The following is a 138,098-nucleotide window of genomic DNA, read 5'->3' as shown; positions in this document are numbered from 1 at the left end:
TGGACCGTTCGGGAACGCTGCAGGCCCCATGGTGAGTGCCGCCCGGCATTTTGTCACCCCCCTCAGTGACAACAGGATGGGACCAAAGGGGGCCTGTCTAGTCCAGCCTCTTGGTCTCACAGTGACTGAACAGTTGCCCGTGGGAAACCCACAAGCAGGATCTGAGCGCAATAGCATACCCTCCACTGAAAATAGGGACGTACCATTCCATCATGATATTTTTACTATTTATACCCCACACATCTTACTGCATTGCCCCAGCCACACATATAAAAACATAATAAAACACTAAACATTTTTTAAAACGTCCCTGTACAGGATTGCCTTCAGGCAGCTCAGGGGTCAGGTAACTCGATACCCTCCAACACTTCTCCAGTGAAAATAGAGACATCCTAAGGAAAAGCAGGACATTCCAGGATCAAATCGGAAACCAGGACAGCTTCTCTAAATCAGGGATGTCCCTGGAAAATGGGGACACTGGGAGGGTCTGTAATAGCCCTCTTTGTAAGCCATCCCTTCCTCCTGTGGGAGGGAGTTCCACAGTTCAACTGTGTATTGCGTCCTTCTGTGGGAGAGCAGCGCTAGGTCTGATGCACCCTCATGACTGTGTCTGCTCTGCCCCATGGCCAGAATCGGCCCACAGGCGATACACTCCCCATGCTGCCTGGGCTTTTTTGAAGCGAGCCACCAGGCTGCAAAGGGGCTCTCCCCCCCCCACGCACACTAAGGAGTGGGGCATTCATCCCTCCCCTTTCCAGGGGGACAGAGATGGCTGCTCTGGCCCCCTCTCCCCGCTCCCCAGGGCGGCTGGTAATGGAGCGTCCCTCGGGCGCTTGACTCCATTAAGTGTGAATCAGACAGCCTGGACAGGGCAAATTGATCTGCTGCGCAGCCGCCCCTCCAGATTGAGAGCGGCTCTTATCCGTGCTGCCGGGGCCTCCGTGATTGGATTAGGGGCTCCTAATGGGCCAGGGCCCTGGTGCTGTCGCAGGGCTGGCAGTGGAGCTGTCAGGATGGGCGGAGGGTGCAGGCCGCCTGCCTGTAATTGAATCAGCGGCTGGCAGGGCCTCTCACCTGGCCGGGCACTGGGCCGTGCGGGTGGCTGGGCAACGGGCAGGTAGGCAGAGGGGAGGCAATGCCAAGCAGGGCTAAACCAACAGGGCTTGGTGTGGCCACGGGCAAGCTGCTCTCAGAGACTCTCCTCCAGGCCTGGCAAGTCAACTAGCCTGGCTGACCTGCCCGTCTCGCCTCAAGGTCATTGTGGGAGCGGGGAGTTCTGCTGCAGGGAAGGGGCTTTTTGCGTCTTGGTCCTGGGCTGCATTAGAGGCTGCTGGATCAGGCCAATGGGGGGCCCTCTAGACCAGCATCCTGTTCTCACAGGGGCCAACCAGATGCCCCTTGTGCGAAAGAGCAACTCTCCCCTCCTGGGGTTTCCGGGCAGAGCAATGGGCATCCTGGCTGGTAGACATTCAGAGACCTCTCCCAGCTCCGACTGCCACCCATTCTGTTTCCAAAGGGCCAGCAGCGAATGGCAGGCAAAAGCCCTTCTTTGCTCTGAGATTGTGGAGAGCTGCTGCCAGTCAGAGAAGTGAGCGTTCATAGAATTGTAGGGTCCCCCAACTGCCATCTAGTCCAGCCCCCTGCAATGCTGATCTAGGCGGACTCTGTGCAGGCCGCCCTGAGCTCTGTTGGTGAGAGCCTGGTGCTGATAACGCCAAGGTTGCAGGTTCGATCCTCATAAGGGACAGCTGCATATTCCTGCATTGCGGGGAGTTGGACTAGATGATCCTCAGGGCCCCTTCCAGCTCCACAGGTCTATGAGTCCATGGGATTTGTGTCCCTGCTGCTTCAAACGCATCCCCAACAGGTGTCTGCTCATCTGAAGGAAGAGGAAGGAGCAACAGGCCCCCTCGCCCTCCCCCAGAGCCCAGCTTCTCTCTTTCTCTCTCATTTAGGAAAGATCTCCTCATGTTTAATTGAAGCCTCCCTCCCTGTGGCTCCAGGATTTCGTGTCCGGGCCGCACGACACAGGCCAACGCGCCTCGGCTGCTTCTGAGATCCTCCCCATCTCTCCAGGCGTCAGCGAACATCTCCGTCGCCGCTTGCCTGACAAACGCGGTTCCTTGAAGCCTCTCCGCAGACGATTTGTCTCACTCAGCTTCACAGGCGCCCGTCTCTTTCCCCCCACTTGCTGCGAGGAGCCGGGAGGAAGCCCCGACTTCCACAGGCAGGCTTGCCCTCCCCCCCCCGCCACTCTTTAAAATATATATTTTACAAATCACCGACATTATTCCACCTGTGCCTCTTCCTCACCTCCAAGGAGCTCAGGAGTACGTGGTTCTCTTGCCCTTCCCCTTTTATCCCCACAACAGCCCTGCAAAGCAGTTCAGGTCAAGAGAAGGTGACTGTGACTGGCCCAAGGTCATAGAAGGGTAGAATTAGAAGGGACCCTGCGGGTCATCTAGTCTAACCCCCCTGCAATGCAGGAATCACAACCCACAGCCTTGGCCTTTTCCGCTGCAGCTTCACCTGCCTGGCTCATTATTATTTATTCCATTTATATCCTGTGCTTTGTCTGAGGACCACAGGACAGTTTACTGTATCCTGCAAACACTGTCCAACTGGGTGCTTGTCAGGGGCCTGGCACACTGCGGCCTCCATTTCTGAGTCCGCTTTTGCAATATTTTTGAGAGGAGGGCTTGTCCGCAGCAGCTCCATCCGGCCTCCTTTTCCTCCCCTGTGCGGGTGAAGACTTAGAATCATAGAATCATAGACTTGCACTCTGGCAGTTGCCGGCTCTCCTTTCCCCACCCCCACCCCGGTCGCCCCCTCCTCCCTGTTCACTCCCAGTGCTGAACTGCCTTTTCAGGAGGGCCTGCCATCTCTGTGGCAGCCGCTTGCTTTGATCTCATGGTCTTCCCATCCAGCATATTAAAAGTTGCAATTAGCAGCATGTTCACGGATGAGCTTGCTCTGGCGGGAGGGAGGGAGGGAGAGGCTCCCCATGAAAGCTGAAAGGTTATTCTAATGAGCGGCTAGAGGAAGAACTTGCCAGGGGAGATGGGATGTAGGGGGATGTCTCCCATGTCCAAGGGGTGGGTCAGCTGGCCGGAAGGGTACGGGCCCCAGGAGGAGGAGGAGGAGGAGGAGGCTGAAATCCTTTTCTCTTGGTCATGGTGGGACACCCTTGCAAGCAAACACACCAAGTATTGCGTAGCATCTTCTTCGCACTGTGAGACAGGATGCTGGGCAAGATGGGCCACTGGCCTGATCCAGCAGGCTCTTGAGTTGTGACTCAGTGGGCCGAGTGGAGGATAAATCTGAGCGGAGACCCACAGGGGGCCCCATCCTTCACCCCACCCCCACCCCTCGTGGAAATGATGTCGCTCAGGGCCAAAGAGCACCTGCTTGGCATTCAGAAGGTCCTGGGTTCAATCCCTGCCGGCTTCTCCAGGTAGGGCTGGGAATGCAGACTCTCCCAAGTGTCCCTATTTTCTAGGGACCTCCCTGATTTAGAGAAGCTGTCCCAGTTTCTGATTGGATCCCGGAATGTCCCGCTTTTCCTTAGGGTGTCTCTATTTTCATTGGATAAATGTTGGAGGGGGTGGAAATGTTGCCCACCCGACACCTTGAACATCTGTTGCTGCTGCCAGTCAGTTCCGACAATACTAAGCTAGATGGATCAAGCGTCTGGTTTGGTATAGGGCAGTTTTCTGTGCTCCTAGGAAGCTGAATTCCTGGCTCTGACACAAACCTGTATCCCAGTCATATGGACTAGCTGCTTTAAAAACTGTGGCTGAACAACTAAGCCCATAGGATGAGCTTGCAGAAATGAGAGCGAGAGGCAGAGAGGGCCTTCTTGGGGGTGGCTACTCCCAGGTTTTGGCACTCCCTCCCCAGAGGGGCCAGACTGGCTTCCTCCTTGCTGTCCTTCCTCCGGCAAATGAAAAGTGCTGATTCCTGAAAGGCTTTTGGGGAACCGGCTGGTTTTTTTGTTTTTAAAGGAAAGGTCTCTGAATATTGTGCTGTGCTTCCTTTTGCTTTTTATCTGCAGTTTCATAGACCTGTTTTTACACCAAATTGATGCCTTTATAGTTTCAATTGAACCTTCTGTCAGTTTTTAGTTTTCTGTGCCTTACCCGTTTTTAATTTTTGTGAGCTGCCTTGCACCCCCAGTTCTGGGGGGGGGTATAGATTATGGAATTGTAGAATTGTAGTGTTGGAAGGGAACCCAAAGGGCCATTTAGTCCAACCCCCTGCAGTGCAGCAATAATAATAAATGATAATGAAAGGAAGGCGGGCTTGGGACAGGGACGTCCTGCCTGTGGCAGCAGCGAGCGCCGTCCGCTGGGCTTGCTGGCCAGCCTCCACCTCATGGCTGCTGTGGCTCTGGAGCACCAGCCCTGCGAGCCCTCCTGGGTTCACGCCAGGCTTGTCACAAAACGCCGGCTCTTCTGAGGGTGTCTGGACCTGATAAAAGGCCCTTGAAAGGGGCTGCACAAAGCCCAGCCGCACTTCAGAAGGGGAGACGTGGCCACAGATGTTGCTGGCAGGATAAATGCTATCAGAACCCATCAGATGGCGAGTCGGCCCCCCTCCCCCCCCACACACTTCCAAGGTTCAGCACTGGCTGGTCCCTCCTCTGTCCCTGACAAGGCCTTTCAAAGGCTCCCGCAGCCACAGCACCTCTGGAGATGGAGGGGGCGCATGTCCCCTCCCTCCGCTTTTAATTAGCTGCGCCTGCCCTTTCTCTCTCTGCCAGGGCCACCCCCCCCCTGCCCAGCTCTCTTTCCATCACTTCTTAATTTCCTGGAAACTTTTGCTAGATGGACTTGAAACAGCAGGAGGAGGAGGAGATGGGCAGCTGCCCAAGGAGAGCCTAGAGCAGGCATCCCCAAACTGCGGCCCTCCAGATGTTTTGGCCTACAACTCCCATGATCCCTAGCTAACAGGACCAGTGGTCAGGGAAGATGGGAATTGTAGTCCTAAACATCTGGAGGGCCGACGTTTGGGGGTGCCTGGCCTAGAGCCACATGTTGCCTTCCTGGACCAGCCCCACAAGCAGAGGCTGGTCACTATGTGGGGGGGGGCTGCTGTCCCCACTCCAAATAACAGGTTTAGGGCCCGGTTTGCTTAGTTTTTACCACCCTGCACAGAGCGGCTGTTTGATATCCTGGGTCCCTTAAGCGGCACAAACTGTGGAACTCCCTCCCACTGGAGGCAGGGGTGGCCACCAACCTGGATGGCTTTAAAAGAGGATTGGACCAATTCATGGAGGAGGAGGGGGCTACCAAGGGCTACTATCCAGGATGAGCTATTGCTCTGCCTCCACAGACAGAGGCAGTAAATTATTCTGAATCCCAGTTTCTGGAAACCAGGGGAGGGGAGAGGTCTGGACTAGATGGGTCTCTGGCCTGATCCAGCAGCCTCTGCTTAAGTTCTTAGGGTATAGAGAGGGTTGCAGCATTGGCAAAAGATTCCTGGTTCATCCCCACCACTCCTACCCCTACTTTCTCCAAGTAGGGCTAGGGAAAATACAGTATCCTATCTGAAAAGCCCTGGAGAGACGCTGCCAGCCAGGGTTGACAATACTGAGCTACATGGACCAATGGCCAGACTCAGCTCCCAAGGTTCCCATTTAGAATCATAGAATTGTAGAGTTGGTACCACCAAGGGTCATCCAGTCCACCCCCTGCAATGCAGCAATCTCAGCTCAAGCATCCAAGCTCTGCTCAAAAACCTCCAAGGAAGGAGAGTCCACCACCTCTTGTGGGAAGGCGTTCCACTATCAAACAGCTCTTACAGTTGAGTCGGAATCTCTTTTCTTGGAGCTTGAAGCCATGGATTCGAGTCCTACATTCCACAGCAGGAGAAAACAAGCTTGCTCCATCTTCCCCGTGACAGCCCTTGAGATATTTGGCTAGCCTGTCTCCTTTCACTCTCCTCTTTTCCAGGCTAAACATTCCCAGCTCCTTCAACCGTTCCTCATCAAGCTCGGCTTCTAGACTCTAGACCCCTGATCATCTTAGTTGCCCATTTAAGTCAGCCCTTTGTGCAGAAGCAGGAGGGCCGGAATCTAACTTTATTTTTAAGGGAAGAGCCACGGCTCAGTGGCACAGAGCACCTGCTTGGCATGCAGAAGGTGCCAGGTCCAATCCTCAACAGCATCCCTGGCTAGGGCTGGGGGAGATTTCTCTGTCTGAAATCCCAGAGAGCCATTGCTGCCAGTCAGTGTAGACAATAGGGGTGGGTGAGACCCCCTGCCTGAAACCCTGGGTGGGCCAGCGCTCTAAGGCAGGCTCCTGTGTTCCCATTCAATGTAGCTTTTATTCAAAAGCATGAGGACTAGCATCTTGCTTTGCTTTTAGAGAGAGGTTTTAGCTCACTGGCAGAGCCTCTTGCTTTGCATGCAGAGGCCCCCTGTTTCAGTCCCTAATAACATCTCCAGGTAGCATTGGGGGAAAGACCGAAACCTTGCAGAGGGATTGCTGCCAGTCAGTGTGGACAATACAGAGCTAGTGGTCTGACTCTGTATAAGGCAGCTTCTTATGCTCTGCACCAGCAGCTGCTTCTGCTGTTGTTGTTGTTCCTAGAGAAACCTCTTGAGGCGAGAAGGAAGGAGGAGGGAAGGAAATTTCTGCCCACGAATTGCTGCACTCCAAGGTGCCCAGGAGGCAAGAGGGATCCTTTGAGACAGGAGATCCCCTGAGGCCAAGAGGCAGGTCTGAGCATCTTGCTTCTCCAAAGGGAGAGGTGCCTCCTCCCCCCCCCACTTGCAAGACCCGTCTGGAAAAAAGCAGGAAGAGGAAGAGGCTCAGCCTATTTAAATGGCAGAGAAGTCCAGGCAAGGAAGTCCAGTGGCTCGGCTTGGAGGCTTCCGGCAAGCAGGGAGATCCACCAGCTCTTTAGCAGGGAGTCATTCCCATTATCCGACTGTTCTGCGGTTCCGCCTCATCAGAATGGCCGCTGGCTGCAGCAGGATCAGGCCAAATAGGACCCCCAGCCCAGCCCAGCCCAGCCTCCGGTTCTCACAGTGGCCAAATGCCCCAAAGAGTCTGGACCAGATGTTTTTCTGGCTTGGAGCTTGATGGGAGTTGTAGTCAGAAACATGGCTGTGCTCCCAGGGGCTGATGGGAGTTGTAGTCTAAAATATGGCTGCTGGCTGGAGTAGATGGAATTTGTAGCTCATAATATCAGGAAGGCACCAGTTTGGCAAAGGCTACCACCTGCCACGTAGCATCAGCTCCTGGGGGGCCAGCCACCAAATGGTCTTGCATCAGGAACCAGTTCCAAGTTTGTCGGGGTGCGACTAAAGTGAGATGCATTTCTGGCACTGGGTGGGAGTACAAGATCTGAGGCCTATTTGTTCATTTATTGTTATTTTTATTTATCTCAAAAGATTTACCTCCCACATCTCTATTCAGAAAGCCTCCAAGGCAGGGTGCACATTTAATAAGAATGTAAAATGATTTTTTTTTCTTTACAAAAATGTAATCCATAATACAGTTTCTTTAGAAATGACATACATAGCAGGTAAACAGAATAAGGAATGGAGCCCCCCTGTTCTCTGCTGGGTGTGCAGAAGTCAAGCAGTCAAATGCTGGGTTATTTTCAAAGGCTTAAGGTTTTTTTAAATAAAAAGCCATTGCTCAGAGCCCAAGAGCCATTCAGTTTCACTCCAGGGCCTCTTCCTGGTGGAGAGTATTCCCCAAATGGGGCTACACCCAAAAAGGCCCTGCCCTGCTTACCACCAGCCAGGTATTTGTGCAGAGCAGAGAGATTGAGATGACAGAGGAGACAAAGCCTCGATTAAGGGAGTTGGCGATGTTTAGCCTGGAGAAGAGGAGATTGAAGGTGACCATCAAGTCTCCTCTCAATATAGTGGCACCTTGGTTTTCAAGCAGAATGCATTCTGGGAGTCTCTTCGAAAATCAAAGCATGACTTCCGATTGGCTGCAGGAGCGTCCTGCAGCCAATCGGAAGCTGCGCCAGACGTTTGGCTTCCAAAAAACGTTCGGAAACCAGAACACTCCTTTCTGGGTTTCGATTGTTCAGGAGCCAATCTGTTCAGGAGCCAAGGTGTTTGGCTTCCAAGGTACGACTGTACCTCAAGGGCTCAGTCTCACATGGAAGAGGGAGCAGGCTTGTTTTCCGCTGCTCCAGAGGGGAGGACCTGAACCAAAGGATTCAATCTTCAAGAAACTAAACATTAGGAAGAACTTTGCGATGGTTTGACAGCAGAACGGACTCCCTCGGGATGTGCTGGTCTCCTTTTCCTTGGAGGTTTTTAAGCAGAGGTTGGGTGGCCACCTGTCAGGGATATTTCAGCCATGATTCCTGCATTGCAGGGGGCTAGACTGGATTTCCCCTTCCCTTCCCTTCCCTAAAAGAAACCAAGATTCCAGTCCTCTTGGTTCTGAATGGAGGCCAATTTGCAGCGGGATGCAGGAAGCAGGTCTTGCACTGACAGCTGGCCCGTCTGGCTCAGTACTGTCCACACTAAAGGAGAAGGGGCTCTGCGGGGTTTCGGAAGGGAGCCTTTCTCTCAAAGTCCCTGGGGACATTCTGCATGCCAAGCATGTGCTCCACCCACTGAGCTGCAGACCCTTTTTGAAAGAGCAGAGATGGGGAGAAGCTGAGCGGGACAGGGGAGAGGAGGCGAGAAGTGGGGCTGGGCAGGGCCTTTTTCTGTCAGATAAAGCAGGAGAGCCGAGCCCTCGGAGGCAGATGCTCTCCACCCAGGGGCCAAGGCAGACCGCTGCCCCCTGCTATGAAGGCCCTCATCCTCTTCGGCTGCAGCCTCTGCCAGGGTGGGAGCAGGAGCGAGCGGATGAACCTGCCAGAAGAGCCATTACTCTCCATCCCGTGCACATTCCCCAATGGCCGCTTTTGACAGCCAGGTGGATCGGTGCTAATTTGGTTTTGAGGAGCAGGCATCTGCTCGGGCTCATAAGAGCGCCTGGCCCTGTGGGGGCTGGGTTCCAAGCCAGAGTGAGGGGGCAAAGGAGGCTACTGGCTGGCCCTGCCCCCAGCCAGCCATCAGGAAAGATGTGATGGGGGGAGGCTCTGCTCCCACCCACCCCCCAGCCCCGCATAGATGCCTGCACGATTCTTCCTCTTGCTGGCAGCGCTGGGGGCGGCTGGCTCCTTGCATTAGCTCCCTTGCAGTGTCAGGCGGTTAAGGCCCTGAGTGTTCCTGCTTGCCCATGCCAGTGGCAGCCTGTTGCTGGCCTTTCCGAGAGACGGACAGCGGCTCAGCAGGGAAGGACGCCTGCTTTGCATGCAGAAGGTCCCAGATTCAACCCCCCCAACAGCATCTCCAGGGAGGACTGGAGGAGACAATGTTGTGCCTGGAAACCTGGAGGGCTGCTGCCAGTCAGTGTGGACAGTACTGAAGTAGGTGGGCCAAGGTTTTGGCAAGGTAGAACTTCTCTGTGTGTGCATGTTTAACAAAGGCTGCAGCCCTGGGCAACCCTTCTGTCTGCACACAAGCCATAGGTAGGTCTAAAGCACATGGCTTCTCCAAAGAACCATGGGAACCGCAGTTTGTTATGGGGGCTGCTGCTCTGAGGGGGGTAAATGACGGGGGGGGGGAAGGATCTTTCCTACCACTTGAACTCATGGACATCCAGTGAAGCTGAATGTTGGAAGATTCAGGAGAGATAAAAGGAAGGACAGCGCTAAACTATGGAACTCCCTCCCACAGGAGGCAGGGATGGCCACTAAAGAGGCTTAGATGAATTTATGGAGGAGGGGGGAGGCCTATTGATGACTCTGCTCTGCCTCCACAGTTGAAGGAATCTTGTTTGGAGGTTTCCCACTGAGCCATCTGGTTTCATAGAGTTGGTAGGGACCTTGAGGGTCATCCAATCCAACCCCCCGCAATGCAAGAAAATGCAGCTGTCCCTTATGGGGATTGAACCCGCAACCTTGGCGTTATCAGCATCCCGCTCTAACCAACTGATCTATCAGCCGCTGTGGGAACAGGATGCTGGACCAGATGGGCCACTGGCCTGATCCAGCAGGATCTCCTTATATTCTTATGAAGCTGCATGCTTGCATTAAATGCTCCACAGTCGTTCCATGTGCAAAGCAGGGCTGTGCTACCTGTCCATTGACCTTTCCGACTGTTGCAAAGGTACCAGGCCGGCAGGAGGCCAGGATGGGCCAGGAGCTACGGGAATGGAGTCGAGGCTCCTCCTCTGACTCACCCGGTGTCCCCTTCCTGGCGCCCCGATGTCCCCGAGCGGAGCAAGGAGGGAGATGGTCTCCTGCGGAAGCGCCACTCCTTGGTAACTTCATCCTTGAGATTGAATGCCAGCGGTTGGCGTGGGAAGAAATCGCCCCCGCCAACTGACCCGCCCTCCCGTTCCCCTCCGGAAGGCCAAGCGCCTGCCTGCCCATCCACTGGCAATCATTTGTCTGGGTCCAAGGAAGGGCCCCGAGGGGAGGTCCTGGGCCAGGCGAGAGGAAGCTTGAGTTTCATCCTGCGCTATTGATTTTCCCCATTATTACAGTATGGGATTTATGGCTGGCTTTAAAACTGCAATAAGTGGCAAGCTGAAGCAGGTGGGGGCGCGAGGAGCCTCAGGATGACCTTGGGAAGACGGTCCCCCTCCTTCCCTTTCCTTCTCCCCGCACCAACTCTCCTTGCTTCCTACCAGCAGGGTGGGATGCAGCAGGATGAGGCCCCCACCCGCTCCAGACCCCTTGCCACTGGCAAGGCGGAGCTTTGGCATTTGGCAAGAGAGAGGGTCCCGTTCTTCACCCACCCAGAGTCCTGAGGCTACCCGGAGCCCATCTGTGTGGGGTGTCTGTGGCTGCCAACCAGAATGGCCCCGTTCTCCCTCCATCGGTGGAGGCAGGAAAGCCCCGCTTGCCGACTTCTCATTTTGGGCATCTGGCTGGCCACTGTGAGAGCAGGATCCTGAGCTAGATGGGCCACTGGCCTGATCCTGCAGGCTCTTCTGAGGATCTTATGTCTGTCTCCTGGTCTTGCTTTCCTCCTTGGCTTCCTTCCTCTGAAGCAAGATGCCCTCCAGAACTGGGCATGGATGTTGCAGGTGGGCAGAATGGCACTTGGGATTCAGGAGCATGTATCAATCTCTTCTTAATATCATTATTTATTTAATAAAATGTACACACTGCTTGATAATTAAAAAAAACAAAAACCTCAAAGCTCTTCACCAAAAAGATTAAAGAACAAAATTACCAGTATGAATTAACCACAATAATTTAAGACTTTTGAAAAGTTAACCATAGACAAAGGAACAGATCAAAACTCACGTCAGCTTTCTGGACAGGCTTGTCTAAACAAAAGTTGTTTTTTAAGGAGGAGCTGGAAAGAGTGCAGAAAGGCACCTTATTCTTATTATTCACTTCATATTTTAATTTATATTTTTATACTTTATATTTTTAAGGGAAAAAATCTCAAAGCGGTTTACAATGCATTAAAACATCTAAGTATACTGTACATTCAAGGCAACATAATTAACAGGAAACTAAAATATCATCTTAAAGATTTCAAAATAAAATGTTGCAAAGGAGGTCAACTACAGAATGCACATTTAACACAGCAAAGTTAACAAAACAAAACAAAAAATTCAAACGAAAACATTACCAAAGGAAGTCAAATATAAAATGTGCATTTAAAACCGCATACTTAGCAAGAGAACGAAATATTCTCAATCAGCAGGGAGTTCCAGAGTGTAGGTGCTGCCACACTAAATGACCAGGTTCTTACAAATGTGGGACAGGAGTCTTGTGGCTTCTGCCAATCAAAGTGGCCAAATGGTCCCAAAGCGACTCTGTAAGCAAGCTGGTCCCAAGTTGTTAAGAGCTTTGTATATTAATATTAACTCCTTGTACTTGACCTGGTAGCAAATCCACAATCAGTGAGGATCTCTGAGCACAGGTGCTGATAAGGCCTCATCCTGTCTGCTCTCGTGCCGAACATCCTGCACCAAACCCAGAACAGTCTTTCTCCTGGAAAGGGAATCCCTGGATTCCAAGGCTATTCAGACTCAGCTGGGCCAAAGGGGGGCTTCCTTCACCCCCCACTAAATGTTTCCCCCGGGACAAACAAGGCAAGTAGGTTGGCGGCCCCAGAGCCCACCCCTTCTGCCTTTAAGGTCATAATTGCCATTAAAGCCACAGCTTGCCTAACCAAATTATGCAAAGACAAAATTATCTCCCGTGATTTTTATGTTCCAGAAACTGCCGGGGCGATTACTGGGGGATTGGAAGCAGCTGTCACTCTATCAAAAACTATAATTCCAAACAGCTGGGATCTGTCAGTTATTTATGACGCCGCTTGCGAGGCGAGAGGGAAGGAGGGTTGGCGCATGGGCTCCACATCTTCAGGCCACACGGAGACCCCAGACTCCGGCAGGCACATTCCAGGCAGCTGGGGGGGGGGGTCCTCCTGCCCCAATCAGGCAGCAGAAGCAGCTTGGGGCCAAAGCAGAGCTACTTAGCCCTACTAGGGTCCCCTGTACAGAAGGCTTGCAGCATTCGTTTAGGGGGAGACAGGTGAGCAAGAAGCACGCAGAAAGCGGACAGGGGAGAGTTTTCCCCCCTCTCGTAACACTAGAACAATGAAACTGAATTTGGGAAGATTCAGGAGAGACCAAAGGAAGGACTTATTCACACAGGGCAGTGTTCAACTGTGGAACTCACACCCGCAGGAAGTAGTGATGGCCGCCAACCTAGATGGTTGGAGGAGAGAACTATCTGTGGCTGCTGTGCATGAGGGCTCTGCTCTGCCGCCACCGTCAGAGGCAGCAATGCTCCGGAACCCCAGTTGCTGGAAACCGCAGGAGCGGAGGATAATAATAATAATAATAATAATAATAATAATAATAATAATAATAATAATAATAATTTATTATTTATACCCTGCCCATCTGGCAGGGCTTCCCCAGCCACTCTGGGCAGATTCCAACAAAAGATTAAAAATACATTAAAACATCAGCCATTAAAAACTTCCCTAAACAGGGAAGTTCAGGTGTCTTCTTAAACATCAGATACATCAAGTACTGTTTGTGGGGGACAGGAGGCGGGCAGGTGTGGAGGACTCCCTGGTCCTGAATGGGGTAACTGTGCCCCTGAAGGACCAGGTGCGCAGCCTGGGAGTCATTCTGGACTCACAGCTGTCCATGGAGGCACAGGTCAATTCTGTGTCCAGGGCAGCTGTCTATCAGCTCCATCTGGTACGCAGGTTGAGACCCTACCTGCCTGCGGACTGTCTCGCCAGAGTGGTGCATCCTCTAGTTATCTCCCGCTTGGACTACTGCAATGCGCTCTATGTGGGGCTACCTTTGAAGGTGACCCGGAAACTACAGTTAACCCAGAATGCGGCAGCTAGATTGGCGACTGGGAGCGGCCGCCGAGACCACATAACACCGGTCCTGAAAGACCTACATTGGCTCCCAGTACGTTTCCGAGCACAATTCAAAGTGTTGGTGCTGACCTTTAAGGCCCTAAACGGCCTCGGTCCAGTATACCTGAAGGGACGTCTCCTCCCCCATCGTTCTTCCTGGACACTGAGGTCCAGCGCCGAGGGCCTTCTGGTGGTTCCCTCGCTACGAGAAGCTAAGTTACAGGGAACCAGGCAGAGGGCCTTCTCGGTAGTGGCACCCACCCTGTGGAACGCCCTCCCACTAGAGGTCAAAGAGAACAACAATTACCAGACCTTTAGAAGGCATCTTAAGGCAGCCCTGTTTAGGGAAGCTTTTTATGTTTGATGGATTTCTGTATTTTGTTGGAAGCCGCCCAGAGTGGCTGGGGGAACCCGGCCAGATGGGTAGGGTATAAATAATAAATTATTATTATAATATTATTATTATTATCAACTGGGATTCAGAACCAGCGGCAGCCCTTGGAGGGGCAGGTAGCGCCAGCCCTGTGATGCGGGCCAAGCACCCTTGTCTGCCTTGTTCCCAAGGTAGGGTTACCTCCTCAGGCGGCTGCTGAACTGCCCTGGCATGCTGCAGCTGCTTAAGGAGAACGAGACCCCACCCCCTGCATGTGCATGCACGCATATGCACCCCACATCTTGGGCTGCTGCTTCGGCCCTTCTGCAGACCCCCCCCATGCCCATGCCCCAAATGTGCTTTCCCAGGGCCCTGAAAAGGAACCATATGCTGCTGCATCTGTTGCTCCCGGCCAGGCTGGCACCCCAGGAAGGAGAGAGAGCGAGGGAAGGGGGTCCTCCTGTTCCCCCCCCTGCTGAGCACGTCCCTCTAGTCAAGCCTCCTAACGAGGGAGAGTCCTAACGAGGGAGGCGGCGCTCCTGGCCGTCCAGAGCCGGAGATAAATTATTTCAAGCATCCATTAAGCAATGCCTAATTAGTGGCCAATTAGAGGAGTCACGTGGGGTGCAATTCGGACAGGCTTGGGAGGCAGACCTGAGTGAGGAGGGGGAGCCGGGGGGTGAGGGTGGGAAAGAGGGAGAGCAGGGTGCTGGGGGCAGGAAAAAGGGAGAGAGCATTTGTGCCTGGGGAGGAGGGGCAGCGGCAACACTGCCTCAAACCCCACAGCACCCAGAGACTGGCAGGGCAGCGTGGCATCTCTAGAATCTGCAGCCCTATGCATGTGTTCCTGGGAGGGAGGAGAGGCAGAGGAGAATCCAGCCCCTGCTTGGCATGCAGAAGGCCCCAGTGCCAATCCCCCAAGGCGCCTCCCGTTTCAAAGGGTCAGCAGGCAGGTGAAAAGGCTCTGCTCCTCTGCCTGAGATGCTGGAGAACTGAAGACAGCTCTCTGCATCTTAAGGAAAGGGTCCCAGCCCAGAACACGTGCTTCGCATGCAGAAGGTCCCAGGCCCAAACCCCAACAGCTTCCTGTTTCCCTACTGAAAGCAGCCCCTTCATTCAGAACCACAAGTCCCGAACCCTAGTTTACTTTTAAGGAAAGGAGCCTAAACCAGTGCCAGAACAGCTGCTTGGCATGCAGAATGTGTCCCAGGCCAGGAGGGCAGCCTCCACTAGCAGGTGGTAGGAAAGGCCTCTTCCTCTTTACTGGAGCCCCTGCCAGTCAGAGGAGACAATACTGGCCTAGCTGAACAAGCAGCTTGACATGCTATGAGGCGGGCAAGGACCACTGCTCCGTTCCAAGAGCAGCTGCTTGGCATGCAGAAGGTCCCCTGGTTCAATTGCTGGCATATCCAGGTCAGGCTGGGGAAGATGCTGCCAGTCAGTGCAGGCATTCCTGAGCCAGAGGGACCGCTGAGACAGTTTCGCCGGCTCAAGGCCATTTTCACCCTGTGTCTTGGTCTCCTCCTCCTCCTCCTCAGCAGTTGCTTGTTTTAGGTGCCAGAGATTCTGCAGGGACAGAGGCTGCTGCTCATTGCCAGGATACCTGGGTCCCCCAGAGTCCTCCTCCTCCTCCAATGGCCAACTCTCAATTATCACCAAGCGCAGAGAAACAAGTAACGGAGGAGTTGGCGTCTCAAAGATCTCAGCTTGCTTACCTGCTTAAACAAAAACAAAAAAAACATTTCAAGGTGGCAATCTTCTAGCCCTCATGGTGGCAGGGAAAACAAAAGTACAGGGAAGCCAGGAGGAGGAGGCGGCTTGTTTCTGGCCACAGAAGAATAAATTATGTAAAATGATAAGCACATCAATGCACATCGCGGCGGCCTACTTTGCATAACTTGCTCCGGATTTTCAGCTTCTCCTCGGCAGGGATTGTGGTTTTTTTAAAGCACGGCTTCGCTGTCTGTGCAGCCCTGGGCTGAGGGAAGTGGGGGGGGGGGGAGGCAGAGGCAGCGGGAAGAGTGCAGAGATCCTGAGTGCAGAAGACACATACACACACCCAGCCAGAGGAGAGGAAGAGGTTTGTGCGCCCGACTTGCCTCTCCCAGATTGTGTTTCAGATCCACGCAGAGCAGGCCTGAAGGGCTCGGAGGAGGCGCTTTCACACCACCGAGTGCGTCGCTTTCCGTGCCTGCTTGCACCCGAACTGGGGAAGCTTGATGCGGAAGGACAAGCTCCCTGGCTGCCTCTGCTCTTGGGGCTCCAGGCTGAACTGGGGCAGTGGAAGGGGAGGGCCTGCCCTCCTCCCTGGGAGGGAAACCGAGGCCTGGGATGGGCACGAGCTCCCCGGAGAACAGGAAGAAGCTGACATGCTTTGCAAGGGTGCTCTTGGCCACTCCAAGCATGCATCTTCCTGAAAGACTGTGTGGTGTAGTGGTTAGCGTCTGGTCGGGGCCTGCCTCTCAGCCTGACCTACCTCACAGGGTTGTTGTGGGATTGTATGAGGAGGGGGAGAACCCCTCTTGTGCTTTCAGTAAGAAGAAGCTGCTGGATCAGGCCTGTGGCCCATCGGGTCCAGGCTCCTGTTCTTAGAATCATAGAATCCTAGAGTTGGAAGAGACCACAAGGGCCATCCAGTCCAACCCCCTGCCAAGCAGGAAACACCATCAAAGCATTCTTGACATATGCCTGTCAAGCCTCTGCTTAAAGACCTCCAAAGAAGGAGACTCCACCACACTCCTTGGCAGCAAATTCCACTGCCGAACCGCTCTCACAGGTGCCAACCAGATGCCCATTATGGGAGACCCGAAAGCAGGATTTGAGCCACTGGCATTCAGAAGGGCCGCTGTCTCTGACTTGTGGAGACAGGGTGGAGTCATTGTGGCGTTGTGTTCTCCTTCCCGAATGTATCCAATATCCTTTTAAAGACATTTGGGTTGGTGGGAATCACTGCTTCCTGCGGGAGGGAGTTCCACAGTTTAACTCCTTGAGAGTTACGGAAAAGGCCAGGGCATGCCACCCACCCACCCTCTCTCTCACACACACTTTTCAGTCTCTCAGGGACTCCCCTCAGCAACAGCCCCAGAAACCTTGGGTAGATATTTATACGTGTGTGTGTGTGTGTGTGTGTGTGTGTGTGTGTGTGTGTGTGTCTACCACAAAAATTTAAAAACCCAAATGGCAATTAGGAGTGCACTGGAGCATCTTGAGCAGTCGGATGCTATGGCAACCCTGGTGCCACTTGGCAAAGGGCAGGGCATTAATATTTCAGAGCTTAAATAATGGATGGAGGCAGGAGGGGGGGGCCTGCTCTGGCCTTGATCCCCTTTCTCCGGCAATATTCGGGAATGCAATGCCCAAGAGGCCGGTTGGAAAGGGGCGCCGTGGCTTGTGGGCACCTGTGGCAGGAGCCGGGGGAGTCTGCGAGGCTGCTGGTGGGCTGGGCAGGCTGGCCACGGGGCAGGAGGTGCCACAGAGGGGGGGGCTGGGCATGAAGCCAGACTGGCAGGGGTGCTTCTTGGGGGTGCCAGCTCTGCCACTCAGCCCAGTGATGTAAATTAACACCAGAACTTCCCTCCAGAATCAGGCCCGTGGCTCATCTAGTCCGGCATCCTGTTCTCACAGGGGCCAACCAGATGCCTATTATGGGAGACCCAAGAGCAGGATTTGAGCACAAGAGCAAGTCTTGGCCCTGCTGGGGTTTCCAGCTAGTGGAATTCAAAAGCACAGTTGCCTCCGACCGTGGAGGCAGAGCGTAGCTATCCTGGCTAGGAGCCCTCCACGAAGACTTCTCCTCCTCCATGAATCTGCCTCATCCTCTTTTAAAGGCATCTCTATTGGTGCCCATCCCTGCCTCCTGTGGGAGGGAGTTCCACAGTTTCACTGCATGAAGGAGGACTTCCTTTCCTGCGTCCTGAGTCTTCTGACATTTAGCTTCACTGCATGTCCACAAGTTCCAGTGGTATGAATGAACCCCCCAATACTGCCATTTACCCCTCGCAGATCTACAGCTCCCAGCACCCATAACAAACTGCAGTTACCAGGATCCGGGGGGGGGGGAAGCGCCATGTGCTTTAAATTGTATTGTTTGCATGCAGACAGAAGAGTTTCACAGGGCTGCAGGCTTAGTAAAGTATACACATACTGTACAGAGAAGGCCTGCCTTGCCAAAACCTTGGCCCACTTAGTATTGTCCACACTGACTGGCAGCAGCTTTCCAGATTTTCAGGCAGAAGTTTGCCTCTTCCAGCCCCCCCCCCCGAGATGCTGTTGGGGGTTGAATCTGGGGCCTTCTGCATGCCAAGCAGGGGCTCTGGCGCTTCTGTAGCTCAGTGGGGCACAGCCCATGACCAGAGCTGACCCCAGAGGTTCTCCTCCTCTGCCTGGATATGCACTGCAGGGCTAGACTCTCCTTCCTTGGAGGTTTTTAAGCAGAGGTCGGATGGCCCTCTGTCATGGTTGCTGAGATTCCTGCATTGCAGGGGTTGGGCAAGATGACCCTTGGGTTCTCTCCCGACTCTGCCGTTCTTTGTCTCTGATTGCAAAGTCCACCCCACTGATCTCTCTCCTCCTCTCTCTCCTCTTGCAGGGAGCTGCCTGGAGCCCTTCCTGCTGCTTCTGCTGGCTCTGGAGCTCCCCTCTTCGGGCGGCTGCCCCACCGACTGCGTCTGCTACCCGTCCCCCATGACCGTCAGCTGCCAGTCCCACAACTTCCTCGCCATCCCGGAGGGCATCCCCGAGGACAGCGAGCGCGTCTTCCTGCAGAACAACCAGATCTCCCTGCTGCTGCGTGGCCACTTCAGCCCCTCGCTGGTCACCCTCTGGCTGTACTCCAACAACGTCACCTTCGTGGACCCCAACGCCTTCCGCGGCTTCTCCCACCTGGAGGAGCTGGACCTGGGAGACAACCCCAACCTGCAGGAGCTGTCGGCCAAGACCTTCCAGGGCCTCAGCCGCCTGCACGCCCTGCACCTCTACAAGTGTGGCCTCAGCTCCCTGCCCGGCGGCATCTTCTCGGGCCTCCACAACCTGCAGTACCTCTACCTGCAGGACAACCGGCTGGGCTACCTGCACGATGACCTCTTTGTGGACCTCGTCAACCTCAGCCACCTCTTCCTGCACGGCAACCGGCTCTGGAGCCTCCACCAGAACACCTTCCGGGGGCTGGTCAACCTGGACCGGCTCCTTCTCCACCAGAACCAGCTCCAGAGCATCCACCGGGGAGCCTTCCACGACCTGCGGCGCCTCACCTTGCTCTTCCTCTTCAACAACAGCCTCTCCGAGCTGCCAGGGGAGGCCCTGGCCCACCTGGAGGCCTTGGAGTACCTGCGCCTCAACAGCAACCCCTGGCACTGCGGCTGCCGGGCCCAGTCGCTCTGGGAGTGGCTGCGCCGCTTCCGGGGCTCCAGCTCCAGCGCCGTCTGCGAGTTCCCGGAGAAGCTGCGCGGCGTGGACTTGAAGGAGCTGACGGCAGACAGCTTCCGGGGCTGCGCGGCCTCCGAGTCGCTGCACCACCAGGTGAACGGGGTGCGCTTCCCGCCGTCGGCCGACAGGGCGCCCCCCGGGGACCACCCGCTGCTCCACTCCTCCACGGAGAAGGGGAAAGGGCGGCCAGGGGAGCAGCGTCCGGGGCAGCAGCAGCGCCCCGGCTACCGGAAGCCTGGCAAGAACTGCACCAAGAGTCGTAACCGCACCACCAAGCCAGCCGGGCCCTGGAAGGAGAGCGAGGGGGCGGACTACGAGCACAAGTCCCCCGGCCTGGGCCTGCTGCCCAAGCCCAAGGGGAAGTGCCATCGGACATCTCTGCAGCCCCCCAGCGGGGTCCAGCAGGCAGCGGGGGGTGGGGTGCGGGGGGCTGGGGCCAGGGCTGCGGGGGCCCTGCAGGCCGCCCTGCTGGTCGGGGTGCTGGCCTTGGCGGTGATCGTCCGCTGACCGCGGAGGAGCCACGCTGAGCCACCACTGGTCTCTGGAGCCCCAGCGCTGTGACTCCTCCCCCCCTTTTTTCTGCCTGGGGGTTTGGCAGTAGCAAGGCAGGCCCCCTCCCGGGCCTTCTCCAAGGCCCACCCATGGCCAGGAAGGGGGGATTGTAGGCGCGGACCATGCAGGGCGGGCAGGCGAGCAAGCAGGCTCTTCCTTCGCGCCTGCAGAATGGAATTACAAGCAATATCACACCCGCTCGCCACCGATAGTCCCGACAGAGCACCCACGGAAAGGAATTCCCCACCCCTGCCCTCCCCACCCTCCTCTCCTGATCCCAGGGCCCGGGAGCGAATCCTCGGTTTCCAACTACTGGACAACTGCTTTGCTTCCTGCGAAATCCTGCTGCTTTGAGAGAAAGAGGGAGGCGGATATACTACCCCACCCTGCCAGGATTACAAAAAAGGAGCCGCCACCGCCAGGCCTGTCAGGACCGCACCAACTAAGCCAATGTGATCCCTGCATTGCAAGGGGTTGGACTAGATGACCCTTGGTGTCCCTTCCAACTCTGCAGTTCTGTGATTCCATGATATGGACTGGGACAGGGGGCTAGCCTGGGCTATGGGGCACCCCACACACACACTGCCTGCAAGGCCCCCTTTCCGCTTCCCTTCTGCTCCAGGCCAAAGTAGGTAGGGAGCTTCTTGGAGGACAGATATCCAAGTTGCTGGATGGCTCAGGATCCTTCCCCTCCTGGGCAGGGCTGGGCAGCCAACAACAAGACCAAAGGAAAGGCCAGCCAGCGGCCGAGAGGTGGGAACTCTGAACAAACTTTCCAAGCAAAGGTGCAATTCTTTTCCCCATCCTTTTCTTTTTGTAATGTCTGTGTTCACATATAAATTTTCTGAAAAACCAATGCACAAGTTTTCCCTCGGCTTTCAAGCTCCCCGGAGATTCATATCCCATGGCGATGCTTATAAACTGAATTGAGGAGACTGCGCACACGACAAAAGGGACAATGGTTGGGTCTGCAGGCAGGAGGGCTTTGGGTGGGCCGCTGGGGGAGACCCCTCTCCAGAGTGGACAAGGCTTGGGGGAGAGGGATGGGGGGAGGGCAAGGGGGGGACCCACCAGGGACCAATTTACATAGAAACGTAGCACACCAGGAATTGTAGTTTTGTGGATCTGTATGCAATATGAAGGGGGGGGAGAGATGGGAGCCAAGAGCCCCCCCTTGCTTGCAAGTCAAATTGCCAGGGAGGGAGGGGGTCTAGTTTCAGGTGTGTGTGTCCAGAATCAGTCAGTATAGTCCACACCCCAGGAGCTGGGGAGATGAGGAGGAGGAGGAGGACTGCAGCATGTCCTCAACAGTGTTAGCCCCAGGTCTAAGGGTCTTGCTGGCATCCTTGGAGAGGACCCTCCTGGCAGCTCTTAGAGGAGGGGGCAGGATCTGGGGCAGGGAGGCAAGGCAGAGAACAAACACCACGTTTGGGACCATTTGCCTATGGCTTTTTTGAAAACAGCCATTTTTTTAGGGGAAAAGGCAGGGTCAGGGGATGGCCAAGCAGTGCTTGAGCGACAGAGAGGTGGGGGTGGGGGGTCCTGTCCCTTAACCCTTTTGGCTGCCACCCTCTCTCCTCCTCCCTCCCTCCCTGGCTCCTGTTCTTAGCAGTCTAGCAGGCAGGGCATCCAAGCCTTGTCGGGGGTTAGGGTGCCCAGGGAGGGGGGAGCTGGTGGGAGTTGATTTGTGCCCCTTCCCCTTTCCAGCTGTGACCCCACCATGCACGGGGCCCACAGGGGTCCCCCTTCCCGAGCCCTGGCCAGGATCGTGGCCACGTTCTGTTGTTCCAAGTTGGGCCACTACCGGGGAGGCCCTGCCCTGGCTGTGCAGGGGTGGGGAAATAAAGGAAACCGTCTGAAAAGCAGCTGCTGTGGCCTCTTTCTCTTACTCTTTCCTTCCCCAGGTGTTGGGCAATGCATGCTCCCCAGCATGTCCATCATGAGCTGTGTCAGGCAAGGAGGTGCCAGATCACCAGCCCACGCCCCACCCCACCCCCTGCAAGGAGGAGATGCTCCCACAAGGGCCGGGCTTCTCAGGAGAGATGGTTGACTCCCCTGGAAGAACCAGTTTAGGAACATAGGAAGGGGCCTCATGAGAGCCAGACCATTGCTCCCGCTTGCTTGCTCACTGCTGCTTCTGCCCCCTGCAGCGTTTGATCCATGGGTTAGCGGCCAGGGAGTGGGGGCAGGGGACAGCAGGACAGCGAGGGCACATAACGAAAATTCAAGCAGAAAGGCAGCCACATAGCCCTACGTGCAAGCTCATCAGCACCCAAACAGCCACAGAAGACAATGCATTGGGGGCGAGGGAGGCTTGCCGTTAAATAAAGCTGGAAGGCGCCCAAAGGCCTCCCCCTCCCCTTGCATGCCTCCCCGCAGAAGGACACACACACCCCATTGACCAGGGCTCCCATGTACGAAAAGATATATTTGGACACAGGAAGCTGCCTCAGGCACAGGCCGTTGGTCCACTTAGGCCGACACCGACTGGCAACAGCTCTCTGGGGCTGTTTCAGGCAGGGAGTCTGTCAGTCCCACCTGGGAGGTCAAAGATGGTGCTGTCTCCATGCTACAGTCCCAGTTCTGCTGCTAAGCCCAGGCCCAAGCTGCCTTGGACTGAGCGAAACCATTGGTTCAGCTAGAGAACAAGAATACTGTAGATTTAAGTGGCAACAGCAAGAGAGAGAAGAGGATTCTCCTCTTCACACTAGGGTCCAAAACATCAGAAGGTAAGAAGAGCCTGCTGGATCAGGCCAATGGCCCATTAGTGCAGCATCCTACAGCGGCCAAGCAGATGCCCCCGTGGAAAACTAGCAGTCAGGATTCGAGCCCAGGAGCCATTTCCCCCACTGTGGTTTCCAGCACCTGGCCTTCAGAAGCATGGCTGCCTCCGACAATGGCCTCTGCTCCACGGATTTGCCCAATCCTCTTTTACAGCCTTCTAGGTTGGTGGCCATCGCTGCCTCCTGTGGGAGGGAGTTCCATAGGTTAACTCCGTGCAGCTTGAGGAAGTCCTTCCTTTCAGGTGCCCTGAATCTGAGGGCGAAGACTGCTCTGCCCAGTCTCCATAGCTAAGGGAGGCGCCCGAAGAGACTCCCCTTCCGCATCTACCGGCCCGGCAACTCTTCCATGCTCCCGGCCCTCGGTTTTCAACCTCTCCCCACCCCAGCCAGTTTGCATGGGGGTCTTCTGTGGGTGCACGGAGGTGCGTCCCGAGCCGCCCCTCCTGCCCTCTTTCCCGGCGTCTCGGAGGCTCCCCTCCGCCTGACTTCCAGGCGAACCCTCGGCTGCTTCGCCGTCCCCAGAAAGTGGAGTCGGGAGTCGCTTTCTAGGCGGCCAGGCGCGGGGATGGGGACTGCTCGCGAAGCCGCCTTGGCTGCGGAGAGGAAGCCTTGCGCAGGCCGGGCCCCTCCCTAGCAAACCCCCAAAGCAGCGCCCAGACGAGCGAGGGCGACCCCCGGGGCCAGGAGGAGGCGTCGCCCGTCCAAAGACCCCTGTGGACACGTCTTTCCCGCGGCTGCGGGAGAGGATCGTGAGGAGGGGGCGCAGGCTGCCGGCCCCCCCCCTGGGGGAAGAGAGGGAGAGGCACGCCGGCCGCTCTTCCCGCCCGGACCCGCGGTGGGAGGCAGCTTTGCTGCAGAGCCAGGCCGAGCGAGGCTCTTCCGACTGCGCCGACGCCACAGCCCATTTCCAACCCCCCTCCCCCAAAACGCCCAAGAACCCTTATGATTTGGACGGAGGGGGTTTCCTGAGGGTTTGCTTGGCAGCAGAGACTGGGAGGTCGCGGGAGCCCCCCACATCCTGCCCATCGATGCTCCTCGTTGACGGCTGTGCCTCGTGGAAACGGGGAGACCCGTGTTGCGTCTCCTCCTCACGACAACTCCGCGAGGTGGGCCCGTCTCAAGGCCATCCTTCAAGAGGGGTTTCCTCCCGGTGTGGCCGGCCTCGGCCTCCCGCCCCCCTGAGCCACTACCCCCCTGGGCGACTGAAGGGAGCCGGACGGCCTCCGTCTTGTTCTGGAATAGTTCAGTCGGTTGGTGCCTGGTACTGAAAACACAAGAGGCCGCAGGTTCGTGCCCCGTAAAGGACAGCTCCATATTCCTATAATGCAGGTGGCTGGACTAGATGAACCTCAGGGTTCCTTCCAGCTCTATAATTCTATGATCTCCGGTTTCGTAGAATATGCTTGGGACAGTGTGACGGTCGCCTTTCTCTTGGGGACTTGCGGGCTGCAGCTGCCCCAGCCAAAAAAGCCTCTAATCGCGCCCCCTACCCCACTCCGCCGCCCAGATATTTTATTCTGATGCTGCCAAAGAGAGAGGGGCCGGGGCCGGACCCCCCACCCACCCTACAACGGCGCTTGGAGGGGGAGGCTGGTCAGGCAAGCGCCCCCGCGCCGTCCCAGGAGCGCTCCTTGGCCCGAACACGCCCCCTTGGGAGAACAGTGCGCGCCGCGATTTAGTACACACGCGCGCTGCCGCCAAGGCGGGGAGTGAGCGAGTGACCTACTTTCCCGGCTGCTGGGCAGGGCAGGATTCATTCTGGAGGCCGAGAGAGGAGCAGCAGCAGCAGCAGCCAGGAAGGGCCTGGGCGGGCCGGCAAGGAGCCCCTTCGGGCGGAGCGCACCGGCCTTTGCCCTCGAAGGTTACCTGGCGCCGGACTAGCCAAGGCGCTTCCTTCGGGCACCCGCCCCCCTCACTTTACACAGAGCTAGGCGGGTGTCTTTTCTGATGCCCCCCCACTTCCATTCAGCCTCTCCTCCACATTCCTCCGCAGGCAGCACTACGTGTCCGACGGCACACAGCGCGCGCGCGCGGACACACCCGCCGCCGGCCCGCGGAGGAGATTCTGCTCGCCCCCTGGCGGGCGGGGCAGAGACCCGGCGGGCGCGGGCCGCTGCCGAGGCGCCGTCGCCCGGAGACGCGCCGGCTCTATCCCCGACAGGTGCCTCGCGCGGCGCTCCTTGGCAACCCGCCCGAGCCCCGAGGGACGCCGAGCGCTGCCAGCCGGCAGATCAACAGCCCTCGCCCGCCAGGTGGAGAAGCAGCCCGGTCGGGATCGGCCCTCTAGCACCCCCACCCCGCAAGAAATAAGCAACTGCGCAAAGACCAAGACGGCCGTGGAGGTTCGGCCGCCATCAGGGCAGTTTCAAAAGTCAATACAGCGACTTTGGGGGCCTGCAGCCCCACAGGCGCGCGCGCACACCCCGCCCCATGGATGAATGTAAAAAGCCGGGCGTTGCCGCCCCTTCCCTCGATCCTGCAGGTAGCCGGCCAGAGGGTCGGCCTAAGCCGGCCTGGGCTGGGCGGTCAGCTGTAGGTGCTGCTGGGACGCACGTGGCCAAGGCTGGGCGCTCCAGGCGAGTCGACGAAGGCACCGCTCCCCTTCCTCTCCAATAAATACCCATGTACGGTACGGTACTTGGAAGGCTAAGAGCGCGCCCTTACAGCGCGCAACGCCCTCCCCAAATAATACTGGGAACTGTAGTTCGTCTCGGGTGCTGCTGGGAATCGTAGCCTTGCAGCCAGAAGGGCCAAGAGCCCAGGCAGGTGGCCCACGCCAGGCCGAAAGGCTTAGCGGGGCGAGAGGAGACCCATCACCCCTTCGCCCCTCCACGCCAGGTCGGCTGCGCTCCGGCAAGGCGTCGGCCGCGACCTAAGGGGGCCTCCCTTCGTCCCCGCGGCCTCTCCGCGTCGCGGAGTCATTCGCCCTTGACGTCCGTATAAATAACTCAAGTCCCCGGGAACAAGGTTGCCGCAACCGGCGACTGAGCGACGGGAAGGCGGCTGCGAGGCTCGCCTTTCCCCAACCTGGCCCTTCGAGGCGCGGCCAGGAGGAGCAGGAGACCCCGCGGAGCCCCGTGCCAAGAACGCCGCTTTGCGCATCAGGCGAGGCAGGCGTTGCGCGGCGTCTCCAGTTGTGGCCCCTGGTGGGCTCTGAAAAGAAGGCGCCTTGCTCAAAAAGGGGAAGTGTAGCGCAATGCAAGGGCGGGGGTGCGCTTTCCTTCAGCACAAGCAGGCTTAAATTCCGGCCCCTCCCCCCCCCCATTAAAGCAGAGCCCACCTTCTTGCAAAGAAAGGGCGCTTTGCGCTAGGAGAGTCTGGGGCCTGTATAAGGCACGCGTCGCCCTGCTGGCATCCCGGGTGAGAAATGCTTGTCCAGCAAGGCCGAGAGGCCCGCAGGTGCCCCCGTCCGGCCCGGCCTACATCCTTGGTGCTTGCAAGCGGGACAGGGGCTGCTCCGCGCCCAGGGAAGCCTGGAATAAGTCTTATACTGTATTCTCTCTTGTCTCCGCCCGTTCATTTCTCGCCCTGGGTTTTTTTTTAACTGAACCCCGTCCCCCCACTGGGAGAAGAATGCTCCCTCTCTTGCCCTCCTTCTCGCCACTAGGAATGACCAGGTTGGTTGTTTTATTCTTTATTTATTGCATTGATGACCGCCCCCAACTTTTCCTCCAGGGCGCTAAGGGTTAGGTAGATAGTTCTCCCCTCCTCTTCATTTCATCCACACAACAACCCTGCGATGTAGACTCTAGCTGAGAGAGACGGTGATTGGCCCAGGGTGATTGGCCGAGAGCGGGATTCGAACACAGGTCGTAGTAGCCACGGCACTGGCTCTTTCCCCAAATTGTCAGGTTGGCTGAGGTCTCCAAGGGACTCCCGGGGGACACGGACAAGGCTAGTCCGCTAGCCCGCTGACGCTGGGCCTCCTTGCGCAAACCCTTTCACCAGCTAATGGGAAAATCTCTCTTCTGCAAAACCCTCTTTTCCTCCGCCAAAACATCCCAGCTTATTTGTTTACATGTTGCATTCTGCGATGTATATTTTTTGCGGCATCCCTATTAAAATGACAAACAGCCTCAGAGGGGTGGGGGGGGAGAAGGGGGGCAAAAACTCCAAACGAGGCCGTGAGATTAAAGCATTGTGATCCGTGACGTAACGACGGGAAGATTTAGATTTTTGTTTTTAAATTTTAAAAAGCCCTTTTGTCCTTTGGGCTGGGCCCCTCCGGCGTCGCCCCGCATTAAGGGGCTGTGGCGCGAGGGGCGATGCGTGGAGGAGACAGCTGACTTCAGAAGAAATAAAATCCCCATTAAACTTTTGTTGCGCGATTACATCAAAAGCAGCTCGTTCGTTTTAATCGGAGCGGAGGCAAGAGCTGTTCTCGACTCGGGGTCCTCGTGCCCCCGGGGCTCCCTCTGTGCGCCAAAGCAGAGAGAGTTTGCATAATGAGCCATTTTCATGCGATCAGGATCGCGCTGCGAGATAAGGCTCCCACTCAGTGGTCTTTCTCTCTCTCTCTCTATATGATATATAAAATAAGAGAGGGAGGGAGGGGCGCATCTTTGGGGAGTGGTTTCTTGTCCTCGCAACGCCACCTGCTGGACACTGGGAGAAGATCAGTTGGGGTGCGGGGGGGGGCGAGAGGATAACAAAAAGCAAGGGGAGAATCATAGACTCTTGGAGTTGGAAGGGACCCCCAAGGGTCATCTAGCTCAACCCGCTGCAAAGCGACTTAAGAGTCGCTGACAGATGGCCGCCCAACCGCTGTCTGAAAACGGATGCAGCTGGAAGGTACACAGGTGTCTTCCAGCATTCAAAGCAATTTTTAAAAAAGGTTTTCCCCCCTTAAAAGGTTAGAAGCTAGACATAAGTTAATATCAGCCTGTAGGGTGGGTGTTTAGAAGTGTGTATTCTCTCTCTGTTTTTTTTTTAAAGGAACATATCCCTTTATTAAACCATGGCTGAAAGCAGACTTCTGGTACTGAAGGCAGGAAGACCGGGCCTAGTCCATGCTTGTTTCATTTTGGGCAAGGACGATAGGTCTCTCTCTCACACACACACACACACACACCATGACAGTTTTACACAAAACACCTCGCAGAAGACGAAGAAAAGCAACAACCTTAAAAGATGATAGAACTGCGTGTTTTACAAGACTATCAATGACTCCTGGCCAGGAGAGCTCGGCTCTGCCTCCCCAGCTGGAGGCAGCAATGGTCCTGGAGACCAGTAGGAGGGGAGAGGGCTCTTGTGCTCGGATCCTGCTTCCCTTTGGGGCATCTGGCTGGCCACTGTGAGAACAGGAGGCTAGGTGGGCCATTGACTTTATTCAGCAGCCTTTCTTACATTCTTACTGCTACGTTCTATGCTGGACCACCTTTGTCCCCACTGCCCCTTTCCAGCAATGTATTGCTGACACCTGCTCCCCAATAGCCCAGGGAGGCCGTGTTGACGCAAGAGAAGGGCCACCCAAGTACTACAGTGAGAAATGGGGTGTGCGCATGGTCTCCTGCTTTCGACAGCATGATGGTGGCATCCTTGCCCCAAGGACTAGCATTTCCAGCTACCTTTACCGGATAACACAATGACCTTCCCCCCCTGGAGATGTCATTTTATAAAACTCCAGGAAACCAGTCAGCAAAGACTGTTCCCAAAAAACCCCACAATTAAACAGCGAGGCGCTTTGTGACAGCTGCTTGCGATTCTCCATGCTCTGAGCCGAACATGTGAACACGCGTAAAACCAGAGAAGGCCCAGCTTCAAAAGCAGGCAGGAGACCAGACCTGGAAATCTAGCCAATTTAGTTTGATAAGCGATTAAGTCCCGCTGCAGACAGAGAACGGCTGGTAGAGGAGACAGAGGTCATGATTCGGAGAAAGTCCTGTATCTGTCGTGTAGGACAGAATGATAGGACTTCTGCATGTAGACCAAAAAGGGGGAGGGTCTTTTAATAAATGAAGAGTAATAGCTTTATTCTGAAGAGTCTTCAGAACCCTTCAGTGAAGAGCTTTTTCCTGAGACATTGACGTGATCAAGGCTTTAGGCACGAATCCCTTGGAGACACAAGGAAGGACCATTCCTACAAACATCACACAGTTAAACTATGGAATCCCCTCCTGAGAGCACACAAACTGGGTGGCTTTAAAAGGAGGGTGAGGGTATCCATGGCTACCAGCCAGGGTGGCTCTCTCTGCCCTGCCGCTGTGGTCAGAGGCAGGGATACTTCTGAGTCCCAGTTGCTGGGAACTGCAGGAGGGGAGAGATGCTCTTGTGCTCGGATCCTGCATGCTGGTTCCGCATTTGGACACCCGGTTGGCCACGGTGAGAGGAGGAGGCTGGACTAGATGGTCCACTGGCCTCATCCAGCAGGACTCATTCTGATGCTCTTATGGCTATGTTCAAGTTACAAGAGACTCCAATTAAACATCTGGAAGAACTTTCTGACAGTAAGAGCTGTTTGAAAGTGGAACGGTGTCCCTCTGAAGGTGGTGGACTCTCTTTGCGGGGAGTTTTTAAAGCAGAGGTTGGATGGCCATCTGTCAGGGATGCTTTAGCTGAGATTCCTGCCTTGCAGGGGGTTGGACTAGAGCACCCTCGGGGTCCCTTCCAATGCTACAATTCTATGATTCTATGTCAGGGGTCAGCAAACTTTTTCAGCAGGGGGGCGGTCCACTGTCCCTCAGACCTTGTGGGGGGCCAGACTATATTTTGAAAAAAAATATGAACAAATTCCTATGCCCCACAAATAACCCAGAGATGTGTTTTAAATAAAAGGATTACAGGTAGGTAGCCGTGTTGGTCTGGATCGAAGTAAAATAAAAAAAGAAGTGTGCATGCACACGAAAGCTCATACCAAAATAAAAACTTAGTTGGTCTTTAAGGTGCTACTGAAGGAATTTTTTTTATTTTAAATAAAAGGACACATTCTACTCATGTAAAAACACCAGGCAGGCCCCACAAATAACACAGAGATGCATTTTAAATAAAAGGACACATTCTACTCACGTAAAAACATGCTGATTCCCGGACCGTCCGCGGGCCGGATTGAGAAGGCGATTGGGCCACATCCAGCCCCCAGGTCTTTGTTTGGGAACCCCTGTTCTATATGCTACCTCCACTGTGGGAGGCAAGGGCCCCTGGACACAAGCGCAAGAGAGGGCCACCCCACACCTGAGATGCTGCTTGAGGACTCCCCACAGGCCTCTGGCTGGCTTCTGTGAGAGCCAGACACAATGGGCCTTTGGTCTGATCCAGCAGCCTCCCTCTGGCCAGGCCAAGGCTCAAAAGCAACAGGACAGATTTTCACACAGTGGAGGAACTGTGGAACTCCATTCCGCAGGAGGCAGTGAGGGCCACCAACCTGGATGGCTTTAAAAGAGAATTGGACAAATTCACAGAGGAGGCTACCAATGGCTCCTTGCCACAACGGCTCTGCTTCTGAATACAGTACCCAGTTGCTGGAAGCCCCTGGAGGGGAGAGGGCTCTGGGGCTCAGGTCCTGTTAGTGGGCTTCCCATTGGGGTATCTGGGTGGCCACCATGAAAATAGGATGCTGGATGGATCCAGCAGGCTCTTCTCATGTTCAGTGCATGCCCACAGCATGGCAAATGGCGTTAGCAGGACAGCCACTGCCCCGTCTCCAGGCTCTTATCTCCCAGCCAAAATTTTCTGCGCTCTCCAGGCCAGACCGAAGCATGAAGCACTTGGCAGAAAGGGGGGTGTCCCCCAAGTCCACTCTCACGCAAAGCTGCAGGAAAGCTGTTTATAGAGTCCTTGGTTGATCGTGAGATTCTTAAAATATGCACATGGTAATTCAGAACTAATTACCCTGAGCACATTTGGAACATTTATGCCCTCATTGCTGGAACCTGCCTATTGGCTGCACCTTCCTGCTTACTCTCGAGTGTGTCTATAAACTGCTCCGGTGCATTTAGCTTCCAGCCTGAATCTGACAAGCACAGCCTCCCCAGAAGAGCTGCTGGGAAGACGCTGGTCCTTGCTCTCTCCTCTCCCCCCACCCTCCCAATCCACAAGGCAGCACACATTTCAATCAGGTTCTCTGTAGAGCAGCCTTCACACACACACACACACACACACACACACACACACACACACACACACTCTCTCTCTCTCTCTCTCTCTTCAAGATCTCGTGCTGTTCAACTGGCACAGTTTTCATAGCAGCTAAGAGAACACAAACGGTGTGTGAGAGTTACTAGTTGGTTGAGAGCAATTGGGAAGGGGGGGGCAGGAATCTCAGAAAGCGGCAAGATGCTTCATCCATCTGTCTGGGGAAGTTTGTGGGCACAACCTCAGATGCTGCACTGCAAAGCCAAATCCTGGATCCAGGGTTGTTCACCGTGGCTTCCACATGGCTGTGCCAGCAGTCCACTGGCAAGGGAGGTTCATCAGATCTTTTGTGCGTTTACACACCTCATTCACTTCAGCATCTAGAATTTCTGCAGCTTCACCAGAACCCAGCATAGAGCAAGTGCCTGACCTTGGCCTAGAGAGACCAGGCTTCAGACGCCTGCTCAGATAGGATGCTCATCTTGAGCCAGGCTCGCTCTCTCTCTCTCTCTCTCTCTCTCTCTCTCTCTCTCTCTCTCTCTCTCTCTCTCTCTCTCTCTCTCTCTCTCTCTCTCTCTCTCTCTCTCTCTCTCTCTCTCTCTCTCTCTGCCTAGGCAACCTCACAGGGCTTCTTGGGAAGACCCAAGTGGGACAGTTGTCACATAGACTCACTGAGCTCCCCCACAATACCAGAACCACCACAGGTCATCGAAAGAAGCCGAATGGAGGGAGATTTAGGACAGACAAAAGGAATTCTTCACACGGTTGATAGATAAACAAGGAAAGTGGCTGCCACAAGATGTAGGGATAGCCAACAGCTTGGATAGTTTGAAAGGGGATTAGGCAAACTTGGGGAGGAGGTTGTCAGCCCTGGCGACTCACTCTTGAAACTTCTTCAAATTATTGTTAAGAAAGCTACTAATGAGACATTTTGAAAAGCGTTAAGTGGATGGAGGCGAACCAGGTGAGTGTAGATTACTCTGTTTCTGAGATGTGTGACCACAGCAGCCTCCTCGTTCCACCTCCCACCCTTCTATATAAATAGGAAGCCTTCTGCCAACGCCCAAGGAGTGCTCTCCCACCTCCTTGCTGATGAGGCTTCATCCCCAAAGCCTGCGAAATGAAACAGCCGAAGAGAGAGAGCAGCAAACTGATATTACCTCTCCCAATTATAATTGCGAACTTCCCCAACTGATCCGAACGGATTAATCTCAGCTACGAGGATCCGGAATGCAACAGCCGGAGATTTCTCCTTTATGAGTCAATGGGAGGATCAATTAGCATCCGAGTTATAAATACACGCCAAGGCAGTGACGGGAGTCAGCTCAGCCTCCCATTAACTCTGGAGCCGAAGATGGGGGGCTGCTGGGTCTTACTGCAGCATTTAAAGCTGAGCAGCAAACCTGGAGCATTCCCCCCCCCCACACTTCTGGTTAGATATTGGAGAGCAAAGGAGACATTTGTCATCTCCCTCCCACAGAAGTTGTCCTGCGAGAGCCATATGGCAGGAGAGGAAGGAGATGGTCGCTGCCCAAGCTGGGAGCCCACGAGGACCCTTTCGATGAACCAGCGCCCCTGCACACTGCCCACCTGCAGTTTTCTTTGTGGGGGAGGAGAAGGAAGAGCAAGACCTCTCCTCCCTGCCCTGAAAAAAACCACAGACCCACAAAACTGCTAATTCCAACGCCGGAAGGACTTTGGGGGTAATGAAGGCACTAAATTAAGGCTTCGGTGAGCCAGACATAGCACAGGGCCTAACTGGTAGCAAGAGGCCTCTTAGGCGGAGAGAATCTTTCTCCAAGCACCGGCTTATGAGCTGGAGTTTGGCAGGGAGCTGGGCAAGAAGGATGGGGAGAGAGGGGGAAAGCCAATTTCACCTGGTAATCAGCACCGCTATCGCTATTCCATCCGGACCAGGGCTGCAGGCACCATGGACTGAGTTTTCCTCTCTCCATTAAGAGAGAGGAGCTAATGGCTTTCCCTGGAAAGAGATGGGCAATATGGGCAGGGCAGAACATAGGGGGGGGAGCTGCTGCTTTGTCTTCCTCCAGGAAGCGGGGAGCAGCACCAAGCCCTGGGGAACTCAAGCGAAGCCAGCAGGCCCCTGGTCAGGAGATGGCTTGTGGCTGCTGGGGTGGGTGGGCAGCAAGGCGGGCAGCCCAGACTGTAGGCAGAGTCAGAGCGAATGACAGGCAGAGCCAACTGAGTCTCATTTCCTCCTCCCTTGTGTTGCACAAGGAGCAACACTGAGACTAAGGAAGAGGAGGAAGCTGGCAGCCCCAGAGACTGGCAGGCAGCAAGGAGGAGAGCAGGTGGAGGTTGGCAGGCGGACGTTGGTAGGGCAGTGCCCTCCCGTCACCCTAATGGACCAGCCTCCGCTGACTTCTACTCCAGATGTTGTTAGGCTACAACTCCCATTTACAAATTCATAGAGGAGAGGGCTATGAGATTGTTCTCTGAAGCCCTTCTTCATGCACCTCCTCCACAAGATGTCTAGAGAGTGGCAACACAAGAACAGGGCCTTTTCTGCAGTGGCTCCCCATTTATGGAATGCTCTCCCCAGGGAGGTTCAGCTGGCACCTTCATTATAGACCGTTAGGCTCCGGGAGAAAACATTCCTCTCCAACCAGGCCTTTGGCTGATTAACATCCAATACCCTTTTAAATGTGTTGTAGGTAGTTATTGGTTTGTTTTTGTTCTTGCTTTTATTATGTGCTGTAGGGACCCAGGTGGCGCTGTGGTTAAACCACTGAGCCTAGGGCTTGCTGATCAGAAGGTTGGCGGTTTGAATCCCCGTGACGGGGTAAGCTCCCGTTGCTTGGTCCCAGCTCCTGCCAACCTAGCAGTTCGAAAGCACGTCAAAATGCAAGTAGATAAATAGGAACTGCTACAGCAGGAAGGTAAACGGCATTTCCATGTGCTGCTCTGGTTTGCCAGAAGCGGCTTTGTCATGCTGGCCACATGACCTGGAAGCTGTACGCCGGCTCCCTCGGCCAATAATGCGAGATGAGCGCGCAACCCCAGAGTCGGTCACGACTGGACCTAATGGTCAGGGGTCCCTTTACCTTTACCTTACCCTTTTAAATGTGTTGTAGGTAGTTATTGGTTTGTTTTTGTTCTTGCTTTTATTATGTGCTGTAGGGACCCAGGTGGCGCTGTGGTTAAACCACTGAGCCTAGGGCTTGCTGATCAGAAGGTTGGCGGTTTGAATCCCCGTGACAGGGTAAGCTTCCGTTGCTTGGTCCCAGCTCCTGCCCACCTAGCAGTTCGAAAGCACGTCAAAATGAAAGTAGATAAATAGGAACTGCTACAGCAGGAAGGTAAACGGCATTTCCATGTGCTGCTCTGGTTTGCCAGAAGCGGCTTTGTCATGCTGGCCACATGACCTGGAAGCTGTACGCTGGCTCCCTCGGCCAATAATGCGAGATGAGCGCGCAACCCCAGAGTCGGTCACGACTGGACCTAATGGTCAGGGGTCCCTTTACCTTTACCTTACCCTTTTAAATGTGTTGTAGGTAGTTATTGGTTTGTTTTTGTTCTTGCTTTTATTACCTGCTGTTGTTTTTTTATCTTGTGTTCTTGTGTTGTGGGATTTACAGCTGAAGGGTGGGACACAAATTTAATAAAGAATGGTGGCGATTATGATGGCTCTGCTCTGCCTCTTGGTCAGAGGCAATAGTGCTTCTGAAAACCTGTTGATGGAAGCCATGGGGAGGCGAGGGGAAGGTTTGCTCTGGCGCTTGGGTCCCGTTTGTCGGCTCCCCATCATAGGAATCTGGTTGGCCACTGTGAGAACAGGATGCTGGCCTAGATGGTCCATTGGCCAATCCAGCACACTCTTCTTAGCTTCACCCCCCCCCATCAGCCATGCTAGATGGGGCTGAAGGGAGTCTCATGCTGTCTGGAGGGAGGGCCACAGCCTCCCTGTCCCATCTCACACACCTCTAGGAACAACAGAGAGGCCTGCTCTGGTTGCCTGAGCACAGGCCATTTTCAACAGCCACCCTCGTGAGAATTTGCACTTTGCAGGATGGGACCATCGCTTCAAGGGCAGGAAGCCAACTCAGCCGCTTGTGCCCAGGGGAGGCGGGAGCTGCTTCTTGGCCCCTCCAAGAGAGGCTCAAAAGGGCTTCAGCTCTGGAAAGAAGTTTGCCAAGGAGACCTTTGCACTCAGCAAGCCATTTTCCTGCTTAATTAGCGGGTGATGCATGGAGCTCTTCCAGGCAGAGGAGGAGAAGCGGATTGCGACAGAGCGGTGACTCAGTGGTGGGGCAGCCCTTCGGCATGAAGTGCACATTTGCTGGGCTGGCAAAAGGGCCACCAAGAGTGCGGGGGGGGGGTTGCCTTTCAAGAGAGGTGAGCAAAGTTTATATCCCACACCCCGCCAAAAAACAACAACCCATACGCTCACTCGAGAGACCTTTGTACAATCGCCAGAGCTCAGAGTACACAAAGGCTCTCAATCTGCCATTTGTATCAACAGGAGAATCGTATTCGAGTCTTCCAAAGTTGGCATAATTTTCTGCTTGGGATTTGCAAACAGATGCCCAGATCGTTGTTCGGCTCTGAGTGGCACAGCTTTCCTGGATAATGTTGTTGACGGGCAGCAAAAGGAAATACCATGAGGAGGGCTATGAAGATGAAAAAGGACCTGGAAAGTCCAAGGGAAATGGGGCACTTGTAGGGGCAAGGGAGAAGCGGGGCCTAAGATCTTAAGGGACATTCAACTGGTGCGGAGGGGGAGACCAGGACAGTCTGGCGGGCATGACAAGAAGAGGTTCAGGGACGGCGCTGGTAGACTTCGCCTGTGTGGAAGGAGCAGTTCCATGACGAAATGAATCAAGGAAGAACTGCCGCTCTGGGTGCAGAAAGCCCCCAGCCCAATCCTCAAGAGCCTCCCCAGACAGAGCTTAGAAAGGTCCCTGCAGCACTGCTGGCTCCGTCTGTGGAGGGAAGGGCATAGTGATCATGGCTGGCAGCTCTTGCTAGCCTTCTCCTCCTTCAGGCATTTGCCTAATTCTATTTTAAAGCCATCCAAGTTGGTAGCCACTGCTTCCTCCTGCAGGAGGGAGTTCTGCAGTTTCACTGTGCACCATGTGGACATTATTTGAGCTGTCCTGAGTCTCCCAACTTTCAGCCTCGTTGGATGACCCTGCTGGGCTCTGAAGTTAGGAAAGAGCTCTTCTCTCTGTCTGTCTGGCAGGCCAGCCCCATCAAGCCTCCTCTCCCCCAAGTGCCTCAGTGGGAGATGGGGAACAGGGTTCATGGCAGGGTTGGTTCCATCAGGCACCTCCTGCCTCTCAACTGGACCAGCTGGGCATTACAGGAACACCTGTTTAGAAACCGGTGCCTGAGTTTTGGTTTTCCTCTTCCCTCCCTATCCCATTTTCCTTGTGTGCTGTGCCTTTTTTATTTTTTTTAAAAGGGACTTTATTTTCTTGATTGTCTGTAAACTGCTTGGAGAGCCTTTTTAGCCAATAGATCAGGATACAAATGCTGAAAACCTTTCCTCACCAAACCCAAAAACCTTTCCGCACAGAAAAGTGGACCAATGTTTCCAACTCAGGCCAAAGGCAGCTTCTTACATTCCTCCGCCTGAAATTCTGGAGGCAGCAGCGACGGAGGGAGGGAGAGAGAGAGAGAGAGAGAGAGAGAGAGAGAGAGAACTCCAGGTATTGCAAGTTAAATATAGGCTGTGTTCCTTGTATTTTTACAAGTGTGAGGCAGGGATATTATCCAGAGAAAGCTGTCATTTTTAATGACAGCACAAGCTCCAATTACCAGAAAGCCAATACACTTGGGAACGAGAGGGTTTTATTCACCCAGCCCCCAACCCCACCAAATTGCTCGAAATTGGGGAAGGAAAAAGAATGAGATTCATGATACCAGCGTCACAGCCAGATGTAAATAGCAACGCCTGGCCTTAAGACGCCCAACCGTTTCGCAAAGTGCTTCCAAGAGTTGAGGCTCATTTATGCGAAGAACGCCCCAACCTCATCTCCTCACAAAGCCCATTGGGTAAAGGGCTTCTGGCTGGAGACGGGCTGGGGGGGGGGAAGCAGAGCAAGGCTCAGAGGCTGCCCCCACCCTGCAGCGAGCAACCTGGGCTGAGAGGGCCAGAAGAAGAACTGTTTGCTGTAGGCACATGGCTCCTGAGTCGTTGCAGCTGGCCCTGAGCAAGCAGCCAAGGCCTTGATCCTCTGTGCAAAGGTCCTTGCTCACTGTTGCCCTCAGGCACGGCTTGCTTTGGGGCTCCCCTTGGCGGCACTTGGGGATCCCCTGTGAGGACAGGAGGCTGGAGCAAAATGGGCCCCTCTGACCCTTTAATCCAGCTGCAGCTCCACTGTCAAGAGGGTGAGTGTGGGAACAGAGCCGCCTTTCCCATAGGGCTTAGTGGTGCGTTGCGCCAGGGCGCCGGCCTCTCAGGAGTGGCCCAGCGAGCGGGGGAGCTGCGCAGCTTTGCCGGTGGCCTCCCCTTTCCCTGCATGCCCGCCAGCTGCGCCCTGCCAACCATATGGCTGGCGGGGCGCAGCTTCCCTCCCAAGCCTCTGTGGGGGTTACTCTCCCGCAGCGGCATGGGGGAGAGTTGCACCCCCTGATGGCTGGTACTGCGCAGCTTCACACATCCCCATGCATGGCAATTTGGGGGCGTTGGGCGGATATTTGCACCCCGGTGCCACATCTGCTAAAGGCGGCCCTGAGTGAGGATGTGGCACTCCGATCCCGCTTGCTTGCAGGCTTCCCTTTGGGGCCTCCAAGTGGTCTCCATGAGGATGGGAATAATAGAATAATGGAGTTGGAAGGGACCCTGAGGGTCATCTAGCCCAACCCCCTGCAATCTCAACCCCGGTCCCTCATCACGGAGGCTGAGCTAGACAGCCCCCCTTTGCCTGACCCAGCAGGCTCTTCCTACGCCTTTAAGATGCTCTCTCCCCCCCCCCCCCGCCTCTTCGTCATCTGTCTTGCAAGTGCTTCGCTGGGACTGGACCAGGAGCTCCTCACATCGCCTCTCTGAGACAGTCTTTTCTTCCACCTCCTCCTCCTCCGTGGCTTGTTTTCAGCAACTGGGTTCATGAGCACTGCAGCCTCCAGAGCCCAGACTATCATGGCTAGCAGCTTCTGGAACCAGGTGCAGATTTTGGCAGAGCTAGGGGTTGGGCTAGAATAGATGAACCTAGGGGTGCCTTCCAATTGCACGATTCTATGATTCTAGATCAGTGATGGGCAACCTGTTGAGCTTGGTGTGTCAAAATCCGCCAAAAAACTGAGCATAACTCGGGTGGTGTGTCACTTCGAGGAAAAAACCCATAATTTCACGATATTTATAGTTTAAATAACAAAAATGTATAATCCTATATAATAATGTCCCTGTGTCCCTGCGTCCAAGCTGTCCCGTGTGTCCCTGGGCTACTGCGCATGTGGCCCAGGAACACAGGGATTGGACAGCAGAGACTGCACGTGCGCACTCTCCCCCCCCCTCTGCCTCCTCCAACCGCCGCTCCCGCCGGACACCGCCTCACTGCAGGGCACGTCAGGGAAGCGAGGGTGGAGGCCGGCGAAGGCCTCCTCACAACCCTCCCTGGCCCGTGAGAGGAGCGGCGGTTGGAGGAGGCAGGGGGGGAGAGTGCACGCGTCCTTCCTGTCAGGGGCTGGGGGAGAGGAAGGAAGGAGGAGAAAGCAGCGCTTTCTCCTCCTCCGTTCCTGTCCCCCTGCCGCCGACAGCAAGGACAGGTCCCAGGGTTCGGAGAAGCGCTGCGCAAGCGCTTCTCCGAACCCCAGGATGTTCTAGCGCCCGTTATTGAACGGGCTGAAATACACTAGTTGTAATATATAACTGTATTTAATAAACCAAAAACTAATTATTTAACCTAACCTAACCAGAAACTAATCAGAGGACAAGGTGGTTGGACAGTGTTCTCGAAGCTACGAACATGAGTTTGACCAAACTGCGGGAGGCAGTGGAAGACAGGAGTGCCTGGCGTGCTATGGTCCATGGGGTCACGAAGAGTCGGACACGACTAAACGACTAAACAACAACAACAACCAGAAACCCCTTATTTATCACAAAGTGCCCAGAGTTGTTGAGCTTTTTTGGGAGAGCTGCTGACCAAAGTTTGGGAGGTTTTTTGGGAGGGTGCAAAAGTTGCTTTGCTTTTTTGGGGGCGATGCCCCAAAGCTGCTGTGCTTTTTTGGGGGGGAAAGAGAACAGAAATAAATGACGAATAATACCTTCGCTGGAACTAACACGCAGCACCAACATAGTCTGCCAAAGCGCCCAAAATAAAAAAAAAAACAGCACAGAACGGGTTAAAAAACCAATCTCTGGGTACCAGCAACAACAACAACAAAAAAGGATCCGGGTTTTAACAGCAGAGACAATCTGTAGCAGAGACAAGCTGTAGGAGGAGCGGTAGAACAAATGGGGGGGGGGACAACAACAGCGCGAATGGGCCGATGGGGGCGTGTGCCAGCAGTGAGGGCTCTGTGTGTCACGTCTGACACGCGTGTCATAGGTTCGCCATCACTGTTCTAGATAGTTGCAGCTGTTGATGAGAATCAGCTGGGGTGGGGGGTGAGGCAATTCATATACAAACAAGGCAAGCTCCTTCCTCCCTCTCCCTAACAAGGACTTCCCCTCTAGGGAGTTGATAATCCTGGCCCACTTGAAGAGGCTTTTGAAGCTGAGATAAGTGTGTTCAAATAACTTCGCCATGCATTGAGGGAAGGGCTCCTTTTTAAGGTTTCCTTGTAAGCACAAAGAGCCCATTTGGTCGAGCTTCCTGTTCTCCCAGTGGCCAAATACAGTATCCCTAGGAAACTAGATAGACTTTTTCTGGAGGTTTCATAGGGACATCCTAAGAGCTGCTGGATCAGGACAATGGCCCATGAGTCCAGCCTCCTGTCCTCACAAGTGGCCAACGAGATGCCCCAAGGCAAAGCCCCCAAGCAGGATCCCCACACGACAGCCACGCTCTCCCCTCCTGTGGTTTCCAGCAACTGGGATTCAGAAGCATTGCTGCCTCTGACTGTGGAGGCAGAGCAGAGTCGTCAAGAGCCCTCTCTTCCACGAACTGGTCCAATCCTCAGTTTGTTCCGGTTTAACTCTGCGCTACGTGAAGGACTTTATCTGCCCTGAATCTTCACTGCACAAACTATGGAGGCGGGCACCCATGGGGTGGGGTGGCCGGGAGGCCAGACAGCAGGTGGATCCAGAATCAATGACAGCAGGAAGAATTAATGATGATGATTTATATTCTGCTAAGGAATTCTGCCCGAGTTCTATTAAGGCAACCTTGAGGCTAAGGGAGGAAGGGGAAAGCAGCCACTCCCATCCCCTGAGAGGAAGGCAGGCAGGCAGGTGGGTAAGAGAGCCATTTGCCCATATGGACCAGACTCCATCCACCCTGTGCAATCCCAAAACAGGCAGGCCTGCTCATCATTGCCATCTTCATCCTCCATACCTGAAGCAGAAGAGCACCTGGCTCCTCCCTCCGCTGCTCCAGGACCCCACCATTGAATTGGGAAGGAAGTTCTCTGGAGACGAGGGAGGAATGTGGTGCTTTCATTATGAAGTGGTGGGCAGGCAAGCTGGCAGCTGCCGCGAGAAGGATGGGCCACGGCAGAACCACATCCCAGAGCACGGGCAGGGAATCCCAGGGAATTGCGGGCAGCAAAAAAAGGCACTTCTAACATGCCGTCGAGTTACTTTGGCGGAGGGGGAAGCCGATGGGTAATAAGCAGAACCTGGCCGATTCCTCCACTTGGGCGATTGGGACATGGCCTGGCACATGCGTCATGGCTCAGCTCCTTGTCTGTGGGACTCATAGGGGAGGGTGGGGAGAAGGGAGATATTATCTTTAACCACTAGGGAACATAAGACAAGCCTGCTGGATCAAGCCAGTGCCCCCCCATCCAGCATACTGTTCTCAAGCGGCCAACCAGATGCCCCAGTGGGAAACCCAGGAGCCGTTCCCAGCAGCTCAGTGGGGGAGCACTTGTTTCACATGTCCAAGACCCCAGGTTCAATCCCTACCACTCTGGGATGAACAGGGAAACACCCGTCGTCTTCTGAAAACCTGCTGAGCTGCTGCCAGCCAGTGTAGACAGCACCATGCTAGATAGACCAAATAGTCTGGCTCAGCATGAAACTCCCTCGGATTAAGACAGACACCTGCCCAACCAGGGTCCTAACCACCAATTGTTTCTGCTTAGCCAGCACACAGCAAAGGGGTTGTCGCTTGCTTCCCGATCCACTGGCAAGGAAAGTGAGCGCTTTCCCCCTGGGCCTGATGCTCAGCAAGGGGACAAGGTGTGTGGACGCATCCCTTGGCCTCCAACAGGCACTTGAAGCAGCAGGCGGGGATCATTTTGAAAGTTTCCCTGGGATACAAGAGGCTTTTTAAAAAGGACACCCTTTATTGCTCCGACAGTGGTACATCATAAAAGGCTTTTCCTGCTGGAGGCCAAACACCATTTGCAGTTCCCACCCAGAGGGTGGGAGGCTTTGCTTTGCTTGCAGGGTTCCAGGTTCAAACCCTGGCAGTATCTCCAGGGAGAGCTGGGAAACCCTGGAGAAGGGCTGCCAGGATTCGATTCTGGGTGAAGTGGGCCAGTGGCCTTCCGGGCTATAAAAGCAGCTGGCCCTCTCTGTTGTCACAATGGGAAAAACAAGCCAGCCAGCCTCAAAACCCAGAGGCCACGTGGATTCCTGAAACTGCAGGCTGACTCTGGTGTGGAGTGGGGCATTTAACAGCTGGGCTAGGCAGCGGCGCCAAACAGCCACCTTCCTATCTCTGAAGGTCATGTGGAAGATGGAGGAAGCTTTCTGCTGCTACAGAGGATCCAAGCCAACGGATTCAAATGAGGAGAAATGAGATTCTGACTAAACAACAGGAAGAACTTCCTGGTGGCAGGAGCCGCTCAAGAGTGGAGCAGACTCCCTTGGAAGGTGGTGGACTCTCTTCCATGGCCATCCATCAGGGATGCTTTAGCTGAGATTCCTGCACTGCCAGGGGCTGGAAAAGATGACCCTTGGGGGTCCCTTACAGCTCTACAATTCTATGAACAGGGTAGTGCAGGAAGCTCCCGTGAAGAGCAGAAGGCACCATCTTTCTCTGGAAGAACGTCCCCCTGCCCCCCCCCACTCAATGTGCTGCTAATGCACAGCAGCCCATCAAGGGAGGCTGCGAATAACACAGCCATTAGCGCAAACTTACCCGCTTGCCTTGCTGCCCTGAGAGATAGCATAACAGGTGAAAAAGCTAAATGCCTGGGAATTTTAGCACCCCCGCAGATAAATGGAAGCCTTTGAGCAAGTAAAAAGCAGTTCTCTTCCTCTCTTGTGTTTGGTGTGGGGGCCAGACTCGCCCCACGGAGGGGAACCGTCTTCCCTTTCTATAAATAAGATGGCCAAGGCAGGCTCCCTGCCAGAGCAGCCCAGTCAATAGGGCTTTCTCTGTCTGTGCTGCCAAACTTCACTTTAAGGGAGTGTATTAATTACGTAGTCGATATCTGTCTGTTTCATTAGTGTATTAAATACCTGGATCAATAATATTTATACTGTTCACAGAGACAGCCTTAAGTAGGGGGCAGGGAAGGGGAGAGAGAGAAATGGGGGACGTTTTGGACCTGGAGGATTCGAAATGCCGGGGGAACCCACCAGGGACCAGCCAGGGCCTTTTAATGGAAAGCATAAAGCACTGGAAAGAGACAGGAGCCAGATTATCACTATCTGTTTTTCAGTCCCTTGAACAACGAGGCACGGGGGAATTCAAGGAACATTTAAGAACTGGAAGCGAAATGATTCGGTTCACTTCTCCCTCCCTCCCACAGAGAGAAAGGGGAAGAGAAGGAACACAACTCTCCACCCACCACTCCCAAAGAGTTAAGTGAAAAAGCGGCTCGATTGCGGAGCGCCACCATTGGCCTTTTATTACAGCCTTTACGAGGAAGCTAATGACTCCATGCTTGAACCTAATTAGGACATATGGCTGCATAGAAGACCTTGGTCACAGCACTCCCACTATGGTTGTCTGCAAACAAACCTACAGTATTGGTGTTTTCTTTGCAGGGGAGGCTGCTTCTCTCCCCTTGCCCCACATTCAGCCTCAGGCCAGAGAGCCACCGGCACACGCTGAAAACTCCATTTCAGCCCTTGTCCCCTTTTCCTTCCTGAATTTGGGGCTGGGTGGTTGTGGTAGTGAATGGAAGCCAGGAAGGAGTAGAGACTGCTTAGCAGAGCAGAAAGAAAGACGCTCACACCAAACCTGCAATTTGTCAATCGCCAAGCGGGTGGAAGACCATAATTTCCCAGCCAACGTTTCCTAAGCAAGGTCAGAAGGAAGAAGCGCCTAGGCCCCAGAGCTTGCTTGGGAGAGCCAGAGAGGGATGCTCTGCTCCATGGAGAGAGCGAGGAGGGCCAAGAGGTCAGGGGACGAGGGAAGCCCCACTCTCATGCTCGTCGCCAGAGAGGACACGCGCTATACAAGGGCGACCTGTGTGGGCAAAAGCATCGTTTGCTCCAGAGCCGCCTTCCAGTTCACACCCCACAGGGAAGCTGCAACGCTGCCCGGCCATGCAGCCAACGCTTTGCTGCAGCTGGCAAATGCATAATTCATGCAACCAGAGGCAGGCGCAGCTCTCTGGCTCTGCTAACTGGAAAGCCCAGCAGCAACAGCACCTCTGTTCCCAGGACCAGTTCACGCAGAGCACGTGTATGTAAAGCCTGGTTAGTTCTTAGGCTGCTGGGTAAACGTTAACAAATAAATAAATAAAAAACCCAAAATGCCAGAGAGGCCACCTTCCCCAGCCAAAACAAGATCACATTATCGGCTCTCGCTGACACAAGGCTGAGAAAAACTGCCACTCTTCCATCTCGCCAACTTCAGCCCCAGCGTCTTTCCCCCAAGTGAAAGCGTATTATGAAAACTAATTAATTGCTTTCCAGTAATGAGAATCCGCTGGCGTTTGCAGAAAGCAGAGACCACAATATAGAACTAAATGCTGTTTATAGAAAGAGAAAGGAGGAAGAAGGGGCCCAGGCACATCCTCCATTGGAGGCTTCTATGTCCTCAGTGATACAAACAGAGAAGGCATTTCATTCACACACAAAAATTATGGACAGGTAGCAAAGCCACCGCAGTCAGAAGCCCCCAAAATGCAATATTAATTGAAGTGCAAAACTAAAGCACTGCTTTGTAGTTGCCTAGATTTCCCAGGGGGATGAAGAGTCAACGCTTATCAGCCTCTCTCAGAAGAGACAATTTTGATTAATATCGGGCCCATCTGACTCAGTCTATTAAACCCTGAAGGAAGGATATTCTTCAGATATAAGAGATACGTCTTTGATTAATAATTCTGCCATATTGCCATTCCAGGCATTAACAGTCGCCTGGCACCTGTGGAAGAAATGAAGCCTTTGAACATAAAGGGGCGGAGGGGAGCCTCTGTTGAGCTAAGGGACCCCTTCCACACAACACCAGCTCCCCTCACAGGCGTCCTGACCCCTCCCACCCAGGTCTTTGAGCATTTCCCAAGTTTGTGGGGGGCAAGGGGGGTCTATCGCAGCCTGGGGTCTCCCCTTCCCCAGCTCAGGCTGCAAGCATTCCCTTCATGCCGGCAGGTCTTCTCCACCCCCCACCCCAGTCAACAATGGCACTCAGCCAAGGCACAGGAACACAGAAGTCAAGGGAGGCAAAGAAGGAGATGCAAAACATTCTGGAACTTGGCTCTGTGCAAGAGTGTGGAGAAACCAATTCAAACATTTGTTATTCTACAGAACAGTTATCCTACAGAAAGGACCCTGGCTCTGCCAAGGGGAGCGGGGGCACCAGTGCCAGGATGTTCATTGCCCTCGTCAGCACCCCAGCTGGGCAGCATTCTTCCTGATGGTCCCGATCAGCCTCCTGCTGTACTCCTGGTGGTTGACAGGCTTGACGTCCAACGCTGTCGCCTTTAGGCGCGATTCGTCCTTGGGAAAGAGAAAAGGCTTCAGGTGAGAACACCGTTCTGTCTCTGGGCTCGGCTGCGCTGCTAGCAAACCACCTGGCGCGGCTGCCCAGTTCCCGGCATTGCAAGCAAAACCCGGAATTGATTGGGAGAGGCCCAGTTCTCAAAGGCTAATGCTCTGGCAAAGGCAGAATCCTACACTGCGTGCAGATCGAGGGAGCAGCGTAGTGGTTAACAGCCTGCCTTGTGAGCTGGCTCAAGTTCACAAAGTGGCCACAGGCAAAAGCCTCTCAGGCCCCCGCAGGAGCCTCCAGCAAAGGAAGATCTCTACTTAAAGGGAAAGAGGAGAAGGGGGAAAGTGTCTTTATATATATAAAACACACACACACAAACATGGATTCTTTTGGAAGAGCCACAGAGGTGGGACCTCCTTCAAACCCATCTCAGTTTCTAGTGCAGACACTCCCCTCAACCCCAAGCAAAAAACACCTGCATGGACTTCCCCCAGATATAGTTTTAACTCCTTGCGGCTACTGTTCACCATGCAGCATTTCCTGCTGCTGGTTTTCAAACCCTCTTTAATGTTGTCTAAGCTCTGTGTGTGACGTTCCACTGGACAGCCTCCAGTTCTATTCTGGCAGGCCCGCCTCTCTCCTACTTTTTCATTATAATGCTCATTCTTCCAGCTCTGCCAAAGAAGAGCCCAAATTGCTAAACAAACAAACAAACAAACAAACAAACAAACACCCCAATCCCACAAGACACAGATCTGCGTGTGTCCGTCTTACGTTGAAAGTCTCTTGCTTGACTCTGACCCGGAATACATGGGTGGTGAAGCTGGCTTTCTGGAGCACATCATCAAAGGCGCTCTCATTCTGTGGAAGAACGGCAGAACAGACACGTTGAGATCAACCCTAAGCTGGAAGTGAGCCTGGGGAGCACAGCAGAAAAGGCACTGGGGCACCTTCAGCTCCAGTCCTAAGCCAGCTCAGAAGTTCCTTCCCAAGCCAGACAGACAGGCAGGTTCACCATGAGACGCTATCGGCAGAAGGTGTGGGAGGCTTCTCCGCTGCGATTAAAGGCGGGTGCTTAAAACACAAGCGTGGATGGCCCTTTCCTTGTTGCCAGGAGCCTTATCAGAGGCAGTCAGCTGTCCCTGCTTATCTTGCAAGCCACATCCTGAAGCTGCAGTTGTTCCAGCTGGGGGGTAGGGGATGGGCAGGTGCTGAATGCTCTCTGGTCATCCATAGCACCAGCGCTATAGAGCCACGGGCTTCAGCGCGCAGGAGAGAAAAGCAATGGACTAGCAGCTCGGATGCCAAGCACTTGTGCCCAGGACACACCTCACGGGAGCTGCTTCCCTTCATTCCACCCCAAACGCAGCCAAACTCTCCGGCTCCGAAAGAGCTCTCCATTAGCTGGCCACTGCATGACCCTTTGCCTCCCCTCCATCTGCATATTCCCTCTCTCCACAGCCTTTCAAGATGTGCTCATCATCTGTGCCGATCTAAGCAAGGCTAGCCCAACCCTCAGAGCTTTAGCTTAATGATCAGGCACTGGCTGCCCAGGAAAGGGGCCTGCAGAGAAACAAGGAAATGCTATTATCTTGTTGTGCTAAACGCACAGCTTGCGTCCTCCTTGGCAAAATGGCTGCTTTGAAAGCAGCGAGGCAAGGCGCCTTGCTAGAGAGCACCGCTGCCCATCTACCCCTACAGAGCACGGCTCTTTTGCCAGCCACAACATCTCTGTTCCCCCAAAATTAAGACACAGCAAAACCTTTCGTTCTTGCCGGAGTCTGCCCGACGAGAGGGCAGATCGCGTCGCAGAAGCAAAACCGCATGCCAGGAACTTTAACTGTGTCAGCTGGAAGCCTTTTTTCTAGTTCAGGAAAGCAGGTGAGCTGCTAACGCAAAGGCAGACTCTGCACCACAGGAAGGAAATGGATGGGGGGGGGGGTTGTCACATTAAACGAACACAGGTTCTTCAGGGCACGAAGGACTTGCTCTTCCAAAAGCACAGCATTCCGGCTGCAATCTGGAAAGGTTTAGTAAGAAAAGCTGCTGCCAGATCAGGCCGGGGTGGGGATGGGGTTCATTTAGGCGAGCATCCTGTTCTCACAGTGGCCAAGCAGTTGCCCCAATGGGAAGCTTGCAAGCAGCATGTGAGAGCGCCTGCTAATGCTAGGCGCAGGGGCTCTGGCCCTGGAGGAAGCACAGAGCCAGCACAACTCCTGTCAGCCAGGCTCCTGGCCAGCCCTTTCTGGAAACCAACTCTGGTTTCTCATCAAACATCCAGCTACTCCTACATATATGAAAAGCAATTTAAGGAACAAACCCCCCCCCAAGTGATCCCTATAGGACATAGAAAGAGTGGATGGAAAGGGTGGCAAGAAGATGCAAGGACAATCCAGGAAACATTTAAATTTTTCAGTGTAGTGCAGTATAGTATCAAAATAATTTATTTACTTGCAGAATATGGATAGGTATCTTTTCAAAACGAGCAAGAGCATCCTTCCATGTGACAAGAAGGGGTTAGAGGAATTCACAGGAGGTTATCCCTGGAGAGGCAACACCAGGCAAGAAGGGCAGAGGCAACCTCAAGGAGGCAATACGCCCCGAATGTCAGCTGCTGGGAGAGAGAGAGTGCTAGTTGATCTGGGACAGCACAGCAGTAGGAAAGCACACAGGCCTCTGCCAAGAGACCACAGGCCACTGGGGGGTTCTGCTCAGCCCCCCCACCTCCCAGAAATAGCATCACTATGAGGGAAAGACAAGCCTGGGTCCATTTATGGGCTGGAGAAAGAGCAGCTGCAGGGAGACGGCTGCTCTCCCCGCAAAAGAGAATGCTCAGACTGCAGAGTAGAAGGGAAGCAGACTTCAGGGAGAGTCATCCGCTGTGGGACCACTGGTGTACTGGTGTGTTGTTTTGCGTGCATTGTTACAATCTGTTATTATTATCTTAAACTGTCACTATAGGTGTAATTGTTTTTAACTGTTTGTATTTACATTATTTCTTAAAGTCTGTACAGTATTGTTCTCTTATACAGAACTGCTTTCATTTCGGAAGTGGAGCTGATTTCCATTCTCGTTGTAACTGCTTCATTTGTTTCATAAGTATGTATTTTACGTATGCTGCGAACTGCCCAGGTACCTTGTGGTGAAAAGCGCATTAAGAAATCTAGCAAAATAAACAAGTAAATGAAGTATTCTGATTGAAAGGCAGGGCGCAGGCCTCCCAAAGTAAATGGATCCCAGGGAAGGCAGTGCACAGCTCTTGCTAAGGACTCCTCACGCCCCCCCCCCCAAACAGTCCAGGCTGCCCTGCAGAGCTACTCCAGATTTCAGGTATTTTCTCACCGGGGTGGGGGTGGGGGGCGTTCTCCAGACAGAAGCAGGGCTGTGCCCTCAGTGCCTCCCATTTTCAGACAAAATGGTTACACGCTGCCTTGCCTGCAGTCCTCCTGCCCCTGGCATTTCAGACACAGCCCTCCCCCCCACCAGTAGGCAGACCCCCCCAGGGCAAGCCCCCCAGTCTCCCCTCCCCAGAGAGGCCTCTGCAGACCCAGTAATGAGTGCTAAAGCATCCAGGTGACTAAGGGAAGAGAAGCCCCCAAGGCAAGCGACACAAGTGGCCTGACCTTTTCCTTCAGTTCTCCCAGGAAGGCTGTGTTCTGCCCAAGGATGGTCTCTGCCGACTCCTGGAAACAAGTCAACCACAAATTGTCCTGGAAATCAGCAATGTTGACCTGGAGGGGGGGGGAGAGAGAGATAAGAAGAGCAATGATAAAGCAGCATGGCCTCAGCCTGGAGCCCCCAGCTCAGCCCCTCCAACACCCTCCCCCCCCCAAGCCTTGACCCCTCCTGTTTCCACTGCCTGCAGGCAGCCACCACAAGTGGAGGCACACATGCCAGGGGGCAGCGGCCACCCCCCCCAAAGAAAACGACATGTCGGGGGGGGGTGTTGGCAGAACGGAGCTCCTCTCGCACAACCAGGCAGCCCAGAGCCACAAGTCAGGGCAGAGCGCGGGGCTCCTCTGCACAGCCCTTCCCCAAACCTCTGTCTTTCAAAGTCCTTCCATTTTATCCCCATCAGTGCCCACATCCATTATTCAAAGCAGTGTTTCTGTGCTGTGAAAGCAGCTCAGGGGTTCTTGAGCAAGTTTGTTTTCTTTTTAAAAACAGAAAGAGAGAGAGATGAGGTAGGGATGGGGAGTAGGAGCCTGGCCAAGAGGCTTCACTTCAACTGGCCGCATCCTGCTGGGACCATGTGGGAGAATCAGAGCTGTAGCTAGGGTGTGGCCAGGGGTGCAGGCAACCGGGGGGGGGGGGGGCAAAATCGGCTAAAAATATGTCCACAAATATAAATATTGATTATTGCCACATAAGAAATGGTTTTAAATAGAGGGTGAATTGAATGGGTGGAAGGTGTTGGGTTGGAGGAGAGACGGAAAGAAGAGCCCCCATGACTAGGGGGCGCAATCTGGATGGTTCTGCAGCCATCCCCAGCCGTGGAGAAGAAGCAAATAATGCCTTGTTAATGGTGGGGCCAATAACAAGGAAGGAAGAGGCGGGACAGGCGAGTCAGGAGAGCCTGGTGAAGGGCAAGCCTGGCCCTCAATTATGACCTGAAAGGCGAAGAGGCTGGGCTCTGGGGCTTTGGTTGTGGCAGAAAGCAGGCTGATAATGCCTGATGAGCATTTAGATGCCTTCTGAAAAAGACAAGACAAGACACTTTTGTGTATTTCCAGGGTTAGGGTCTCATCTGCTCTGCAGCTCCTTCCTGGGACCACCAGCATCTCTCTAATTCTGGCCCAGCCCCCCGCTGCCTGCTTGGGCCTCACAGCCAAACACACTCCCTCGGAAGGTGTGGGGCTCTCCTTCCTTGGAGGTTTAGCGGCAGAGATTGGCTGGTCACCTGTCACGGACACTTTAGCCAAGATTCCTGCATTGCAGGGAGTTGTACTAGAAGACCCTCGGGGTCGTTTCCCATGCTGCAATTATATTCCCCCCTCTTTCTCTCCCCCTCCTCACTATCTTCACCATTTGGGGCATGGGGGCAGGCAGAGAAGGGATTTCAAAAGGAGCTCCTGTCAAACACCAGGCAAAATCTCTTGCCCACCGCAGAGCCTAGCAGAACAAATGCGGAAGGAGAACTCGAGTGGCCCGTAATTCAGAAGCACTTCTCCGGCTTCTCTCTCCCTCTTGCCCTCCCACCTCCACTCCGTACAATAAATCCTTCCCCCCGGGGGACAGCTCCCCCCACCGACACGTCCTCAAACATTCTAATAAGGTGAGGCCGTCAATTTGGAGAGGCTGTTCATTTAGCCGCTCTATTAGCTGAAGTGTTGCCTCCAGCAGCCGCCAACCTCCCCTTTGCAGGCTCCCTGCATGGGAGTTTCTAAAGGCGAGTCGCAGGGGCCCTAATTTGGGGGCACTTTTGTGAACCGAAGGAAGGAGGAAAGCAGCGGCGTTGCTCTGGAGGTGCAAGCAGGCGTCACAATGGCAGCCCTCAGATGCTCTGCTCCAAAGCTGGTTCCCGTTAATGCGCGAGACACAGAACATTAGCCACAAAAGAGAGAACTAAATATAGGGAGCAGCTGAATGAGTGCAATTACAGCTCTCCAGAAATGCCATTCCACATTAGCTTATCTTCCTAAGAAAGAAACGTGGGCCAGAGATGCTCCTGCGCTGAAGGGTGCGGCGCTCGCAAAGTGGCTCCGCTGGGCGAGAGGCATTTTGGGTGGGGGGTGGGGAGGGAGGGAGAGTAGAGGGCTTGGGAGGGCTCAAGGACCGCAGGAGTCAGTTGAACAGGACTCCCTTGAGTGGGGGCAAAAATGATCTATGAGTTCTACTTCCTCCTCTGCCGCAGTCAGACACCTGAAAACGCTCTCCAAAACCAGCCACTAAGCGAAGCGCACAAAGGTGTTGTGAGCACACAGTTCTCAGCGGCAGAGATCCTAATGGAGCAGTTCCCAGTTCAGTAGGAAAAGAGCAGCAGGGATAAGGGACGTTTAACGGCACAGCACCATCTAGGCTGTGCAGCAGCAGCAGCAGCAGCAGCAACAGCAGCACTATGAGCAACCGGAAAGACACACAATGAAGAGGCAAGGCCAACTTTAAAAGCTTAGCCATTAAAAAGGGGCATGTTCTGAACTGAATTCAACAAACAGAGCGCACAGTTCAAGAGGCTGCAAGGCCCCTTACAGAGCAATAGCCTGGATGGTTTAGCACAAAGAAATAGATGGTCATATTGCTTATAGACATTGACTTGGTTTGGAAAAATATACTGACATTTGGAATGAATATATACAGAATGTAGTAGACTATTAATGACCACAGGTGTATTAAAATAGCACTTAAGGTAATAATATCACTGTCATGGATGCTTTAGCCGAGATTCCTGCCTTGCAGGGGGTTGGACTAGATGGCCCTTTGTGTCCCTTGCCACTCTACGAGTGTGTGTGTTGGGTGTAAAATGTATGGAAATGTAGCTGATTTTACTAACTGTATTACACTGAACGTTCTGCCCTTTTCTTTTCCCTACCTTTTTTCCTTTTATCACTTTATTTCTTTATAAAGGAAATTCTACTAATGGGCGGTCATGGCTGAAAGGGGCCCGTTTGGCCTGGGTGGGCATCAGAGCAGCCGTTGCTGCGCTCCTTGAAGAGGCTGCCGTGAGGAGCGGGAAGAAGGCTTGCTTGGCCCCTCTGCCTGGCATATGAACAGTGCACCTTTCCATGGGAATGCAGGGCTTAGGGACAGAGGAGCCGGCCTGATGCCAGGTCAGGACATCTGGCTCAGCATTGCCTGCGTTGACTGGCAGCAGCTCTCCAGGTTTTTGGATGGGAGTCTCTCTCTCTCTCTCTCTCCCTGCCTGCCTGCCTGTTCTGACAGTGAGCCTTCTCCCGCAACTCCAGAGAGGGAGAAACAGAAGGTGGTCTCCGTGCACTCACGTGGTCTGGGAAAGACCACTGCAAATGCCGATTGGCTCAGCATAATCTTCCTCGTCCGCTGGAGCAGGAGACAGAAGCTCTTTGGTGCTCATCTTTCCCCTTAGCAAGAGCAGGCTGGCATGCGCATGCACACACACACACACAGCGCTCTCTGCTCCTCCTGTCTGTGAAGGGCGCAGGACCTGCTGGAATATGGACCCACCTGGAGGATCATGCGGTACTTAAAGCTGGAGCACTCCCGGTCACATTTCTCGCAGCGGTAGAGCCCGTTCTGCAGGTCGACCAGCTTCTTGTTGCAGTCCGGGGACGGGCAGGCCTGATACATGCAGTTTTCCTTGCGCAGGTACACCACTGTGGCCAAGCAGCTGAAGTAGTCCGCCTGGGGGGGGGGGACAGGAAATGCTGTGGATGGGTTTTAGTTTTTCAACCCCGACAAGCCACCCCCAGAGCAGCACCTCAGGGAGACAGGCAGCCCTGCTGGAATGAACACTCCCAGCACCTGCCCCCCCCAATGTTAAAGGGACCCCAACATGCCACACCCCCTGCTCAAAACCAGAAAGGTCCACTGGCTAATCATTCCTTCGCAGAATCAGCCAAACTCCCAACAGTGTGTTGAACAATGCGCCTGTGCTAGTTAGGAGTCAAGATAAAGAACTGTGTTCATTAAATATCCTCCAACACATTACCTGAATTGAGATATTGTAACCTGCGCATGTGTGTTTTAATTGACTGATTAATGGACGAACCGTTTAGAGAGTGAACTAATTGAGCTGGCTGAGGAACCTGCCTGGCTGTGAGGCCGACATTTCCCTCCACTGCAAATGTGAGGCCCTTTGTCTTGCCTTATTAACATCCCAACACCTCAAGACACCAGGGTTATTGCTCTTAATTCTTATTTTAAAAGATAATGAGCTGTTATCAAGACTGACATTTAGGCTACCAAAGTGTTTCCTTCAAGTTTCTGCTCCACTGGAATTGAATTGCCTCCAGACACGGCATGATTTAATGTGGTTTAACTGCGTTGCTTTTAACTGGTTATTTACTGTAAGGTTTAGGAATGTCTGATGCATTCTGAAGAATAAAATACAGCCACTTCAGTATGAAACATTTCAGGAATTCCAATATGCAATTTTTAAATTATTTTAATTTTTGTCCTTAGTGACTCTGCAAGGAGCACAGGAAGCTGCCTCAGACTGAGCGAGACCATTGTGCCCAGCCAGCTCAGGAGCGTCTCCTGCATCCTCCAGGGTCTTAGGCAGGAGCCTCCTTCCCAGCCACACCGGGAGATACTGTTGAGGACCTTCTGCTTGTCAGGCAGGTGCTGTGGCCCTTCCCCTGAACGTAGCGGCTACTTTTGTTTCTGAGAAAGGGAAGGGATGCTGAAGGGGGAACTTGTCTAAGGCTCTGCGCATGACTTTGTGGGCAGCAAGGGGGACCCTTCTGGTTGCAGGGCTCTGCTGGGCCTCCACCACCTCTACCACAGGAGCCCCAGGGAACAGCCCCAAACGCTGAGTCCCCATTGTACCTTATCTCCTTGCCCCAGGTTCTCAGACTTGGCCTCATGCAGACTCTTCCAGTTGGTGTCTCCACCTCCCATAGGCCCACTCCTTGTGCCTGAGATGGAGGTGGGCTCCAGGAGCTGCCCTTCAGAGTCAAACCTGGAAGCAAAACAAAACAAAGCCCAGGGCTGGGGGGGGGGGGTTCTCTCGACTCCAAGCAGAAACAGAAACATACCAGGGTTTTTATTTGTACCCTCCTGCGCTCAATGCAAGAGGGATTTTTATCAATGGCTTGCACAGGAAACAATTACAGTAACTTGTGTATATTACTCACCAAAATAGCATTCCAGGATATGCTAATACTCCATTTTAATTAGTGCAATATTTTATAATCTTGGAAAACGGGGACACGCTCCGCTTCGCTCGTGCACCAACTAGAGGCCGTGGCTCAGCACTGCAGCCGCTTTGGAGGAGAGCTGAGGGCACTGGGACATTTGCACGGTGAGAGCTAAATTACACGCTCACATTATCTTTGCAGAAGCTTGGGAGAGAAATGCAGGGAGAGCTCAATAGATCCCGTGCCTGAAGTCAAAACCAGCCGGCCCCTCTGCCAACCAGATAAGCCACTGCTAGCACCTCTGCACCAACAAGCAGCACAGCAGTTTAATTTGTTTTCTAGCACGAAACGCTGGCCTTTGTTTCATCAGACCCATCAGGCACGGCTAACAAGCAAGGAAGCGAGAGAGCCGCTCACGTTGGGCAGAGGAGAGGGGCTCAGTGACAACCTCTCGGGTACCGCAGGCGGAAAGAGAAACAGAGGAGAGAGAAAAAGAGAGAAGCAGCAGCCCACACCAACAGCAGCAAGAAGCCGTCAGGGCAGCGAGGGGAGGGCGCTCTGCTTCAGGAGATTTTTGTTCCCCTCCACAAAATTGTTTTTTTTTATTTCACCAAGCTGGCTGGAAGGGAGAGAAAAAGGGCTGAACACAGCATTTTTCACTTGTGAACACTGTTGGCTTCTGAAGGAGCCTGAGGCAGAACGCCAGGTGGGAGTATGCAAGGGCCAGAGCAAAGGCAAAGCCCTCCCTCAACGGAGGCAGGACACAGGGCCTGCTAGGAGAGAGCCCAGGCAGAGTCCTGTCTTCCCAGGGGACCTCTCAGGCCTGCCTTTGCAAAACCTCCCTGAGGGGGTGAGCACCAGTCTAGGCAGCTAGGCAGGCAGGGCGCTGCCTGAGTTCCTGTTCCAAGGATTCCCCTCTCAAGCCTGCAGTGGAAGCAGGCACCTCGGGGAACACAGCCAGCCTGAGCTACTGACCCTGTTCTGGAGGGATGCAGCCACATCCCCCTCTGGAAAAAATGGGGACTGTGCTTGAGAAGGACCCACCAATAATCAAGGTGGCAACTTGCGGGGCTCACATGGACCAGCGCTCCTCCATACCAAAGCAACAGCATTCCTTGCCTGCGAACAACTAAAAGGCAGAAGGGAAAGGAGTGGAGCCAAGCCAAGCCCTTAAGTTCCATATGCCCATGAGCCCAAAATCACTTGCACATCTTAAGCAGCTCAGCTCTGACTACCCAAGAGGTAAACAGGCCCTGAGAGTCTGAGCTGAAGTGGAAGCCGCAGTTGTGTTCAAGAAGAACAACAGAGGCTGCCTTATACAGAGTCAGACCACTGGCGCATTGTCCACACTAACTGGCAGAGGCTCTCCAGGGGTCCAGGCAGGGAGTCGTTCCCAGCCCTACCTGGGGATGCTGCCAGGATTGAACCTGGAACCTTCTGCATGCAAAACAGCACCTCTCCCACGGAGCCGTGGCTCTTCCCTTTCAAGAATGTTCCCAGAGGGATGAAGTCAGGCAGGGGGGCCAAGGTCCTTTCGAGGCTCTTTCTCGCAACCACCTGCTTGGCCCTCCTTGACCACGCTCTGCACCACCACTGCTTCTGCCTCACAGCTGTCTGCCCCACCTCTCTCCGGCGCTCACTTCCTTCCCCAACGCGGTTACCAAGAAGGCAGGCTCAGCCTCCCAAGCCCCTCTCCAAGCCTCCATCACGCCTGCAGAGCCGTCCATGAACGCCAGCCCACGCACCGGCACTCCAAGCATGCAGGAAGTGCCCGGAGACAAGAGACGCCACCATCCTGTGCCTCTCCTGGTGGCTTCTCAGGCTGGCCAGCAATTCAGAAGAGAAGCGTTTGGCAGGGGGAGGAGGCAAGAACGGCTGCCTCTTCTTCTGTCTCTGGCACAGCCTTGAGTGTGCCAAGAGCACTTAGAGAGGAACAATGCGCCAAATGAAACGGAGTGCATTATTGAAGTGCCTCCGTCGCTAATGGATTCCTTTCCTCAGCAACACACACGAGGCGGCAGAGAGGGATTGTCTGCTCCCCCGTTTATAAACGGGCGGGGGGGGGGCACTGAAGCCCAAGGTTAACCAAGCAACTTTCTCAAACTTGTTACGGCTGATTCAGGAATGCAGGCGAGCTTCCCTGAGCATGTTTTGGCCACGTCTGGATTCCTCATATGTCAACTGGCGGGGCAGGAAAAACTCTCCCCCTACCCCAGCCCCAGAACCTTGTGCTTCAGCAGGCAAGTGTGGAGCGGCTACAGCCTCTGGGCAGCTGCCAGCAACTAAATGCCCTTTTGGCATCGTGTCAAATGCTGTAATCAACACAGAAGCCAGAGTGAAAATAAATGGCAAGCCCCTCCCAGAACAAGAAAGCAGCATCACCCCCCCCCCTGAAGAGGCTCCAAGGAAGCAGGAGTCTTCTACAAATGAGAGCAAATGGAAGGAAACACAAGCGGGGGTCCCCTCGAAGAAGGCTGGTCTAAGGGGCATTTGGTGGGTGAGGTGGGAAATCCGAAGGACAAGCCCCCTCCTGACTGATTCAAACCTGGGGTGCAACGCAGCAGGGAAGTCTTGTGGGGCAGCCTGGTGTGATTTGGACCACAACTCTCTCCCCCACCCCCACCAGTGCAGCCAATCAGACTCCTAGTCCAAGCCACCTGGAGGGTAGCAGGCTGGCCTAGTGGGCAGATCTCACTGAAATGGTCAGTAACCATTGGGAGACCTTGCTGAAACGACCAGCGGAGAGTCCAACCACCCGGCAGATGGCAGAGATGGTCACCAACTTGAGTGGCTTTAAACGGGGATTGGACACATTCATGGAGGAGGAGAGGGCTATGGGAGGCTGCTCTCAAGGATGGCTCTGCCCTGCCTCTGCAGTCGGAGGCACGGATGCTTCTGAATGCCAGTTGACGGGAGCCACAGGGAGAAGGGAGGCTCTTGCGCTTCAATCCTGCCTGCTGGTTTCTCACAGGCATCAGGTTTATTTACTTATTAAATTTGTATGCCGCCCTTCATCCGAAGATCACAGGGCGGTTCACAACATAAAAATACAAAATCTGGTTGGCCGGCCACTTTGTGAATAGGATGCTGGGCTAGATGGGTCATTGCCCTGATCCAGCGGGTTCTGCTTATGTTCTAAGGAGCTGTGGTGCAAGAGCAGCCGCCTGCAAAAAGCTCCCAGCGGATGGGTTGGATCTGCCTCTCACTCCCCTGTCCTCTAGAGTGCCCAGAACCTGCCCTGTGAAGCAAACACCTTGCCCCCTTGGCTCCAGAGCAGAATCCCATTTCATGCTGCCTTGCACAGATCGGGGAACTGCTTCTGCCTGACCCTCTCCCCACACCCGACATCTGTTTCAACACCCAATCCTGCAAGGTTTTGTCACAAGATTACCGGGGTGGTGGTGGTGTTTTGCCTCTCTCAAGAGGAATAACACCTGAACTTCCTAGTGCCTAGTTTTTGCATGCAAGCATGTGGCCAGCAATGGCGTGGGGTTTACCTTCCTCCACCCCACTCCAGCCAGGATGTTAAAGCACAGAAGCGAGCAAGCGTACCATCCACGCAGCTTGAAGGACTCTGGGATGTCCGGGTTGATGAGGATGCTGCTCGATGAAACAACAGACAGAGTCCGGCCACCAAAATCTGAGACTTTGACTCCCTTGATGGCCACCACAGGGTGCTTAGCTCCGTCAAAGTTCTCTGCCTGCGAAGATAAGGGGGAAGGGGCACACTCATTCCATAAGAGGACATCTGAGTTTAGGGGAAAGGTGAGCAAGAAGCGGCATGATAGAGCTTGAGAAAATGACACATGGCGGGGGGAAGCACTAGAACTTGCGGACATCTGACAAGGACAGGAAAAAGAAAGTATTTCCTTCCCATCATAGCACATGAACTCTGGAACTCCCTCCCACAGGAGGCAGTGATGGCCAGCAACCTGGATGGCTTTAAAAGGCAATTAGACAAATTCACGGAGAAGAAAGTAGGTAGTAACCATAGTTACTAACACTCATGCTTCTGTTCTGCTTTCACTGTCAGGGACAGTACTGTAAATGCACCTGAATGGCGGTGGCAGGGAATCCCAAGAGGAGAGGAGAGGAGAGGAGAGGAGAGGAGAGGAGAGGAGAGGAGAGGAGAGGAGAGGAGAGGAGAGGAGAGAGAGCCCTACTGGGCCATGGCCACTAAATGGACTAGGCACGGGGTGGGTGAGCCACTGCCCTGATGCAGCAGGCACTCCTTGTACGTCCCTATGTAGGGCATGAGAAGCAGCATGGCTAGGGGGTCTGGGTCGCCCCGAGTCTCCCTAGGTGCAAGTGCACCAAGCCCATGAGGAATCCACAACAGCACTTTGTCAACCAGCCCCTGGTTCTCGGGTGGCAGGAAAGGTGGTGCTTGCTGGGCTCTGCTCACCCCCCTGCATAACTTCCCAATGTTTCAAAAGCAAAAGGAGTTTGCAGCATCGACCTAGGAAGCCACGGTGCAAAGTATGGAAATGACTCCCTCAGTGCTTTCTGAGCACGACAGCATTAAACTCAAGGCCATCACGACTCCCTCAACCCTATTTGGGGGCGGGGAATTGCAGGGAACAAAGACCTTAGGAAATAAAAAAAATCTCCCTGGCTTTTAAAGCAGGGAGCTGAGAAAAAACTACAGCTCAGGGAGCTGCCCTCTTGTCAGATCAGTGCCCTGCCTGGCCTTCCCCGACCTGGCGCCCTCCAGGTGTTTCAGACACTACAAGTCCCAGCAGCCTCAGCTTTCTTCAGTGGTGCTGGCTGAGCCTGATAGGACAGTGCCAGGCAGGAGGGGTTTGGTCTGCTAGGACGGTCAGGACTGTGTCTTCCTCATCGCCTCCCCTCTGATCCTTTTGAACAGGAGATGCCAGAGATGGAACCTTGGACCTTCTACATACAAAACCATGGGCTCTCCCGTGGCTCCTCCCAGCTCCAGGGCCAAGAGGCACCTGTCAAAGGGTGCCATTCTCCTGGGTCCACAGGTGAGGCAAGCTGGTCAACTGAGCAGCAGAAATGAAGAGGTTGGATGGCCCTCTCTCTTGGGTGCTTTAGCTGAGATTCCTGTATTGCAGAGGGTTGGACTGGATGACCCTTGGGGTCCCTTCCAACTCTACAATTGCATGATTTCTATGATTTTTTAAATCAATTAATACCTTCACCTCCCTCCCCCACAACCCAGTGCTTCCCTCCACCCGTGTGCGATCTTCTTTGCTTACTATTATTTTTGTTATTGTTGCGTTACTCACTTTGTTATTCCATCCTTAGTATAATATCATCCTATCACCTTACGCCTTTTAAACTTTTGCATATTAATTGTTAAGCTCCAGCACAGACTTTTTTCATGTATTCCTTAACACATTCCCACTCTTTATTAATTTTTTGATCAGAGCAGCCTCTGATTGATGCTTTTAATTTTGCCATCTCCGCAAATTTGAAAAGTTTGGTTTCTAAAATTTGTATCGGTTTTGATTTCCACGATCTTAAGGTTCTAAGAGCAACGTTCTGCCCTGAATGGGCTCCCTACTCCTGCAAATCCGCAGTGATACACCTGACAGGTTCCAACATGGCCAGGAAATGGCTGCACCCCTTGACCAAGGTGGAGGCAGCCCTCAGCCCTCCCCCCCCTGACAACTTACGTCGTTTCCCCACAGAGTGACGTTCACGCCTTTCCCAGTCATGTCCATCAAGTGCACGACTCTCTTGAGCACCTCTCGATTGGTAGACTTTATGGTGATTTTCGTGACGTCCTCACAGCTCTTGCAGATCCCAATTACATCTGAAAGGCAAGCAGAGGGTTGTTAGGAGCGTTCTCCATACGCTTATGGCACAGCCCATGTTAGTGGAGTAGCCCAGATCAGCCCTGCCGAAATAGGAGACGGCCCATCAGTATTGGCATTCCGCCGGCTCTTGAAGACATACCTGAACCTGAACTTCCTGATCTGATAGCTTGTTAAAAATAAATCTTTTAATTGCTATGCTTTTTAACTGGCTTGTTTTACTGCATATTAAATTATGGATGCTTTTAATGCTTTGATGGACTAGTTTCACTGTATATTGTTAATTAGGTATAGATTTTATAATTGATTTTATACCTGTAAACTGCTTAGAACAAGGCTTGTCAGTGGCTATTAGCTACAGTGGCTATGTTCTCCCTCCACAGTCGGCGGTGGTATGCCTCCGAATGCCAGTTGCTGGGAAACACAAGTGTGGAGGAAGAGCATCTGACTGGCTGCTGTGGGGAACAGGACGTGGGACTGGAAGGGCCTCCTTTGGTCAGCCGCCAGCCTCTTCCGACATTCTTATCCTAATTAGCACCGTACACTTATCATTTGCTACTCCATGCATCACCAGGGGTAGGGCTTTGGATCCATTTCATGAACAGGGTTTTTTTCCTGTGGGGAGGGCACAAACCCTTGGCTGACGTGCAGGACAGAAGCATGGCCACGGAGGAGCTTGGTGGCAGCTGCCTTCAAAAGGATTATTCTGAGTTGTTAAATGTGAATAAGGAAGTTTTTAATGTTTGGTGTGTGTGTATAATCACCCTGAAGGGAAGTACTGCAAGCAGCAAGGCCCTGACCCGCAGGACAGTTTGCTTATGCACCTTTCGAATTAGTAAGGCCCTAGAAAGCTGTGCCTTAGTGCACTAAGGCAGCCTGGAACCTTTCACCTGAACTACTACAAGAGCTGGGATCATTGAGGGCAGGGGAAGTCTGGCAGAGCCAGTCTAGAAAGCAAGCCAAGAGGGCTAATGCAGCAGGCAACAGCCCAAGAGGAGGAAGGTCGAGAGAGCAATTCAATGGTCCTCTTCTTGTGAAAACACAAATGGCCATGGACCTTAGCTGGTGGCTAAGTCGGTGCGTGAAGGAGGAAGGCTGCTGGTCTCTTGGCAACAAGGAACAGCACAGGGATTGTGCCAAGGGAGCTTTCCAATGAGTGAACATGAGAGACTCATACCTCAGTACCTAAGGCAGCGGCACGGTACTGACTTGGGCTGATGGGAATTGTAGTCAAAAACACCCTGGAAGGTGCCGGGTTGGGGATGGCTGCCCAAGGTCTTTGGGCCTTTAAAGATGCTCTGATGTGGCCTATCCTATGTTTCCCCTCATAGCCCCTGAGGCTTGGGCTGCCTTCACTAAGGACTGAGCCTTTAGGGCTGCAGGCCCTGTGGAACTCCCTGCCGATGAAGGTTCAGCAGGAATCATTCCTGCCTTCTTTCAGACCTCTCCTAAAAACTGTCATTCAGACAAGGTCTTTGCAATGCCCATCTTTTTCTTTACCAGGCAGTATTGATGATTTGATTGTAATTTTGTGTACTGTAAACCACTTGCTGTGTTGTTGTTGTTTTTAATATCCTCACATGGCTGGATTGTTATGAAAGTGTTGCCTGGAAACATTTTGCTAAACACGCAAGCAATGCCCCCACTGCCTGCCTCACCCACAAGGGCGTCTCTGTCTGCACTCTCCAGGTCACCAATGGGCATGAAGTCAAACTTGACAGAGGGGAGGTGCTGCGCTTCCTCGCAGGCGATGACCGACGTCTCGGTCGAGAACGTGATCTCGTAGTCGTTCTTCACGGCCGTGTACTGCTTGTTGGCCGTCTTCAGGTGGCCCTTTGAGAAGTAATAGACCTGAGGAAGAGAATAAAGAGTGAAGCAACTGCACACACCCCGATTCAAGTGCTCCCCGGCTCCCCTCTCAACCCCAACCAAGGAAATTCCAAGGGGGTGGGAGATCAGGGTCACATCCAGAAACACAGAGGAACCTATGCTTTCAGTCCACTCGCTGTATCCTGAAATAGGAACCTCAGCTTTATATGGGCTAGCCCAGACCCTGCTGTCTTTATCAAAGGCCCTTCTCCCGATGCCCCACCCAAGGGAGGGGTGGAGGGTGACCACACACAACAGGCTCCATCTGCAGAATACTCTCTGCTGGCCTTTGGCTAAGCTGCCTCCCACAGTGGGGCTCGTCCTTCAGTGGGGCAGGGAGGTCTTGTGGCCTTTTATGTTAGCAGAGGAGCATCTTGGAGTCTCCTTCTTTGGAGGTCTTTAAGCAGAGGCTTGACAGCCATCTGTCAGGAATGCTTTGATGGTGTTTCCTGCTCGGCAGGGGGTTGGACTGGATGGCCCTTGGGGTCTCTTCCAACTCTACGATTCTATGATTCTATGATCTTGTGCTTTTGAATTGTTCCCTGCTTTGAATGTTTCTCCTTTTAGTTTGTTGCATTTTAACTTGCCAAGCTGCTCTGGGGCTTTGGCTTTTGTATAATGCTGCTGATGAATTAAATAACCATGATTATTACTATACGAGAGCTCTGCTCCATGCGGACAGGGCCGCGGTGCCTCCTAACCTGTGAGCTGTATACGTCCCCAGAGAACCTGCAGGGGACGGGGGAGGTTTGGCTATGGGCAAATCAAGGTGTACTGCAGGCGTCCCCAAACTGCGGCCCTCCAGATGTTTTGGCCTACAACTCCCATGATCCCTAGCCAACAGGACCAGTGGTTGGGGAAGATGGGAATTGTAGTCCAAAACATCTGGAGGGCCGAAGTTTGGGGATGCCTGGTGTACTGCAACCCTTCACTCCTTAGGCAAGAATAACTGCAACAGCAACACTCCCCCCCCAGCCTTAAGAGATTCCAGTTATCAGGCCCACAGATCAGACAGACCCACACAAGTTTTATTCCTCCCAGGCAAGAAAGAAGGCAGGCTGCGCACATTCTGCTTTAACATGTTTAAAATACACCCCCACCCCACCCCGCTGATCCAGCCAAGGGCACAGTACCTTGTTCAACTCAATGAGAGGGAAAAACTTGTCCACTTGTTCATTGAAGGCCGTTGCTCTGATCTCACCCTGAAATAAGGAAGCAGGAAGGGCAATCAGCACAAAAAAAGGGATTCCAACCCCGCCCCCAGACCACATGGAAATTGCTGGGGGTCTTCAGAGACCCCTTGATGGTTCTTTTGCCTGTTGAAGCAATATGCTGTGCTAGATGCTGTACTGTACGTGAAAGCAGCAGTATTTTTACTGCTTCTTTCACTGCTTACATATTTTATTACCGTTCCAAAGAATTCAAATTGCAATTCAATAAGATACAACAGGTAAGAAATAAAAGGAGCAATTAAATTACAATTAGCAGTCAATATGAATGCTATATATCTTCAGGCGCCAGGCAAGAACATTCCTTTGTAATCAGGCCTTTGGCTTTTAATGATCTGGGGCTTTTTGGAGTGGGTGGGGGGGTGTTCCAATGTTTTCTTTAATGCATGAATTTTTCTTTTGTTAAGTCGCTTTGAGTTGCCTGTAGCAAAAAAGTGACTAACAGGATTTGTTGTTGTTTTTTTTTTAAAAGTCTAGTGTGACGGATATGCAGTCTCCTATCTTCAACCATAAATCTGCAGGCATGCCACAAACCACCTGAATGTACCCCAGGGCCTCAGCAGAGGTGGCAACGGTCTGTTCCCACCGGGCACCAATGCTGATCTGTTCCTACAGAAGATGGGAAAGGTGAAAAGATGGCCTTCCCTTTCAGCAACAGGAGAGGAAACCTTTTGTAAATTCTCACAGTTCCACCATTATGCCAGAGAGGCAGGCTTGGGTAGCATGTAAATTTCACATGAATTTAAAATCAATCAATCTGTTAAAAGGGCAGACAATTTCTAGTTGCCAAATCAGCTGACAATCCTAATGATGTGAGGTATTTTGTATTTGCTTTATGAACGTGAATTTACTGTTGATTTTATGCTGTTCGCTGCCATGTTGTTTCCCTGCCCTTAATGTCAGTGATGTCATACTTTTTGGAAATGAATAAATAATAAAATATAAAAATAATACCCATGTACAGATTCCTCTCCCCACCAGGACTCCAAGAAGACTCTCTGGGTTGAATGCTTCCCTACAGTCCCCTGAAAATAAACTCCAGGCGAACAGGGCCTATGCCAGGCATAGGGAACCTTTGCCCCCCCCCCCGGTGCTGTTGAACTACAACTCCCATCCTCCCCTGCCACTGGCGATGCTTGCTGGGGCTGATGGGAATTGTAGTCCAGCAAAGGTCCCCCACACCTGGCCCAGGGAATTGTAGTCCAGCAAAGGTCCCCCACACCTGGCCCAGGTGTGGGGTCCCCCACACCTGGCCCACAAAAGCCCCTTGTGCTGCCGCCCAGCTGAGAGCCCTCTTCACAACAGTGTCGTCTCACAAGCTCCCCGATACCTGCTTCTCGCTCCACAAATTAGCGGATGACATCACCCACGTAGCAGCAAGAGCAGAGGCACCCAGAGTGTTGTGACAGGCCCTTCCCAAAGTGATAATTAAAAGCAGAGCTAGAGCACCACCAGCTAAGATGTTTATGCAGGAGGAGGATTAAAATTGTAATAAAAGCCGTCAGTCAGGAACCTGACAGCACTGAGATAGAGTGGAAGCAAACGGAACAGCTGATGAGGATGTGCCAGGAGTTCAGAGCCACACCTCCCCCCCCCTCAAAAAAAGATGTTTCCACACACGCAGACAAACAGGCAACAAGCTTCTGCGCAGCGAAGAGAGAGCTGTAATTTGATCAAAAGCTTGGAATTACAGAGCTTAAGTACAGGGCTTGGCTAATCAAGCTTCCCTCCTCGCAAACAAACTGAAGGCAGGAGTTTTCCTCCAGTTACATATTTATTTTCTAATTAAAAAGATGTTCTGTTTGGAGATGCTAATCATTTGCATACCATACCTCCCTGATTCCACAGGGCGGCTGGGGGGGGGGGGAGGAGAGAGAACCTGCAATCCACATAGAAGCAGCAGCAGCAGCAGCAAAGCCAGCTGTCCATTAAAGGGGTGCAGCAACAGAAACCAGCAGGCTGCTCTCCTCTCTCTTTTTAAAGTTCATCTTTACTGACACAAGGTTTTCGGTGGACAGTAAACCTGTAGATGCCGCTCAGTAAGGATCCAGTCCAGAATTAGGGAGAAATGCCTGACACGGACAATTAAAAGTGGAACGGTGAAAAGGCCGGAGGGAAGGAGGGAAATGTGCCTCGCAAGAATCTGCATGTTATTTCTCCATTGGGAGTGGGGTGCGCAGGACCGGATCATCCAGAACCTAAAAGGTCTAAATGAGGATCTGGCTGCAATGGAACACTGCAATGGAGCACCATTCATTTCTGCTCAGGCACCCAGGTGAAGCAGAGCACAGGCAAAGCAGACGTAGCAGACGTAAGGCCAAAGAGAGCTAGCGGAGCAGAAGCCTGTGAGTCCAGAGGGCCGAGGAAGTGGAGCTGGGCTGGGAGAAGCAGCCCCTGTGAGAGAGGCAGGGAAAGGGTGGCTCTGTGCTATGTCTCACACAAAGCACATATTGAGAGCCAGTGGGGTAGAAGGCTGGAGTAGGTTTGGGGGGGGGGGCTTGGTCCTACTCACTGAGTGACCTTGGGCCAGTCTCTATCTCTCAGGGAGTAAGCAGTGGAGTAAATATTCCATTTCAAGACTGGGAATGGGGCGGGGTGTGTGGCTGATTTGACTTGGAGTGTTCAAGGAAAGGTGGGCTGTTGAATCCAGCAGCAGAGACAGGAGCATGTGGTAAGTTCAGAGCTTTCTTCTGCAACAGCCTTTGCCAGCTGGGTGCCTCTGGAGGGTTTGGACTGCTACTCCCATCAACCCCAATCCAGCCTTCCAGTCACTCCTCACCATGAACACTTACACTTTCGTCAACCAATTCAATGGAGAAGAGCTTCCCTTCCCCGCGTGAGTTGCTCCATGCGCGGACCTGGCCCTTCTGAGTCACCCGGGCGCAGATTGTCCACCTAGAACCACAGGGGAGAATTAGGAACCTCGCCAGCCCACTTGGACTAGCTCCTGCCAGCATCTCTTCGGAAGCCTTTATAAACGGACAGCCTTGAAATCCATTTTAAGATTAAGGAAGAACCACATAGGAAGTGCTGCAGTCTCTTACCGTGTGTGGGGGGGGGGAGAATGAAGCCCTCTAGGCCTGTCTGTCCAGCCCTCTGGACTCCCCCTCCCCAAAGGGCTTCCCACTCCACCCCTTCCATGCACCCCTGTCTCCGAGAGTGCTTTTGCCAGGGTAAGAGATGTGGTCCTAAAGAAACCACTGGCACCTATGCCACTGGAAGACAGTTCTCTGATCAAATCTGGTGTTCCACCCAATTCTGCCTCCAGCCACGCCCAGCATTGGCATGTGGGCTCTCCAGAAGGTTGCCCACCACAAGAGAATGAGGCTGAAAGGGCCTCCAAGCCCGCCTTACAAGCCTCCTGACAGCCAATGGCTGATCCAGGGACCGCCTGGCGCTCAACCAGCAAAGCACCTACAGGGCAGAGACAAAGGAACATGCCTGGCAGGCACTTCTGTAGGCAACAGCCTACTTCATCAGGTGTGCATATGGAATCAGTGGCATTCAGCTCATAACTCTCATACATATCGTAGCACAAAAGCCCCTTTGTTCTGCCGCAGTAGGAGTAAGCCTCCCGATTCTTTGCCTTCCCCCACAATTTACACCAATGACTACAGCCAGTGACTTGCTGAATGAAGCACGGCAGCATTGGAAGCCCAAAACGCAAAGGAACGAGGACAGTAAACAGGCACAATGGAAGCCTGCCATGCCCAAGCCACCTGCTAGGAACGCAGTTGGGAAGGACACACTGTTTTCGCTGGGAAGAAACACAAGGCAAAGACGCATGCACACGCACTCAAGAGCGCAGCTTGCATTGGATTCTGCAGACTTTGTGCCACAGGAGCAAAGCCCCTCCCCCCAAAAACGAATGGCACCTGCAGGCTTCAAAATCAACTTCCCAAAAATTAATCTGTTGCCCAACTGGGAGAGGGTAATTCCACAGTAGTTGGGGCTAAGCAATTAAGACCACAGACACAAGCACAGGGCGATGGGGCAGCAAGCCCTGACATGGTGGGGGCAGGCCCTCACGCTGGCCAACTTACCTGGACTGGTACGGGTTCAGACTGGCAATGGGCACCACTTTGGTCTGGGAGCCCCCAGGGGTGCTCAGGAAGCTGGAGCCACCTGCCTTCCCAGGAACCTTTGAAGGGGTGCTGTATTTCGACGCAGACCCTAAAGACAAGAGATGTAACAGGCTAAACATTAGGAAGAACTTTCTGGCAGCAAAAGCTGTTCGATGGTGGAATAAGACTTCCTCAGAAGGTGGCGGACTCTCCTTTACTGGAGGTTGAGAGCTTGGATGGCCATCAATTGGGGATTATTTAGCTGTGACTCCTGTAGTGCAGGGGGTTGGACTAGATGCCTCTCACTGTCCCTTCCAACTCTACAATCCTATGATCACAGATTCAGCTCTGCGGCGCAGCAGTGGCATCAAGATAGCCTGGCACTTGAGCTCCTTCCACATATTGACCAAAACCCAGGATAGACTGGTTCTGGCGCCACTCGGCCACTTCCCCCACCCCACCCCACCCCTTCAATATCTCAAGCAAAGGCAAGAGCTGGTACAAGCTATTACCACAACTTTTTGTTGTTGTTTTGCATTTAGCCTTTATGGCCAAGAGCATCCTGCTCTGCCCAAAGGGAACAATCACCACAACACTCAGCTGGCACCCTGGGACAGTTCACCGTCTAGTGCCCTGTACCCTTCTATAGCAATTTTGTGTGCAAACGCTGCCCCCCACCAGCCACACTGAGTACTGCAAGGGGGAAAAGCCTCATTATGCAGATTGCTAACATTCTCTGTTATCACTTGAATTGCATATTCCATGAAAAAAGGTCAAACTGCAGCACCAGTGGGGGGGGGTGAGGGAGCTTGTTTACAATATTAAAATCAACACAGATCCTTTCAACACCTTAAAGACTTAAAACATATTTATTCTGGCCTAAGCTTTGCACCTCTGGTGAAATGGGCTGCCGCCTACAAAGAATCGCACCTTAATGAATGTGCATTGTCTTTTCTAAGGTGGCAACAAGACACTTTTGCAGGAGTTTCTGTTGCAACCGACTAGTCTGCCTCTGGAAGTTTTATAATGTTAGCAATATATACACAAGCTGTTCCGATATGTAAACTCCTTTTGCAAGAAAAGTATTTCCTTTTCTCTTGTGCTGAATAATTTACGCTGCACCGCAGTTTGTTTCACTGTTGTGAAATAATGCCTTAATAAAAAGGAAAAGGGGGGGGGGAATTAAGCTGCCTATCAAATGCCAGCACAAAACTGTGTTTCCTCATTTAGATAACAATTACAGTGTGCGCCTCTGATAATTTTCTGCAAGCTATGAAAATGACTGGCTCTATCATTATTAATGAAGCTCCGCTGTAACCTGACAGGGGCTAAAAATTATTTTTCTGTTTCAATTTCAGCATCCGCCTCCCTTTTTCAATTTGCCTTTCAACTCCGTGTCACCACCCTCCCCGTTAGCACCACTCACCCACTGGAAACACAAAGGCACTTTTAATTACAAACATTCGTTGCCAACGAGCCAGGAGCCAAACTCAAAGAGCTCAGAGTCAAGCGAAGCACCAAGAGAAACCTTTGGCAAATCCAGTCCAGTATGCTTTGATGTTACTTCCCCCCATCTGCTGGACTTTCTGGCTTTCCATTTAAAGCAGGGGGAAGGAAATATCTGTGCCCCCCCCCTGGATGCTGCTGGGCTACATCCCCACCAACCCTGACCACTGGCCATGCTGGGGATGATGGGAGCTGAGAGTCCAGCAACAGCTGGAGGGCCAGAGGTGCTCCCCCATCCCCAGCTCAAATCCTCCGGTGTCAGCTCCATGAAGAGGTCAGCAGAGCGAACGACAGAGTACTTGGCTTGCATGCAGGTTCAATCCCAGACAGCAGCTCCACCTAGGGCTGGGAAAGGCTCCCTGCCTGAAACCCCCAAGAGCTTCTGCCAACCAGTGCAGACAATATTGCGCTAGAGAGGCCTTGTATAAGGCAGCTTCCTACATCCCTAGGAAGTGGACGCCCACTGAGCAAAATCTCTTTGCCCTTTCGCTCAAAAGATCCTATACTGTAGCTGCATGCGACAAAGTAGATCCACTGGAAGTAATGGGCCTATGTGAGCCACGTACATCAATTCCCATGGGTTTGCCCTGGGTATTTAAGAATGGTGGCAGCCCTGACTTAGCGCAGGGCAGGCCAAATCTCTCCAGTTCTTGTGAAGCCAGAATGAGCTTAGCACAGGGATGACCCCCCCACCAGACAGTTGGCCTCCAACTCCCAGCAGTCACCTTGGCCAATGGTCAGAGATGCTGCTGGGAGCTGGAGCCTGCCAGTATCTGCAGGGCACCACATTGGCTACCCCCAACTAAAACCTACACAGATCTCAAGACTGGGAAGGGCCTTCAGCCATAAACCAACCAGCCAACCAACCAACCACCACCTTCCCCCCCCCTTCAAATTGTGGCAAGTAACATTTTGACCAGTGGTTTTTAATACAACCCTGACCTCACACAGACAAGAGAAGCCAAGCCGCATGGAAGCAGCAGGGCACCACCTCCTCCTGCTACTCACCAAACCTCCCTCCCTCCCTCTCTGCTCCACACATCCCGGACCATTTACCTGCTGCTGTGGCTGCTGTGGCTGCGCTCTCATTCAGATATGCTGGCCTGCTAGGGGCTTGGTTGGTTGCCAGGCTCCCAGAGCTCTGCTGTTGCCCTGCTTGCGAAGTGCCTGGGAAGCAAAGGGGGGGGGAAGCCATTTCAGTGGCAAGAGTTGGCAAGGAAAGTCTAACCTGGTCCCTCAGGGTCTTCTGTGCTCAACCAGTCGAAACAGTGTACAGAGCAGGGGGCTGTTGGACTCCCAGCTCACGCCAGTCCCAGGCACCACAGAGGGCACCACACTGGTGAATACTTTCTCCCTATTCGTTTTGTGCTGTGTCGCATGAAGGCAGCGACTCTCTCCCCACCCCCTTCAAGTCACCCTAGGAGCCTCGGAGGTGTGTGAAGAGGGGGATAAAAAATATTTCAATAAACAAGAATAACCCCAGCAGCTGTATAGTGAAGTCTCATGATAAAAATCTCATTTTCATCTATGCTACATTTAAAACACACACACACACACACACACACACACACACACACACACACACACACAGTGAGTTTAAGGGCTGTGGATATCCAGGCTGTAGGGCTGTTTACTTCCACACTTCAGCAAATGGACAACGAAAACTGTTTATGTACTCCCAGAATATTTTCCTTCAAGACCTGAACTTATGCTTTAGAGATCTACACTCCACAAATTTGTGAAGTTCAAATCATCTGCATTAAGTCAGGCTGATTTGACTCAACCTATGAACCAAATAACTCCCGCAGCTCCTCTCTGTGAGGACAAGCAAATTTTGTGGTTCACCAGCGTGTTGCAAATAAGTCATAGAGTTCTTAAAGCTGGGTTCTCCCTAGAACACTTGCCACCTTCTCTTGGGCTGATGGATTCAATCCTTCATCTGAGATATGCCCTGCCTACTGGGCACCAAAAACTCAATTTTAGCGTCATCCGACTCGGTTCCAAAGGGCCGAACACATTCCGACGGTGGCAACCGCTCACCAAAGCGGAAGGAGTTATGAATGAGAAAAGTGATCCCAGAGTAACAGGGGACGTCAGCAGAGAAGAAATCGCTAATCCAGACACAAAGGCCTTTCAAGTCAAAACACAAAATCCCTGTTTCTCATTAGGACGGGGGAAACACATCATTGAAAAGGGCAACGTAGCAGTTAAGACACCAGAGCAAGGCCCCTGCAGACCCATCGCCCAGGAAAGCTTCTTACTTTCAGTGTACTGCTCTGGATTGCCTATCTTCCCCGCCACCATGTCAGCCGTCTGGAGGACTTCTAAATCCATCACAATGACCACCTTCCTGCAAAGAAAAAGCTCAAGTTTTTACTTGCCTGGTGCCTGCCCTGCTTGTTAAGAGACCGTGAGCTGGAAAGGTAAACAGGAGCCAGGATATTTTGCCACAGGGCAATAGCTCAGAGGCAGAGGTAACCCAAACCGGGGATTTAAGCGCTACAGCACTTACAACCCATGCTGCACTTTAATTTTTTTTGTTGAATTTATATAATGCTCTATACCCGGAGGTCTTAATATGTTAGAACAGGGGTGGGGAGGCTGCATGCAAGGGCCGCATTTCCTTCACAGCCATTTTCCAAGGGTCCCATGGCACCAGTAAGCAGGACCAGAGGGAAAGGCAGGCAGAGCAACACACGTCAATTGTTACCTTTGTACAGTCAGCTAGTTTCTACTCACAAACCCCTCTCTATCTTCCATTCAGAAAACTAAGGAGCATCGCCAGGGTTTAAGGTTACTTTCCCAGCCATGCTTTGTTGTTGTTGTTTAGTCGTTTAGTTGTGTCCGACTCTTCGTGACCCCATCCCAGCCATGCTAAAATACTCTAAAAGCTGGGTCAAGTTTTGCAGGCCAGGCAGAGGGCTGGAGGATCATGTTGGAGGGTCAGAAAGGGCTCGGGTCTGAGTTTACCCACCCTTGTATTAGGAGTACTAATTTAGAGCAGTGTTTCCCAACCAGTGTGCCTCCAGATGCTTTGGGACTACAACTCCCATCATTCCTGACCACTGGTCTTGCTAGCTAGGGATGATGGGAGTTGTAGTCCCAAAACATCTGGAGGCACACTGGTTGGGAAACACTGATTTAGAGTATTGGAGTTGGGGGGGGTTTACAGTCCAATATTTACATTTGGAAATCTTGAGGAAGCAGAGAAAGGCTGCCCACCGTCTTCTTATTTTGAATGTATTTTAACTACCAACGGATCAGACGGTGGTTTCACATTTTATGGCCCATGAAAGAAACCACTTTTGTCACTTATGTGATTGATTTGCTCTATACCACCCAGTAAGTGAAGTTCTGTGAGGGGTTTACAACGGAGATTAAAAAGCATTAAAAATTACTCAAAATCTAAAACAGAATAAAAACACAAAACGTAAGAAATTGCTGCTTGCTTGCCTGCTCTTCACAAGGTGGGGACACAATGCTGTATCAGAGAGAGTCTTGAATCCTAGATCAGGCTCCCCAGAAGCCAGCGCTCACTCTCGATGTTTTGGACTACAGCTCCCATCAGCACCAGCACTGTATGGTCCATTATGATGCTGGGACTGAGGGGCAATGTAGCCTGAAACTTCCAAGAGCTGGTCCTTTTTGTTCTTTGAGACCCTCAATGTGCTACAAAAGTTACTAATATGGCTATGTGTGGGTAAACAAGGCAATTCAAAAATCTAAGGAAAAAATGCTGCTGCAAACTTCCTTCCCAGGTTACCGTGGCAGACCTGAGGGCTAAGATGAAACACCGCAAACCCATACCTAGAGGAAGAAAACACCATGCCTGGACCTTAATGTCATACTAGAGGGGATTGGATTGTAAAGCAGAAGCATACACTCCCTCACTTTTATCACAGATGGAGCAGTTACCTTCCATCCTTCAGGACGTTAACGATGAACCTGTTAATCTTGCAGATGGCATTCGCACTCAAGCCCTGGTCTTTAACCAGGTCGTTCAGCTGTGTTGCCAGCATGAAAGCTTTAGAAGAAAAAGAAGAGAGGAGGGAGAAAGTATGAGGTCAAAGGAGCACCGCGTGATTGTGGCCTGTGGATATAGTTGAAATGCAAACCAACATTCCGCTTCCAAAAAGACAATATGAGACGGAATAGCTTCCACATTAAGCCAAGAAACTGAAGCCATGTTAAGCCACATGACACAACACCTCTCAAACTCTTTAAAAAAAACACATGCTCATACAATGTACGTACCACATTGATAAAATTTTGGGAGGGGGTAATAGAAATGATTAATATGACTATACAGAAAAATCTTAAATATGCATAGGAAAATATCCCTTTCCATGTATATTCCCAATACGTGGAATCTAACTAAGGGACAGTATGAATGGACTCTACATGCCCTTACTACAGCAAAAAGACTGGTTTTAGTGAACTGGAAGAATAAAAATGTGTCTCCCTTCATCGAATGGGTAGAAGATATGTATACGCTCACAACACATGAGCAAATTACTGTACATATAAATGTAGACTTGCCATGGACAAATTCAATGATATATGGAAATCATTTGTATAAACATTACATTAGATAAAGTTCAGGATAAGTATAATAACAATCTTCTACATTGTCATCTGCCCCCGCCCTTTTCTTCTTCCTTTTTGTTTTTAATAAAGGCCATAAAAAGCTCTCAAACCCAAAGGCTCAAGAATATGCTGAGGCCTCTAACTAAGGAAGGCTTTCACCATATCCTACCAAAGAAAGTTCCTATTTTTCTGGAGGGGAAAAAGGGCTGTGAATACACCATACATTTAAAAGCATGTTCCACCACCACCAAGGAATGCTGGGAAATGCAGTTTGTTAAGGGGTCTGAGAACTGTAGCTCTGAGAAGGGTAAACTACAGTCCCCAGGATTCTTTGGAAGGAAGTAAAACCAAAACCACCCATTCTTTAGTCTCTTCCTAACCAGCGGCCAAGAAGCAAAGTGGCGAGAGAATAAATAAATAAATATGTAATCTATAATGAAAAGGATTAATTATAGAATTTTGGTGTAAAATTTAAAAGGTATAAACATGTTTAAGATGAAAGAAATAATGTTAAGATGATGATGATTATGAAATTGCCAAAGAGGGTATAAGATGAACCACAGTAAGGGGTTACAGGTAGGTAGCCGTGTTGGTCTGGATCGAAGTAAAATAAAAAAATTCCTTCAGTAGCACCTTAAAGACCAACTAAGTTTTTATTTTGGTATGAGCTTTCGTGTGCATGCACACTTCTTCAGATACAGTGAAATGGAAGTTTCCAGGCACTTATGTAGAGAAGGGGTGGGGAGGGGTGGGGATGGGGAGGGGGGATCACTCAGAAGGGTGGTGGAAATGGGTGATTGACTGACTGATAGCTGTTGATGACCGCAAACGACTGCAAATGGTTTTGCATGAAAAAGCAAGGGTTGAGATGGCTGAAGATCGCTTATCATGTATAATGAGATAAGAACCCGATATCTCTGTTCAAACCAGGTCCCTCCATGGTTTTGAGCTTGGTGATAAGTTGCAATTCAGCAACTTCTCTTTCCAGTCTATTTCTGAAATTCTTTTGTAGTAAGACAGCTACTTTGAGATCTTGTATAGAATGTCCTGGGAGATTGAAGTGTTCTCCTACTGGTTTTTCTGTCTTCTGGTTCCTGATGTCAGATTTATGTCCATTTATCCTTTGGCGTAGGGTTTGGCCTGTTTGTCCAATATAGAGAGCTGAAGGGCACTGTTGGCATTTGATGGCATACACAATGTTAGAGGATGAGCAATTAAATAGTCCTGAGATGGTATGTTGGATGTTGTTGGGGCCAGTAATGGTGTTGTCTGGGTGTATGTGGCAGCAAAGTTGGCATCTGGGTTTATTGCAGGCTCTGGTACCAGTGTCCATGTTAAGTCTGGTGGTTGTATTATTGTGGGTGATGAGTTGTTTAAGATTGGGTGGCTGTCTGTAGGCAATGAAAGGTCTTCCTCCCAGAGCTTGAGAAAGGGAGCGGTCATTGTCCAGGTCATTGTCCACAGTAAGGGGGGCTGAGGAGGTCGACTTACAATGTCAGAAAAGATGAATGTTTTTTGAACTATATATGTATGTTTCTGTTTTGTTTATTATTATTATGTTTAGATATGTTAATGTTTTTATTTGTGTTTCTTGTTTTTTATCTTAGGTATTGGGGTTGGTGTGTGGGTGATGTATGTTTTGCTGTTATATGTCAAAAAATCAATAAAAATTATTAAAAAAACAAACAAAGTGGCGAGAGAGTAAGTCAAACTTCACTAGAGCAGGAAATAGGAAAGTTACTCTAGGTAACTTCACCAGTGTAGGGTAAACTCTTAGAGCTTGTGATTGCACTCCCCCCCCCCCATGTAAATGCACATTGGCAGTGGGCCTCTAGTCACAACGGCATATGGTCTATTTAGCCTAGTAATACCATGTTTGGCTGACGGTGGCCCCCCCAAGGTCTCAGGCAGAGGGCTCTCCTAGCCTGCCTAACTCAGGATCCTTTTTAAGAAGGATGTGCCAAGAGCTGAGCCTGGGAACTTCCGGGTGTTGTGGCTCTACAACTGAGCTACACCAACACCCCTCCAAATCGTCAGTGCTGATGTCCAGGAGCATCTTGCAGCAATGCCCCCCCCCCCAGCCAACTGTCTCTGTGCATGTGATGCTTACAGGAAAGGGTGTGCACACCATCACTCATCAGCATCCGGTAACGCTGTGGGCCAGTTCCAGTGGAGATAGCTCGGATGGTCTGCACAAAAAAGCGCAAGAGGCACAGTTAGGTCTAAGGAGAGTTGACTTAAGGCAAGAACAGTAACGTGAAGAACACATGCAGTGTCCCCAACACTTTGCCACCCAGGTCAAGATGGTAAAGCTCCCCCCTGAAGGCCGGTACCTGGCCTCCTGTACATTTATCTTGAAGCTTGATGGACAGGCAGCAGGGAATACTCACAATGAGCTGCAAGACAGGATTATTAACAGTCTCTCCTTGCATCATGGCCTGAAAAAAGAAATAGACAGCTGACTCCTTCGTGCAAGAGAGGGTGAATGGCCTGATCTCAGGAAAAGGTTTCCTTGGACTAAATGAAGTTTTTCATTCCCCCACCCACCCTGGAGCAAGGATCAGCACATTTACAGGTGGTTCCCTAGGGAGACAATTCCAGCTTCCCCAGCCTGCAAAAGGAGCATATCTAGGAGACAGGGAGTGGGAAACCTGCAGACCTCCGGTTTTTGGCACCCGATGAGGACCGACCTTTTATCTGTGATTTTGTTTTAAACTATTTTAAACATTGTGTTTTAATTGTTGTAACCTGCCCAGGAACCTTATGGTGAAAAGCAGGTAATACAGGTGAAACTCGAAGAATTAGAATATCGTCGAAAAGTTCGTTTATTTCAGTAATTCAACTTAAAAGGTGAAACCAATATAGGAGATAGATTCATGACATGCAAAGCGAGATATGTCAAGCCTTTATTTGTTGTACCTAATTGTGATGATTATGGCGTACAGCTGACGAAAACCCCAAATTCACCATCTCAGAAAATTAGAATATTAAATGAAATCAATAAAACAAGGATTGCAAATAGAACATTGGACCTCTGAAAAGCAGAAGCATGCATAAGTACTCAGTACTTGGTTTGGGCCCCTTTTGCAGCAGTTACTGCCTCAATGCGGCGTGGCATGGATGCTATCAGCCTGTGGCACTACTGAGGTGTTATGGAAGACCAGGATGCTTCAATAGCGGCCTTCAGCTCTTCTGCATTGCTCGGTCTCTTTCTCTTGGCAATGCCCCATAGATTCTCTACGGGGTTCAGGTCAGGCTGGCCAATCAAGCACAGTAATCCCATGGGCATTGAACCAGGTTTTGGTACTTTGGGCAGTGTGGGCAGGTGCCAAGTCCTGCTGGAAAATGAAGTCAGCATCCCCATAAAGCTCGTCTGCGGAAGGAAGCATGAAGTGCTCCAAAATCTCCTGGTAGACTGCTGCGTTGACCCTGGACTTAATGAAACACAGTGGAACAACACCTGGAGATGACATGGCTCCCCAAATCAACACAGACTATGGGAACTTCACTGGACTTCAAGGATCTGGCATTGTGTGCCTGTCCATTCTTCTTACAGACTCTGGGTCCTTGGTTTCCAAATGAGATGCAAAAGTTGCTCTCATCAGAAAAGAGGACTTGAGACCATTGAGCAACAGACCAGTTCTCTTTTTTTCTTTTGCCCAGGTAAGACGCTTCTGACATTTCTTGTTCAGAAGCAGCTTGACAAGAGGAATATGGCATTTGAAACCCATCTCCAGGATCCGTCTGTGTGTGGTGGCTCTTGATGCACTAACTCCAGCCTCAGTCCACTCCTTGTGAAAGTCCCCAACACGTTTGAATGGTCTCTTCCTGACAATCCTCTGCAGGCTGCGGTCATCCCTGCTGCTTGTGCACCTTTTTCTTCCACGCTTTCCCCTTCCACATAACTTTCCATTAATGTGCTTTGATACAGCACATTGGGAACATCCAAGTTCTTTTGCAATTACCTTTTGAGGCTTTCCCTCCTTATGGAGAGTCTCAATGATGGCTTTCTGCACAACTGTCAGGTCAGCAGCCTTTCCCACGATTGTGATTCCTACTGAAGCAGACTGAGAGACCATCTAAGGCAGGCATCCCCAAACTTCGGCCCTCCAGATGTTTTGGACTACATTTCCCATCTTCCCCAACCACTGGTCCTGTTAGCCAGGGATCATGGGAGTTGTAGGCCAAAACATCTGGAGGGCCGCAGTTTGGGGATGCCTGATCTAAGGCTCAGGAACCCTTTGCATGTGTTATGGATTGAGTAGCTAAACACTATTCTAATTTTCTGAGATTGTGAATTTGGAGTTTTCTTCAGCTGTACGCCATAATCATCACAATTTCAACAAATAAAGGCTTGACATCTCTTGCTCTGCATGTCATGGGTTTCTCTCCTATATTGGTTTCACCTTTTAAGTTGAATTACTTAAATGAACTTTTCAACGATATTCTAATTTTTTGAGTTTCACCTGTAAATTATCGTATTTTTCTGGACTACATATCACTCAAAGGAGACCTGCTGAAATAATAATAATAATAAACTTTTATTTGTATCCCACCCTCCCCAGCCCGAAACCGGGCTCAGGGTTAAAAGACTAAGCTAGTCATTGCACACTAATGAAAAAGGGTTTACTTTGAGCAGGGCTAATGCATGATACAACTCCACCCTGTGTTGCCTTGAGTCCCTGTTTTGGCAAAAAGGTGGGATATGAATAAATAAATAAAAAAGTCTCTCTCCCCTTGCAGTTCTTCCTCTGGGACAGCTCTCCCATGAAGTCTGCCAGGGTTGGAGGGGGAAAGGCAGGTGGAAAGAGCCATTGCCTGATGATGGCCAGATGGAAAGTCTCTCTCTCCCCTTGCAGTTCGTTTGGATGCAAATAAGTGTGTAGATACACAATGGCTGTTCTGTACTTTAAAAAATGGTTTCTGATGTTTTTATTGTGGCCGCAGACCACCATGGCAGAGTAACATACAAATACAGTGGAACCTCGGTTTATGAACACCTCGGTTATGAATTTTCGGTTTACAAACACCGCGGACCCATCTGGAACAGATTAATTCACTTTCCATTACTTTCAATGGGAAAGTTCGCTTCAGTTTATGAACGCTTCAGTTGATGAACAGACTTCCGGAACCAATTGTGTTCATAAACCGAGGTACCACTGTACGCACATGCACACATAAAGTGCCTACGATTTAGGGGTTATATGCAAGTACAGTATGTAAAATGGAAGACATATACGTATAAGCAAATTTGTGTAACCAATTGTAAGTTATGCATGTTCTTGCATACTTGCACGTTTACTTTCGTGTATTCCCGAGCTAGATTTCGTCCAAATACATGCATATTACTTGCAAAGTCGCCAGGAAAGCGCTAGCAGTCGTTAATCCGGGGTTGGCTGCTGCTAGAGAAACGCTCCGCGCGTGGCAGCAGCAGCAGCAGCTGCCGCTCTCCTCAGCCTTACTGAAAAAAGCCACGGCAGAGAAAGCGGGAGCGTGGTGCGAGCGAGCATGTGCAGAGCGCGGTCCCCTCCCCACCTCCCCTCTCACCGCGATGGCCCCCTCGCTGAGCCGCGCCGCCATCCCGGCCTCCTCTTCTTCCTCTTCCTCGGCCGGCGGGCGACCCTTCCTCGGCGACGGCGCTTCTGAGGAGAGGGGGGGGAGGAGCCGGCCTCCTCGTCCCGCGCGCGCGAGGCAGGCCCCGCCTTGTTTCCCTCCGTCACGTGCTGCTAGCGCGGAGGCCCCATTGGCCGAGGGGAGCCTGGTGAGGGCGGAAAGCGGGCCCCGGAGCCACTTCCCTGCTTCACCGCCGGCAGCGCCGCAGCCGCGCCGGGCCCTCCTCTCGCTTTCGCGCCTTTTCGCGCTGAGGTGGAAAAAAAAAAGGGAGGAGGAAAGGCGCGCGCGCAGATTCTTCTGAGGCGCCTTCGGTGGTCGGGGCGGCGGGGGCGAGAGGACTGAGGGGCCGCCCTTCGCTCGGGGGCACCGAACAGCCTCCCTCCGCTTTTCTTGGGGCGGTGTTATTGCCGCCATTGGTATCATTATTATTATTATTATTATTATTATTATTATTATTATTATTATTATTATTATTATTATTATTCTCGCTCAAGTAGCATGACGGGGTTGTGTCTAAGTTTTAGTCCGACTAGAGCAGGCATCCCCAAACTGCGGCCCTCCAGATTTTTGGCCTACAACTCCCATGATCCCTAGCTAACAGGACCAGTGGTCAGGGATGATAGGAATTGTAGTCCAAAACATCTGGAGGGCCAAAGTTTGGGGATGCCTGGTTTAAGGAATACTTAAGCCAGAATGGGTGGTTAGGGCACTGGGGACAACAATGGTCGTTCTTCTCCTCCCCTCCATTTGCAGCAATGCTATTAAAGTTCTATTATCAGTATACAACAACTTACTACTCAACAACATCTTACTACTCAACCTTCACTTGCAGGTTCCAGGGTGAGTTGCAACAGTATAAAATTCTGAATTAAAAAGATTTTTTAAAAAACACTGCAGTCACAAGACTAGGCTGGGTATGAAGTTTTTCAATATTTGTGAGGGTGGATAGAAAGAAAGAGAGTGATGTTTAGTTCTGGCTACCCCCATTTAAGAAGGATATTGAGAAGCAGGAACGAAGCGACCCAGATGGCGAAGGGTCTGGAGACCAAGCCTGATGAGGAACGGTTGAAGGAGCTGGGGATGTTTAGCCTGGGAAAGAGGAGGTAGAGCCATCTTCAAATATCTCAAGGGCTGTCGCATGGAAGAGGAGCATGCTTGCTTCCTTCTGCTCCAGAGGGTAGGACTCGAACCCATGGCTTCAAGATGCAAGAAAGGAGATTCCGACTCAACATCAGGAAGAACTTTCTAGCCATAAGGACTGTTCGAAGTGGAACAGCCTCCCTTAGAAGGTGAAGGTGGTGGACTCTATTTAATTGGAGGTTTTTAGGTAGAGGTCGGAAGGCCTTCTGTCCTAGATGTCTTAGTTGAGATTTCTGCATTGCAGGGGGTTGGACTAGATCACCCTTGGGGACCTTTCCAACCCAACGCTATAGTCCTGTGGTTCTGTCTCAAGTGCCAAATGCCAGGGGGAAGAGTTGTGGTTTCCGCATAGGATAAAAGCTGTACAATGAAGGTGCCAGGTGCACCTCTCTGGGGATGCAATTTGTAGCTCTTTTGGGAGCATTATCATCATTGCTGTCATCGTCATCCTCCTCCTTTTTCTTCTCTCCAGGGCGACAAGCACCTTACTCACCTGCCCCAGCTTTACCTTCACAACAACCCTGTGAAATAGGCTGCACGGTAGGTGTGGGGGATATATTTTGGGTGGAGGGATATCTGCAGATGTCATCACAGCCCCTGGCCATAAGCCATGCTGACTGCTGGAGCCAAGAAGAATTAGGAGCCCAAAGGCATTTGAAGGGAGAGCCACAGCAGGTTCCTCATCCCTGGTTAGCACCCGGAAGTACACCCTCATACATCTTTGATGCAAGAGATTTTTTTTTAATGCCCAATTTATTAGATTACAGTGGTCCCTCAACTTACGAAGTACTCGACTTACGAAATTTCGAGTTATGAATGGAAAGAAATGGCCGCACGCTTACGTTTTTTTTGACATCCAAAAGGAAAACCGTTGCGGTTTAGATGGGGTTTTCTCGACTTATGAATTTTAGTTGCAGTTTACTCGACTTACGAATTTTTCCATTTCCAATGCATTCCTATGGGAAACCGCTTTTTTCAACGTACAAACTTTTCGACCTACAAATGTGCATTTGGAACGGATTAAATTCGTAAGTCGAAGGACCACTGTATATATTTCTGTCATTATTAGATTATGTATTTTTGTGTTTTTATACTGTAAACCGCCCTGTGATCCTTGGATGAAGGATAACTTTAATAAACTACTACTACTACTACTACAACTAATTTTCCACCTGCTCTGGTCTAAATTCACCCTCTTAAATCAGGTATCTTCAACCTTTTCAAGCCCAGGACCCACTTTTAACACAAATGTGCATTTGGGGCACTTTTCCTAATCTTTTACCATATATTTGCATTGTAGTAGTGCTATTGTTGCAACCCACCATTGCAGAGGGTTGCACTAGATCAGCGTTTCTCAACCGCTGTTCCGCGGCACACTAGTGTGCCGCGAGACGCTGGCTGGTGTGCCGCGACGAGAAGGGCGATTTGCATTGTCACGTGCCTGGCGGCCGCCAATATACAACACTGAACCACCGGAAAGGAAGCCGGCCGGGTCACGACGCGGGGCGAGCGCAGCTCTCAACAGCCACCACCACGGGAGGGTGGTTTTAGACAAACTTAAAGAAGCTGGCTGGATGAGCTCAACCTGAAACTTGCTGAGCAAAGGATTGTGCTGGCAGAGAAATCAGTGGCTTGTGAAGCCTTATTACAGGAGATTGCAACCAACACAGCAATTGGCAAGTGTTTCTTACAGTCATAATTATATAGTCCATATAGGGCGGCACAGAGTTAAATTTTTTAACTTTTTTAATGGTGGTGTGCCTCGTGATTTTTTTCATGGAACAAGTGTGCCTTGGCCCAAAAAAGGTTGAGAAACACTGCACTAGATGACTCTTGGGGGCCCTTCCAGCTCTACAGTTACGTGATTCTATGACCCACAAGTGAGTCCCAACCCACCAGCTGAACACCAGTGCATAAATAGCTATAGATTGTATAGCCTCTGAATGGTTAATCAAAATTTGGGTGGATTTGTTTCTAGCTTATCATGGACTTACCTGTGGAAAAATGGAAGCTTTACATTAACCAGAAACTGACTTCACTGCAGCCATTATTGAAGGAAGAGCTTTGTCCCTCCATGTCGCTCAGGGACAGCTTGCTTCTTTCCTTGACTCTTTTGCAGTAAGTAACTGTATGATTGAGTGATGTGTGTGAATATTTTGCTGAGAAGCCTGCATGCTGTTCCGCTGCAGATTGGGTTCCAAAAAAAAACACAAAAACGTTCAGCTAGCTGCTTGACTATGGTGAAATTTAATAACATCATTAATTTGTGATTGTTATGCAGTGCCACACCATTCATTTCTCCGAGGGGAACATGTTGCAAATAATGACAGCAAATTGTGGACAGAAAAGGCAGTAATGGCCACCAACCTAGATGGCTCTAAAAGAATATTAGACAAATGCATGGAGGAGAGTGCTATCAATGGCTAGTAGCTATGATGGCTAGGCTCTGCTTTCACAGTTGGGGGTAACAATACTTGTATACCAGCTGCTAGAAATCAAAGCAGGGGAGAGTTGCTCTTGTGCTCAATTCCTGCTTGCAGCTTTCCCACAGGCCACTCTGAGAACAGGATGCTGGACTAAATCGGCCCCCTTTGGTTCTTCTTATGTTCTTGCATTAGATTATAACAGCCAATACCAATTGTATTTGCTGCCTGATATGTATTCCTGTTTGCAGATGGGCACACAAACAAATGCAATTCCTGCTCTCATTTCCTGTTTTGACAGAATTCTGTGACATCTCTAGTGCTGACTCCTGCACACCTGTCTCAAATCTCTCTCTCCCCCCCCCCACTCTTGCTCTTTTCTCCTTCTTGTAGTCCTGAAGATGAAGAGTATTTGCTCAGGTTGTCCAGGTACTATTGTGTGAAGAAAGATCCTAAGATGACTCTGTCCTGCAAGGAGGAAGGGAACAAATGGTTTCGGAAAAAGGAGTACAGAACAGCAGCAGTACTCTATTCCAGGGTAAAGACCTGGGGGTGGATGAGGGCACTCAACACTTATTTATTTATTTATTTATTTATTTATTTATTTATTTCGTTGATTTTTTTATCCCCCTTTTCATTCAGAGCACTCTCAGTAAAACTTACAATTTAACACAAATAATGCAAAAATACACTGAAATCCATATACCATATTTTTCCATGTGTAAGATGCCCCCATGTATAAGACGACCCCTATTTTTTGAACCCCAAAATGAAGAAATCAATATTTTAAACACCAAACGACAACTCTGATATTTGATTAAATATTCAAAGCACTGGCCTGGGGGGGGGGTGCACATTCGGGCACCAGCCCAAGCCAGCTACCCAAGAGGGACAGTGGCTTTGGCGGTTACAGCAGCTGCAGGGAGGTGTTTTTTAATCCCTGTGCATTCACCGTCCATGTATAAGATGACCCCCAATTTTTAACTTTTTTTTTCTTTCAAAAACCATCATCTTATATACCGAAAAAACAGTAATCTAATATATATTTTGCAACGTTGTCTGTATTTGGATACCTTTTTAAGATAATCATAACCAAATTTTGCATAGCTGTTCCTGAGATCAAGGAGCATGTTTTTGTCTTACGTTTGGGTAGAACTAGATGTCCTTTTGAATAAGATGGTGCACTGAACCTTTCAAAATCGAATTTAGCTCAGTCTTCTTACATGGTGGTTTCTGAGATCAAGGAGCAGGTTTTCATCTCTGTTTGGAATCAATTGGATGCTGTTGTGGATCAAGATAGCAGACTGAAGCTTTCAACACTTCCCTGATTTTAACTACTGATTTCAGAACTGCTCTGCTTTTTTTTGTTTTCTTAGAAATCCTGAGTAGTGCCACATATGAGACTGCTAGTATGTTAACAAAGCTAAACCATAGCAGAGCAAAAACTATAATTGGGAGACTAAAAGCTATCAAAGGGGAGTGTGTGTGAGAAAGCAATAATTGGGAGCGAGAAGCCATAGAAAGAGGATGGGCCAGGCAAATCCCAACATAGGACAGGGAGTTCAGCATTCTGGGTGCTTCCACAGAGAAGGCCCCCATCAGTCTTTTCCACTCATAAGAGATGAGTGTGAAGGGGTGTGTTCTCTTTTGAAGGCACACCAATGCATTTCGCCTCTACAGTTAGATGTGTCCTGTGGCTGAACTGAGGTTCCAACCAGAAACCTCCCAGCTCTCGCCGTTTAGCCACTCTACCTATTTTGGCCTCCTCTTTCTCTGATCTTCCCAGGCACTGTCCCACGCAGAGGCCGGCAGCCCAGAAATGGCGGTGTGTTATGCCAACCACTCGGCAGCTCTTTTCCACCTGGGTCAGTTTGAGGTGAGTTGGGGCCAACCAAGCATAGCATTGTCCAAAGCCATTGTTTCCAGTTGGAAGCCCGGCAGTCAGAAAGTCACATGCCCCCAGAAGCAGAACAATTTGCTTGGTGTGTCTGTGCGTATTGTGTAAGCATTGCAATGTGTAGGGCTCCCCCACCTTTGGGGAATCCGGGTTATTGCTTAGAGTTAGAGCATTGTTCTTGCATTCCGACAGTCCCAGGTTCAACCCCTGGCATTTCCAAGTAGGGCTTCTGCCTGAGCCTCTTGCCAGTCAGTGTAGATTTTACTGAGCTAGATGGCCCAATATTCTCACTCAGCATAATGCAGCTTCCTGCGTTTCTAACATGGTAATGCACTTTCTGATTCTAAAGACTGTAAAATAGCTCTCACTGCTTATTGTTCCTGGCTGAGGTTAACTGCAGGATAGTGATTTCCTGTAAGTAGAAAGGCGAAAGCCTGGGGGAGCAGTGGTGTGGGAAGTATCATTAACATGGAAGCACTTCTGGGGGAAGCCATTGACAACACATGATCTACATGGCACTTGTAACTATCAAGCTGGCAAGTGGTGGGGCAGATGAGGACCATGTTGTGGCTGTAAATGTAATAAGAAAGTTGAGCAACAGGACATTGTAGTCTCCACAACCCCCTTTTCAAGCTTTCAGAAAGCCTTTCTTTTCTCGGCAGGTTTGTTTGGAGGACATTAAGAGGGCACAGGGAGGGGGCTACCCAGAAGAACTGCTCCCCAAGCTGTTGCTGCGGAAGGCCGACTGCCTCCTTTCTCTAGGTCGATTTCAGGAGGTGACAGAAGCCCTAAGCAGCATAGAGGAGAAAATGTCTGCAGACCATCATGTGCTGCTTAGTCAATTCAACCAGCTGAAACTCAAAGCCTGCAAAGGGAAGAGTGGTTCAGTCTGTCAGCCTGCAGTGTCTGACAGGATCCAGAAGGATTTGGAGCCCTGGGAGGAGAGCAGTAGGATTTCATGTGCCTCTGCATCAGTGAGCTTGAACTTCTCTGCGTGCAAAGGGCGCCATTTAGTTGCAGCCAAGGATATCCTTCCTGGCGAAATCTTAGTGAGTGAAGAGGCCTTTGTAAGTGTGCTATGCCCCGGGGAAAGCCTCTTGCTTCAAGGCAGTGCGGAGGCCATGTTGAATGGGCAGCCGGCTAACGAAGATCTTCACTGCCACCATTGCTTGAAGCAGCTGCTGTCACCCGTTCCCTGCCAGGGGTGCAGTTATGCCAAATACTGCAGCCATGCCTGTGCCCAGCTGGCATGGAGGACCTACCACAGCAGAGAGTGCTCCTTCGGGGGACTGCTTCTGACATTGGGAGTCTTCTGCCATATTGCCTTAAGATCAGTTCTGGTGGCAGGCTTTGCAGAGGTCAGCGCTTTAATAAAGCAGTCACACACAGAGGAAGTGGTGGCGGAACCTGTTGCTGAAGCACCAGCTTCCAGTGGGGTTGTAGAAGAGAACTCGGCCTCCTCCATTCCTGGCTGCGATGCTGATGGGCGGTATAGCAGTTCCTACCAAGCCATCTTCTGCCTCTTGCCACACACTGAAAAGCACAGCCTTGAGCTCAGGCTCCTCTGCAGCCTGAGCGTTGCTGCCTTGTGTAAGAGGCTTGGAGAAGCTGGCCTGGAGGCTTTCATTTCAGGGAAGAGCACACCTGAAGACCAGGGCGGATCGAAAGCTGGCAAAGCATGTCCTGAGTGGGAAGTCCCAGGGGAGGCTATGCTGAGGCACATGCTGCAGCTGCAGTGCAATGCGCAGGCAGTGTCTGCGCTCCGCGTGTCAAGTGAGTACTCGTGGGATTGCTCTTTCTCATGCTTGGACTCCCTAGAGGAGATGGGCAGAGTGGGTTCTACATGCGGAAGCACTTTTAAGGGAAGAACTGGAAGCTGTAAAGGCCTCCAGATTCTTCTGGCTGGGTTCTCTCCTTCCCTCTGAATACCATGGTGTTGCTGGGGAATAGGGCAAGTGGGGAGAGAGTTACTGCTGCTGACCTCTGGTCCTGCCTGCAAGCTTCTCATTGGGGCATCAGGGGGTGCCTGACTAGATGGGCCCCCTTTGGTCTGACCAAGCTGCAACTTGCCTCTTTTTTCAGTCTTTCTTACAAATCAGTTATAGGTGTTGTGAGATGTTAGTGTTGAGTACAGTATAAGGTTGGGGAAGGAGGGTGGATGGGGTGGGGAGGTTTATATTCTTTTATATAGTATACATGTGGGGTTTTGTGTCAGCGTCAACTGGGTAGGTTCTCTTTTTGTTTGTTTGTTACCACTCACATTATACATTTCCTTGGTAGTGAGAGGTATTGGGGGGCAGGGTGTGGTTGGTTGTCTGGCTGGCATTTGTGAGGAGGGGGGGGGGCTTGTTGGGTCAGGAAGCCAGATTGATTTGTATGCTGTTGGTGGATTCTTTTTGTCTTGTTGGCTATTAATATGATTAAGGGGAGCCATAACGGGGTGAACGTGCTCTCTTCTATTTTTCCCCGTGTCAGTTATTGATTAGCTTTTCTAGGAAGGGCCTATCCTGAGCCAGGTGTCACCCATAGTTGATTGAAGTGGGGTTCGCTCAGGAGTTTGCTTCCTTTGGGTGGGTTGTGTATTTCCTGTAGGAAGGCAATGTGTGGTTTCATGGTGTTTACTTACAAGTTGGTGCTTTTTCTTTTGATCAGGTTGCCAGTCCCCTCACATTTAGTGTACTGTAATTGCTTTTAAGCTAGCCATTTTGTATGTCTATTTTATGGGATGATTCCCTGCTAGCCCGTCCGGGTTGTCCTGTGTTTCTCCCCTTATATTGGCTATTGAACCTAATATGCTGATATATAGTGTGGTGGTGGTGGTGGAAGAGCGGGGGTTAGTGATAGGAATGGGCTGAAGATTGGGGGGTAGGTTATAGAGAGTAACCTATATGTAGTTATATAGGTGTTTTTTGGGGGGTAGCTTAGACCATTTGGCTCCCAGCCAGTTGATCCTGTATCTCATCTGGCATGGATGGCCTTGTTTGAGAACAGGCTGCCCCCCCCTTTCGCTTGCGATAGAGGTGGGTCAGTGAGACGGTGCCAAGCGCCTTTGTGGCACTTGTGTTGGGTGTAAAATTTATAAAGAATGTTGTCCGCTGAGCCATTGGTGGGGTGTTCCCAGTCCTGGCGGGGTTGAGGCCACTGGGGAGGCTGGGGGCTCTGCATGGCCTCCCTGGTTATCGCGTTGGACATCCCCGGTCGTGGTGGCAGTGCTGGCATGGGGACCAGCCAGCTGCTGGCGGTCCTCAGGAGCTCGACCCAGCCGTGGTGCTCGTCATCTTGCCTTGTTGGAAGTCCAGCCAGCCTCTTCTGATGTTCTTATGGATTCCTCTTGTCCCTAAAGGCCTCATTGTCCTTTTCACTCAGGGTCTGAAAATGGGCCAGTGGCTAGCAGCAAACAGGTGCGTGTGGCCACAGCTCTCTACCCCGTGGTCAGCCTCCTGAACCACTCCTGTGAGCCAAACACCAGTGTGACTTTCAGCGGCAGAACCGCAGAGGTCAGAGCTTTGCAGTCAATCCCAAGAGGGCAGGAGATTCTCCACTGCTATGGTGAGTAGCTGCTGTCATTTGGCTGAGGAGGGGGCCAGGTGAACTGATGCCTGGAAACCCTGTCAGGCTTCTCTCAAGAGAAGCCAAAATGTACCAGTGAGGGAGGTCTTGGGATCTTATCTTTGCTTGTCCCTCCTCACTTTCCCTTTTCTCCCTCCTTGACTGAAAATGGGGCTTAAGGGCCTCATGCCTGCAGACCAGCCTCATTAGTTTCTTGGTGATGCTGAAGAAGTTCTGGGGAGCTGCTCTCAAATTCCTCAGGATGCTGGAATTTGGAAAACAATTTTTCTGCTTCTCTCCAACATTTCAACATGCTTTTTGTTAAAATGATTACAGCAGAGTTCTACGATTTTATCATTTTTATTTCAATTACTGTATCTGGGATTGAAAGTGAATTTGAGAACTCAGCCAACTGATGAGCGAGATATAAATTTTTAAGTAGTTCTCACAATATCACATTTCTAGGTGACCTGAGTGCATGGAATTTTACCAGCTTGAGAAAGCTCAGGCCAGAGTGATAGGTGCACACAGGCAGGCACCAAAAGAGCCACGCTCTCGAAAGTGTCCAATTATTCATCTCAGTTATTTATATCCCACCTTTCATGATACAAATCCTTCCAATGCAGCTACCAAGGCACTGTAAACAACTGTTATTATTTTTAAGTACACCAACAAAATCCTTAAGGTCCCCCCCTGAGGTTGCCTTTGCCTGCCTTCTGCTTTCTCCTGGCAACCTCCCCGTAGGCAAGTAGATAGTGGATGAGGACCCCATGGGGCAGAGGAGGGGGAAAGTGTTTGAGCCTCTTCAGGGACAAGACCTGGGAGCTCAAATAACATTGGGTTTGCTGTCAAGCCTGCTTGTTTCTGGCAAAGCAAAGGCAGCAGGAGGAAGCTGGACTCAGAACCACAGAAGAGTGTGGTGCAGGAGCAGTGGCTTTGATCTGCTTTTGCAGATCAGTTTCCCCTTGTGGCTTTGGCTATTCTTTGTGTCCTTTCTCGACAGGTCCTCACAGGTGCAGGATGGGGGCTGCTAAAAGGCGTAAGCAGCTCCTTTCTCAGTATTTCTTTGAATGTCGGTGCCTGCCCTGCTTGGAGGAGCTGCAGCCCGTCTCAGGAAAGAGAGCATCCTCCCAAGATGGTCTCTTCCATTGCCCTGCCTGCCACAAGCTCATGCAGCAGGTAATGCTCTTACAGGGTTGCTTCTGCAGTATTGCAGCCGCGTCTTTGGCTGGGGTGGGAGAGGAGGGCAGAGCCCTCCAGTTTACAAGCTGAGGATGTTCTCCGCTTATGATTGTTAAGAACGTCAGTGTGCCAGTGTGGTGTAGTGGTTAAGAGCGGTAGACTCAGTCTCCGCTCCTCCACATGCAGCTGCTGGGTGACCTTGGGCTAGTCCCACTTCTCTGAAGTCTCTCAGCCCCACCCACCTCATAGGGTGTCTGTTGTGGGGGAGGAGGGGAAAGGAGATTGTTAGCTGCTTTGAGACTCCTTCGGGGAGTGATAAAGCGGGATATCAAATCCAAACTCCTCTTCTTCTTCTCTTCAACGTAAGAGCAGCCCTTCTGCATCAAGTCACAGGCCTCTCCAGTCAGGCATTCTGTTCCCATGAGCCAGCATGAAGACAAACAGGCCTTTCCTACCGTGATTCCTCACCAATTGGCACCTAGACATGGAAGAGGCATAGTATGGTCATTGCAGCTTGTGGACACCAGTCCACATTGTGGTGTGCTTGCCTAGTGGTTTTAGCCTTCCTCGCATCACTTTGCTTTCCCCTTTCATGATATAACTAAAGGAATATTTAAAAAGGAATTTCTCCACACATACGTAGTTGTGGAACTTACTCTCAGAAGAGGCAGTGATTGCTGCCATCTTGGATGGTTTTAAAACAGGATCAGACACATTCATGGAGAAGGAGATGGCTATTGATGGCTGCTAGCCAGGATGGCTATGTTCTGCCACTGCTGGAAGCAGTAAAGGCCTCTGAACAATTGCAGTTGGTTTGTTGGTGTGTGTTTTTTTAAAAAAAATCATTAAATTTTTATACTGCCCTCCTGGGTGGGGGGAGTTGCTGTTGCACTCAGGTCCTAATAGGAGGCTTCTTGCTGAGTTGGCTGTTGTGAGAACAGGAAGATGTACTAGGTGGGGCCCCTTTGGCCTGATCCAGTTACAGTGCCCTTCTTAATGTTTGCTGCAAAGACCATTTCTTGCATAAGTTGGGCTAGATTTTGCTTGAGTCAGTTTATGGGGTGCCCTTTTCCCCAAGCACCACGTGGCTCAGGGGTGTGATGGATGAGGCTCTGTAATGTGATACAAACAGGGAACTGTCCTGTGGGTTTTTCCAGGGCGCAGAGGGTTTGCTCCATTGCTCCAGTGGGGCCTGCAAAGTACGAGTTCATGAGGATCACTTCCAGCATCAGCTTAGTGACCTTCGACTGCAAGCTGAGGTGGCCTTGGAGCTTCTGCAGTGTGGCCACCCAGGTGAGCATCTTCTGCAACAAGTGCCTGTGCTGCTGCTTCCTCACTGGCCAGTTGGCACAAGTAGAAATGACCTTCCCTAGGCTGCTATGTTCCTGATTGACCACATGGGGGCAGCATTGTTGTACTGTATTCAGGCTGTTCCCTCTTAAGGAGCCACATTTTGGGAAATACTGAAGGGGAGAGGCCAGATAAAGTGTGAGGCTTAAAAACACCCAAGAAACACCCAAGACAGGGCCTCTCCCTGGGTAGCTTGTGTAGCTAGGAGAGTCGGGTAGGAACCAGGAAGCCATGCCTTTCTGCAGCAGTTTGAGCCACTCAAGGCATCTCACAGCAAATCAACCCTTAATTACAATAAAAACAAAATGTGACACTTTTATCTGTCTTGACAGCAAACCCCCACAGCCGCACATATGCAAAATAATACAGAGATCTTAATAGAAATCTACCCTGCAGGGCTCTTGTGAAGTTGGCCAAGGCTGTCATGTGTCCATCTCACAATTGCATTGAGCCCGTGCCTTTTGAATTTCCAGATCAGTCGATGGAGCTGCTTCTGAAATGCAGGTTGGATGCCAAGAGATTCCTCTCTCCAGCGCACTTGATGGTGGGAGAGATTGAGGATAGCCTGGCGCAAGCCTACGTCACCCTGGGTAAGGTGCTATTTTAAACTAAGGGGGGAAACCCCCTTTGGCTCTGCCAGCCAGAGCCTTATCTGGCCCCACCCCTGCAGACCAGCTTTGATGCAAGGTGTGTGTGTGTGTGTGTGTGTGTAGAACACCTGCTAATCACATGGTGTGATTATGATATCAGATGAGTGTCAGGTACCTGTCCGGCCCAACTGTCAAAATCCCAAGCACTCCGCTGGCTGTCAGGCCCTTGGGTTGGGAATCCCAAGCAATGCGCTTTGCAATCCCTGTGCAGGCAATACAGCCTGCTTCAGCTCTCCTGCCCGTCAGCTGATCGTAACTGCATATATCCCTAGCACATCTCCCATACCATTCACTGTCTTTCTAAACTGAAAAGGCCCCAATGCACCAACCTTTCCTTGTAAAAATGGTGTGCCAGCCTTTTCATCATTTTGTCCACTTTCAACACCTTTTGCCAGCTCTCTGATATCCTTTCTTGAATCAGGGTGACCGGAACTGTGTGCACTATTTAATCCAAGTGTGGTTGCAACACAGAATTACATAAGGCATTACAATAAGTGCAGTTTTATTTTCAGCCACTTCCCCAACATCCTCTGGCATGGAATCTGCCTTTCTTCGACACAATCAGACTCTGAATTAACATTGTCCTTGAGCTAACCACAGTGACCCCCAAGCCCTCCCAGCTAAGATCCCCTAAGTCTGCATATATGGAGTTAGGGGTGGGTTTTTCTGTCTGTCTGTTTTCTCCCATATGCATCACTTTGCACTGATATTTGGCAGTTTGCACTTGCGTAATCAGTTTGCATGATTGATTGATTTTGCAAGGTTCATATAATCTTAAAATGGGAGCTTGGCAGCAGGGCTGTGATGATGATAACAGCCCATGAGATAATACATACATGCATGCATACCGGCAACCACCATTGCATAGAGCTAGAGCCCTCCGTAATCCGTAAATAGATAGCATTTAAGTTGATGGGAGCATGAAGCAGTAGCTGTGAGGAGCTAAGGAAGCACTCTGGCGCCCATTGAAATCATCCCCGCATTGTTTCTCCTCCCTCGCTCCCAATCTTTCCCAGGGAAGTGGCAGGAAGCAGCAGGGCATCTACGCAGTAGCATCCAGGCTGTGGAAGCCCATTACGGCCCCTCCAGCATAGAAGCAGGCCAGGAGCTCTTCAAACTGGCACAAATCCTCTTCAATGGGTAAGTGCCCCTCCCCTGCCCCCTCTGGTAGCTCACAAGGCACATCCTTCCCAATGGCAGTGGAAGGAGCAACATGCTTTTTGGAAGGTGATTTTCAGCGCTGGCCTAGGGAAAGCAGCTGAAGGGGTTTTGTGGACTTACCTGTGTCATAGGACTGGGAGGCATGTCTTGGGTTTGCCTCATCTGACCCCTGCCTCCATTCAAGGCAGGAAGTCCTGAAGGGTCCGCAAGAGCCAACTTTTCCCTCCCAAAAGAGGCTGATTACCCTGAGCACTTTGCTCTGTTACTCAAGGGCTGAATTACATGGGAAGTTAATTGCATGTTAAGAACATGTATATATTTTTAATGTAAATAGCAGCTGCTAAGCCTGGAAGCCATGTGGAGGGGGAGATTTAGTTTTTTTTCTCTCTCCCTCCCTCCCTGCCATGATCAGGATGAATTGCTTTTCAGGGAGATTTTTGTCCAGATTGCTGTTTACATAACATAAAGTTCTTCCTAATAATTAACTCCCCAGAACCTCCATTCCTATTTTTCGCTGCCTCCTCATCCTTCCTGAGGCCTGCTCTCCCTCCCTCCAGCCTCTCCTCCTCCTGGATTCTTCTTCCTCTAGGGTGGCCGAGATTAGGTCCAGAGCTCAGCTTGGGGTTCTGTTGAGGGGAGGGAGCCGTTGCTGCAGCCCTTTCAAGAATGCCTCCTTTTCCCCCTGTGGCCAGGCATGCTGTACCAGAAGCCCTGCACACCATCCAGGAGGCTGAGAATGTTTTGTCTAGGCACCTCGGCCCCCAGAGTACCGAGCTGCAAGAGCTGCAAGAGATGAAAGCCTGCCTGGAGGAGTTGCTCGGAGGAGGAGGAGGAACCTCTGTTGCCAGTGCAAGACCCAAAATGTTGTAAGTGAGAAACATGCAGGCCGCCCTTGGGGGGTGAGGGATGAAGACGTCTGAACGATGGGAAGGACACGCCCTTTGTACCCTGGGCAGCCAGAGGCAGGGAGCAAATCATGTGATTTTGGCAAAGTTCATTAAACTTCCCCCAAGGCTTGAAAAACAATTCCTGCCTCTGCCCACTTGTTCCAAGGAGGACACAGAAAGTTGCCTTGTGCCAAGTCAGACTTTTGGGCTATCAAACCCAGGATGGTCTCCTCTCATAGGCAGGATCCCGAGTAGAGAAGGGTCTTTCCCACTGGGAGTGGGAGATGGTTGGGCTTGAAGCTGGACCTTTCCCATGCAAAATATACTCTCTTCACCACTGAAGAAGCAATCCTTTGCCACGAAATTTCCCCCAGTGCATTGAAGGTGGTGGCTGCCATCAAATACATGCTTTGGGAGGGGGGGTGCGTCTGTGTCTCGGGTTGGGTGGTGAGTGGGAAAAGGGGGGTCCTCAAGTCACAGGATTGGGAGGTACCTCTTGGTTCATACAGGTGCACACACACACACAGGTCAGAGCCCCTCCAGAGGTACAGGTGGGACTGCTGGAAGGCAACCCCCTCCCCCAAAGCACACACAGGCTTGTCTGGATCCCTGGGGAGTAGGGTATTGCCTAGTGGTGAGAACATTGTGTTGGACACTGGGAAGGAAAAACAAGGAACAGGGAACTTTTCTCTGCTATCCCTTCCACCCTTCTCAACAATTCTGTCTCCCCCGGTATGCTTTCTCTGTCAGCAACAAGATAATGAACTACTGAGACCCACACAGTTGTTCTTGGGGCATGTTTATTGCAGCAGGTAAGCATAAACAGTTGTGGGGGACAGCAAGAGTGCAACAGGGCAGTCAGGCCCCACCTACCTACCCCCAACCCATTTCCTCCCCGGTGACTACAGGCTGTTCTGATGGGGGGGTCTAAGCACTCCGAGGGTCCAGAATTTTCCCAATAAAAAGGAGAGTGCCTGTATCATTGTCCCGAAGCACAAACAGGAAGGGTCTGTCCAGGTGGTAGTCTATGGCGAAGTTCAGGGGTCCAGTCATCTCTGGAGCAGACACTGAGCGTGCCCCGTCTTCTCTGAGCTCAAGGACTACTTTGTGCTGTGCGTGGGTGAGCTTGACAGGCTTCACAGCGATCTTGCTGAAGTCGGGAGTCGAGAAGAGCGCCTGGAGCCCTGTGAGGAAGGAGGGTGTCTCATTAGCTGGGGGGAGAACTGACCAGGAAGCTGCGTCTCCTGGGCTCCTAGCCAAAAAGAAGAGGACAACACTGACAAACTAGGGAGAGTTGGCCAGCGAGGAAGAGCTAGCAAGGACCATGGGAAAAAGAGGAGGCTGCTTTATCCTGAGACCATAAGTCCACTGAGCTCAGCCTGGTCTGGGCAGGACTGGCACTAACACTCTAGGGTTTCAGGCAGGGAGTCCATCCAGGTATCTGAACCTGAGACCTTCAATCTGCAGGACAGTGGCTCCACCATAGAGCTGTGGCCCTCAGTGCACTGTCCAGTTGGCTGGCAGTTACATGAGTGGCACTAAGAGGACATCTCTTGCCATCCAGTAACCTAAAAACTGGCACCAAGGGTCACACTGCTTCCTGCAGTTGCCCTATGGCTGCCACAAGTGCAGTTTACTTGTTCAGAAGATTAGGAGGGTTCACTGGAAGCATAGAGGAAGCAGCCTTAGACCAAACCATCTAGCTCAGCAGTGTCTGCACTGACTGGAAGGGAAATAGCCCACATGAAGACTCCACAAATTGAACCTGGGGCCCTTCTTCAGGCAAAGCATGTGCTTCTTACTCTGCTCATCCCCAACGCGGGCGGAGTCTTTGTGTCCATTACCTTTGGCAACTAGGGATGACCTTCCATGTTCAAAGGCAGCCAGTACAAAAGGAAGGGAAGGGAAGGGGGCTTGTAACCTGCAGTGCTTCATCCTCCCTGCTGGGTGTGTCTATTTTGCCAAGTGCAGCACTGCATGGACGCTCTCGCCCCAACTCAGCTGCAGAACTGGGCTGGGTACATACGCATTTCCTGGAGTGTGCTGGCGAGGTTCGTCTCGGAGGTCATCTTGAGCTGGGGTAGGCTCAGCACTGCCTGGACGGTCTTCAGCTGCCTGTCTATGTCATGAATGAACTCGGAAGTGAGGCTCTCTTCAATCAGCGTCATGTTTTGGGTCACACTCTGAGGCAGGAAGAACATGATGCTGACACTTCCTGCCAGGGGCAGCTGAGCAATCTAGAAAGGGGAGTCGGAGAAAGTGAAAGGCGTTAGGTACTGACATTTCAAAGGAGTTCCTTAGTCTGTCCTCCTTGCAGGGCTTTGACCCACTCGCTCAGTCCAGGACCCCCCCCCCAAAAGAAAAGAACAGATTGAGCTGTATGCCCCACTGTTACAAAGGTAATTAATTCCTCTCTGTTCATGCATCTTGGCCATCGTGGATGGCTTGAGAAATGTTGCCAGGGCCCAGGGGATCCTGTTTGTTCCCAGCCTGTGGGAAGAAGCTTATGCTCCAGAGGAGGATTTATGGATGTCTTTGTGACTGGGACTATGGGTGCAGCTCTTTGGGAAGCAAAAGGGAGGGTTGTTGGCTGAGCCGGGGCAACAGTCATAGGCAGGTGGAAACTGGGGTCTTGGAATATTTAGAAGGCTTGAATCCTGCCTACACGCAAACATATATCCATGGGGCATTTGTACCTGCAACACTTAAGAGCACCCATCATTCTCTACAGCAGCAGCTGGCTAGGGTCCTACCACTTGAAGAGAGGCACTTTTGAAAATGAAAGATATGACCCAATCAAAGTTGTTCTCAGTGCATAAGCTGCAGTTTACAATCCCTTCTTTCTCATTCCCCAGCTTCCAAGTTTAGCTTGCAAATGTGTTGCAGAAATTGACATCCTTTCAAAATTTGCAATTCTTCATGAGCCAAAATAACCCCATCTTATGTATGGATTGTGCTGCTCTCTGACTTGGACCTCTGAGAGAAGCCACTGGGGGCGGGGGGGGGGCTGCTCCAGATGTGTGAATGAGTTGCCAACCTGCGAGGAGTAGGGGAATCTTTGCTGGCCAGAATCTTTGAATCTTTAGCTTATAGCAGGGCAGAGCCACCCATGGAGGTGGTACATCATTGGCACACATTTATATTTATTTCAACAGCATATCCATGCAGAGGTTCAAATCCATCCTCAGGGTTCCATGTGTGATCTTGGGCAGATGGCAATACCGTATCTGGCCGCATCTCAGTGGCAGCGTTGCTAAACAGGAATGGCTTCTTGGGAAGAAGAAGGGGACAAGGGCAAATAAATCTGGGTGTGATGGCCTGGGACTCAGACTCTGACTCGGAACCAGAGGAGTCTCAGTCTGCACCGGATCCTCTGCCTCGGACATCATCTGAACCAAGCCTGGGGCCTGATTCTGAGGAGCCTCAGTCTGCACATATTCCCCTGCAACAAGCACCAGCTGGGCTGAGTCAGGGGCCTGAGCCTGTCCTGGCTCCAGATGCAGGGAATACCTCGTTGCCGTCATCTGGGTCATCACTGACAGCTGACCCACTACTGGCTGAGTCAGGAGAGGCTGAGGCGGCTCCTGGGTCTAGTAACCCACCGGCGTCTCCCGAGCTGCAGAGACTCAGGTCTGAGAGAAGGAAAGACCTGAGTGCTCGCCTTCGAGCGAGACAGGGTGGTGAGTCGTCGGGCGATCGGGACCGGCCATTACCACATCAGAGATAAAAGGCGGTCAGACCCCGTCCCAGGTTGCGGGAGCAACATTGCTGTTTGCCACATCCTGCCTGTGTTCCTGACCTGCACCCTGCTTCGGCTACATCGGACTGACTCTACGTTGACACTTTGGACCGCGGACCGGACCTGGACCTGGCTTCTCATATTACCCACAGGACCAGCACACTGGGCCACTGAAAGTGCAACAATTAATGTTGTTGTTGTTTGTGTCCTTCAGAGGCAAAGTCAAACCACTAGCAGCACCGAAGTGACTTCCCTGGGGAGCAAGCCTGGGCAGTATATGGAGGTCCTGGGCTGCCCAGGTGACAAGATGCCTCTCTCAGCCTCACTTATGTGGTCCAAAGGAAAGCAGAGCAATACGTTTGGTGGCAGGAGTTGCTGAAAGGAGGCGTACAAAGCGCCATCCAACTGTCTTAAGGACTCCACTCTGGCGTTGTAAAGGGCTTACTCCTGAGCCTTTTCTTCTCTTGAAGATACCCCACAAGGCAGTGGAGGTTTAGGACCAGAATTTTCCTTCTCCTAGATGGACTACCTTCCCAAGTTGACAAACCCCACTTGCTCCTCACCTCTCTAAGGTACGTGCTGAAACCGCCTTCTTGACCGTTGGACCCACTTTTGCTCTTACCTGCTCTATCCACCAGAGCCTGTCTTCACATGCAGGGGAAGTCCCTAACTGACTGAGGGTTTGAGATGCATTGGCTATCCTCACCTGGTTTAGCTGGCCAAATGAAGCCATTCCCTTCCTGTCACAAATTTAGTGATGAGAGGGAGCAACTGGTGAAGGAAAGCCTGCCTGCCTGCCCTTATACTGTGAAGCTGGCTGGGAGACACTTTATGCAGGGTCTGCTTCCTGTACTGACCTTGCAGTTGAGCTCAGAGTCAAAGCCGTACTTGAGGATGGCTTTGGGATCTGACATCGTGGGCACTTTCACCGTCCGGCCTTCTTCCAGGTAGAAGTCCTGCAGCTTAGTCAGCCTGGTGTCAAACCTGGTGACCCACTGCCCTGTGGTTAGAGAAGGTGGAGAAATGTTATCGAGTTCCCAATTCCCTCCTCCTCTGAAAAGCTTCAGCAGGAACAGTGACTCCCCCTGGGGAGAAGCAGAAGACACAGCCCAGCCTTCACCTTCCTCTGATCCTAACCTCAAGGAATTGGAGACACCTCTTGTCACTCCAAGGTGCCCGTCACTGGACCTTACCTTCTCCTTTCCTTGAGCATCTCTCTCAGCGTGTCTCCCCTTACCTTTGAAATAGGCTGCCCCAAGGAGCAGGATGCTAATTCCAGCAGGGATCTCGCCAAAGAACCTCGTGACCTTCCCGCCGGTCCGCTGCTGCACCCAGTTGTTGATCTCTTGCAGGTCCGCCCGGGCGTTTCCACTCAGCACTCTGGGGCGGACTCCATAGGTCTTGTCCAGCTCGTTCACAAACCCAATTTTCATTTTCAGCCCTAGGGGAGTGGGAAGGGGTGAGACCAGAAAGCTCCCAGCCTGCTCAGTACTTGGAGGTGATGTCTTAACAGCCTGTATTCATGCAGCCGCAGATGTGGAAGCAGCCAAAGGTGACCTGGTCCAGACTACTTATATAGAGCCACTTGCCCAGAGGCCTGCGGCCAATGAAACCCTTCCAGGCACTAAATCTGAAGTAACTTTAGCAGTTCTCAACAGGAACTGTTTTGTAGAAAAATCTAAGAACAATCTCCCTGCGCCCTCTGGGTTCCATGTGAGAATCGTGCAGAAGGCAAGCGTTAATAAGTTTTCTTTTCTGCCTTGGACTTTCAGGTTGGGCTGGTGCTCACTGGCTCCAAACAGCCTGACAGACTTTTTATAGAGTGGCTAGGTTAGGCGGCACCTGCTGCCCACATAGCCAATCCTACCAAGGCAAATGGGGACATCCTGCAAGTAAGGATGGTTTGATTTTGGGGACCAGGAATTGCTGCTTGCTGGACCATGTTCCCAATGGTTGTCCACTCTGCCTTGGGGTCCCTCTTTGCCACCCCCTGTAACATGGGGAGCAGGGTCACAAGGTTTACTTCTCTCCATGATGAGGCGGAAGACGCTCTTCAGGCCTTTGGAGGGAGCCGCCATGGTGGTCAGGAGCTCCTTGTATGTGCTGTGGATCCCGGCTTTGTCAAGCATGTCGTAGAACAGAGCGCGAGATATTATACCTTCAGTCCGTTCTCCTGCCCCTATGAACCACAAAGAAAAAGGCCTGTGAAGTTTGCCTTCCTGGGATGGGTGAAGTTAGGAAAGGATGGAACAGAAATAAGCTCACCAAGGGAAATGCCCGAGAGAGCAGTGGCAATGCTGAAGGGGGATAGCAGGACGTTGGCGCTGGGAGCCTGGCTGGATTGCTGACGGTACAGGTCATAGCCAAAGTTGGAGACTGCAGCTGCCAGCTTGTTCACAGGACTCTTGAAAAAGGGGTCCTCCTCCTCAGCTCCCTCTGTGTTGTCGGGTTCAGAATCCTGTGAAAGGCAAAATTTGCTTGCTCAGAATTGTCCCATTGCGCTATGAAAGGGGAGTCCCCTCCCTAAGACTCCTTCCATTTGCCTGAATGCCTTAAAGAGAGCCTTTGCCACCACCATGCCCTCCAGATGTTTTGGACAAGGGTTGATGGGAGATGTAGTCTAAAACATCTGGAGGGCATCAGGTTAACAGGGGCTGCTGTAGAAACATCCTAGGGACTTCTCAAAGTACAAAAGTGAGAAGGCAGCATAGGGGTTTTCACCCCCAGCTTCCCATGGGCTAGGCTAGGTTATGCAGCCAGTCCCTAGTCCCTTTTTGCTAGTTTTTAAGCAAAAGGGTACATGCAGAATGCCTCAGAGGTCATGTTCAGCATTTTGGGAGGAGCCCTGAAGCCTCGGACAGACCTGTGGGCTGCTCCTGGTACCAGAGTCCTGGCTTCTGCAGGAGATGGCTAGGAGTCCCAGCCACAGAAGAACCACCAGATGTCGCATGGCGGGGCCTGGAGAGGAAAGAAGGAACAAGTTTAACTGCTGTCCACCTCAGCCTTTTCTCTGGAGCTGGAGCTGCAAATACAGGACAGAGCACTGAGGCAGGAACTCATTTCCCCAGGACTTTAATTTTTTTAAAAAAACTCACTTCCTGTTTAATTAAAGAGAAGACTGCAGTGGGCATTGGCTTTGGTACCTGCTGATGTCTTACTAATTGCCCTGCTCCCATGAGCCAGCAGAAGCAATAAAACTACAAGTGATATTTACTACCGTATTTCCAACCCCCCTTCCAAGCAAGAAACAATGAAAGAATCACAGCTTAAGTCCAATACTTGTCACGGATCTAAACATGAATCGAAACCTTGAGCTTTTAACTTTGCCCCAGTAACAAAGCTGAGTATTCCTCGGGAAAGACTTCCCTATAACTTCTAATAATTTGTGCAATAACTCCAGACCAGCAATTCCTTGGACTGCCACAGGCACCTCTTTCCCTTGTTGTGAGTCCTTCAGTCCCTAATGGGACAAATGGACTGGGGCAGGGGAAGCAGACCTCTTGTTTTGCAGAATCTTGGCATTAATTCATCACTTGTGTTTGCAGGGGACAGACTCAGATAATGCCGTATCCAGTCCAAAGGGTAGCCTGTAACCCCAGCAGACACCAAAGCCACGTCCCTGACAGCTGGCGCCACAAGGGCTATGTGGAAATAGTAGTTAAGTCTTTAAAAGGCTACAATTAAAGGGAAGGCAGCCAAATCACCAGGATGGCACAAAAGTTTCAAATTACTGCAGATCTAGAGTGATCATGTCTCAAGCACACTTGCCTCCCCACTTGTGATTCCCAGTATGGAGAGGCATACTCTCTGTGAATTTCTCTAATCCTCTTTTAAAGCCATTCAGGTTGGTGGCCATCACTGCCTCTTGCAGAAGGGAGTTCCATAGAGAAGGGTTTTCTTTCGTCTGCCCTGAATCTTCCAACAATCAGCCTAATTGCACGCCCATAAGTTATAGAATCATAGAGTTGGAAGAGACCACAAGGGCCATCCAGTCCAACCCAAGCAGGAAACACTATCAAAGCATTATTGACATATACCTGTCAAGCCTCTGCTTAAAGACCTCCAAAGAAGGAGACTCCACCACACTCCTTGGTAGCGAATTCCACTGCCGAACAGCTCTTACTGTCAGGAAGTTCTTCCTAATGTTTAGGTGGAATCTTCTTTCTTGAAGTTTGAATCCGTTGCTCCGTGTCCGCTTCTCTGGAGCAGCAGAAAACAATCTTTCTCCCTCCTCCATATGACATCCTTTCATATATTTGAACATGGCTATCATATCACCCCTTAACCTTCTCCAGGCTAAACATACCTAGCTCCCTAAGCCGTTCCTCATAGTCTTAAAAGAGAGGAAGAGAAACTTCTCTCTATCCACTTTCTCCACGCCATGCTTGGTTTTAGACACCTCTATCAGGTCTCTTCTTAGTTGCCTTTCCCAAATGTCATAGCGGGAAGTTGCATTGCCCTTTCCTGAACCTTTTCCAGCTCTCCAATATCCCTTTCTTGTGAAGCAACCAGAACCGAACACAATATTCCAAATGCTGCCACACCATAGATTTTTATAATGGCATGTCATTGGCAGTTTTATTCTCACTCCCTTCCCTAATTGTGTGTGGTGACCAGAGAAAAGTGTGTGTGTGTTTTGCCTTGTTGTTTAGTCGTATCCGACTCTTCGTGACCCCATGGACCAGAGCACGGCAGGCACTCCTGTCTTCCACTGCCTCCCGTAGTTTGGTCAAACTCATGTTAGTAGCTTCGAGAACACTGTCCAACCATCTCGTCCTCTGTCATCCCCTTCTCCATGTGTCCTCAATCTTTCCCAACATCAGAGCATTTTCCAGGGAGTCTTCTCATGAGGTGTGTTGCCTTATTTAGATGCAAATGGCTATTGGCATGTTGGTCCTAACCCCATTCCACGCTGGGGAAGAGGGCCTCAGAAAGGAGATGAACATACTCCAGCTTGATCACCATTGCCAGGCTGAGAATTTCCACATTTGCCAAGAACTTATGCTGAAACTGTGCTTGCTTGCTTGCTTCCTTGAGTGGGCCTAGACATCTGGAGCCCATTAGCACAAAACTTAAGCACACAGCCAAAATGAGAAAAATAAGAACTACTTTAGCCAACATTGGGTGGTTCCTGGGACAGGGTGGTCGTCCCCCCCCCCCCCTTGTAAGTTGCTTCTATGAAGGAGAAGAGTCTAGACTCAACCTCTCCCCCCCCCCACCCATCCACACCAGAGGCACCTGAGGGCAAGATAAAAGGAGCTGTCAGATGAGGTGGTGGGTGATCTCTGACATCTGCAAGTCTGAAATAAAAAAAGCAGGGCTCTTTCTGAAAGGTGGACTGAGGCTTTGTTCTCTCAGGGTGGAATTTTTGCAGCTGCCAGAGAATCTGCCATTAGCACCCTGGTGCCCCGGGTGGCATTTACAAAAACAGTCCTATTCTTACAAAATCTCACACTGGGACCTTCTTTCTCTGAGCGAAAAAAGTGAGATGTTGCCTGGCTCTTAACTGATGCTGCCTCCTGGGCAGAACCAGTGGAGCTGATGGTGTTTTCTCTTAATCTCTCATTTGGTTTCTGTTGCAGAGACAATACTTCTAAAGTAGGGCACAAGTTGACAGAAGAGGGTGAAAAAATGGACATTGCTCCCATATCCCCCACCCTTTTCCTCCTCTCGATTCCTGCTGCGCTGTGCTCTACGCCTCAAAGGAAAGTAGCCTTACACCCACCCACACCCCTGGGGAGCTGCAATAAGCTCCCCTGAGCACCTCCTTACCTCAGGCTCCTGTCCTCCACTGCAGTCCTCCTTGACCAGGGTGTGTGTGGGTGTGTGGGTGTGTATGTGTAGCTTCTTATAATGAGACACATCTGCCTGGGCTGCTGTAGCTATAGCTGCCAGCCCACAGGCTATCCCAGCCCAGCCATCAGCAGGCTTCAAGTTACAGCTCCCCTCTTAAAGCAGCCTCCTTCTGTTTTCCACCCTCTGCATGGCCAGCTGTGCTGTAAGGCAGAGCATAAGAGCCTGGCTGCCGGATCAGGGAGGAGTGAGAGACCCATCTAGTCCAGCATCCTTTCTCGCAGAGGCCAACCCAATGTCCACAAAGGGAAGCCCACAAGCAGGACCTGAGTACAAGAGCGCTCTCCCCTTCTACGGGGTCAGAGCATAATCACCATTGGCCAGTAGCCATTGACATCCCTCTGCTCCATGAAGCTTGCCCCAGCTGGAAAGGTAGAGCCTAGCAGAGCCAAGATTTTCTTGCCAGCAAACAAGTCCTGGGATTGGAGGTGTGCTGATAGTATGAGATGGGGTGGAGTCTTAAGCACCCACCCTGCACACATGTGCCGACAGATAACATGCTTTGTGGGTGCACACCCTTGTATTTATTCAAATGCTGGGACAGAATAATTATTAACCAACCAAGCTTAATTTCTTCATAACCTAGATGCTAGACTGCTAACCACTTTTCTTACTTTCTACTACTTTGGCAAAGTTTCTCATCCTTAACCCTGTAAAGAATGGCTTGAGAGTGTGGGCCAAACCTGATGAAGGCAGAGGGACGAAAGGGCTCAGCAGGAGTCTTGGTTCTCGATGGTCAGGGCTTTGCTCAGTTCTTTGCTTCTGCCCAAAATTCTGTTGTGGCAATAGGGTAAAGGTAAAGGACCCCTGGACGATTAAGTCCAGTCAAAGGCAACTATGGGGTATGGTGCTCATCTCGCTTTTCAGCCTGAGAGAGCCGGCGTTTGTCCACAGACAGCTTTCAGAGTCATGTGGCCAGCATGACTAAACTGCTTCTGGCACAACGGAACACCGTGACAGAAGCCAGAGCACATGGAAATGCCGTTTACCTTCCCGCCACAGCAGTATCTATTTATCTACTTGCACAGGCGTGCTTTTGAACTGCTAGGTTGGCAGGAGCTGCGAAAGAGCAATGGGAGCTCATCCCGTTGTGGGGATTCGAAACGCCAGCCTTCTAATCGGCAAGCCCAAGGGGCTCAGTGATTTAGACCACAGCGTCACCCGCATCCCCTTTACCTTTACCTTTGTGGCAATAACCTAACCTTGAGCATTCGTCCTCTGGGTGTCAGAGTCCCTGGCTAAGTATAGCGCAGAGTTTTGCTTGTTCAGCAGTGGGATCCTAAAATGAGGGAAGAGCATCTTATGCCATAGACTGCCAAGCCAGTCTGAAGACTTGGATGATGCCTTCCTAGAGCAGACTGCCACACATTCAAAAAGGAGACATGTCGTAGTCATGGAAGATTTCAACTACCTTCAAATATCTGTAGGAACTCAAACTCTGCCAAGAAGATGAGGTCCAACAAATTCCTCAGTTGCCTCTCTTGACAGTGACACCATCACCCTGAAGGTGAAATAAGCGACAATGGGATTATCTGTATTGGACCTGACCCTCACCAACAGAGGAGCTGATCAACCTTGGGAGGAAGTGATCATGTCCTCTTGGGTTTCATGATACAGAGGCAAGGGAAAGCTGAGTGTAGACAGACATGCACTCTGGACTTTAAGAAGGCCAATTTCAAAAAGCTTAAGGAACTGGGTGAGATCCCATGGACAGAAATACTCAAAGAGAAGATGGATGGGAGTATCTTAAAGGTGAAAAACATTGAAGGCCCATGTAACTACCAACCAGTCAGCTTGATGTGGATACCAGGAAAGGTCCTACATCAGATAATTAAGTCTTAGAAAAGCACTTAGAAAAGGATGCTGTTTCTCATGCCAGATGAATTTCATTTCTTTTTTTGATAGTTACAAGCTTGGTGGATCAGGGGAATGTTGTGGACATAGTGTATCTTGTTTTCCGTAAGACTTTTGACGAAGTTCCCCATGATACTCTTGCAGAACAGCTAATAAGATGTAGGTGATTGACTGAATCCAAACGAGTGCTCACTAAGGGTTCCTCATCATCTTGGGAAGGTGCCACAGGGTTCTGTCCTGGGCCTGTTGTTGTTCAACATTCTTTATAAACATATTGGATGAAGAAATTGAGGGGATGCTCATCAAGTTAGCAGATGACAACAAACTGGGAGGGGGTAGCTAATGCCACAGAATACAGAATCGGAATTCAAGATGACCTTAACAGATTGGAGATCTGGGCCCAAACTAACAAAATGAATTTCAAAAGGGACAAATGCCAGGTTATAAACTTAAGAAGAAAGAACCAGCTGCACAAATGTAAGATGGGGGATACCTGGCTTACCAGTAGTATATGTGAAAGATCTAGGGGTCTTAGTAGATCTCAAGCTGAACATGAGTAAACAGTGTGATGCAATAGCAAAAAAAGCTAATACTATTCTAGGCTGCATCAACAGAAGTATAGTGTCCAGATCAAGGGAAGTCATAGTACTGCTCTATTCTGCCTTGGTTGGACCACCTCTGGAATACTGTGTCCAGTTCTGGGTGCCACAATTTTAAAATGCCATTGGTAAGCTGCACTGTGTGCAGAGGAGGGCAACAAAGATGATCAGGGGTCTGGAAACCAATCCTTATGAGGACTGGTTGAGTATGTTTAGCCTGGAAGAAACCGAGAGGAGATAGAGCCACCTTCAAATATCTCAAGGGCTGTCACAGGGAAGATGGACCAAGCCTGTTTTCTCCTGCTGCGGAGGTTAGGACCCAAGTGAATTGATTCAAATGACAAGAAAGGAGATTCTTGCTCAACATTAGGAAGACCTTTCAGACAGTAAGAGCTGTTTGACATTAGAACAATCTGAAGAAGTGTCCATGCACACGAAAGCTCATACCAATGGCAAACTTAGTTGGTCTCTAAGGTGCTACTGGAAGGAATTTTTTTATTTTGTTTCGACTACGTCAGACCAACACGGCTACCTACCTGTAACTGACATTGGAACAGTCTCCCTCAGGAGGTGGTGGACTTTGCTTCATTGGAGGTATTTATGTCGAGGTTTGATGGCCATCTGCCAGGGATTCTTTAGCCATGATTCATGCATTCCAGGGGGTTGGACCAGATGACCCTGGGGTTCCCTTCCAACTCTACCATTCTATGGAGAGAAGGTTTGAGCACCTGGAGGGGAGCAGTTTGCTGGTCACAGGTGTGCAATATGGGGAGGCAGTCTAATGGATTCCGGAGTGCAGCCAGAAGCACATAGCAACTTTCAGGTCCACATTGTGACTGCTTGTGCAGCTGCTTTATATAAGGAGCTGGGAATACAGAACTGGGAAGTCCTAACCAAGCTCAGCCTCATCTCCCCCATGAGTCACTGGAGATCCCCAAGCAATTCTCTCCCCACACCCAATAGCCTCCTTGTTTATCAAGGCAATTGGCATTCACAGTCATACTCTCTCACACACATGCTCTGTTGCTACAGCAATGTAAGTGTAAAACAGCCCAAGTGGGATTTTGCACAAAAAGGGAGGGGGGACTTTACACAAACCCAACAAGCAAAGAGAACAAAGACTCCACAGTGCTCTGCAATGCCCTTCTTGAGAACTGTATGCAGGATTCAAAGTGCACTCAATCACACACATTAGTGGCAACAGGCATTAGGATACCAGCAGGTTTATTTTCCTAGCAATTCCCAACACTCTTATTTTTTCTTAGCTTGAGTTGTGCAGCACTACGCAGTCTATTCTGTTGCATTTTTGTGGCCACTTGAAAGGAAAAGTTGTGGTCTGGATATATTGTGGGGCTGCAATACTGAAGAGAAGCTGGTGCCAAGATGGGAAGTGAGCACGTGAACTCCCTAGGGCCTGGGCTGCTGCTGCTGCTGCTGCTGCTTGTATTCTCTGCATCCTTTTATTTCACGGCACTCACAGCTCATTCATATCTGTGGCCCTTCAGATTCCTCAGCCAGTGTCCCTGCAGAATATAGAGCCAGAGGAGGAGGTGCACCCTTGGGACCTTTTGCTTAGCTTTAATTCTAGGGCGAAAAGTCTGCAGGTCAGGGTGCAGGATCCCACCCACAAGGGCCACCGAGAAGAAGATGAGTCTATAGGGCCATATTTTATAGCTTGCAGAACTGGGCACAGGATGGCAACCCACACCAGCAGCCAGTTAGGTGAAAGGGTGGCTTTTTGTTTTGCTTTCTGGACATTTGGGGAGAAACCCTGACTGGCCACAAGACACTTGCCCTCCTGGGTTTCATGCATCCTGGAGGCCTCTGTGGCATTCAGGGCTTCTCTTGGTCCACGGAGCAAGGAAAGAGCTTTCCCTCATTTCCCACAGCACAGTCACTCATCTTCCTCTCCTGAGGGGCGCTGGGGTTGGGGTTGCGGATGGCGCCCAGGAAGAGAGGGATGCCAGTGGTGTCCTCTTGGATGATGAAGAGGAAGGGCTGGTTGAGGTTGAAAGCAGAGAGGGAACGGTACATAGAGACACTGGTGGCGGCTGATGCCTCTACCCCGGCCTCAGAAAGCTCCAGGGCGGCTCTATGCTGGACACTGGAGACCACGAGGGGACCCTCCGTTATGAGGCGGAAATTTGGGGCAGAGAACAGCTCGCCAAGGCCTGCAAAGAAAGAGAGAGGAGTGAGGTCAGTGCCAAGGGGGAAGCTGCAGGCTTCTCTAGAGAGAAACCAGCCGTCGGTCAGGGTGGTGCTGGTTCAGAACATCAGCAGCGTTTGTGACCCAAGACTATTATCAGGGCTGTGCATATTTAGGGGATGAGGAGAATTTCTGCACCCACCTGCCCCCTGAATTCTGCCACTGCATTAAAATCGTTCAAATGGAGTGCCTGTATGTTTTTACTAAGGAGGCAGAATTTCTGCTGCTTCCAAGACTAGCTTGAAACAGAACCTGGACTTCTGGAGTGGAGATGGCAGAAGAGTTAGGAAAAAGTCGCACACGTTTAATCCATGAGAGAAAGAGAAAAAACCGCTGTCAGTGACTTGCTTGCAATACCAGAGCAGCCCATTTCGCACAATTAAACCTCCACCTGGAAGCACCTGAAGAGTCACCGTGGAGGAAGCAGAGGGAAATGAGGGCACAACATCCACTCGCCAACATGCCCTGCTAAGTGCCTGGAAGCTCTTTCCAACCTTCGTCTGGTGAAGACTGCAGAACATATCAGAAGCTGCCTGCGCCCATTTCAACAGATAATGTTGTGCGTAACAGGAGCACAAGACAGGGACTGTATTTAACACAGGGATCTGCCTTGCATGTCAGGAGTGCGGAACCTGTGGATCTCTGGCTCTCCTTGGACTGCAGCTTCCACCATCTTTGACAGCTGGCTTTGCTGGTTGCTAGGGCTGCCGGGAGGTGGAGCCCCCCACTTCTGTGCCAACTGGCAGCCGTGGCTTCTCCAGGCTTGGGGCAGGGGGACAGAAGCTGGGACCTTCTGCATGCAAAGCAGGAGTTGTGAAGCATGACCCATCAAGCTGTTTGAAATAAGGCAGGAGGTGGCTGAGGGTACCCAAAACCGTCCTGTAAAGGAGAAGAGTGAAGCAGGCTGGCCCCCTCCCTCCCTCCCTCCCTCTTACCCAACTGGCGGAGGGCTTGCTCTAGGTTCAAGTGGTGCTGCAGGTGGAGTTTGGGCATCTTCACCATGGTGGGCCTCTCCTTGGGGAAGTGGCTTTGGAAGTTGGCCTGGCTGAGATCAGAGAGCAGCCGAGAAAAGTTCTGCTCAGGGTGGTTTGGAAGGATGGCCACAAAGCTCGTGTTGCCCTTGAAGGGGAACCTGGCCACCTGGGAGAGAAGCACAGGGAAGAGTCAGAGCAGGGGCAGCCCAACAGAACATGAGCTGTGGATATGAAAGGGCAACTGCCAGGAGCAGAGGAGAGGAGCATCAGCGGGGCAGCCTTTGCCTTGAGCCTTCCTCTTGTGTGCTCCAGGGGCAGGAGAAAGGCCCGTGCCCACCCCACGTGGGAAGGCCAAGGAGGCCAGCACTCTCCCAAGCACTTTAACCTGGTGCCAGACCCTTTGGCAGCGTTGACAACAAAAGTCCCCCCCCCAGCTACCTCACCTGGACATCGTGGGCATCCAGGGTGAACCAGCTGAGAGGGTAGACGCGAGCCCGCATCATCTCCACGGAGACGGTTAATTCATCATCCAGGTAGAATGTGTCAGGCTCAGTCAGAAGGGGATCAAACTTGTTCTTCCAAAACCCTGCCCAAAAGGGGAATAAAAAATTGGTTGAGGAGAGGAAAGGCAGCGTCTGGAAACCAAGCCACCTGGAGTCCCGTGTCCAATTCTGGGCACTACAGTTTAAGGATGATATTGACAAGCTGGAAGGTGTGCAGAGGAGGGTGACTGAAATAATGAGGGTTCTGGAAAACAACCCTTAAGAGGAATGGTTGAGGGCGCTGGGTATGTTTAGCCTGTGTAATAGGAGACTAAAAGGTGCCATGATAGTCATATTCAAATAACTGAAGGGCTGTCACAGGGAAGATAGAGAAAGAGCTTATTTTCTGCTGCTCCAGAGGGTAGGACCTGAGCCAATGGATTCAAACTGCAAGAAACTGATGATTTGGAAGAACTTTCTGATGGTTTGACAGTGGAGTGGGAGGTGGCGGACTCTCCTTCCTTGGAGGTTTCTAAGCAAAGGTTGGGTGGCCATTTGTCAGGGATGTTTTAACTGTGGTTCCTGCATTGCAGGGGGTTGGACTAGATGGCACTCAGGGACCCTCCCAACTATGATTCTATGACACTTGTTTTTCTTGTAGGTGGTAAAAAGTACGGTCCATAAAATCACAACAACAATATTAAGTTATTAGGATGGATTAAAATGGGAGAAACAGAGGCCTTGTTCACACAGTTACTTCTTGGGCTGCTGCAATAACTTAAAGGCTGGCTGATCTGCTGGCTGTCCCAGCAAGTCAGGGGGGGTGGGGTGGGGAGGAGCAGCTGAGCTCACCTCGGAAGTGTACCGCATTGAGCAGCAGCATCACGACACTGGCCGGCAGCTCAGTCAGCATGGTGGAGATTTGCCCATGGGTCGCGTCTTTCACCCAGGTGTTGATGGCAGCCAGGTCTGCCTCACTGTTCCCAGACAGGGTGGCTGGCTTGGCTCTGTAAAACTTCTCCGAGTCCTCCAGGAACTGCTCTTTCACTGGGAATCCTGCAAAAGCACTTGATGTGAGGCAGTCAAGAGTTTCAGCCCTCCCCCTAAGCCTGCTAGGATTCTCCCCAACCCATTTTGCATGGATTTCCCTTCCCCCCCCCCTGCACTCGAGGTCCTTGGGATTCAAACTTCTTTGTGAATAGCAGCTGCCAGGGTGGGGGTGGGGACTCTTGGTCCAGATTGGGACAGAGAGGTGTGCTGACCCCTCCCAGTGCTGTTGTCCTAATGAAAACTGCTACCACCCATCCAACCAATGCTATTTGCACCATTCACATTATGGTGCAAATAGCAGCTGGGGGTGGATGGTGGTGACTTTAGTTGGGGTAAGTACATGGGCAAAAGGGTTAAGAAAAAGCATGACTATTCCTCTCCAGTCCCAATATGGATTCCCCCCCCCTCCAATCCCTCAATATCTGCAATCCATTAAAGGTTTAGTAGAGGTTCGCCTGAACCCTTCTATCCCCAGCTAAGTCTCTGAGATCACTCACAGGAGTGTTGCTGGTTGTTCCCCGAGTTGGTGAGGATCGTTTGACAACAACGAGAAACCAAGCCTTTAGTGCCATTAGCCATGTCCTGTGGAACTCTCTACCACTGGAGATTCAGTGGCATCTTCTATGCCAACTTTTAAATGCTTTCTAAATATAAATATTTATATTCTGCCAGCTATATTATTGTTATTGTTATTTTGTTATACCCTGCCTTTTCCCCTGACAAGCCTACACAGGCAGATAAGAATACATCTCCCACAATGGTCTACTAATGTTAGTTTTTAATTCTTTGGCTTTTAACCTGTTTTAAACTTTTTATGATTTTACTTTCTGTTTTTATATTGCTATGAACCATTGTGATACATTTTTTAATGATACAGCAGTATACAAATATTTTTTATAAATAAAATGAGAGAAATTCAAGCCCGCTCTTCCCTCTCATGCCCAAAGGGCAGGCTCGCTCTACTTCTCCTATTCCACACCTGCCTGTCCACACCTCTCACCTTTCTGTAGGTAAAGCCGGGCCGCGATGCTGAGCGTCGTCTGGCTGAGGTGCTGGGAGACAGTGCGCAGAGCCTGGTGCGGGCAGGGCACCGACTCCACGTGCAGAGCCTTCAGCAGTTGCTGCTCGGTCTGGTTGGCTGCGCCTGAGAGGGAAACCAGATTAACAGCAGCACAGTTAACGCTCAGCTAACCAGGGAACATGGTAACCTGACCCTGCAGACGCAGCAGCACTGAGCATGTGAGCATGGCAGTCGGGCGTGGAAGCCCTCTTGCTTGCGTTGGGCCAGTGGCCCAAATTGAGAAAGGTTCCCTGGCTGTAGTAACACTCTTAGCGTACTCTCATGTTCCTCCAGCCAGTATATGTCAGAGTTATGAGCATGCACACAGATAAAGCCTTCCAGTAGGATTCTTGCCAGCAAAGACTAGCAGAAGACCCTGAAATGGGGTGTTTCAAAGGTGGGCTGAGCAAGGCTGAGATCCATTAGATCCTGAGCCACTCTCACAGCTGGCACTCACCAGCTTAATTTGCACATGCATTTCCACCAACTATGAAAACCACCACAGGAGAGCTATGAGCTGCCTTGCTGAAATCTAAGGTTTGTAGGTGCACAAAAATATTTTGAAAACAGCTGCCTTGGGGTTAGAATCATAGAGTTGGAAGAGACCACAAGGGCCATCCAATCCAACCCCCTGCCAAGCAAGAAACACCATCAAAGCATTCTTGACATATGGCTGTGAAGCCTTCGCTTAAAGACCTCCAAAGAAGGAGACTCCACCACACTACTTGGCAGCAAATTCCACTGCCGAGCAGCTCTTACTGTCAGGAAGTTCTTCCTAATGTTTAGGTGGAATCTTCTTTCTTGTAGTTTGAATCCATTGCTCCGTGTCTGCTTCTCTGGAGCAGCAGAAAACAACCTTTCACCCTCTTCTATATGACATCCTTTTATATATTTGAACATGGATATCATATCACCCCTTAACCTTCTCCAGGCTAAACATGCCCAGCTCCCTAAGCCGTTCCTCATAAGGCATCGTTTCCAGCCTTTGACCATTTTGGTTGCCCTCCTCTTGTTCCAGCTTGTCAGTATCCTTCTTGAACTGTGGTGCCCAGAACTGGACACAGTACTCCAGGTGAGGTCTGACCAGAGCAGAATACAGTGGTACTATTACTTCCCTTGATCTAGATGCTATACTCCTATTGATGCAGCCCAGAATTGCATTGGCTTTTTTAGCTGCTACATCACACATGTCAAGTTTGTGGTCTACCAAGACTCCTAGATCCTTTTCACATGTACTGCTCTCAAGCCAGGTGTCTCCCATCCTGTATTTGTGCCTTTCATATAATTTTTTTTGCCCAAGTGTAGTACTTTACATTTCTCCTTGTTAAAATTCATCTTGTTTGCTTTGGCCCAGTTGTCTAATATGTTAAGGTCATTTTGAAGTGTGATCCTGTCCTCTGGGGTATTAGCCACCCCTCCCAATTTGGTGTCGTCTGCAAACTTGCTCAGGATGCCCTCAAGCCCATCATCCAAGTCATTGATAAAGATGTTGAATAAGACTGGGCCCAAGACAGAACCCTGTGGCTCTTCCCACTAGTCACTACTCTCCAGGATGAAGAGGAGCCATTGGGTTTGGTCAGTCAGCCAGTTACAAATCCACTGAATGGTAACATTGTCTAGCCCGCATTTTACCAGCTTCTCCCCACAGTGCTCATGCCTTCCCATTGTTATTCCATCTCTCTTCCCCCCCCCCATTTTGACCCCCGTGATGTGCGCCCACATTTCCAGTCACTTATCTTTTCCTGACTGCCTTACTAACACAGACATCATAAGTGTCAAAAAGGCTTCACCTGTGCAGATACACCTGCATAAGTTCCAGAGCAGTTAAAAATGTTGCTTAGCTCCCTGGCAAGTGTTTTCACAAAGCCCAGTCTGTGTTTGAAATATGATTGGTCGGGGGGGGGGCAGAAGGTGATCTCGCCTAGGGCGCAAAAAACCCTAGCACCGGCCCTGTGGGCCACTGTGCTCCCAAGCGCTTGTCTCATCAACCAGGAGTGAGAGAGTTGCTGCTGTAGGCCCTGTGTTAAAGCAGAAGAGGGCTGAAGGTCTTTCATCACACAAGCAGGAAGAAGGAGGCTTCCGTGCTTAGCACTCTGTTCTCCTTCAGTAACAGCACCAGCGTTGCCGGCAGGAGGTCTCTGGTTCAGGCCCCAACGGCATCTCCAGGCAGGGCTGGGAAAGACTTCCTGCCTGAGACCCTGGAGAGCCACAGCTGACAGTGTGGGAAACACCAAACTAGACGGACTACTGGTCAGACCCAGTACAAGGCAGCGTCTTCTGTTCCTACTCCTCCCATCTCCATTGCAGAAATTCTCAGACTGTGCAGCCAACGAGGCTCCTCATGTGCTGGGAGAAATTCAGCTAAGTGGAGTCCAGAGCACTCAGTGGCTGGCAAGCTGCTTTGCTTTCACCCCTGCCATCTCTGCATTGGTTATTCATTCAGAGAGATGACCGAATTGCCTCTCCTCGGAAGAGGCTGCCCCACACACTTAGGAGCCACCACTACTTGGAGGGAGAGCAGCACCTCACCTTTTCCACATCCTAAAAGCAAAGCCCTTCATTGCTGTTAACCATGAATAGCACCTTCACTTTTGAGTTCAGAAGAAGTCAACAAACCGGCTGTCTTTGAGAGATTTGGGGATACTGACCTAGAGCCAAGTGAGCCAGTGCCAGGCTGATGCTGAGCGGAGAGAAGAAGAGGTTGCCTTTGCCGTTCTCCAGTTCCACCTGCCGCAGGAGGTTAGCACCCAGCTTCATCACAGCCTCGGCCACCATGTGCGTCTTCTCCAGAGGGATGTCCCTGTCGCAGCTTCCTCCATGGTCGTCCTCCTGGGTCTCTGCCTCAGAAGAGCTCTGGGGCTCTCCCAGCTCCACGGCTGAAACCTCCTCTGCCAGGCTTGGAGCAGAGGGTGGCAGCAAGGTGCCAAGGAGGCCCTCCTGGGTCTTGGATGAAGGTGGGAGCACCTCCGCCTCAGGCAAAGCAACCTCCGGCAGCAATGCTTCTTCCACCAATCCATCTGCTTCATCGCCCTGTGAGGAAATGGGCCCTTGGAGCTGAAGGTAGGGAAGAAAGAAAGAATGGGCAGCTAAGTCTGGGAGAGAAGGAGACATATGGGTAGCTGAGGGGCAGAGGATGGGCTTGGCAGGCAAGAGGGCCCAGGCTCACCCTCTAAAGAAAGAAGCACCTTGTTTTCACTCTGGGAAAAAGCTGGCGAGTTCTCCGCTCATCAGGAGACCAGGGAGCTGCTGCCAGTCAGAACAGGCAGTGCTGGACTGCATAGACACAGAGACTGGCCTGGTAGATGGTAGTTTTCATAAGCATAAGAAAGGCCTTGCTGGATCAAACTAAAGGGGCCCCATCTGGTCCAGCCTCCTGTCCTCACAGTGGCATCTGAATGCCCCCAAGGGAAGCTCACAAGCAGGACCTGAGGTACAACGGCAGCACTCCCCCCCCTTGTGATTCCCAGCAGCTGGTATTCAGAGACAGAACACATAAATGAATCAGAGCCAGCCTAAGTATTCCTTAAACCAGGCATCCCCAAACTTCGGTCCTCCAGATGTTTTGGACTACAATTCCCATCTCCCCCGACCACTGGTCCTGTTAGCTAGGGATCATGGGAGTTGTAGGCCAAAACATCTGGAGGGCCGCAGTTTGGGGATGCCTGCCTTAAACCCTCATAAGGCAGCTTACAGAAAAATAAAAGCGAGACACAAAATCACATTTCAGTAAAAACCAATCACTTAAAAGCAGCATAGGCTGGAGAAAAAACCTGAAAGAGGTTTCAGCATCAGTGGCATTGTCAGGTCCTTTAAGACAGAGCTTGTGCCCTTCCAGGCGTCTCTGAACCGCAACTCCCATCGTCATGGGAGTTCTAGTTCAGCAGCATCTGAAGGGCCAGCAATTGGTTCTCCACACCTGCTTTGGGAGAAAGCTGACTGAATTGAGTGGGTTTGCAAGGCCCTTTTAAAAAGCCTCTTCTGGCAGGTTGTTCTCATGATAGTGTCTCCACTGAGGAAATCCTGCATGCGCTTGATTATTTTACCTTTAATAGTACTTCTCAGCAATTTACCTGGAAGAGACGCCAAGCCTGTAATTTCCTGAATCCCTTTGTAAATATTGGTGTTGCACTGGCTGCTTTCCAGTCCTCTGGGACCAAGGACACTCTTTGGAACGGTACATATTTTTGTTAGAAGATCAGTTTCACATTTGAGTTCCTTAAGAGCTCTCAGGCAATACCATCCAGATTATTCAGCACGGCCTGCCATCTCTCTTGCTTGCCTCTGTTCCCAAGACTCCCTTTCTCGAAAATGTCACTCCAGGCTCAGGGATCTGCCCTGCATCTCCTGCAGTGATTCATCCTCTCCACCATCTCCTTTTGCACAGCTTTGGCTCCCTGGTTGTCCAGAGGCCCAACTTCCAGAAGGTGCCCCCCAGCACCCAACAAAACCAAGACCTTCTTCCTGGCAGTCACATGCCCAAGCCCCTCTTCGGGGAACCTTTTAGAGAAAGCTGCCTCAACAGGTCCTGTCTTTGAACTTTCTACTTGCCAACCTAAATTCTGCTTCCGGGACTGGCTATGTTTGCTCATGCCATTGGTGTTGGCTTCCATATGTATATTATTAAAATGTGGTGATCCAGGACTAGGACTATCACGCAGCAATGTTACCCGCCCAGCTCTCCATTCCCAAGTCTCAAACTCGACACAGTATTTGCCTTTTCATTAAAAATAAGCAAATCTTTAAAAAAGAGAAGCTGTGGGATTCATCTCCCCTTACCTGGAGAATGTTCCTCTGCACATCATCATCAAAGGCATGGGCAATGGACACCTAAAATAATAGAATCTTAAGAGTTGGAAGGGACCCCCCAAGGGTCATGTAGCCAACTCCCTGCAATGCAAGAGCCGTAGCTAAAAATCCCCGACATCTGGTCATCCAACCTCCTGTTTAAGACCTCCACCACCTTCCCAAGGCGAGGCTGTTTGTTCCACAGGAAGGAAGCCCCCCCCCCACTAGTTGGGAGACCAGCAGCACATTTCAGGGGCCAGTCCCCCCACGGCCCCCACGCCCTCTCCTGCCCCTGCCTGTCTCCCCGCGAGTCTCCCTCGGCTGGACTTACCCCGTGGTGCAGAGCAGGCAGGCCAGCCAGCAGGAGCAGCAGCAGAGGCCAGGGCGGGGCAGCCATCTTTTAACAGAGGGGAGGAAATCTGCCAGAGATGGGCGGATAAGTGATGCCTAGAGTTGCTTCGGGGTCCCGTCCCCCCTTCAAGACAGACCCGAGAGACGCTTTCCCTTGAGCCATCCCCTGGCGCCCCCCCCAAAAGGAGATCTCCCTTGAGCCATCCCCTGGCAAGCCTCCCTTCTGCCATCACCCTCTTCTAGACTGAGGGCTGCAGACATTTAAATTTCACCCCGCGTCCCTTGGAGTTAGCACTTTGGTGGTTGCCTGTTGCTTTTTGAAAGGAAGATCTTCAGGGACTCGCTCGGTTCCTTAGCGCTTCCTGAGCGCAAGGGAGGGGAGAGGAGGAGGCTGAGCCCCCCCCCCCCGCTGCAGGCCGAGAGAAAGGTCAGGGGTGGGTGCTGGAAGCTCAAGCTGGTGCGTGGGTGCGTGAAGGCGCGCGCTCTTTCCCTTTCACGGCCACAGAAGCCGTGGGTAGCGTAGTGAGTCAGTGTCGGACCTCGGGAGAGACCCGGGTTCAGATCCCGCAGCTCAGCCCTGAAGCTCCCACGGGCTGTGAGCCTGGGGGCAGTCACTCTTGCCTCTCGGCCTAGCCTACCTCGCAGGGTTGTCGTGGGCATTAAATGAGGAGGGGGATAATTGGACATGCCGCCTTGAGCTCCTTGGTGGGATATGAAATGCAATTAAATTAAGAAAAACCAGGAAAGCAGAGCCAGGAGATCCCCCCCAAGCCCCGCTTAGCGAAGCAGTCTCTCTCTTCGCTCAGAGGAACCCAAACGGCCCATTGCGCAAGGATTCGAAGCTCTGGCTCCCCTCTTCCCCCCCCCCCCAGCTCAAGCCCCCCCCCCCATCTCACGTTGGTCCTGCACGGGGCTCTTCCTTGCACCTCTCTCCTGCCGCCGCCGCCGCCACTGCCGGCTTCGTGGAGGGGGGGGGGTTGCAGAAGTGGCCCCCAAGTTTCGCCAGGGACCAAGTGCAGGAGCAACGCCTACTTGTGGAATCTCTCCCCCTTCCCCACTACTTCACCACCCTCCGTGGGCAAATATTGACTTTTTCTGCATCTGGTTAAACATTTCTCCGGGAACTGTGTGGCGGCGTAGGAAGGAACCTGAGCAACAGGACCGAGCCGCCTCCCCGCCTGCTGCCCGACGTGTGTTTGGGGTGGGGGGTCCTCTTAGAGGGCAAGAACGGGGGCACTTTGCACCCCGAGCCTAGCTGCAGCCTCCGTGCAGAGGCGAGCAACGGCCCAGCTGGGACTACCGAGCCCTCAAGCACCCGCCCGCTGGATCCTGGCCAAAGCTTAGGCATCTGGGGAGCGGGCAGCAGGAGCAGCAAGAAAGGGGGAAACGACTCTCGAAACTCTGCGTGCAAAAGGGACATGCACTCCCCCCCCCACCTTGAATACAAGAGCTGGGTCAGGCGGCGGCAGCTGAACAAACAGCCTGCCTTAGGAGAAATTAAGGAACATGCCAAAGTGAAGTTCAAGGATTTCCAGTAGGTGTACTCCCTGCAAAACTTAGCTGAATGCTACCTTAATCATTCCTCCCTGCTTGGCTGGAAGCTGCTTGGCCTTTCTAGGCCTCCTTTGAAATCAACTTCATGGAACTGTAGAGTTGGAAGCGGCCCCCAAGGGTCATCTAGTCCAACCCCCTGAAAGTCAGGAATTGCAGCTTTGCCTTGCCTAGAGCGCACTCATAACCTTGACTATGCGGCGTGTTTGTTTCTTGCAAGGGGCTGGACATACGTTTACTAAATAAATAAATAGCCAGACTATCTCACTATCTGGCACAGATTAACTACAGAAAGTTTTGGAACATCTTGGCCCTTTTGTGGCGCCCTGTTGTCCCTTACGGAGGAGGTGGTCTGTGAGGGGGAGAAGGAAGCAGCAGAGGGACACCAAATTCATGACACACACATAGAGAGAAAAGGCAATTGCGAGCTCCAGGGTGTTTATTAGAATATGTATATATATATAATCTATTGCAATCAGTTAATCAGCAAGGGGGGGTCTGCTCCCCGCCCCCCAGGAAAAGGGGGCAAGCACTTGCACAGGTGTGCTGACCCTTGCCTGGGTGGGGGGTTTTCCCACAAGCTGCCTCCCTGCCACTCCCACCCCAGGGAAAAAATCATTCCAGGAGGACAGGCAGAGCGAGCCAGAACGTGGCACAGTAGCCACCAAGTGCTCAAGATGGCAGGGCAGTTGGACCACTGCATCTCTGTGTGTGTGTGTGTGCATCCTCACTGGGATTGAGCAGAGACAGGGAGACTGGAGAAGTGGGTGCCAAGGGCATCTCCAAGGGCTGGTCAGCCAGGAAAGAGGCTGCCCCCTTCGCAGAGGAGGAGGAGGAGGAGGTTCCGAGGGTTCCAGGGTCAAGCCAAGCACCACAGGAGGGCCATTCTCCACAGGGCGGAGAGAAGGCACTCTCCACAGTCCAACTGGAGGAGCCCTCGGTGCCCGGGGGATGCAAAGCCTTTTCTCTTTGCATGGAGGCCAGCTCTTGCGGGGTGTGGGGAGGAGACGCATATGGGATGGGTGGGGGGAGCCAGAAGGACAGAAGAAGTCTTGTGCAGCACACACACAAAACACAGCAGAGGAAGTGCCCCCCCCATCGAAACAGGAATGCTGCGTTGGAGAGGGGAGGTGGAAGAGTGCAACCCTCCGTGGGTTCCTCAGGGAACGCCCACCCCCACTTCCCAGAGTGTCAGGCACATACGGTGATGAGAGGGTTGGGGCCTCTGGCTGCCCAGCAGCCTGCTTGCAGAGAGTCAAAGCGGGCACGGAGGTCTCCTAGAAGCCCCCTGCCCCCTCTCTCACCCAGTCCCCCCGCAAAGGGGCTCTTGGCCAGTGGCTCTGCCCCTGTCCCCAGAAGGGAGGAGAGACGCGTGTCACTGGAGCCGGGGCTACGCCAGGAGCCGGACGGTGCCGTTGTCAGAGCCCAGCAGGAGCTGGCACTTGGTGGGCAGGACAGCCAGGCTGGTGAGGGTGCCCCGGAAGTTCTCGGAGCTGAGCTTGGTGACACTGGGGGGCAGCGCCTCCTGCAGGGCGTAGACGCTGATCCTGTTGGCCACGGTCCCAGCCACCACCTCGTTGCCATAGAGGTCGAAGGTGTGGATGGGCTCCGAGGAGGCCGGCTTGTAGGTCTGCAAGGGCTTCGGCTCCAGCTCCTTCCAGATGGCCAGGGAGTGGTCGGAGGAGGAGGAGATCAGCACATTGCCCTCCGTGGCCTGTGGGGGAAACGTCACCGTCACCTCGGGGGCATCTCGGCCCAAACCCAGGAACCCCACCCAGAATGTGGGGGGGCAGCAGTCCTTAGATGTCCCTAACCCCGCCACTGAATCCTGCTTTGGGGAGGAAGTGTGGTTACAAAGTGGCGGGGGAAAGGCACTTCGCACATGCCTCAAGGCACTCTTCCTTACCCTACAAGATCGCCTTACCCTCCATATGCCCTCTCGACTTCTTCCATTGCCACAACTGGACATTGCCACATATAACACATGTCCCACATTTGCTCAAAACTCAACCTAATCTGTTTTAGTATTTTAAGTTTTTGTATATTTTAAAGAACTTGCAGATTTTTCTTGATTTTCCTTTCTTTATTAACAATCAAGTGGTGAATGAATTTTGTGACATAAATCATTTCCTTTCCCACGCCCCAGGCAGGAGCCCTGGCTAGTATTCAGCCCCAGCATTAACTGGGGGGCTCACCCGCCCCACAACCGTGCTTCATGGGGGACTCCAAAGGTGCCAGCTTCTCCACCGTTCTCGGCGTGCTCTCCAGCAAGAGGGGCAAAACCAGAACCGGCCTCTGGCATCTCACTGCCCAAAGGCCACCCCTCCCAATGCAGAATCGGTTGCAAAGGACCAGGGGGCTGCACATCCCATTTTGCCACCTGAGGCAAAGCCAGAACATGCGGCCGCCCAAGCCTCCCTTGCCTGCAGCAGCGTCTGTTTCCGGCAAGATCACGTGAGGTTTGGGCAACATTCTGCCGGAATCCAGTCCTGCTGTGGGATCCTGCCTTCAGCGCCCGCCACCCAAGGCAGCCTGCCTAATGGATGGGCCGGCCCTGCTGCCACACAGGATGCCAGTGGGGCTTTGTGGCCGAGGGCCTCCCATCAGTGGAGGAACAGCAAGTAGCTGGGCTGTTTGGCTCTGGGTGAAGGCCACAGAAGGCAGCCCAGGGAGCAGGCAAATAGGGAGAAGGGTTAGCCATTCAGATAGGGGCAGCCAGCCAGCGCTGAGTGGGAAAAGCAGGAACCACCAACACACACACACATACTCGGCTTCCCCGCCTCTGGCACACAAGACCTTTGTTCTCCTCCCACCAGCCCGGAAATGGCCCAGAGAGAAGGATCAACAGAGGGGACAAGCGGCCAAATCCCCAACGCCCTAACCCCACTTCCACACCCACACAGTGCAAGCTGCTCCACAAACGGATGCCTTCCACGGGGTATTGCTCACATGTGACCGCCCTCCTCTCTGGAATCACGAAGGCTGGAGACTTAACTGCAAGAGGGTTTTGTGCTTGTCTGTGTGCAACATTGCAATACCAGATCTCCCGGTTTCTCCGGCGTACAATCTGGGAATGCACTGGAGACATGTAAGCAGACAAGGCTACGGCGAATGATGCCCCTGTGTTGGATCTGAGGCTGCAAGGGCCTTGTGGCAGGGGCTCCTGAGACCCACCCACCCACCCATGCGGAGCATTTCCCTATACAGAGAGCAGGCCTCAGCCTGGCTCCTTGTGCTCCCTTAACCTGAACCCCTCAGCCCAGCGCCAAAGGGCACCAGGCGATACCTTGGACCCACAGAAGGGAATCTCCAGCTGTCCGTGGTGCAGCAGTGGGGAAAGGGAGGCAGCCGGTCTCTGAGCAAGAGTGAAAAGGCATCTAGGGCAGACCAGGAGAGGCAATCTGGGGCCCCCAGGGTGGTGCCATGGGCACAGTGGTGCCTCCAGACATCGCCTGGGGTGCCTGCAACCTCCTAATTCATGGCTTTTATTTCAAAAATTTAAACCTTGGTTGGCCACAGGTGGTTGGCTTAGATGGGCTCTCTTCTTGTGTCCTTACGATGGGATGCTCACCAGTTTTAGCCAGCATTTGAAAGGTCAATCGTAAACGAATTCGCCTCTGAGACGAACGAGGCGGGGGGGGGGATGCATCCAAATGAACCCCTCCAGCCCAGCCCCTTACCTTGATCTGCAAGATGTCTCCCTCGTGTGCTGGCCACACCTTCAGGATGAGGCCTGTCCGGGTGTCCAGCAGGGCCATGAAGCCAGAGGAGAAGCCGGCTACCACGCTCCGGCCACTGGGGCTGACGGCCAGGCAGCGGACAAGGCCAGCGTTGGCCCCACAGGCCAGGCGGAATTCATGCTGCGGGCACAGAAGGAGGGGAGGCAGAGGGGCGTCAGAAGCAGCATCACTCCCAGTCAGAACCTGCGGCAATTCTCCCTCGGTATCGCCTGCTCTGACTGGCAGCAGCAGCTCTCCAGGGTTTCAGGTGTGCGGGGCTTTCCTCCCAGCATTTCCCTGATGCTGCCATCAGGGGTTGGACCCGAGACCTTCTGCCTGCAAGGCCACTGCTCTGCCTCAGAGGACCATGGGAAGTTGCTTCAAAGCCACGCCAGGCTCTCTCTCCTTTTGGCCCTCCAGGGCCCTGGGAAAGGGAAACCCTCCCAGTACCTGCCACGTGGCCCCCTTTGTAAGTGAGGGGACTGGTGCGGGGCTGGACTGGGAACCTCCTGCCCGCAAGCTGGGTTGCGCTGCCCCCCAGTGGCAGCCCTTTCAAGGAAGGTGCCTCCCAACTCCCAAAGTTGTCACTTGGGGTCACACCCACCAGTTCAGGACTCCCAGATTGTGAGGCCCCTTTAGCCCCCAGGTCCACCATCACAGGCCTGGCTGCAGGCCAGACTCTCGGTCCACCTGGTCCAGTGCTGCTTGCTCTGACTAGAAGCATCTCTCCAGGGCCCCATCACCTGGGAGCGAACCAGAGACGTACATGCAAAGCAGATGTTTTGTCTCCGAGTGACAGTCCCTTCCCAACAGAACCCATAGGGAAGCGGCTGAGGGATCCCGGAAAAGAGACTCAGAGGGGACCTGAGAGCCACCTTCCAATCTCTGAAGGGCTACCACATGGACGGTGGTGCAAGCTTGTTTTCTGCTGTTCTGGAGGGCAGGATCCGAACCAACAGATCCAGATGGCAAGAAAGATTCTGACAGAACATGAGAAAGAGCTTTCTAAGAGCTGTTTGAAAGCGGGACAGACTCCCTTGGAAGGGGGCGCACCCTCCCTCTTTAACTGGAGGTTTTTGAGCAGCTCTGACCACCAAGAGGTTCTTCCTAATGTCCTGTCCAGTTGGCTGGCCATCTGCCAGAGATGCTTCTATTGTGATTCTGACATTACAGGGAGTTGGACTGGAGAACTCGACAAGGCTGTTATTCTAAGCTGCCTTCCTGCCTTTCTCTATCCAGCTCAGTCCTGGGAGTACAGGCAACGACACCCCATTTACATGGGTTCAATCTGTGTGCAACCGCACACACAGGCAACACGCCAAGCCCGGAATGACCCAAAAACATCATCAAAAGGGGTGGAACAGGGGGCTGGCAGGCTTTTTCAATGGTGCTTCCAATATATGCAATTTGACTTGAACATGCGTAAATTGGGAGTTGCCTGTATTGGCTCCCTGGCGTTTGTGGAAGAGAAAACCATCGCCTGCTCTCAGACCCTTTTCCAGCGGGGAGATGCTCTGTCCCAAGACTATGGCCTCCTCCTCACAGTCATGCCCAATGGGGAGCGGGAAATGCTGTTGGATTTTTTGAATAGTCAAGTTACTTTAGAGCCGGTCTAATGTAAATACTGTCTGTTTAAGAGAAACAGGTGCCGGTGTTTCTGTTAATTGCTCACAGGCGTGGGCTCTGCTCCTTGTATATAAGGCTCTGCCAGAAAGCCTTCTGTATCTCTTAGTTTGATCTTTCAGTTTGATTTATCTCTAAGTAGATCACTCTCTCAGTTGTTCTCAGTTTAAGAGATTCCTTAGTTGAATCTTAGTATGAGAGTCGCTTAGTTATAATGCGAGTTTGCTGTTAATTCTCGGGTAGTTTAATGGGAGTTTTGTGGGAGGTTTGGAAAGTGGGTAGATAACATTGCTAAGAGAGAAAGCATTTATCTTTAGTTTTAAGTCTCTTTAGAGAGTCAGTTTGTTTTTCAGTTAAAGAAACCCAACCGTTTGTATTTTCATCTGCATACTTTTACAAGTGTGCAGCTAGTAAGGGGTTTCATATAAGGGAGATAATTCCCTACGCTCTTGGTGGTATTTTCTTAGCCAGGTCAACTTCTGACTGCGTATACTCTGCGTGAAGCGTACTTTAAAGGGCTGCTGGAAACTGGGATATATGATTTAGGTTAAGCAAGTTTCAATACCCAGTTTTCTCCATTATTCTTATATATATATATATATTATTTCTCAATAAATGCCCCCCACCTCGGCCGACTAGAGCAGCCCCAGGAGCAACAAACCCTTCGGGTACCTGGAGTCCCGGCTTCCGGTGGTCGATGAAGCGCAGCACTGAGTCGGCGCTGGCCATGCTGATGCTGCCGTAGGGAGGCGGCATGGCGCTCACTGCCGTGATGGGCACTTTGCAGTCAGGTGCCTCAAATGTGCGGACGACTTTGCCTGCAGGAGAGAGACAGCCTGTTCAGATGGGGTGAAAGGGGCCAAAGAGGCTCTGAGCTGCCCTTTCCCTACACCACCCAGCCACAGGGGGCCACACTCCTGCGGCCCAGCCAAGCCCCTCCCCCCGCCTCACCCGTGAAGGGGTCCCAGATGTGGACGGTGCCATCACAGCTGACCACGTGCTGCGGGGCCTCCAGGGCGCCGACGTAGAAGACGGACTTCTTGTGCTGCACGTAGGTCAGGCGGGGCTCATCCTCGTGGGTGCCGTCCCCCCGGTTATAGAGGGGCCAGAGACGCACCGTCTTGTCCTTGCTGCCGCTGAGGAAGAAATCCTCCCCGCCCAGGGGGGCCAGGCACTTGATGGCCCCCGCGTGGCCCACAAAGCTCTGCAGCTTGATCTGGTGGAAGTGGAAGCGGGCATCGTGCTGGCTCACCCCGATCTCATACTGCCAGTAGGCCAGCCAGTTGCCGCAGAGGTGGTGGGTGCTGCGGTGCAGCTCCTGCTTCAGCGCATCCCCCTCCTCCCGGCGCCCCGGCATGGGGCAGAAGCTGCCGGGGCTCCCCGAGACCTCCTGCTGGGCCTCCTTGGGGACCTGGATCCGGTTGCCCACCAGCACGCTCCCGAAAGTCCCCGAGTGCGTGTCCTCACAGGGGCCAGAGGAGGGGTCTGCGCCCAGGGCGCTTTGCTCCAAGGAACCCGGGCCTGGCCCAGCTGCATCCTGGCTCCGGGAAGCCAGGCCTCGGGGGGTGATGCTCTCCAGGTAGAGGCCAGCCAGCTGCCCAACCAGCGCATGGTTGGGGACGAGGGTGTGGATGACGTCACCTGCAGAGAAGGGAGGAAGGTGGAAGAGCTCTGGGGATGGATCCAGGCCACACGCAAGGCCAGGGAGCACTAAGGCCTCACCTCACAAGCGCAACGGGGCCAAGGAGCTGCAAAGGCAACAGAGTCTGGGGCTTGTCAAGTTTTTAACAAGGAGGGAGAGAAACAGTCAGAGAGATTTATAAAAGTTGTGCACAGGTTGGAGAAAGGAAGCAGGGAGACGTTTTTCTCCCTCTCCCATGCAGTTCTAGAAAAAGAAAGCATTTATTCACACTGCTGCAAATTAACCTGTGGAACTCACTGCCTTAAGATGTCCAGGGTCCAAAAGGAAGAATGGGTGTTCCTTAGGGGCCTTCAGGCCTGCCAACCTCCCAATGTTTTGGACAACTTGGCCACCCCACTCCCTGCAGCCCAATACAGCTGGAGGGCACCAGGTGGGCACAGGCTGGGCTGATCTTCAAGGTGCCACAAGACTCGCTGCTGTGTCTGCTGCCCGAGACTCACACCCAGAGCCATTTGAGAAGGTGCAGAGTGTGTGCGCATGCATGTGTCTGCAAGAGCACAGAAGAGAGACATGGATCGGGAGAAAGCAGGGGAGGAGAGTCAGGCCACACACCATACCTAGCAGACAGGAGAAGGGGACAAAGGTGATGTAAGCCATCTCCAGGCTGAAAACCTTCTGCAGCTCCAGCACAGCAGACGGGTCCGGGGGCAGCAGCCTCGTCGGCAGGGCAGGCAGCTCCTGTGTCATGCCCTGGGGGGGGGGGAGGAGGAGAAGGGAACCAGTCACAGACAAACCTCCGCCTCACTGGTGAGCTTGGCCTTGCTGGCACCCACCTCCAGGAGAGGATTCCCACCCAGCCCCAACAGCTGCCCTGAGAACAGCACCGCATTTTGGAAGAGGCCATTTCCCCCATGCCTGCACTTTTCATAGAACGGTAGAGTTGGAAGGGACCCCATGAAAGCAGTGTAGAAACTGGAATCCACTGTTTGTTTCTCCCCAACCTCTGCCACCAAGGCTCCCTAGATATAATAAGACCATTTTGGCTCTGCAGAGGAAAGATCACTTTCTGGACGTTTGTGGCCTGAGAAACGTCTCCTGGGTTGGCCTGATGCATAACCACTTCCACCCCACTCACCCCCAACTTCCATGTGCGACGAGTTCAAGTGTTGCTAAAGCCAGGGGTTCTTCGCACTCTCTCTCCCTCTCTCCCTCCACCCCCTTTAGCAGAGGCCGAAAAAGCTCCCTGACCTCCTGCCCTCTCTTCCCAACTCACCTGCTCCAGCAGCGAAAATGTCTCAAAGAACATGCGGAGAGTCTGGCTGAGGTGCTGCTGCACCATCTCCGACCCGATCCGCAAGCAAACCAGCGCCACGAGGCTGATGGTCTTGAGGCACAAGCCGACGCGGGCCTGGGCCCCACTGGGGAAGCTGGAGGGGGAGGGTGGTGTGTCAGTCAAGAAGGGTGCCCAAGAGACACCCCAGCACACACCACCCAGTCTCCCCCCAAAGGGCTCTGGGAGCACAGCAGGGGCTGCTGGGTTCCCCCAGCCAGCGCCTCCAGAGCAGAGACCCTCGTGGCCAGAGAGGGATGCCTGAGGCTTCCCAGGGACTGGTCCCTCCTGCTGCATGCCAGAGGGGGTCTGTCGCCCCAGCCTCTCATCCCAATACATCACCTGATGGTGTCCGAGGTGAGGAAGCCCAGGACAGGCAGAAGGACCTCCTGGCTGATTTTGGGGAGGATATCCATGAGGGTGGTGTCTGAGAGGTAGACGACGATCTTGCGGGTGAGCGTCATGGCAGCCAGGAGACCGGCCTCCTTGCGGCTGTTCAGCCGGACGACGCCTGCTCCGCCCCCAGGAGCCACCTGGAACAGGGAAAGGAGGCCCCACGTGGGTCAGCGGCAGAACACCTGCTTGGCATGCAGAAGGTCCTCAGGAGGCATCTTTAGGTAGAGCTAGGAACAATCCCCCCACCTTAAAATCCTTGAGAGCCACCGCTGCCTTTCCTATGGCACTTGAGAAAATCACAGAGTGGTAGAATTGGAAAAGACTCCAGAGTCATCTAGTAGAACCCCGGAGGAAGCCTGCAAGCAGGATCTGAGCCCAAGAGCCCTCTCTCCCCTCCGGTATTTTCTAGCATCTGGTACTCAAGCAACCATGGATAGCCTTCTCCTCCATGAAAAAGACCATGACCTCATTTGCACCACTCACCTCATGAGCAAGCTGAGGCAGGATCCACAGTGGCAGCAGATCCAGTCCCCAAGGAAGGCATCACCTGCTCCTGCTCCTGCCTCTGTGGCCACAATGGCTGTGGTGCGCTCCTTGCAGGCTGGATCTGCCACCTCCTGAGTAGCCGCCCCCATCTCGCCTCTGTGGCAAGTAGGAAGTCTGCTGCTCTCTGGGGTCCCCTGGCATGATTCAGTGCCCTTGGATTCCCACTTCAACCGTCCGGTTGATTCCCCCCTTGTTCCTAATACTGTATAGCTCTTCCCCCACCCCTTTGCCCCTAGTGGGAGGGGGCGCCATTTTGTGCTTCACCCCCGGTGCCAAACTGACTTGGGTGAGCCCTGCCTACCTTGCCCGCCTGGCCAATTGGACATCACTGCTGGGAGGCTCAGCAAAGCTCTTCCCAGGCAGCCTCCTCCTCCTCTTCTTCTTCCTCCTCCTCCTCCTCCCCCCACCACCCAGCGAAGGGGCTGCTTCCTCCCCTGACTTTGCTGAATACAACCCTCCGTGTTGGGAAAGAATTAAAATGGGGAAGTGCCCCCCAATACAGAAAGTGACCTCCACACACAGAGAGCGAGCAAGTGGGCAGAGGGCATTCAGAGCCCCTGGGGCTGAACATGAGTCAGCTTCTCCTTTCAGAGCAGCTGCCTGGGAGGAAATGAAACTCCTCCCTCCAGGACACAAAGCAAGGCAAACTCCCTCCTTGGAAGTGGGGGGGGGCAACATCTAGGATTTTAGTTGGCATATATCTGCCCAATCTTCTGTCCCGCTGGCCCCTCCTCTGCTCAGCCCCCCACTCCTGCCCTCTGGGAGTTCGCCAGGCACAGCTCAGGTACATTTCAGCTTCCCTCTAAAGCCATGAGGGTTAGAAACTTGGGAAGGTGAGTTTGCTTGGGCTGCTTTGTTTTTAAAGCTAAGCTTCTCTGGCTGCTGAAATCTTGAACAAACTCCTGTGTTCCCTGCAGCAAGCTGCTCAGGCTGCCCAAGAATGGTGCTGGAGTGGAAGGATGAGAACGAGCCCTGGGTAAGGGCCCTAGCTCAGTGGCGCAGAGCAGCTGCTTGGCATGCAGAAGGTCCCAGCTTCAATCCCCAGGGACACTCCCTGCCCCAAACCCCAGAGAGCCATTGCTGCCAGTCAGTCTGGACAACACTGTGCCCGATGGGCCCCGGGGTCTGACGCAGCATATGGCAATGGTGTAGGAGAAGGCAAGGTGGAATCAGAGAATCCTGGAGCTGGAAGGGACCCCCAGAGTTCATCTAGTCCAACCCCCTGCGATGCAGGAATCTCAGCTAAAGAATCCCTGGCAGATGGCCATCAAAACTTTGCTCCGAGGAAGATGGAGAGAGAGGGAAAGTGGAGCCCCCCTCCCCCACGCCTGGAGCCCTGTCACCCTCAGATAGAGACACTGACCAGGTAGCTGATATAGGGCAGGTACAGGTAGGTGAGGACGGGCTCTCCATACAGGTGTGCTAGGTGGATGAGGCAGGTCAGCACTGGCTCGGACACCACATCCCCCACCAGCAGCCGCTTCTGGTAGATGTTCCCGGAGCTCAGAGGGCTGCTCTCTTCAGCCCCGGCCACAAACTGCTGCCTCCCAGGACCTGCAGAAGGAGAAAGAGCAGAGAGAGAATGTGGGAGGGAACCTCAAAGGTCATCCAGCCCAACCCGCTCCCAAGTCAGGAAATCCCATTGCAACAGGAGCCCTGAAAGGCGCCGTTCAGCCACTGCTTACATGCCCCTGGTGAAGGAGAGTCCACACACCCACAGGGGCAGCTCAGACCCTCCATGCCCCTGGTTCAAGTCCTACCGTCTGGGGAATGCCTGTGGGGCTGCTGGGCTCTAACACCTCTTCCTGTCTCTGACCAGGTTGCCCATGCCAGCTGCTGTAGCCAATGGAAAACTGGAGCCCGGTGAAGACAAGTCCACCACTTACAGAGGGAATCTGTTCTTATCCTCAGAAAGTTTTTCCTAATCTTTAGTTGGAATCTCCTTTCTTGCAATATGAGTCTGTTTGTTCAGGTCCTGCCCTCCAGGGGAGAAAGCAACTCCTATCTCCTCTTCTGCAGGCTAAACACGCTGTAGACCCCCAAGTGCCCACCCGCCCCACTTGGGCACCAGGTTGGCAAAGGCTGTTCCAATAGAAGGTCACCCTCCCCTAGATCCACGAAAAGCAGCCTCCTTTCCTGCCCCATAACCCCCCAGGCGAGAATTACCAATGTAGCAAGACGTCAGGAGTCGGAGGAGGTTCCTGGCCACGTAGCGGGAGGTGGTGGTGGGGCCCAGCTTGGGCGAGAGCCACCTCACCATCTTGCATGCTGTGTCTGGGAGACAAGAGAGGGTGGGAGGGGGTGATTAGGCGGCACCCTGCCCACACCCAAAGGAGCTTCCTTTGCGGGCGCAGCCTGGCTTCCCAGCACCTCCCCAGCCCCTTCCTGCAAAGGCCTAGGCAGGCAGTGAAGGGCCCGTCCTCCTCCTCCCGTGGTCCTGCTGCTGTTTCTTTTGAATTCTTTTTTTGCTTATATTACTCTAAACCAGGGGTGGCCAACTCCCAAGAGACTGCGATCTACTCACAGAGTTAAAGACTGGCAGTGATCTGCCCCCTTTTGGGGGGTTCAGGTCAAAGATGTTTTTTTAGGAAGGGGGAAGGCCCATTTTAGGGAGGAGGAAAGGACTGTTTTGGGGGGGTGCAGGGGAAAATGTTGAGCTTTTTTTAGGGGAGCAAACTTGTTGAGCTTCTTTGGGGGGGGCAGTGGTCTACCAGTGATCTACCACAGATGTCCAGTGATCTACCGGTAGATCACGATCTACCTGTTGGACGTGCCTGCTCTAAACCACTATGACGTATTTCTATGATACAGCGGTATATAATTTTTTAATCAATGAATGAATGACTAGGCCCCCCTCCCCACCCACCCCCGGAAGGAGCCTTGGCTCACCCAGCAGAATGCTCCTCTCCTTGTCCCCCTCCTGGTCCAACAAGCCCCTTCCGACCCGGCCTTCCTCCTCTTCCTCTTCTTCCTCCACCTCGCCATCGTCATCATCTGCCAGGCTGGCTTCCACCGAGGCGCTGAGTCCCATGGAGAGTGTCGGCTCCTCTGTGACCACGGTGGTGGCGTCATCGTGCTCTTCCTCCCCATCCTGCTCGCCCTCGTCTTCCTCCTCCTGCGGCTGCTCCTCTTCCTGCTCTTCCTCCTCTTCCTCCTCGCTGTGCTTCAGGTCCTGGCTGCTGTCGAGGGATTTGAGGCTCCCTTTGTCCTTCTGGGACTCCCCGTCGGCGGCCGACCGGTCCTCCCCCAAGGAGACCTCGCTGGCGCTGCTCTTGTCACTCAGGCGGCCCAGGCTGAGGGATTCCTCGGCTGCCGCGGCCTCTTCCTCCTCCTCCTCTTCCTCCCTGCCCCGCAGAGCCTCGGCCACGTAGAGCCCGTTCTGGAAGTCCTCACTCTCGGGCAGGTCGGCCTGGTCGTGCAGGCTGACCCCGGACATGTAGCCCAGCAGCTGCAGTGCCGAGCCCCTCTCTGCCTCCGCCTTGGCCTCCTCCCCAAAGGAGCAGGGCCCGGGACTGCCACCCCCGCTCTCGTCGTCGTCCTCCTCTTCCGTCGCCCCCAGCAGGGCCTTGTTCTCCTCCAGGGCGGCCCCCTCGGACCCCACCAGCACCTGCAGGATGTGGGGCAGGAGGGCGGAGAGGAAGAGCTGCAGGCCCAGCCGCGTCATCAGCTGCGCCACGAAGCAGTCGGTGTACAGGTAGAAGCGCCCGTGGAGGCAGCGGGGGTTTTCGTAGGCCCCCACCAGCAGCTTCAGAAGGTACTTGTGGGCGTTGCGGGGGCCCAGGGCCCTGGCAATGGGCTCAAAGAGGTACCAGGCGGCGTGGACAGCCGTGCGCTCCCCGGACAGCAGCGCCAGGACGAAGGGCAGCAGGATCTCCAGGCCCTCCGGAGTGATGCTGCTCAGCACGCCCTCCAGCTGCCGCCACAGCTGGAACACCAGCTCCCGGCCCTCGGCCTCGGCCTGCCGAGACAGGTAGGTGGAGATGAATCGGTGCAGAGCTGGGAAGTAGGCGGGGAAGGGCAGCAGTGCGCTGAAGGAGCTCCGCAGCTGCCAGGGGCAGGGCGGAGGGAGGCCCTGCCAGACAGGGGGGTAGTCAAACAGGAGCGGCCCCCACCCCGCCCTGGCGAGCTGTCCATCCGCCACCTTCAGCTGCAGCAGCGTCTCCAGCAGGTGCAGGAGAGGAGCCGGGATGTCCTTAGGGTGCTGGTGGCACAGCCTCCGGGCCGCCTGGAAGCGCTCCGCCAGGGCCGCCCCGGGCTCCAGCGCCCGCAGCTTCGAGGCAAAGACGATCTCGGCCACCACGACCCCCAGGGCCTGCATGTCTCTCTGGAAGAGGTCCGAGGGCCCCGGGGGCAAGCGAGGCTGGCGCTGCTCCGGCCGGCCCACCTGGGCGTGCAGCCCCTTCAGAAGGAAGGCGTCCAGCTTCTCCAGCTCCTCCAAGGCCTGCAGGAAGTTGCAACCCTCGGGAAGGACGATCTTCGCCTCTGGCCCTTCCGCAAGAGGAGCCCCCGCTTTGGTCCTGCTGCGGCCGAGGTGCTTGCCCTCTGCGGGGATCCCCGGGGGCGGGGCGGGGGTACCGGGCAGCTCTGTGGCCCGGCCTGCCCCGGCCGGGAGGGCCTCCAGTGCCTCTGCCCCCTGCTCCACCTCCTCCACCGCTGTGAACCGGCCCCCATCCCACGTGCCTTCGCATGGCGCCGTTTCCACGACCGGCCCGCCGGCACCCTTGGTGGCCTGGCCCTTGGGGGCACCCCCTTCCAGGACTCTCGTCTCCTGCACGGGGGGGATGAGGGGCCTGGTGATGGGCGGGGCTTCGGCGGAGAGGAGGGCGCAGCTCCCCGCTAGGCGCCGGGGGTGGGGCTGGTCAAAGAGGGGCACCACCCCGTAGCTGGCCAGGTGGGTGTGGCCGTCCACCAGGTGCAGGCAGACGTTCTTCTCCCTGACAGCCTCCTTGCCCAGCAGCTTGTAGCCAAAGGTGAGGTCGATCCAGTGGTGGAGGTCCTGTGAGACCTCCGTGCTCTCCAGCAGTGCCCGGTGGGCCGCCACAAACTCCTCGCGGCCGCTGCACCAGGCTGGCACCTCCAGGTCCGGCATGTCCGGGTGGATGGAGCGGAAGATGGCGGGGTCGGAGTAGAACTCGGGGATGCACTCGTCCGGCGTCCAGCCCTGCATGCGCTCCATGCTGGCCGGGTACTCGTTGGGCTCCCACTGGGAGCGCACATGGGAGCACAGTACGGCCCGGGGCGTCCGCCGGGCGGTGTAGACGTAGTAGGTGATGTCCGAGAGGACGTCGGAGATGTGGTGGGGCACATGGGGCTGCTCCCCGCCCAGGCCGCCCCCAGCCACAAAGGCCTGCTTGGTCATCTCATAGGTGAAGTCCAGCTGCTTGTCGCCCTTGTTGAGGCGGAACTTGGACTTCCGAAGGTCCCGGAAGCGGCCATTGCGGGTGCTGAAGTCCACCACCCAGGGCAGGACGGGATGGTAGTTGGGGTCACCCGCCCGGCGGCCGGCCAAGCGGTTCAGGTGCAGGAGGTAGTCAAAGTTGCTGAGGCGCCCTTGCACCCAGTCCAGCACCAGCTGCCCCAGGCCCTTCCGAGGCGCTGCATGGATGCCACCTCCGTCCACCAGCGGGTCCCTCTCTGCAGTACCCGCCTCTGTTTCTGCCACCACCTCCTCCTCCTCCTCCTCCCGCTCGTAGTCCCGGAGCTGGACCCTGAGCCGGGCGCACAGCTTCTCGTCCACAGCCACGTCGTGCAAGGAGAAGGCCCCACACGCCAGTCCTGCCCGGTGGCACGCCTCCATGGCCTGCAGGACCTGGAAGAGGATGAAGAGGAGCTTGGCATGACTGTTGGTCAGCTTGGCCGGGCTGAAGGTCACGATGTCGTGGAGGCAGAACTGGACGTAGGGGAAGACCACGTACAACATCTCCGGGGAGTCGAGCAGCGCCTCCGCCGGGAGGATGCTGGGGCAGCCCAGAGGAGGGCAGCTGCCGGGTGAGCAGCCGCCCTCTTTAGCTGGGGAGGTGCAGGAGGGGGTGCCCCTGCCCACGGGGACGATGGGGCAGCCGTAGAGCCTCTGGAGGGCCCCACAGAGTACCTCCAGGGCAGGGGCCGTGGGTGGGGTGGTCGCGTGGCAGTACGGGCGGACATAAAGGCGGTGAGCCTGGCTCCACAAGTTCCGGTAGTTCTGAGAAGCCACGTGGCGCATGAAGCCATGGAGGGTCTCGGGGGGCTCCTTGGGGTCGCCAGGCACCACAGCCAGCCTGTAGCGCAGCCGGTCCTTCCTCAGGCCATGGATCTCCACCCTGGTCCAGCCGGATGGCAGCTTCTGCACCGAGTGCTGGAGGCAGGTGCGCACCTCCACATCGCTGAGCCCATCGGGGCGCGGGCACAGGCTGGGCAGCACTCCCCGCTCCTTTAGGCCGGCCAGCCACTTGGTGGGCACCAGAGCGATGACGTGGGAGCTCCCCGTGGCAGCTGCCAGCTGGCTGCGATCAATGCCCAAGTCCTTCTCCACTTGCCTGAGGAGCGTGTCCATCTTGGGGGGCAGCACAGCAGCATTCCCTGGGGGGGGGTGGAGAGAGAAAGAGCCACAGATCACTGGGGCAGAACATAGAACGTCTGTGGAAGGGGTGGATAGCTAGAATCACAGAGTTGGGAGGGACCACAAGAAGCATCTAGTCCACCCCCTGCAATGCTCAAACCCACCACCCTGACTGAGTTTGAGTCTCTCATGCTCTACCCTCTGAGCTCACAGCCAGAGGCCTGGGGCAAAGTTGGAATGCCTGTTGTACCCAAGTCCCATTTGAACAAAGGGTTGGGCTGATGACCCTTGGGTCCCTCTGTGGTTCTATGGAAGAGAGCAGCCAGAGACCAACTCAGACCATGTTGGTCCATTCACCAAACAGCGGCTGCCCAGTCTCATGAGAGGCCTGCAAATAAATGGGTCTCTCCATCCCTCTAGCTCAGCACTGCCTGCTCTGACTGGCAGCAGCTCTGCAGGATTTCAGGCCAGGGCCATTTCCTGCCCTTCCTGGATTTGCTGCCAGGGACTCAGCCTGGCAGCTTCTGCTTGCAAAGCAGGGGCAGCGGAGCCCAAGCGGAGCTCAGAGACAGGAGGCCCACCTCGCTCCCCAGCACCCCGTTTCCCACGAGGCCAAGGGATCCCACCCCACCCCGAGGAGGCGACCAGCTCCTTCTTGCCAGGATTAATTGCTAAGAATTGAGGAAGCGCCCAGCCCGAAGCTGCCTCGCGTCACGCGCCTCGCACGCTACGAACTGTCAGCTGACGGTGCGCTTCGCCCGCGCTGCCCCACGGAAAGGGGAAATCCACTCTGCCCATGCTCGGGCGACCGGGCTGCTGCCAGGACCACGCGGGAAACGGACTCCGGGCTCCCCTCCTCCTCCCTCCCTCCCTCCGCTCAGGGGTCGCGGCAGCGGCGTCCCCTCTCCCGGGTCTCCACAGCACCGTCGCCGAGGAGGAGGATCTCCTTCCTTCCCCGCAGGGCGCGACCGCCCTACCTCCAGCAGACAGCAAGGCACTCTGCACATGTTCAGAGGCCCGCCTGCCCCGCTTCCCTGGCGGGGAGGGCTGCTGGGCGAGGCTCGGGGCCGAGCAAGGGCAGGCGGGCCAGCCTCACCTGGGGGCGCGCGCGGGAATCAGGCGGCGCGCGAGGAGGCGCCTTCCTCGGCGGCAGCGGCGGCGGCGGCCGATCTCGCTCCGCTCCCAGCCATGTTGGGTCAGCTGACGCGCGGGTCACGTGGCGCCGCTTCCCGAGGAAAGACACAAACTCCACGTGGCCCGAGGGTGGGGAGCGGCGTGCACGCGCAGCCAAGGAGGAACGGGGCGCGGGCGCGGGGAGCGTGTTGACCTAAATTCACGTAAATTTGGAACTTCCTGCCATATCACTATTCCGTTTGGCAGCTGCTGAGAACAGTAATGTTTACTCAAGTCCACCTTGGTGTGGGATTTAATCTAATATTTTAACTTTTCATTTGTTTTAAAGCAACGTTATAAAATTTTCTCGATTTTATTGCTTCATCTTTTTGTAAACCGCTTTGAGGTTTTGTTTTTGCGATCACGTCACCTGCACATCAGATATATATGCTTTTTCATGCAAGACCATTTGCAGTCGTTCACAGTCGTCAACAGCTATCAGTCAGTCAATCACTCATTTTCACCACCCTTCGGAGTGATACCCCCACCCCCCCCTTTCCCTACATAAGCGCCTGGGGACTTCTGCTTCAGTGTATTATAATTATACGGGTGAATTCTTACTATTAAGTCAAAACGAAATAAAAAAAATCCTTCCAGCAGCACCTTAAAGACCAACTACCGGTAAGTTTTTATTTTGGTATGAGCTTTCGTGTGCATGCACACTTCTTCAGATACGCTGGTGTGCATGCACACGAAAGCTCATACCAAAATAAAAACTTAGTTGGTCTTTAAGGTGCTGCTGAAAGGAATTTTTTTTATTTTGTTTCGACAACGTCAGACCAACACGGCTACCTACCTGTCCTGTAATCAGATATACAGTTAACGAAATGTGCTGGCGATTTTTTTGCCGAATGATTGACGCGGGTCACAATTCGTACTGTGCCTTATAAAGTTGAAAAAGCCACAACCCCCCCCCCAACCTTCTTTTGAATTTGCGAGAGTTTGGTGCGTGGGTGGGTGAGAAGGAACATCATTGCCCCGGCCCCGCCTAGGAACGCCAGACCCGCCCCCGCCCCCGTTTCTGCCCCCCGCCCCCACCCCTGTAGCATCTGGAGCTGCGATGCCCCCTGGTGGCAACTGCTGGGGTGACACCCTCGTCTTTTTCCGCGGTGGCGGGTGGCTCTTGTTGCGACACAGCCGGGAAAGGTGGGCAGGCTGCACGAGGAAGACGAGCCAGCGAGCCAACCCTCTTCCCCTCCAGGCGCCTTGGACTGCAACTCCCATCAGCCCCAGCGGGCGGGCAAAGGCTGCTGCAAGCTCTCTCCTTTCTTCCCAAAGGTCGTGTCGTGACCTCTCTGGTTTGCACAAGCTCTCCAGGGCCCTCTCTGAAGATCAGATCTATGGGGTGGTGGGGCACCCCAAATGCTGCTGGACTCCAACTTCCATCGCAGCATGGCCAATGGGCAGGTCATGGTGCTGGGAGCTGTAGGTCCATCTGAAGGGTGGGGGTGGGAGTCGCCACCACCCTTGCATTAATGCCTTGTAGTCTGGGGGGGGGGCCCTTCCTGGCGCCCACTACTCTGCAAATCTCAGCTGCTGCTAAAAGCAATTCATTTACAGCAAATTGTTACTCCAAGGAGTTCAAAGCTGCGTATCTTGTTCCTTGTTCCTTCCCATCCCCAATTTATCTTCACAACAGACCTGAGAGGTAGGCTAGATTTTAGGGGTAGCAACTGGCCCAAGTTGGGCTGACTGCTGAGTTTTATTATCTTGGGCAGCTGTGCCATCTATTGAGGGACCGTAGGGGGCAAGCCAACCCCCATTTTCACTGACGGGTCAATGTTCCTCTGCCAGCTGAGCTCCATTGGGCCTCCTCCCACATCACGCAATGTTGGGCATAACGCATCACACCTGATCTTGGGTCTCCTCAGGCCTGGTCTGAGGTGCCAACCCTGAGACACTGACGAAGTGGAGTCCCAGCCCTCATCTGTAGGGCCCCATTGCTGCTCTCCCCCCTGCACCACACCAGCTCCCTCCCAATATTCTGAGACCTTGATCCTCAGTGCTTCTTCCTCCTGGTAACTTTCCACTCCACCATTTTTGGATGACCAAGCAGATGCCTCTCCTGGGAAGCCCCCCAGCAGGACCCCCATAGCTGCTGCCCTCCAAGTTTCCTATTCCCAGCAACTGGTATTCAGAGTCCGACTGCCTCTCACAGGGAAGAACATTGCCATTGTGACTAGGAGACACATGCATTCCCCTCCTCTGTTCATCTTATCCTTCATAACAGCAGCAGTTGGATCAGGCCAAAGCAGGGCTATCTAGTCTGGAATCCTGTTCTCACAGTGGCCAAATATCCCTAGGGGTCTAGGTAGACTGCCTTTGTACCTGGAGGTTCCATAGGACCATAATAAGAGCCTGGCTGCTGGATCAGGCCAAAGGAGACCCATCTAGCCTAGCATCCTGCTTTCACATTGGCCAGCCAGGTGCCCCCAAAGGGAAGCATGCCAGCTCTCCCCAATTTGGATTCCCAGCAATAGGCACTCAGAGGCCTCTGGCAGTGGCTATAGGCATTCAGCAGCTAGTTCATAGCTAGACAGAATAATATCTGCAGAGACAGGAGGATCTCTCTTGCAAAACTATTCCAGACTTTGGGTACCACAACTGGAAAGACTCTGTTTCCATAATTCATCAGCCACCATCCAATAATTGGAGGGTGGGGGCAGAGAAGGAGCATCATTTTGTGGGATGAGCAATTGTTGAGAAATTATTGTCCCATGTCGTTTGGGGCTTTAAAAGGTCAAAACCAACGCAAGAGATAAGCAATACAACCCTATGTGCATCTGCTGGGAAGGAATGGCTAAATAGTTACCTGGAAGATAAATAAGTAAAACCACCTCCCTGTGGCCAGCAGATGGCGCCCCAGCCAGGTTTTTAGATAAATGGGTTTTCCTTCGGGAAACTTTTGGGTGAGCCTTAAGGAGAGCAAGTCGAGGGTCTCCTATGTTCCCTTGCTGCTGCTGCTGCTGCTGCTTTTAGTCTCTACTCCCTCCCCACCGACAGCGCACAGCGCAGTGGATAAAATGTATTTTCGCCGCTTGTGAAAGTTGCTTGCTTTTTAAAAACTGAAAAATACGGTACCTTTGATTGGTTCAGAAAAGGGGTCAGTTTTGACCCACCAGCGGGTCACCCTCTTCCTATTTCTATCCCACCTTCCGTTTTTATCCTCGCAACCAGCCCTGTGAGAGGAGTTGGGCTAAGAAAGAGACCGTGCGTGGCCCAGGGTCACCCAATGACCTTCCTGGCTGAGCAGGAACTGAAGTCGGGGTCTCTCAGAGGTCCCAGCCCGGCATTCTCGCCTGCCCACCCCTGAGGGGCTTCTCCTCTCACAGCAGGGGTGTGTGTGTGTAAAATGGTCACTGGAGGGAGAGGAGAGGCTTGCCTGCTTCTGAGCGAACTCCTTAGCTGTGTCCGCAGGCATTCGCACGGCTGATGACCCTCCCTCCTCCGGTGACGGGCCAGGGGTCTGAGACTGAGTGGGAGAGGGGCAGCCAGGGGCTCCTGAGGGGGAGAGGACTGCGAGGGGACGGCAAAGCACCATGGGGGAGATGTGGGTGGCTGTCGCCTTCCTGGGATGAGCTGCGCGCGCTCTCAGCCTCAGTCTCCCCTCTGGGAAATGGGAATAAAAGAAACCTCCTTCCCGGAGGGGTGAGCAGGGCAGCGTTGCCCGAGTTCTCCCCTGTCCAATGTGGACTCTAGAGAAACGGGTCGGTGCCCGGATGGGTGCGCGCGCGCGGCCACGGGGATGGGCGCCGCACAGGTGCGCCGGAGATGCTGCGCTGCCCTGGCCAGGGGCGGCCAAGGTGAGTTACATAAGTCCCCGCTGGGTGCCCGAGGCAGCCGCCTATACATAGCCCGGCGGCGGCCGCTATTTCAGTCCCGGGCGGCGGCGGGAGGGGAGGCCAAGCGGCCAGGAGGAGGTTCTGCGGAGGTCAGAGCGGCGCAAAGGCGCCCCGAGGCCGCAGTCGGGAAAGTGGCGCTGGCGAGGCAGCGGCTCGTAAAGGCTCTGGCACTAACGGGGCTGGCGATGGGTGACGTCGGGCAGGGCCGACGGGAGAGCCTGGGAGTGTGAGCCTCTTCCTCGTGTCTTCCATCTAACGCAGAAGCGGAGGGGGCCGCGGCTGCGGCCCCCTTCCCTAGGAGAGGAGTTGGTTCTTCTTATTATTATTATTATTAGAAATCCCTACGGGAAGAGCCAGCTTTCTAGCTGATGTTATAAGAATTTTGAGGTCATATATATATATATATATATATATATATATATATATATATATATATATGTTCATAAAACATGTACATGAATGTACAGAAACATGTCTGAAGCAGCACAGGAAGACAGAATATGTCACAGAAGGGGTGTAGCCCAAGACCCCTCTCCCTAGATTCATCATAGGTACATCATGAAAGGGGAGGTCTGTC

The 138,098-nt window shown here is 52.7% G+C and overlaps 6 protein-coding genes across 8 annotated transcripts in view; 2 read left to right on the top strand and 4 right to left on the bottom strand.

Annotated features, from left to right (window-relative positions):
* Positions 1–19,755, top strand: part of RTN4RL1 (reticulon 4 receptor like 1) — a 55,525-nt gene extending 35,770 nt beyond the window's left edge. Inside the window, exon 2 of the mRNA XM_060283107.1 lies at positions 18,343–19,755. Coding sequence (XP_060139090.1) covers positions 18,343–19,685 — 1,343 coding nt within the window. The 3' untranslated portion in view covers positions 19,686–19,755. The remainder of the gene's footprint in view (positions 1–18,342) is intronic.
* A 23,818-nt stretch (positions 19,756–43,573) lies between these two features.
* Positions 43,574–78,033, bottom strand: RPA1 (replication protein A1). The gene is made up of 17 exons (XM_035139473.2): positions 77,904–78,033; positions 74,747–74,794; positions 74,467–74,545; positions 71,685–71,793; positions 70,031–70,119; positions 68,826–68,936; positions 66,243–66,372; positions 64,992–65,094; positions 62,104–62,172; positions 60,760–60,952; positions 58,961–59,100; positions 56,871–57,019; positions 53,008–53,140; positions 51,685–51,861; positions 48,168–48,275; positions 45,319–45,405; positions 43,574–44,552 (listed from the first exon to the last, which is right to left on the bottom strand). Exons 1-17 carry the CDS (start codon positions 77,934–77,936, stop codon positions 44,439–44,441), a joined length of 1,872 nt encoding a protein of 623 aa, XP_034995364.1. The 5' UTR covers positions 77,937–78,033; the 3' UTR covers positions 43,574–44,438.
* A 153-nt stretch (positions 78,034–78,186) lies between these two features.
* On the top strand, positions 78,187–96,808 carry SMYD4 (SET and MYND domain containing 4). 2 transcript variants are annotated; one of them, XM_035139461.2, is made up of 14 exons: positions 78,417–78,809; positions 79,582–79,649; positions 81,088–81,227; positions 81,926–82,070; positions 83,319–83,408; positions 84,092–85,202; positions 86,796–86,978; positions 87,982–88,157; positions 89,318–89,453; positions 89,984–90,100; positions 91,177–91,300; positions 92,014–92,187; positions 92,959–93,020; positions 95,364–96,808. In XM_035139461.2, the coding sequence occupies exons 1-13, from the start codon at positions 78,725–78,727 to the stop codon at positions 92,978–92,980; spliced, it is 2,571 nt and encodes an 856-aa protein (XP_034995352.1). In that variant the 5' UTR covers positions 78,417–78,724; the 3' UTR covers positions 92,981–93,020; positions 95,364–96,808. The 2 variants fall into 2 exon arrangements, with proteins under 2 accessions (XP_060124427.1, XP_034995352.1); XM_060268444.1 differs by lacking the exons at positions 78,417–78,809; positions 95,364–96,808 and adding an exon at positions 78,187–78,385 and having other exon boundaries at positions 92,959–93,017.
* On the bottom strand, positions 92,995–101,763 carry SERPINF1 (serpin family F member 1). Its single transcript, XM_035139464.2, has 8 exons — positions 101,720–101,763; positions 98,811–98,905; positions 98,213–98,405; positions 97,971–98,126; positions 97,185–97,388; positions 96,805–96,947; positions 94,235–94,445; positions 92,995–93,392 (listed from the first exon to the last, which is right to left on the bottom strand). Exons 2-8 carry the CDS (start codon positions 98,895–98,897, stop codon positions 93,136–93,138), a joined length of 1,251 nt encoding a protein of 416 aa, XP_034995355.1. The 5' UTR covers positions 98,898–98,905; positions 101,720–101,763; the 3' UTR covers positions 92,995–93,135.
* A 3,685-nt stretch (positions 101,764–105,448) lies between these two features.
* On the bottom strand, positions 105,449–116,303 carry SERPINF2 (serpin family F member 2). The gene is made up of 9 exons (XM_035139313.2): positions 116,058–116,303; positions 115,142–115,229; positions 114,802–114,852; positions 112,674–113,079; positions 109,966–110,109; positions 108,768–108,971; positions 107,877–108,019; positions 107,395–107,599; positions 105,449–106,424 (listed from the first exon to the last, which is right to left on the bottom strand). The coding sequence occupies exons 2-9, from the start codon at positions 115,205–115,207 to the stop codon at positions 106,087–106,089; spliced, it is 1,557 nt and encodes a 518-aa protein (XP_034995204.1). The 5' UTR covers positions 115,208–115,229; positions 116,058–116,303; the 3' UTR covers positions 105,449–106,086.
* Positions 116,304–117,133: 830 nt separating this feature from the next.
* On the bottom strand, positions 117,134–133,702 carry WDR81 (WD repeat domain 81). 2 transcript variants are annotated; one of them, XM_035139312.2, is made up of 11 exons: positions 133,603–133,702; positions 128,858–132,526; positions 128,135–128,242; positions 127,332–127,522; positions 125,369–125,559; positions 124,970–125,123; positions 124,314–124,446; positions 123,006–123,695; positions 122,727–122,872; positions 120,393–120,572; positions 117,134–118,426 (listed from the first exon to the last, which is right to left on the bottom strand). In XM_035139312.2, the coding sequence occupies exons 2-11, from the start codon at positions 132,498–132,500 to the stop codon at positions 118,103–118,105; spliced, it is 5,760 nt and encodes a 1,919-aa protein (XP_034995203.1). In that variant the 5' UTR covers positions 132,501–132,526; positions 133,603–133,702; the 3' UTR covers positions 117,134–118,102. The 2 variants fall into 2 exon arrangements, with proteins under 2 accessions (XP_034995203.1, XP_034995202.1); XM_035139311.2 differs by lacking the exon at positions 133,603–133,702 and having other exon boundaries at positions 128,858–133,298.
* Positions 133,703–138,098: the final 4,396 nt, after the last annotated feature.

Source organism: Zootoca vivipara, chromosome 15 (genome assembly GCF_963506605.1).
Source record: "Zootoca vivipara chromosome 15, rZooViv1.1, whole genome shotgun sequence".
Lineage (NCBI taxonomy): Eukaryota > Metazoa > Chordata > Lepidosauria > Squamata > Lacertidae > Zootoca > Zootoca vivipara.
Note: the sequence above shows the minus strand (reverse complement) of the source record. Positions and strands in the feature narration are given on the sequence as shown.

What these genes read in the sequence shown, in the direction of transcription:
- SERPINF2 (XM_035139313.2), bottom strand. Translation starts at nt 115,207, where the DNA reads ATGGCTGCCCCGCCCTGGCCTCTGCTGCTGCTCCTGCTGGCTGGCCTG. An exon ending in TGGATGCCCACGATGTCCAG is followed by an intron (nt 107,600 to 107,876) that starts GTGAGGTAGCTG and finishes CTTCTCTCCCAG; the next exon opens with GTGGCCAGGTTCCCCTTCAA. An exon ending in GCAAGCCCTCCGCCAGTTGG is followed by an intron (nt 106,425 to 107,394) that starts GTAAGAGGGAGG and finishes CTTTCTTTGCAG; the next exon opens with GCCTTGGCGAGCTGTTCTCT.
- SERPINF1 (XM_035139464.2), bottom strand. Translation starts at nt 98,897, where the DNA reads ATGCGACATCTGGTGGTTCTTCTGTGGCTGGGACTCCTAGCCATCTCC. An exon ending in TGGGGCAGCCTATTTCAAAG is followed by an intron (nt 96,948 to 97,184) that starts GTAAGGGGAGAC and finishes CTCTAACCACAG; the next exon opens with GGCAGTGGGTCACCAGGTTT. An exon ending in ACTCTGAGCTCAACTGCAAG is followed by an intron (nt 94,446 to 96,804) that starts GTCAGTACAGGA and finishes TCCCCTTTCTAG; the next exon opens with ATTGCTCAGCTGCCCCTGGC.
- RPA1 (XM_035139473.2), bottom strand. Translation starts at nt 77,936, where the DNA reads ATGGCGGCGCGGCTCAGCGAGGGGGCCATCGCG. An exon ending in AACGTCCTGAAGGATGGAAG is followed by an intron (nt 70,120 to 71,684) that starts GTAACTGCTCCA and finishes TTTTCTTTGCAG; the next exon opens with GAAGGTGGTCATTGTGATGG. An exon ending in CTCTCATTGAGTTGAACAAG is followed by an intron (nt 60,953 to 62,103) that starts GTACTGTGCCCT and finishes TCTCTTCCTCAG; the next exon opens with GTCTATTACTTCTCAAAGGG.
- SMYD4 (XM_035139461.2), top strand. Translation starts at nt 78,725, where the DNA reads ATGCTATTAAAGTTCTATTATCAGTATACAACAACTTACTACTCAACA. An exon ending in CCTGTGAAATAGGCTGCACG is followed by an intron (nt 79,650 to 81,087) that starts GTAGGTGTGGGG and finishes ATTTGTTTCTAG; the next exon opens with CTTATCATGGACTTACCTGT. An exon ending in TCCACCTGGGTCAGTTTGAG is followed by an intron (nt 83,409 to 84,091) that starts GTGAGTTGGGGC and finishes TTTTCTCGGCAG; the next exon opens with GTTTGTTTGGAGGACATTAA.
- WDR81 (XM_035139312.2), bottom strand. Translation starts at nt 132,500, where the DNA reads ATGGACACGCTCCTCAGGCAAGTGGAGAAGGACTTGGGCATTGATCGC. An exon ending in GGAGAGGAGCATTCTGCTGG is followed by an intron (nt 128,243 to 128,857) that starts GTGAGCCAAGGC and finishes CTTGTCTCCCAG; the next exon opens with ACACAGCATGCAAGATGGTG. An exon ending in CCTGACGTCTTGCTACATTG is followed by an intron (nt 127,523 to 128,134) that starts GTAATTCTCGCC and finishes CTCCTTCTGCAG; the next exon opens with GTCCTGGGAGGCAGCAGTTT.